The sequence below is a fragment of the Manihot esculenta genome, chromosome 10 (genome assembly GCF_001659605.2).
Source record: "Manihot esculenta cultivar AM560-2 chromosome 10, M.esculenta_v8, whole genome shotgun sequence".
NCBI classification, from domain to species: Eukaryota; Viridiplantae; Streptophyta; class Magnoliopsida; order Malpighiales; family Euphorbiaceae; genus Manihot; species Manihot esculenta.
This window is the reverse complement of record NC_035170.2, coordinates 31,795,655-31,917,550: the sequence shown is the minus strand read 5'-3', so window position 1 is coordinate 31,917,550 and position 121,896 is coordinate 31,795,655. Positions and strand designations below refer to the sequence as shown.

The 121,896-nt window shown below is 35.2% G+C and overlaps 16 protein-coding genes across 35 annotated transcripts in view; 11 read left to right on the top strand and 5 right to left on the bottom strand.

The window, feature by feature from the left end:
• Nucleotides 1-295: 295 nt before the first annotated feature.
• On the top strand, nt 296-6,542 carry LOC110625172 (citrate synthase, mitochondrial). Its single transcript, XM_021770723.2, has 20 exons — nt 296-450; nt 622-688; nt 790-852; nt 1,268-1,309; nt 1,619-1,684; nt 1,834-1,899; nt 2,044-2,157; nt 2,276-2,339; nt 2,651-2,733; nt 3,461-3,510; nt 3,590-3,667; nt 3,972-4,100; nt 4,251-4,293; nt 4,470-4,556; nt 4,968-5,069; nt 5,380-5,487; nt 5,587-5,637; nt 5,816-5,889; nt 6,002-6,053; nt 6,140-6,542. Exons 2-20 carry the CDS (start codon nt 638-640, stop codon nt 6,236-6,238), a joined length of 1,422 nt encoding a protein of 473 aa, XP_021626415.1. The 5' UTR covers nt 296-450; nt 622-637; the 3' UTR covers nt 6,239-6,542.
• A 1,449-nt stretch (nt 6,543-7,991) lies between these two features.
• LOC110625201 lies at nt 7,992-9,484 on the top strand. Its single transcript, XM_021770778.2, has 2 exons — nt 7,992-8,219; nt 9,191-9,484. Exons 1-2 carry the CDS (start codon nt 8,089-8,091, stop codon nt 9,435-9,437), a joined length of 378 nt encoding a protein of 125 aa, XP_021626470.1. The 5' UTR covers nt 7,992-8,088; the 3' UTR covers nt 9,438-9,484.
• A 631-nt stretch (nt 9,485-10,115) lies between these two features.
• Nucleotides 10,116-11,604, bottom strand: LOC110625202. 2 transcript variants are annotated; one of them, XM_021770780.2, is made up of 3 exons: nt 11,425-11,604; nt 10,605-10,712; nt 10,116-10,467 (listed from the first exon to the last, which is right to left on the bottom strand). In XM_021770780.2, the coding sequence occupies exons 1-3, from the start codon at nt 11,488-11,490 to the stop codon at nt 10,246-10,248; spliced, it is 396 nt and encodes a 131-aa protein (XP_021626472.1). In that variant the 5' UTR covers nt 11,491-11,604; the 3' UTR covers nt 10,116-10,245. The 2 variants fall into 2 exon arrangements, with proteins under 2 accessions (XP_021626472.1, XP_021626471.1); XM_021770779.2 differs by lacking the exon at nt 11,425-11,604 and adding an exon at nt 10,836-11,410.
• Nucleotides 11,605-21,883: 10,279 nt separating this feature from the next.
• On the top strand, nt 21,884-54,869 carry LOC110624885 (callose synthase 1). Of its 3 annotated transcripts, XM_021770307.2 has the most exons (43): nt 21,884-22,136; nt 22,807-23,035; nt 23,515-23,615; nt 23,949-24,070; nt 24,160-24,247; nt 24,380-24,490; nt 24,580-24,696; nt 24,777-24,869; nt 24,964-25,055; nt 25,298-25,424; nt 26,508-26,645; nt 27,298-27,374; nt 27,455-27,548; nt 28,977-29,099; nt 29,223-29,340; nt 30,239-30,573; nt 30,653-30,705; nt 30,804-30,864; nt 41,779-41,860; nt 41,929-41,978; nt 42,072-42,158; nt 42,782-42,919; nt 43,052-43,146; nt 43,220-43,304; nt 43,380-43,540; nt 43,645-43,768; nt 43,855-43,952; nt 44,040-44,166; nt 44,449-44,600; nt 45,289-45,398; nt 45,496-45,621; nt 45,748-45,816; nt 45,895-46,084; nt 46,185-46,350; nt 51,315-51,434; nt 51,507-51,625; nt 51,737-51,820; nt 52,313-52,425; nt 52,519-52,748; nt 52,862-53,659; nt 53,769-53,819; nt 54,030-54,215; nt 54,296-54,869. In XM_021770307.2, the coding sequence occupies exons 2-43, from the start codon at nt 22,849-22,851 to the stop codon at nt 54,542-54,544; spliced, it is 5,847 nt and encodes a 1,948-aa protein (XP_021625999.1). In that variant the 5' UTR covers nt 21,884-22,136; nt 22,807-22,848; the 3' UTR covers nt 54,545-54,869. The 3 variants fall into 3 exon arrangements, with proteins under 3 accessions (XP_021625999.1, XP_043817163.1, XP_043817164.1); XM_043961228.1 differs by lacking the exons at nt 21,884-22,136; nt 22,807-23,035; nt 23,515-23,615 and having other exon boundaries at nt 23,954-24,070; nt 24,155-24,247; XM_043961229.1 differs by lacking the exons at nt 21,884-22,136; nt 22,807-23,035; nt 23,515-23,615; ... (4 more) ...; nt 24,777-24,869; nt 24,964-25,055 and adding an exon at nt 25,600-25,640 and having other exon boundaries at nt 25,408-25,424.
• Nucleotides 54,870-55,168: 299 nt separating this feature from the next.
• Nucleotides 55,169-55,790, bottom strand: LOC110625336. The gene has a single exon (XM_021770952.2). The coding sequence runs from the start codon at nt 55,754-55,756 to the stop codon at nt 55,193-55,195; it is 564 nt and encodes a 187-aa protein (XP_021626644.1). The 5' UTR covers nt 55,757-55,790; the 3' UTR covers nt 55,169-55,192.
• A 494-nt stretch (nt 55,791-56,284) lies between these two features.
• Nucleotides 56,285-60,792, top strand: LOC110625258 (60S ribosomal protein L3-2). Its single transcript, XM_021770861.2, has 6 exons — nt 56,285-56,422; nt 57,550-57,661; nt 58,904-59,014; nt 59,280-59,584; nt 59,778-60,187; nt 60,334-60,792. Exons 2-6 carry the CDS (start codon nt 57,577-57,579, stop codon nt 60,590-60,592), a joined length of 1,170 nt encoding a protein of 389 aa, XP_021626553.1. The 5' UTR covers nt 56,285-56,422; nt 57,550-57,576; the 3' UTR covers nt 60,593-60,792.
• A 10,097-nt stretch (nt 60,793-70,889) lies between these two features.
• On the top strand, nt 70,890-74,722 carry LOC110624592 (protein SUPPRESSOR OF QUENCHING 1, chloroplastic-like). 7 transcript variants are annotated; one of them, XR_006352259.1, is made up of 11 exons: nt 70,890-71,175; nt 71,540-71,618; nt 72,028-72,121; nt 72,339-72,496; nt 72,675-72,724; nt 72,840-72,959; nt 73,134-73,206; nt 73,468-73,702; nt 73,902-74,030; nt 74,268-74,398; nt 74,469-74,722. XR_006352259.1 is itself a non-coding variant. In XM_043960791.1 (7 exons), the coding sequence occupies exons 3-6, from the start codon at nt 72,050-72,052 to the stop codon at nt 72,944-72,946; spliced, it is 387 nt and encodes a 128-aa protein (XP_043816726.1). In that variant the 5' UTR covers nt 70,890-71,175; nt 71,540-71,618; nt 72,028-72,049; the 3' UTR covers nt 72,947-72,959; nt 73,134-73,461. The 7 variants fall into 7 exon arrangements, 1 of the variants encoding a protein (XP_043816726.1); XR_006352258.1 differs by having other exon boundaries at nt 74,248-74,398; XR_006352257.1 differs by having other exon boundaries at nt 74,218-74,398.
• A 6,609-nt stretch (nt 74,723-81,331) lies between these two features.
• Nucleotides 81,332-83,002, top strand: LOC110624505 (homeobox-leucine zipper protein HOX11). The gene is made up of 4 exons (XM_021769702.2): nt 81,332-81,732; nt 81,814-82,124; nt 82,220-82,299; nt 82,392-83,002. Exons 1-4 carry the CDS (start codon nt 81,414-81,416, stop codon nt 82,753-82,755), a joined length of 1,074 nt encoding a protein of 357 aa, XP_021625394.1. The 5' UTR covers nt 81,332-81,413; the 3' UTR covers nt 82,756-83,002.
• Nucleotides 83,003-86,039: 3,037 nt separating this feature from the next.
• On the bottom strand, nt 86,040-91,053 carry LOC110623917. 2 transcript variants are annotated; one of them, XM_021768941.2, is made up of 7 exons: nt 90,341-91,052; nt 89,238-89,290; nt 89,084-89,129; nt 87,879-87,956; nt 87,172-87,282; nt 86,799-86,878; nt 86,040-86,544 (listed from the first exon to the last, which is right to left on the bottom strand). In XM_021768941.2, exons 1-7 carry the CDS (start codon nt 90,983-90,985, stop codon nt 86,436-86,438), a joined length of 1,122 nt encoding a protein of 373 aa, XP_021624633.1. In that variant the 5' UTR covers nt 90,986-91,052; the 3' UTR covers nt 86,040-86,435. The 2 variants fall into 2 exon arrangements, with proteins under 2 accessions (XP_021624633.1, XP_043816724.1); XM_043960789.1 differs by lacking the exon at nt 87,879-87,956 and having other exon boundaries at nt 90,341-91,053.
• Nucleotides 91,054-91,427: 374 nt separating this feature from the next.
• On the top strand, nt 91,428-96,565 carry LOC110625114 (protein N-terminal asparagine amidohydrolase). 4 transcript variants are annotated; one of them, XR_002489521.2, is made up of 10 exons: nt 91,430-91,629; nt 92,046-92,231; nt 92,949-93,013; nt 93,089-93,188; nt 93,286-93,324; nt 93,430-93,621; nt 94,320-94,498; nt 94,715-94,834; nt 95,185-95,403; nt 95,607-96,565. XR_002489521.2 is itself a non-coding variant. In XM_021770655.2 (9 exons), exons 1-9 carry the CDS (start codon nt 91,585-91,587, stop codon nt 95,348-95,350), a joined length of 1,092 nt encoding a protein of 363 aa, XP_021626347.1. In that variant the 5' UTR covers nt 91,430-91,584; the 3' UTR covers nt 95,351-96,565. The 4 variants fall into 4 exon arrangements, 2 of the variants coding, with proteins under 2 accessions (XP_043816725.1, XP_021626347.1); XR_002489520.2 differs by having other exon boundaries at nt 95,602-96,565; XM_021770655.2 differs by having other exon boundaries at nt 95,185-96,565.
• Nucleotides 96,566-97,707: 1,142 nt separating this feature from the next.
• On the top strand, nt 97,708-101,808 carry LOC110625191. Its single transcript, XM_021770762.2, has 3 exons — nt 97,708-98,386; nt 98,467-99,013; nt 100,562-101,808. Exons 1-3 carry the CDS (start codon nt 97,998-98,000, stop codon nt 101,537-101,539), a joined length of 1,914 nt encoding a protein of 637 aa, XP_021626454.1. The 5' UTR covers nt 97,708-97,997; the 3' UTR covers nt 101,540-101,808.
• A 233-nt stretch (nt 101,809-102,041) lies between these two features.
• Nucleotides 102,042-104,982, bottom strand: LOC110625192 (zeaxanthin epoxidase, chloroplastic). Of its 6 annotated transcripts, none has more exons than XR_006352264.1 (10): nt 104,346-104,982; nt 104,076-104,238; nt 103,915-103,989; nt 103,737-103,837; nt 103,510-103,625; nt 103,234-103,445; nt 102,856-102,947; nt 102,539-102,754; nt 102,322-102,450; nt 102,042-102,198 (listed from the first exon to the last, which is right to left on the bottom strand). XR_006352264.1 is itself a non-coding variant. In XM_021770766.2 (10 exons), the coding sequence occupies exons 1-10, from the start codon at nt 104,774-104,776 to the stop codon at nt 102,194-102,196; spliced, it is 1,413 nt and encodes a 470-aa protein (XP_021626458.1). In that variant the 5' UTR covers nt 104,777-104,980; the 3' UTR covers nt 102,042-102,193. The 6 variants fall into 6 exon arrangements, 3 of the variants coding, with proteins under 3 accessions (XP_021626458.1, XP_021626456.1, XP_021626457.1); XR_002489533.2 differs by having other exon boundaries at nt 102,354-102,450; XM_021770766.2 differs by having other exon boundaries at nt 102,354-102,450; nt 102,634-102,754; nt 104,346-104,980.
• Nucleotides 104,983-105,845: 863 nt separating this feature from the next.
• Nucleotides 105,846-107,276, top strand: LOC110625193 (protein SRG1). The gene is made up of 4 exons (XM_021770768.2): nt 105,846-106,155; nt 106,252-106,499; nt 106,592-106,919; nt 107,031-107,276. The coding sequence occupies exons 1-4, from the start codon at nt 105,904-105,906 to the stop codon at nt 107,274-107,276; spliced, it is 1,074 nt and encodes a 357-aa protein (XP_021626460.1). The 5' UTR covers nt 105,846-105,903.
• A 99-nt stretch (nt 107,277-107,375) lies between these two features.
• On the bottom strand, nt 107,376-110,026 carry LOC110625190 (G-type lectin S-receptor-like serine/threonine-protein kinase LECRK2). The gene has a single exon (XM_021770761.2). It carries the CDS (start codon nt 109,856-109,858, stop codon nt 107,441-107,443), a length of 2,418 nt encoding a protein of 805 aa, XP_021626453.1. The 5' UTR covers nt 109,859-110,026; the 3' UTR covers nt 107,376-107,440.
• A 2,480-nt stretch (nt 110,027-112,506) lies between these two features.
• On the top strand, nt 112,507-115,846 carry LOC110624850 (box C/D snoRNA protein 1). The gene is made up of 5 exons (XM_021770250.2): nt 112,507-112,816; nt 113,498-113,699; nt 114,113-114,181; nt 114,293-114,425; nt 114,692-115,846. Exons 1-5 carry the CDS (start codon nt 112,573-112,575, stop codon nt 115,313-115,315), a joined length of 1,272 nt encoding a protein of 423 aa, XP_021625942.1. The 5' UTR covers nt 112,507-112,572; the 3' UTR covers nt 115,316-115,846.
• Nucleotides 115,847-118,117: 2,271 nt separating this feature from the next.
• Nucleotides 118,118-121,896, top strand: part of LOC110624849 (beta-glucosidase 12) — a 4,114-nt gene continuing 335 nt past the window's right edge. Inside the window, exons 1-12 of one of the 2 annotated variants that reach the window (XM_021770247.2) lie at nt 118,118-118,290; nt 119,338-119,407; nt 119,607-119,665; nt 119,772-119,847; nt 119,957-120,034; nt 120,126-120,213; nt 120,294-120,549; nt 120,636-120,966; nt 121,057-121,088; nt 121,174-121,276; nt 121,364-121,460; nt 121,557-121,896. The exon at nt 121,557-121,896 is cut by the window's right edge and continues 14 nt beyond it. In XM_021770247.2, the coding sequence (XP_021625939.1) occupies nt 118,129-118,290; nt 119,338-119,407; nt 119,607-119,665; nt 119,772-119,847; nt 119,957-120,034; nt 120,126-120,213; nt 120,294-120,549; nt 120,636-120,966; nt 121,057-121,088; nt 121,174-121,276; nt 121,364-121,460; nt 121,557-121,764 (1,560 nt within the window). In that variant the 5' untranslated portion in view covers nt 118,118-118,128 and the 3' untranslated portion in view covers nt 121,765-121,896. Of the gene's footprint in view, nt 118,291-119,337; nt 119,408-119,606; nt 119,666-119,771; nt 119,848-119,956; nt 120,035-120,125; nt 120,214-120,293; nt 120,550-120,635; nt 120,967-121,056; nt 121,089-121,173; nt 121,277-121,363; nt 121,461-121,556 lie in introns of those variants that run through there. The other variant, XM_021770249.2, reaches the window with a different exon arrangement.

The window sequence follows — 121,896 nt, the reverse complement described above, 5'->3', positions numbered from 1 at the left end:
ATTTTATAAAAAAATAAATTATTTTATATAAAAAAATATTTTTTAAAAAAAATTTTAAATATAAATTATTTTTTACAAATAAACACCGCTTTAAAATATTAAATTGTGAAAGCTAATAAGAAAAAGGGCTAACGTCAACCACTTTTATCTGAAATTATTAATTGACTATGTCAAAATTCCAGGGGTCAGCATTAGCTTGTAGTTTTTCCATTCTACCCAAGGCCCAAAGAGAAAACTCGAAAATTAGATATAGAAACCAAGGGTATTAATGGGAATTCATCCAGCGCCGATCTTCTCTAACTCTAACTAGGCGCCTAAGGCCATGGAAAAGGGAAGGGAACCACAGCATTTCATCTTCCTATATACACATTTCCTTCTCCCCTTAATTCTCTTGTTTTTCTCCTTCTTTCCATTGGTCTGCATTCCAAATCGCGTCGTTCGTCTCACTCGGTACCTTCTACGTTTCTCTGCAATTTTAATTCCACCTCCATATCAGCTCTCACTCGCAGTTTATTCAGATTCAATTTAACATATGCTCAAACTGCTGAATTTGGTTATGTAATATGTGTATCCGTTTGTTTGATTCATCTTTTGTTTTTTCCTGTTTTTTTGGTGATGCAGTTTGAATAAGTAAGCGATGGTGTTCTTTAGGAGCGTTTCTCTGCTTTCGCGACTTCGTTCTCGTGCTGTAAGCTCTCTCAGTTGGTCGGGAAATTTTTTTTCTTGTTGTTTGTGCTTGATTGGTTGTGGACTGATTTGTTTTTAATTGGAAAAATGTGATATTTACAGGCTCAACAGTCTAATCTCAGCAATTCTGTGAGATGGCTCCAGATGCAGAGCTCTTCCGATCTCGTAATTCTCTCTCTTTTGCCTTCTTTGTCTATCTACACATATGGGCGTGCGTTATTGTATATGAATCTCTATTTCTATATGTGTGTAGATTGCATTCTGGTCTGGGTTAGGTAGTTGCGTAAAACTGCTGTTTCGAGGACTGGGGGATCATTAATTTTAATACTTATTTAGCATTTACCACCTCCTTAAAATATTATCCCTGACATATTTGAATTGGGTAAGATTTAGAAAGTCCTTGCTGTGTGCTAGATGGTACACATGCTGCATATAGTCACGTTAGGGAGAAGTACACATTAATAATTTTTGTCAGATGTTCTGAGTTTTTATTGTTTGAGATTTTCTGATGTATGGATTTGTTTTCTTGATCTTCTGTTAACGGTGGTTTTATGCCTTTTGTTTCTTCTTGGACGTATAGGACCTTCATTCTCAGCTAAAGGAATTGATCCCAGAGCAACAGGTGAGTTGCTCGCATTTTGATATGTTTTTTTTCCCCTTATAATATATCTGGCTGCAGGACTGCTTTTGTTTGGTTGAGAAAAACACTTTCTTAAAAATACTATTTAGAAAATGTTAAAAATAATTTAAAATTATTTTTGATATAATTTAGTCATAAGAACACAAAATAACAAAATAGCTTTTCCCAAACTTCTTTTTTCATCCGCATCTAAAATGGTGTTTTTTCTAAAAAGCACTTTTTTGGCCATCAAACTCAATACCAAACATGCTATTCTCAGAAATTTACTTTCTCAATTTTATTCTGTTCCAGGAGCGACTCAAGAAAATCAAGACGGAACATGGAAATGTTAAATTGGGAAATATTACTGTGGACATGGTAAATTTATTTCCCAAGTCTTTCTTTTTTTTCTTTTTGAGATCATGAAGTTATATTTCAATTTTCTTTTACTGATCTCAAACTACCCTTGGAACCTTTCATCGTATTGTAACATATAACTGAAGTATTTGCTCATTAAATTTCTGAAGGTACTTGGTGGGATGAGAGGCATGACTGGATTGTTATGGGAAACCTCTTTACTTGATCCAGATGAGGTATAATATAATGCTCATCTATTCACTACTCGGAGTTGGAACACCCTGAACTACTTAATTTTTTCTTTTTATATTTAATCATCAGTTTGTAATTGTCAAAGTTTTTATTACTTGTTGATCTAAAAGTTGTTTGATGTTTCTCAGGGAATTCGCTTTAGAGGGCTGTCAATTCCTGAATGCCAAAAATTGCTACCAGGTGCAAAGCCTGGTGGAGAACCTTTGCCTGAGGGTCTTCTTTGGCTTCTTTTAACTGGAAAGGTGAATTATTTTGTCTTTGAGACAAGAAGCCCTACCAGCTTTCTTCTTAAATATCATCTGCAAACTTTTTAGTTTGTAACAGTATTCTGTACTTGTTTTTTTCTCTTTTGTATTTCAGGTGCCAAGCAAAGAGCAGGTCAATGCCTTGTCAAAGGAATTATGTGATCGTGCTGCTGTTCCAGGTATTTAAGCTTATGTTTCTGTGTTATCTTGCTCATGATTTTCAAACGGTTGGGTAGTTAGTTTAATGTACTGCTTGCTGTGGCTGGCCTTATTGAATGTACATGATTCTTTTCTTGTTACTAATCATGTTCTTTATCTTATACTGTGAATTATTACATAAGAATTTCAATTTTGAGTTTCTCTATTTATTTATTTCCTGGACTTCAAATTTAGATCACACAAGTGGTTTGATAGGTTTGTCATCTCTTATGTGGGATGCCTTTCATCCTTTTCCTGTGCTTATAATTGGCAATATCTCATGTTCTCGCAGATTATGTGTATAAGGCCATTGATGCTTTGCCCGTTTCAGCTCATCCAATGACTCAGTTTGCATCTGGTGTTATGGCTCTTCAGGTCTGGTCTTCTCTATTGTTATAAGTGGTTCATTTTCTCTCTTCCCCGTTTATCTTTCTTCAATTTGCATTTTCTTAATGCTTGTCCCCAGCACAATTAGTGCAATGTGATTATTGATGCTTTGCTCTTATGAGTATAACTATTTAGAGCTTAAGTGAGTTTCTTTTCCCTTGAACAATAAGAGCTAATCTGAGTTGCATGGCATAAGTTGTACACTGCATGACTGCAGGGTTAAAAACTTGAGATGATCAAATAGTGGACATATTATGTTGAGTTCCCTGGAAAGAGTGTAACCCTTGTATTATTGGTTATATGAGATTAGAATTAGAACTTGTTTTAGTTTTGGTTTATGTGAAGGATTTGGTGCAGGCATAACAACAGAAAGTGTAAGCATGTATGTCTTCTTTTTCTTCCCTTCGTGCAATCTTACAAAGTTATCTGATTATCTAATCATTTTTCATCTTTCAATTATTGTGATACTAATTTTGGTATACTATATTTAGATTTAGTGACCAACTTGGTGTGAGACAGACAAACTATAGCTAAGTGGATTTTCTGCTTTTATGTGGGGATGACTGAGCTCCTCCCTCTATAAATTTTATTTGCATGTGTGAAAACCCAACTTACTCTTTTGATGACGTGTTAAAAGATAGTGGTTGACATATTTATTTATTTTTGGTTACCGACCTGAAATCAAGAATTTCAATTTCTTGTTATTGTCTTTCAGGTTCAAAGTGAATTCCAGAAAGCATATGACAAAGGGATTCCCAAAGCAAAGTAAGGTTTTAAAGGATGGTTTGGTTTGCATAACCTTATGTTGGTAATGCCAACATTAAAACGTGATAATCTTTTTTAGGTATTGGGAGCCAACGTATGAGGACTCTCTCAATCTGATGGCCCGCCTGCCAATAGTAGCTTCATATGTTTATCGGAGGTTAGTGAACATTTCATACTATATCCGACCTTTCAAACTTAGCCTGATTGCAGCATGATGCAGAATAGAGTTATGAAAATTTTTAACCTGAAGGCTAGTATAGATTTTTTAGTTTAGTTGTTTTAATTTAATCTACTTCATATTTCCATATTTGTCAATGAGCAGCTAATTTGATTGTCATGAATATGTGTGGACATATCTCTCTCTCTCTTGCATATATCTGATTGTTTTCAAACTCTTGCAGAAGTTCATATCTGACTATTACTTAGACTGCCTTGTCTTGTCACATGAAATTTTATGGCAGGATATACAAAGATGGGAAAATTATTCCCCTGGATGACTCTCTGGATTATGGTGGAAACTTTTCACATATGTTGGGGTTTGATAGCCCCCAGATGCAAGAGCTTATGCGGCTTTATGTTACAATCCATAGGTTTGTCCATACTATTCCCTTCTTAGAGACAGAGATGGCATGATGATATTGAACTATAGGATGTTACTTGTTTTTCAGCCAATATATACTACAGACAGAAAACTTCCCCATTTATTCTTCCCTTTTTTAATTTTTGATGATCTGTTGCAGTGATCATGAAGGTGGCAATGTCAGTGCTCATACCGGCCACTTGGTAAAATGATAGACCTCTTAAATATATAATTATTGATCACCCTTGGAACTTCTGATATTTTATTTAATCTATAGAATGAAATTTCACCATTTCTCCAATGAGAAATGTTAGCTATAGTGAACATTCGATATAGTCGAATTTACTTGCTCTGCTGAAATCATTGTTGTATTGGTCAGGTTGCTAGTGCACTTTCAGATCCGTATCTTTCATTTGCAGCTGCATTGAATGGTTTGGCTGGACCACTCCACGGCTTGGCTAATCAGGTAATATTGCTTGTGCTAAATGATCGAGTTAACATCCTTTGTATCTTCTGCTTTCTCTCTCTATACTTATTTTCTTATTTCAATTTTGAACATATTTATCATTTGCTAATATATATGATATTGGTAAAATTGGCACCGTATTGTTTTGTTCCTTCCACAGCAGAAACTAATACTGAACGAGTAAAAGAAATTATCCCATTGCTTGGCTTTTAGCTTTAGTTAATAACTTTCTGTTACCTGCTAAATGATCTGCTGCGGATTCCTTTTCCACCCATTTAGTTTTGGCTTTAGCTTGTCTGTTTTATTATTTTTCTGCCTCAAACTGTTTTTGAATGGTAGCATTATTTTGCTTCTATCTATAGATTATTCCTATTAGTTACCGTCTTTATTTCCACAATATTTTAATTGCAGGAAGTTCTGCTTTGGATTAAATCTGTGGTGGAGGAATGTGGGGAGAATATAACCACAGAACAACTGAAAGACTACGTCTGGAAAACATTAAATAGTGGAAAGGTGACTTGCTTGAATTAAAGGATTTAGTTTGTTAAATTGTTTTCTATAGAGGAAAGGTTCAATTTGGATTAGTTTTAGCCTGTTGACTTCTTGCAAATTCAGTTGCCCTTGGAATTTTCTCTCTTTTTTCTCTGTTCTTCTTTAATATTTATACAAGCAATTTAATTCCTGAATATTTTTTCTTAATGTTCTTTCATATTCATTCTTCACTACATCCTAACTTTCAATTCTTTGAAGCTTAGTTTGGGAAACTGTTGTTTTCATTTTATTTAATTCGATTCTCACTGCTTATCTACCTCCTACTTTACAGGTGGTTCCTGGGTTTGGTCATGGAGTTTTACGTAAAACTGATCCAAGATACACATGCCAAAGGGAGTTTGCATTGAAGCACTTGCCTAATGACCCACTGTTCCAGCTGGTTGTTTCAGTGCTCTGAATGCTGAAAATTAATAATGGCTTCTATCTGCTATTCTATAGACGATTCCTTAATAAGCTAATGTGCTTTTGAATTTGACAGGTTTCTAAGCTGTATGAAGTTGTGCCTCCAATCCTTACTGAGCTTGGCAAGGTAAGTGGATTTATTTGTTGCTTTAAACAAAAAACCATTATGAAGAAATTTTGCCTTTGTCACCAACTCCAAGAATGGAAGTTACTAATAATAAATCCAAGTGCGACTTGAGGTCTTTCCTTATGAAGTTTAAATGGGATCTTGCTTAATTTTGTTGCGGATTTTGGGAATGTTGCAGGTTAAAAACCCCTGGCCCAATGTTGATGCTCACAGTGGCGTATTGCTGAACTACTATGGTTTAACTGAAGCCAGGTATCGTGTCTCCATACCATCTCACAATAGATTGAAATAATAATAATATGATATAACCCCTTTCACTACCAAGGTGAAAGATATAACATTCTTCAAAATTGATTGCGGACAGGTATTTCACTGTTCTTTTTGGTGTATCAAGAAGTATTGGCATTTGCTCTCAGGTTCGTTACCTTATCGTTTGGCTTTTTGTATTGTATGGTAAATTGCTACCATGAATGTGTCCTGAATTATGGTTTTACTGGTTCAGCTAATATGGGACCGAGCTCTTGGGTTGCCACTCGAGAGGCCGAAAAGTGTTACAATGGAATGGCTTGAGAATTACTGCAAGAAAGCAGCTTCGTCGTGAATGCTGAATCATTAATACATTACTCGGTAATAAAAAACATGATTTTTGGAATGAAAGGGGTTGGTGTAAAGTTGTGAGCTTCACTTGTGCAGTCCAATTGCCGGGACATTTTTCCAACGCTGTTAAGTTTCTTTCACAATTTTTTTTTTTTTTTCCTTTTTTCCCGATTGTAGTAAACAAGGGTTCAGTCCCTAATCTGGTGTTGATAGTTAATAAATGCAGAGTAAAGTGAACCGACAACAGGAACTCATGGTCTAGCGGAACCATTTGAATAAAATGTTATGGTGCTCCTTTCTACCCAGCATATCTCAAATTCCCTATCTTTTTGAGGCTTGCCGTTCTTCTGTATCTCCTTTTGGCTACGTTTTGACAGATTCATTTACATGGCAAGTAGTCTAGGTTCCGGTTTGATTCTGAGTCAAAATTGTCTGGGAAACCGAGGGTTTGGAATTGGATCGTCTTTCATTTTAATCTGATTTTACACCATTGTTGGTGAAGAATATTCAGGAGGAAAATACTTATACTTTCCACTGAATGAGAGGAAAATAGGAAGGTGAAAAATTATTGGAAGTAATTTATCTCTACTTAAGGGAAAGTGGGAGGAAAATTTTTAAAATTATAAATTATATTCTCGTACTCCGGTTTATAATTTTTATCCTTTTTTTTAATTTTAAAATTATTGTTCACCTTATTTTTAGGCCATATTAATATATAAATTAATTATTGTAATTTTATTTTATTTTTAAATTTTTTTTAATATTTAATAATATTTAATATAAATATAATTAATAAATTAATAAAAAAATTTTAAAATATATAAAAAATAATATAAATAAATTATAAGACGAAATGAGTATTTATTATGATTTTTTAAAAAGTAAAATTAAAATTTTATTATTTGAAAAACAACTTTCCTTTTAATATAGTTTTTTTCTTTTCTGATCATTATTTCTTTTAAAAAAAAAAAATTCTCTTTAATTTTCCTCCATCTAAGTATACGCTACAGTTTAGTAAATTTAACCATCGATTTTAACCTTTCAAATATTTCCTTGAGAAGAAAATTATTGATTTGACTGGACTGCCTCGGGTCTGCGTCGGTTCAGAAAGGTGGAGAATCAGTTCTCTTTCAGGTTTAAAAAGCAGGGATATATTTTCTTTTTTTCCTATATATATATACATATATATAATCCTATGCAGTTGGTTGTTTTTATAAGGACAATTAATTTTATACGATTTATTATTACTTATTTATCATTTTATTAAAAATTTATCATTTAATTTAAATAAAATCACAATGAAAGTATACATTCTCGTTTTCCTAGTGTATTATAGAGCTTGTTTTATTAGATTATTGTGATAAATGAGTTTTCAACATGTTTATTTATAAACAGGCAAAATTATTTGTGATTTGGATAAAAAAAAAATGTTGGAGCTTCAAATTTTATGCAAGGAAATATATTATATAATTTTAATTTACTTAATTTTTCACGTATACATTTATATTTTTGCCTACATTTTATTAACTTGAATATTTCAGTCAACACCTGAAACATGACAAAAAGAAGAAAACTAAGCAGCAGCTGCAGCAGCACTTATTTTTTCTTATTTTTTATTTATTTTTTTTATAAAAAAAATATTTTATTAATGAAAGAAAAAATAAAAATATTATAATAAATGTTTAAAAATATAAAAATTGATTTATTAATAATGATTATATGCTTTTATTAATTATACGCTCAATTATTTTTCTTATGATTTATGTTAAAAGTAAAAAAGCGATCCAATATTTGAGGCTCAGCTTTGGCGATCTCGCCCGTAGAAAACGAGAAACAATCCAAAGGAGACTCAAAATGGCTTCTTTCTGTTCTGCTCCTGCTCGTTCTTCCCAATTGATTCAACGGTGTCATCGTCCAACTACTAGAGTTGAAATCCCATCCATCACCACCGCTCTCAAACTCTCCCAAACCATTTCCGATTCCAGGTGCTTGTTCTCCGCTTCAATTAGGTTGTCATGCGTACTATTGATGCTACCCATGTCCACCCAGTTTCCAATATTTGTTTATTGCTGTGGGTCTCACTTGGTTAAGTAGAAAGTCACTTTCTTTAGTCATCAATGGTGGTGAACATGAATCTGGGTGTGTGCTGCTGTGTTTCAATTTTCATGGAATAGGTGCTTTTTTAACAGTCGTAGGTTTATATTCAACAGAGTAAAGGGAAAATCATTGCCTGCCATTCATTTACGGGCAATCTTACACTGATATTGTTTGTTGATTAATCTGTGAGAGCACCCTGATTGGTCCTTGTTTCCTCAGCTATGAACGCATTTCTGTATCAACACATTGTCATACTAGATAATTTAAGTTAGCAACAAGTTATGATTTGTTAATAAGATCGTGTGGTTCTCAGAAACTGACTGTTAACAGAAGATGTTGATGCCTAATGGTGTATTTTCATGAATTGTGTTTGTTGGACTGCATTTGACAATTGAATTGGTACATGTTTCTAGATTGAGGCATAGATGGATTGGCATGTCTGTAGCTATTTAGGATTTGAACATCAAAGGCCAAGATGACTACTTATCCATGATGTGCATCACTGCATTGTGATGGTTTTGATTTCTAGAATCTTATACCTTTGCTTTGGTGGAATATAAATCAGATTTTTTTTTTTTTATAATTCCAAGTAATTTAAAGACCTTACTTCTTATCATTATAAGTTTATATTAAGGTATGTGAAATAAACATCAGTGGACCTGACCAAGCCTAAAGTTGCAATTTCAGATACAAATTCTTCTTTTGTTGAGCTAGTTGGACGCCATTTTGTGGTAGACAGTTAGAACTTGAGAGTATTTCTACCAGTTTGGCCTAACAAATTCTGATAATTCAATGGTGTTAAATAATGATAATTGAGTTTCTCTTTGTCAATGGTTTTAAATCATATTTCTTCATTCAGGTTCAAGAATGCTATAACATTGCAAATAAGGAGAAGATTATTGGTTGCATTTGCATCAAACTCTAATCCTTCCAGTGGAGATTCCATTCAAGATAAATCAGATGGGAACACAAGTGATGCTGCCCGAGGTCCTCCATTCCTTACCATTCTGGCTGGATTCCTTGTTTTGTTCACCGTATTCTGGGTTTTTGGATCTGTTATAATGTGGTTGTTTGGACTAATTGTTAAGTCGCCTCCTGCCAATTAGGCTTTATGTATTTTGCTCAAGATTGAAATGTTAAATTATGTGCTCAAGTGGACGCTGCAATTTTCACCACCTTCACTCCTTTAGTTGAAACCTGATGATAAGCCAACTAAATAAGAAAAATTACAGCAGAAGCTGACGGCAAACTTGGCATTTACTGTGCTAAAAATGGGGTTTGGTAAATTTTAGGGACTGGCCTATTCTTGAACTAAAATGTAAGTCATGGTTCTACTTACTAGAGAGAATGGAGCCACCACTTCTGGACAATGGTTATTCCATTGCTCATTTCAGCCTTAATTCAAACAAACAACTCATTTCATCCTTCATTCCAGCCATTTTGCAAGTCCAACAAGAGCCTTTTATAATAGAATTATTTCACTCATACAATAGGTGAATTTGTGAAAGGTTATTAATCCCTTGCACTATTCTCATACACACAAGCTCTCTCAACAAGATTGCAAATGACGCACTTAAATTCCACATCTTCTGAATCAAATAGTTCATCTTAATTAAAAAAAATAATATTTATTGGTCTAATTATAAGATAAAAATATCAACTCCAACATATCAACTTCGGAAGGTTATTCAGATTTAAAAGTTTGTTCAAAACACACATTTTGTTTGAGAAATAAGTTTGTACCAATGATTCTATTATACCTATCACTAATGAGAATGATAAGGTGAAGGACAAGAAAAATGAAATATATATTAAAAAAATATTGGGGAAGGAATCTTAACAATATTTAGGAAGATGGGGCAAACACATTAAGTTATAACAAAGGTTATATTCTGTGAGAGCAGACAGCAACAATTAATTGGAGGTTTGCACTTTTTCTTCAGTAGTGTCATCTCCAAGTGATGCTGTAAAATTACGTCTCTCCTCAGCAGTAGCTGTAATAACTGGCATCCATACATCAGCAGTGCCACTCAAGAGAGACTGCACCTGTGGATCTGCAGCCATTGCTGAGGATATCATTTCATCTACATCATCCAATTTTGCTGATAATTTATCCAACTCTCTTGCTATTTCCAGCTGTCAGTTAAAATGAACAAACACAATAAGCTTACTCTACATAGGAGATGATGTTTATCACAACCATGGATAAAAAGGAGAAAATGAAAGAAGCTTGTAACATCTGAAACAAGTTTTAAGAAGGGATTTAAATCTACCTCATCGAGATTCTTTGTTGACTTTGATGGAACTTTAGTAACCTCTAATCCCAGTGCTTCAATTTTAGATCGCAATTCAACTTCTTCTTGATTGGTTAGGGCCTCCACCTAATTGAATGAATAAAGAACACAAAATTAAGCATATAAAGAAGATCAAAGATTCACTATATCTACGCATACATGCAAGCAGCAAATTATTAATACACTATCTCAAATCTTGCAACTCATTACCACTCTAGATAGTGAGCAGGCTTTAACTTCGCGTTGCACAAGTTTAGTTTTGCTGTAGGTGGCTAGGTGCTCCCTCAGTTGGATAAAATCCCAAGTTTCAGTCCCTCTCCCCTCATTCATAAACCCAAAAAAGAAGAAGAAGAGATAACGTTTAGCACCATTTGGTTATTGTCCTTAATGATTAAACAAGTGCACGTCCTTCATGTCTTCCCCAAGAGAAAAAGATCCCCAGACCATGCTCCAGGTGCACTCAAATTAGTTTCCATGACAAATCCAGCAACTTATTAAACAATTTAAATGCTGTCAGCTCAGCCCCATAAATATCCAAGGGCCAAAGGCACACAATTAACAAGAACATCTAACAAACAAAAGGCAGGCTATTTGAGTTTCAATCACATCCCAATCACAAAAACAACTTGACGATACCCAGATCATGAACATCATCAAATAAACAAAAAGAGGACATTTTTATGTGCACGTATGATTAAATTAAGCCCCCAAATCAATCATCCATAATGAGAAAAATAACAATAATTAAAGAAATTGAATCAAGAAGAACAATCCGAAACTGAAATTAAAAAAAACCCACTTGCTGGAGGAGATTGGAAAGGAGCTGAAAAAGCTGCGCATCCGCTTTGCTGCCTTCTTCTGCCATTTTGGATCAACCGAGGTTTTTTTTGCTCTTTCGCTTCTTTCCGTCTTCCTGTTAACGCTTTTGCTGGGGAGAGGGAGCGCGTGTTGGGACGCCCTTTCGGATCATTGACCTCATGGCACGTGTGACGTGTCCCGATGGCCCATCTTTAGGAGTGATCGGTAGATTCGAAGTGAAACGGGCAACCCAACCCGAATCCATAAACAATATATTAAAGGATATTTCCGTCATTTTGATTAAAATTAATGGTAATATAAACAGTACAATTGGTTGGTAGGATTAATTTATATGTGAAAATATAAAGACTAAGGAAGATATGCATCCTCCTATTAAAGATAGGGAGAAAAAGGGGAAAATCATTCTAAAAAGTTGGTGATTTTCCATTTGATTTTGGCTATAAAATATGTTCCCATTAGCAAATAATGCCTTTTTTTTTCCATAACTTTGAATTTAATATAATATGTGAGCAAAAAAGACAAATACCTTCATAAAAAAAAGTATGGTATTATTTATAGGATAAGATGCATTGTTACCTTATTCCCTTGTTGCATTATCTTTGCATGCTAATAGCTGATGAAAGAATTAAAGTGAGGCCATCTTTGTGGACCTTTTCAAGTGTTAATGTGTTAGGTGTTTACATTAGTTGAGATATCAAGTCTCAATCATATGAGAATTACACTTGAGCTTATCTTCCCATCTCAACTATTCATCCATTTCACTAAAGGTTTAAGTTTTAACCCTCCCTTAATTCATCATTCTAATTATTTCATCTAACTCATGATGTAACTCTTGCCTAACTTTTGAAAAATTGTTTATTTCTTTTGCTATGCTTTTCTAAAGCTTCTACCCCAAATCCATGTCTTTAATTTCTTTATTATTATTATTATTATTATTATTATTATTATTATTATTATTATTATTATTATTATTATTATTATTATTATTATTATTATTATTATTATTAATGTAACCGAAAAATAGAATTACATTGTGATTGATTAAACCTACAAAAAAGAGAAATATGAGGTGGTTGCACTTACAGCAGTTACTCTGACACTCAAATTAGTAAATTAGAGAATAAGGCAAGTATAAGGAACCGTTTAGAATTCAAGAGTAGTTGTGTAAAAATTGCATACCCTTATCTCTGTGATCAATAATTTTTATACTGCAGGTGAAGTTAATTATAGTATTTTCTGGAGATCCCGCTATTGTTGGTTAATTGATAGGAGATCTCGTCAGCTAATTGATCGGTGATCTCGTGATTATATGTAATAGGATCTACTCGATTATATCTGCTAATGGTAACTTTACATGAAGACTGGACCTCTTTAGGAGAGGGCAAGTCTCAATGGAAAATCGGGTGTTATGGTGTCTAATTTTCTTTTCCATGAGTGGGACCATGTATCTGCTTATCAAATCTTTGCCATGTGACTTTATCTTACGGTGATAACTCATAGCTTATTTTGGAGATTGTTGTGTTACATCAAAGGCTCCCTTGTGGGTCTTCGATTCTTCATATTTGAAGGTAATAATTGTCTTTACGATCTAGAGCACGTGGCTAACTTATATTGGCATTTCCTTGTTCACGTCATTTCACCTGTTACTGTCCATCAATGATGGCTACTCCGTTTCTTGAGCCACATTTAAAGCCTGTCGTTAACTACCATATAAAAGCCCTTCTTTTTCTTTGAGCCTCACTTTTACTTTCAATTGTCATCTTTGTTTTAGAAAAGACTCGGACGCTCCTCTTTTTTATCCATATTTCCTTACTTTTAAGGTAATTCTTGTTTGCTTTTTTATTTTTCACAATGAATATGAATACTTCATCTTCTTCTCTTGCTCTCAGTGAGAGTTCCGCCTCAAACTTCTCCTTCGATGGCCTTATCTGCGCTTCAACTCCTATGGTTCCACTGAGGGCGGCTCAAAAAAGCAAAGGTAGTTTGATCAGTGATATCCCTTCCATTCTAACAAATCAAGATGTAGATTGCCTTCATGATAAATATTGTATTTCTAGAGAAACCTTCTGTGTTGTTACTTTTTCCTTGAGCCTTTGCACAGTTGACTAGATCCCTGCGGAGGATACCATCATAATCTACGAGGAGCAGTTAAAGGTGGGTCTTTGATTCCCTATGGACCCATTTTTCGCCAAGGTCCTTTGATTCTATAAACTTTCAGTCGCCCAGTTGCATCCCAACAGCTAGAGAATCTTGGTGGCCTTCTGTTTTGTTTGTCTTAATAACAACATTGAGCTGAGTGTGACCCTCTTCTCTCAGCTGTATCAGCTGGGCACTCAAAGAAACGAGGAGTTCTATTTTTCAGGGGGAGGAAATACCAAACAATATTTGACTGGATACCTTCTTCACTAAAGCAATGGAAGAACAAGTTTCTTATCCTTCATCACCAGACGTCCGAGGGTTTTAGATGCCTTCGAACGAGTTGGAACATGTGGGTGGAGCTGAAGAAGGATGGGGTCCAACTACGGAGGTATGTGGAAGAGGCTTTAAACTTTCTCTTGACGATGGCCACATCCTAGAAAATGGACATCACCAAGGCAGTGAGGAACACTGTCTTATCTTGGCAGAGCCTTCATTAGGCGAGCCAAGCTCGGGGTCCTCACCCGCCCAGCCTTTCCTGTCTTAGGGAAAGCATCTCTCTAGCCAGCGAGCAGGGTATTTTTCTTTTCGCCTTTTTTGAACTTCAAACTTCCTTACTCACTTTTTTGCTCTATGCAGATATGGCTGAAAAAAAAAAGAATAAGTTTGCTGAGGTGACTCGTGCTGCCTGCAAAGGCAAGGCTATTCCTCCTCATCCACCCTTTCCTGCAATAGAAGAGTTAGCCCCTTCTCTGCCTGAGTCTTCTTTAAAGGGTGCCTTTGCAACAATCTCTATTTGTGAGCCTTCTGCATCAGTCCATGTCCTTTTTGAGCCCATTCCCACAAATGTGGGGGTCGATTCCTCTTAGTCTTGTAACATCCAATACTTGGCGCTGGCATTAACCTGTATGACATCTCTTCTTAAAGAATTCTACCTGTCTGTCCTGATAACCAATAATGCTTTGAGGCCTGAGGACCGTCATCGCCTGAATGAAATTGAGATGAATGAGCTTTTTGACAAAGTCATGCATTCTGCAATGGAGAGTACCCTCTGTGTGTATATGGTCGAAGAGTATAACAAGGCCCTGAGGCGAGAGTTCGGGACTCAAGAGATGGACAGAAGACTTCTAGCAGAGGAATACTCAAGGCTGAAGACTCAGGTTAATGAAGTGGAAGGCACCATGAAAGAGACTTTAGAGTTGGTGGACAAGCTCCAGTATGAGCTAGGTGGGGCCAACGCTTCCAAGCTAACCCTTGAGAACCGGGAAAAGAGTGTCGTGGATCAAGTGGCCCTGCTTCACCGCTAAGTCCTGGAGCTGCAGTCTTAGGTTGAGGAGGCCTACCAGAATGGCTGAGCTTGAAGCAGAACTTTAAGAGACTATGGCCCAGGGTGGGAGATGCTCGTACAAGGTCAAGAATTTGTCAAGGAGGAGCTTCTTAGGCGATATCCTAAAGAGGACTTCTGCTGGATCGACAACATCTTCCCAGACGAGGAGGATGAGGATGGTCAGGACAAGGAAGGGATAATTCGAGACAACTCTCCTGACCCGACTTCTACTGCAATAGCCAATGATGAACCTATAATAGAAGTTCGAGAGGAGGTGATCGATGATGTCCCTCCTATCCTATAATACTCATTTTTTATTTGAATGAGAAAAATCTTTTCATTTTATTTTGGCAAAGTTTGTATGATCGGTATTAGGCCATAAATCTCGTCTAATCATCGTCAACAAGACTTAGATTATTTCTTTAAAAGATTTCTAAGGGGTTAACACTCGACCACAATGGTGGCGATAAAATAAGTAAATTGAAAATTTTTGAACAGTGAGGTTATCACCCAAACATATGACCTGGCGGATACCTACCTTGAGCTTGAGATACCTTACAAGATTTATTATAAACGCAAGGCTAACACTCAATCATAGGGCATGGCAAACACCCGCCTTGTGGCCTGGGCATCAAATGCTTTATAAATTTTTTATGGGACTAGCACCCGGATTATATCCTAGCGGAACCTACCTCGTGGCCTGAGATACCTTATCAGATTTATTATAAATGTGAGGCTAGCACCCGATCATAGGGCGTGGAAAACACCCACCTTGTGGCCTGGGCATCAATTGCCTTAGAAATTTTATATGGGATTAGCACCCGGATTATTGCCTGGCATAAGGTGCCTTGATTGGTGGGCTAACATCCGGATTTTGGCTTGGTAAAATCCGCCTTGTGGCCTGACATAAGATGCCTTGATTAGCGAGACTAACACTTGGATTGTTGCCTGACATAAGATGCCTCGGTTAGCAGGTCTAACACCTGGATTATGTCCTGGCAAAATCTGACTTGTGGCCTAGCATAAAATGCCTTGGTTAGCGGGTCTAACATTTAGATTATGGTCTGACAGAATCCGCCTTGTAGCCTAGCATAAGATGCCTCGGTTAGCGGAACTAACACCCGGATTATGGCTTGATGGATTTCTACCTTGTAGCTTGGCATAAGATGCCTTATTTAGTGGAATTGACACTCAGAATATAGCTTGATGGATTCCCATCTTATGACCTAGTATATGATGCCTTTTTAGCACGATTGACACCCAGATTATGGCTTGATGGATTTTCACCTTGTGGCCTGACATAAGATGCCTTGTTTAGTGGGACTAGCACCCGGATTATGGTATAATGGATTCCCACCTTATGGCTTGGTATAAGATGCCTTGTTTAGCGGAATTAACACCCGGATTATGCCCTGATGGATTTTCACCTTGTGACCTTTATGAGTGCTCTTTAATCTTTTTGAAGAAGGCAACTCCAATATTCTTTGTCACTAAAGAACACAACATATAAAAATACATCGTTAACTGTTATTATTAAAATTTTCTCAAATTACAAATATTTCAGGAGTGGGTAATGACTCACTAATTAACTCGGCCAACTTATAAGACCCTATACGAGTAACCTTCGAGACTCTGAATGGTTCTTTCTAATTTTTGTCCAACTTGTCAGACCTGCTTATTACATCCGTCCTTCTAAGGACTAAGTTTTCTACATTAGAGACACATGACTTGACTCTTCTGTTGAACACTCAGGACACTTCCTATGATTCATTTATTTTCTCTCCTTTGTTGGGTCCCTTTGCAATTACATGAATAGCCCCTACAAGTCCTCGATTAGGGGTAGTTTCATGAGTTGTTACATTGAGTTCGGGCCTTTTCTATTCTCTATCCTTTCTGGCAAATTTTTGAAAGATTGTAACGACCCGAAAATCGGACCGCTACCGGCGCTAGGATCCGGGTCGACTTAAGGCCGCCGGGACCCGTAGCAAGCCTAACATAAAACCTGTAAACCTGAATAATCCCATACATGATCAACGACGTGCATAAAAATTAAAACTTTTCTTTCCATTGAACATCAACCAAACTCAACCTGTGCATAACATAAACATAACTTTGATCCCTCTGTGGGATCTCATCTGTGCCCTCAATGGGTAACATACATCTGTTGAGTTGGTTTACATAAACATTAACAAAAACTCTAAGATCATGGATAAAAGGGATACAACAATCTATGGTCAAGCACATGCTAACATCCATACAACTCATTACATAGCTATACTGTACTTTTCTGGCAGAAACCAGGTTCGGCCGCCGAAGGGAGTTTCGGCCGCCGAACCCTCTTGTGGAGGCAGCATTCGGCTGCCGAAGCTTGCCCCCGAAAGAGGACTTTCGGATCTGTCTGGAAGGTTCGGCCGCCGAAGGTGCCGCCGAACCTAGCTGAGTTTCGTCTCTGTCCAGGACTTTCGGCCGCCGAAGGTGCCGCCGAAAGTGCCCTGTTCAGCCATTTCATGCATATTTTCTGTGATGTTTTCACGATGTTTTAGGGGGTTTTTGGGGAGTAGTTTATAGTTATGTTCAGGTATGTTTGGTCCCTCATTTGAGTCCACCTGTGTAGGTTCGGACCCGAGGAACCGAGGACCCCAGCAGTGAATTCAGCTGCTTCGGTGTTGTCAGAGTCAGCCAGAGGTGAGTGGAACTAAAACTTAATCTTTTAAATTAAATGCTTTATCATGTTTCATGCATCATGATTATGCAATAGGATGATTGCATTAGTTTCACAAATATGCCGCATTGCATAAATTGTTGTTGTTGTGGGTGAATGTTGGATGACCCAATTAGTCCAAGACAGGAAGACCAGGCCCCATGCTACAGGCCTGGCACAGAGTAAGCAAGTCCAGGCCCCAGTCTACAGGCCTGGCACAGAGTAAGGAAAGACCAGGATTTCATCCTATGGTCTAGCACAGTTATGGGACTTGAAGACCAGGAGCCAGAGGAGGCCCTGGAAAAATGGTAAGTAATGTATGTTCTGACAGGAAAGTCCAGGACCCCATTCTACAGGCCTGGCACAGAGTTAACTTGAACTAATTGGTGACGAGTTCACCCAACCCTTATGTGAATTGTTTGTATTATGATGCATTCCATTTGAGCATAGTGTTAATGTGTTTTATTAGCTCTACTCACTGGGCTTTTAGCTCACCCCTCTCCCTTTTCCCCCCCAGGCTTACAGGTACGGGATATAGTACGGGAGTTCGGATAGAGTGAAGAAGTCATGCTTATGTAATAGATAGAAATGGACATGATCAAATTGTAATGTAAAAGTACAGTATAGCTATGTAATGAGTTGTATGGATGTTAGCATGTGCTTGACCATAGATTGTTGTATCCCTTTTATCCATGATCTTAGAGTTTTTGTTAATGTTTATGTAAACCAACTCAACAGATGTATGTTACCCATTGAGGGCACAGATGAGATCCCACAGAGGGATCAAAGTTATGTTTATGTTATGCACAGGTTGAGTTTGGTTGATGTTCAATGGAAAGAAAAGTTTTAATTTTTATGCACGTCGTTGATCATGTATGGGATTATTCAGGTTTACAGGTTTTATGTTAGGCTTGCTACGGGTCCCGGCGGCCTTAAGTCGACCTGGATCCTAGCGCCGGTAGCGGTCCGATTTTCGGATCGTTACAAAGATGTTGTCCCTTATTAACCTCTCAAAATCATCTTTCAATTGTCGACATTCCTCTGTTGTATGCCTGTGAACTTCATGAAAACGATAGTATTTGGTCCTATCTTGTCTTTCAACTCTCTCAGGGTTGAGCTTGGGAGGCCACCTGATCTCCTTGTCATTTTTTCTGATCCACATTAGAATATATATTCGTGAGTCATTCAATGGAGTATAATTCTTATACTTACTTTGGTCATCCCTTCTTCGAGAGACTGGTAACTTCTGTAGTCTTTTTCATATTCTCGGCTCTCTGCCTTTTAGTTCTGCTTTTGACTTGTCCTTTTGTCCTCTCTCAACCCTTGAACTTCATCATCCAACCTGATGTATTTCTATGATTTATCTTTTAGCTATTGGTACGTAGCGGCTGGATTCTTGATTAGGGAATCCATGAATTTGACATTACATGTTCCTTTCTTTAATGCTTCACATACTATCTCATGCTTTAATTCCTCCACCTGTATCACTTCTGCATTAAACCGTGAGATAAATATCCTTAAAGACTTGCTCTCTTCTTGGCGGATCTTTTACAAGTCAGAGGAGAGCTTTTTAGGAGGTATACAAGTAATAAATCTGAACTTCAATAACATAGCTAATTACGTAAAATTCTAAATTAAACCTGGACTCAGATGTTAGTACTATTTTTAAGCTAAACTTGTGAGTGTTGATGAAAACACTCGGTATAACACAAAATTATTGACATTCTGAAGCTACATGGTCGTCCTAAAGATCGCCAAGTGACTTCTGGGATATTTTGTCCTGTCATATTTGCCCAAGCTTGGCAGCTTGAACTTGATTGAAAAAGTTTATGCTAAGATCTCTCCTGATAGGGGTGAGGCATCGTCCATGCTGTAGTCTTCCTCTTGCTCCTTCTGATATCTCTGAACAGCCCTCACTAGCTTCTAGTCGATGTCTTTTGGAGCATCTTCTGGTGACTCTTGTTCTTCGAACTTGGCCTTTCCTTTGGACTGCCTCTATTTGAATCCTTGGAGTGTCCACAGATGCTTCCTCCCTTCCCCTGAGAGCCATGAATGATGCCTCTTCCCGAGCTTTATATTGCTTGAGAGTAACCTACAACCTTTTGATTGAAGCATTTGCTCATTGTTTAGATTGTTGAGATCTGCTTCGTTTACCATAAGGGGTGTATTTGTTCAATACCGGGAGTGAAAAAAATGATAGCACCCTCATTAGTAGCAATTTTATCAGCAGCTCGTGAATTGTCGGACATTTCAAGAAAAGGAGAGATATCTCTTCTTAAGAGAAAAGAGAATCAAAGACTAGTTTTAATCCAAATGAACAGAGAGAATTCAATGGATCTTCTGGCAATAAAATCAAATGTTGTAACCGAAAAATAGAGTTGCGTTGTGATTGGTTAAGCCTGCAAAAAAGAGAATGTGAGGTGGTTGGCACCTACGGTAGCCACTTTGATGCTTAAGTTAATAAATTGGAGAATAAGACGAGTGTAAGAAATTACTTAGAATTTAAGAGTAGTTATGTAAGAATTACGTATATTTGTCTCTATGATCACTAGCTTTTATATTATAAGAATGTGAAATTAATTATAGTATTTTCTGCAGATCCAGTTTGTGTCGGCTAATTGATAGGAGATTTCGCTGGCTAATTGATCAGTGATCCCGTGATTATAGGCGTAACGGAAATTTGCTGGATTATACTTGCTAATAGTAATTTTGTGTGAAAACTCGTCCGATTTGGCTTCTCTAGGAGAGGGCGAGTCTCGGTGAATAATCGGGTGTTACGTTATCCAGGTCTTCTTTTCTACAAGTGAGACCGTGTATTGACTTATCAAGTTTTTGCTATATAACACTATTTTACAATGACAATTTATAACTTATTTTGAGCGATTGTTGTGTTATATCAATTATTATGTCTATTCACCTTTTTATTTTTGTGATGGTAACTTTTTTTTAAAAAAAAAAATTTAATAGTAATAATCTCGGACCATTTGAAGCGGTATTTCTTATTTAGCTTTGAAAGCGTTTAACATGAGGTTGATAGAAGAGATGCATTATAGATCATGAAGTTGATAGAAGGTATGTCTATATTCCGAGGTAAAAATGAGTAAAAATATAAATTATTTTTTATATTTTTTAATAGGTATTCAAATGAGGGAATGAAATAAAAAAATATTTATAATTTTCCTAATTTTTACTTTAAAATTTATAATTCAATTTATTATAAAATAATATATGTGATATTGCGTCATTAACAAATATCAATAATTATTTAATGCGGTTAAAAAATATGATTTAATGAGTAAAATATAATTATTAATTAAAATAAAAAATATAAATTTTTTTATAATTTTATTTATTTTCATTTTAGAATATCTTGTTAAATTTATATTAAATTAATATATTGTGATATTATTTTTATATTAATATTTTTTACAATATTTAAAAATTATGACTATTTATTAATAGCTGGCTATTAATATATTATTTTAAAATTATAAATTTTAAAATAAATAATCAATAAAATCACCAAATATTTTTTTAAATATTTTTTGAATAATAATAATAATAATAATGATAATAATAATGAAAGATAGCACCAAAAGCTGAGAAGTTACTCTCTCTATGGATGTGGACCACTGAAAATGAATATGAGGAATGAATAGTAATGAATAATTTTAATTTTTTTAATTAACGTTCAACATTTATGAAAGATTTCCTTGACCACTGGGTATTGGTTTATACGCACACTAAATGGGCATCTTGATGTCTCAAGTAAAGCAGGGAATACTCAATAAAACAATTAGTTTTAACCTTCCTTCATTTTCTTGAGGGTAAATTTTTACCAATGCTATTAAAAGAAACACTACTCTTGCACAGAATTCAAGGAAACAGATGGCGGAACGGAGTCCAACGACTTCCAAATGTCCAAGCTTGGCCAGAACCCAGAAGAGCACAAGAATAGCCTCCCATTGGAGCACTAATCTTGTGTACTCGAGCACACCAAGAAACCTCAAAAAGTCCAAGCTTTATTGCCATTGGCATACCAAAACTTGCAAGAAATGGATGAATAATTCACTGATTTATGTATATTATTTTTGTTACAAGTCTTTGTCTTTCTTTATTATTTATCTAAATCAGGCTGAAGCCGTAGCCAGAGAGGACATCAAAGTAGAGAGGTGGCAGCTTCTCATTGCATACACCAAAGAGTGCATGTACTGTAGACTATAGTGACAGCCTTGCCGCCGTTGCTTTCTTCTCCACTTTCTAATTGTATTGCCATTTTCCACCCTCTTTTCTCCATCCCAGTTGCCACCTATGACATAACCGCTCTCTCTAACCAATGCCCTGTGCATGTTTCTATCTACTTCTTTTATGTGCATATACACTGTAGAGAATTCTGAAACTTCCTCTCTATCTCTCTTTCGTTCTGTTCCATAAAGCAGTCAGCTTTTGAACATGAAGTTTCTGGGTTGATCATGCCGGGGATAGCTTGAGATTGTTCTTGAAAGTGGAAATTTTTTATTTTTCCCTGGTAATCTGTACTTGCTTTGGATTCCTCTGTTTTTCTTTCTCCTCTTTAATCAGTTCCTATGGAATTTCTGGCTTTCTCTGCTGGATTGTTTAGAAAAGCTTGGAAGGTTAAAAAAAAAAGTTTGCAAATTTGATAACCCAGAATCCCAAAAAATAATTCCCAACTGAGCTTATAATATGCTTACTTATCTAGACTTGGAAAGTTACTTCTAGTGTCTTGATTTCTTCTTTCTGGATTGGTTTAGATTTTATCAGCGATTAAACAGTGTCAGCGTTCTGCCAAGGATGAGTTTGATGAATTTTTGTGTTTCCTTCTAGAAAAGGATGAGTTTTGAGATCATGGGAATTGTTTTCTCTTGTTGTTTCATTATTGTTCTCGTTTACTCTTCTATATTACTTCTCCTGGAATAATTTGGATTCTTTGTCTCTGTTCTCTTGCTGACCAAAGGTATGAAAAGAAAAAAGAAAGCAAGCAAACTGCTTGTGGTGGTTTCAATGTTGTCTTAAAACTTTGATTTTAATTCTTTCATGTGATATAATATCTCTGCAATGAAACAGAGTGCCGAAGTCAACTTGGTGGTTTTGTGGGTTTGGGGAAGGGGAAAGGGTTATTCTCTTTATTTATTTATGTATTGCTTTTTACCTTGTTTTTGTTTCATGGTTCATTGCAGGCAAACAAGTAGGACTTAAATTGATCACTGGTAGAATTAAACATGTCAAGTAGAAGGGGTTCCGATCAACCACCGCCATTAAGGCGGATTCAGCGGACCCAGACAGCTGGTAATCTGGGTGAGTCCATGTTGGACAGTGAGGTGGTGCCTTCTTCACTGGTGGAGATTGCTCCAATTCTCCGTGTGGCTAACCAAGTGGAGGCTAGCAACCCTAGAGTTGCTTATCTCTGTAAGCTGCTCTTTTATTTGTATTTTTATTAGTATTTATTTTGCTTTATAACTTGTATTTATTTTGCTTTATAACTTGCTCTGGATATCAGTAGACTTATTTTAACGTTGATTGAAGAGTAAAAAGCTTCTCTATGTCTATTTATGAAAAGAAATTTCTATAAGGGGGGAAAGTTGTAAGTGGAGGTAACAAGTTCCTTCAGAGTTTCCGTCTCCAACACCCTCCTCTGGAGACAAAGATAAGAAGAATCCACTATCTTATATGCTGTCTAGTATTGATTGAAGAATAGTCAAGATGATCTTTTGAATTTTCATCTATTCTCAATGTGTACTTTGGGATTTGTCACTGTAAAATGAGATGGCTTGTTTATAGCAATTTTACTTACAAATAATAATGTCTCTGTAAATGCAGCGTCATTCTATTTGCACTCTAATTCATATCTGGACTCCAGTTATTTACAATTTGAATGTTGGACGTAGGTCGGTTCTATGCCTTTGAGAAAGCTCACAGATTGGATCCCACATCTAGTGGGCGTGGTGTTCGCCAATTCAAAACTGCACTTTTACAACGTCTGGAAAGGGTAAGCCCTCATTTCATGCACTCAAAATATCATTTTTTATTGACTATATGCAGTCTTATCTTTTGAGAGAGTGACTTGGTACAATGATATCCTCTAAGGATGAGAAATCTCTGGTGGAGCTATGGAGAATACTCCGTCAATAGTTTTCCTATCCTGAAATGGATGTCTTTATTCCCATACGTGAATGCCATGAATTGCTTCTGATTCATTTTAAGCTCTCTTTGTTTGCCTTCCGAAAATAGATCATATATGTTCAACTAACATTTCCCTCTTTTCCCTGAAGGATTTATTTTGAGTTACATGAGACACTGTTAATCATTTTGATATTTCCAGGAAAATGAAATTACAATGCAAGGAAGGAAAATGAGTGATGCTCGAGAAATGCAAAAATTTTACCGGGATTACTATCAAAAGTACATTCAAGCTTTACAGAATGCAGCTGATAAAGCTGATCGGTAAGCTTACTTTGACTTTATAAATTTTTATTGGTTTGCTGTTTGTTCAATCTGATTATCTCATCTCAAGTTTCACGTTCCTAGTTCAGTGCTCAACTTACAAAAGCATATCAAACTGCTGCTGTCCTTTTTGAGGTTTTGAAGGCTGTCAACCAGACAGAGGCTGTGCCTGATGAGGTTAGATTAACCATTTTGCCTTATGAATAATTGATTTCTATGTCCACATCATATCAAGAATCTGGTACTGATGTTAGGCATCTAGAAATGCATCTGTTGGATACAAGTGATGTTTCTTTCTTTTTTGTATAGATTCTAGAAGCTCACACAAAGGTTGAAGAAAAGACAAAGATATATGTACCTTACAATATTCTTCCTCTTGATCCTGATAGTCAAAATCAAGCTATCATGAGATATCCTGAGGTACAAGTCCTATTTCCAGTAAAATATGATTTTTTTTTTTGCCTTTTAGCATACTAATGAAATACCTTAGTTGCTTTTGTAACTTGCAGATTCGAGCAACTGTTTCTGCACTTCGAAACACCAGGGGTCTGCCCTGGCCAAAGGGCCACAATAAGAGTGTAAATGAAGACATTCTGGACTGGCTTCAAGCTATGTTTGGTTTTCAGGTGACTAAATCATTGACATGCAATCCGTTTCTTGTTAAATCTTTTGTATGTATCTGGTTATTTAAAATTTGTGTGTGCAGAAGGATAATGTAGCAAATCAGAGGGAACATTTGATTCTGTTGCTTGCAAATGTGCACATACGACAATTTCCAAAAACTGATCAGCAACCGAAGGTTTTTTTACTTTTTCTTTCTCATGTTACTTGTGCTTATATATTTACTTTGTTTGGGGTTAGTGCTCATGTGTGATACAATGTTCCCTGTCTAGTTGGATGACCGTGCTTTAACCGATGTGATGAAGAAACTGTTTAAAAACTACAAAAGATGGTGCAAGTATCTGGGGCGCAAAAGTAGCCTTTGGTGAGACTTCTGACCTTCACATATAGTATTTTATTGTGACATCTTTATTTTGTCGTGGTGCTGAATGGGTAACTCGATCTTCTTATACCCATCTATAATGTGTAGCTTTCGTCTTTTTTTTTCAATTAAGAACTCGGCGTATCTTACTCACATTATTTGTGCTTTGTTCCTCTCTCTCTCTCTCTCTCTCTCCTGTTCCTAGTGTTGTCATAATCAGTGACTGTCTATTGAACTGGTGACAGGTTGCCAACCATTCAACAGGAAGTGCAGCAAAGAAAATTACTATATATGGGTCTATATCTTCTTATATGGGGAGAAGCAGCAAACTTGAGATTCATGCCGGAATGCCTTTGCTATATCTATCATCACGTATGCATTAAGCTTCAACTGTCTATGACATAGTTAAATTTAGTTAAATTTCATAATCTCTTCACATGAAAACTGTTTCTTCTTTCCTTATTTCAAATCTTGCAGAAACATTTCATCTCAGGTTTAATTCACTTTTTTAAATTTAATAATGTCCTTTTCAATATTTCCTATGTAGGATTTTATTCAAAAACATAGTTGATACAGCATTATCACGAGGTAAAATTTGTGAAAGCAGTTTCAAGTATTACGGTGTAACCAAATTTTAATTAAAGAAAGGAAGGAAATTTCTCTGTGTGGGTATCCTAAAATAAAACTCAAGTACCTAAACAACTACAATAAAAAGACTGCATTGTTTTAAATATTATATTATAACATTTTTAAAATCCTAATCACATTAATACAAAAGGAAAAAAATTGATTCAAGGATAGACATTTCACTTGATTGTGAAGGTGTAAAGCTTATCCATGGATGACTTTATCAAGATAGATAGTCAATACATCTTGAATGATGCTTTTGACTAAAATACCAATTTTATCCCAGATTTATGTGGGTTTCCTTTAGAGATAGCAGAAGGATTGTTACAAAAAAAAAAAGGAGAAAGAAAAAGAAAATTCAATCATTTCTTGTACTTGTGAGATTATCAGATGCCAACTGTCAAGTCATATGAATTTGCAAGGGTTGCATAGACAACAGAGAAGATGATCTAAGAGGGAGATCTAAAATATTTAAAAACCATGCCTTCTTCAGCTTTTTCTTGAGAGCACAAGTCATAAGGAAGGTGCTAGGATAAAATGTTTAATGTGTGTTCACATGTTGCGATGAGAGAGTTCATGGACATAGTTATGTTCATAATACAAGTTAATAAGCAATGTATGCAACAAGTGGATTGAACCACGATATACATATCTACTTTTCACGAATTAATATGGAGAAGCGACACTATCTCTTGAGTAGCATTGTTAATTGCTACTACGTTTGCATTTTCAATATTTGGCATCTCATTGCTTTGATGCTTTATTTGAGTTTGAGCTGTTTATTGTACTTATTTTTATTTTTTACTTTTTGGTCTTGAACTGTTATAGATGGCATTTGAGCTATATGGAATGTTGGCTGGGAGTGTCAGTCCAATGACGGGTGAACACATAAAACCAGCCTACGGAGGTGAAGATGAGGCTTTTTTAAGGAAAGTGGTGAAACCAATATATGACACAATAGCAGAGGTTCGCTCCTAAATGTTTTCTTGACATTGAATATCAATTTTTTTTTTTTAGTTTTTGTGGTCTACTTTGTTTAAGACATAGTAAAATTACATTCTTAAAAGATGTTTATATTTCATGTTATAAATTTACATTAAGTGATATTTATTTTTTGTGAAGTATTCAATTTACAAAAATATATTAGATTAACAAAAAATAACAATGTTTTGAAAATATAAATATAATGTTTTTGTAAGTTAATATGGTAAAACACACGCGCACACACACACACACACTATGATGTTTTATTTTTAAAAGAAAATATAAAATTCCTATTTTATAGAAATTTGATATAGAACATATAATTTCTGCGAAGTTTGAATTATTTTTAGTACTATGAAGTTAAAATTTTTAAATAAAATTACAAAAAAACTATATATATAAATTAAAATAGTTCTATTTTTTTATTAATCTAATATGTTTTTTCTATAAAACGATTACTTTACAAAAAATAAATATTTGTTTTATGAAAAAATTGAGATAAAATATAAAAAGTTCCTGAAGTTTATTACTTTTTAAAACAATGTAATCCCATTTTATTTCAAACAAAGTAACCATAGAAGCTGTTGTTATATTACTTCTTGATATAGCTTTTATTCAACTTTTTGTTTTATAGGAAGCTAAAAAGAGTAGAGGAGGAAGATCAAAGCATTCTCAATGGAGAAACTATGATGATTTAAATGAGTACTTCTGGTATAATACTTTCCTTTTTTGGCTAAGCATTTCCTATGTTAATCTTGTAGATTGTTAATTGTTGTATTGGTGTCAAATAGGTCGGTTGATTGTTTTCGATTAGGTTGGCCCATGCGTGCGGATGCCAGTTTCTTTTGCCCTCCACCAAGAGAGCTTCCATTTGATAAAGATGAGGTTGTTTTACAATTGTTGGGCTTGTATTTCATTTGTTTGCCTCTCGCCTTAGTAAAATAATTTTCCCATTTATAACTTCATAATAAGCTAGATTTGATTCACTTAAGCAAAATGTCTGTGTAAACAATCTTGTTCGACGTCCTCTTTCACCCAGTAAATTAGCTATATAATGATGTCTTGATTGTTCACATCAATCTTTTACACAAAATTTAGTGTAATAATCTAATTCTCTCTTGCAAATAAAAACAAGAAAATGGATTAACACTTCTTGGGCTATTCATAGCCATTTGCTTTGCTTTGTATTTGAGAACAACAATCATATATTTGGGATGAATATAATGAGCTCAAGTTCAAACTTGGAATTGGTCCTGAAATAAGGTTAACAATTATAGGGCATGTACTTCATTTGTTTAGCTTTCTCATCAGTCACTAATCTCTTTTTTTATTTTTTAATTTCAATTTATAACTTTACTATAAGTTAGACTTGATTCACTTACATAAAATTTTCTTAAGTCGACAATCATGTTTGGAATCATCTTTCCCCTAGTAAATTAACCATATAATGATGTCTTGATTGTTTGCATCAATCTTTTACTTGAAAGTTGGTAGCATAAAACCTCATTATCTCTTGTGAATAAAAATGGTACTTGGGTATTTGTAACCATTTGCTAGGAGTCTTGGTTTGCATTTGAGAACCGCAATCATATATTTGTAATGAATTTGAATGATCTCGAGTCCAAACTTGAAGTGTAGTTTGAATAAACTTGAACTAGCTTTGCTTCAATCTTGAATGGCATTTTAGTTTTATGAACTTAGGGTAAAATAGTATAAAACTATATTCAAAATTTGATAAGAACTTAAAAACTTTGTAAGGGTTTGGGCTATTTGAGTTGATAAACGAAGGTGCGAACTTGGCTTTGTCAAATATGTTCTTTCTTTAGGAGAGCTAGGGCATAGGTGGGAGGTTACATCAGTAAGGAATGACAAGGCATTAATAAGATTAGATTTCCAATCTTTTATCATTCCTTGCATCAGAAGTCGTGGTACCTTGTACTAGTTGAAAGCGTAGCTTTTAAGAAGAGCAAAATAAGTATGTGGAAGAAAATGATGAAAGTAGTAGTGTTTAAATGTCTGCAGGCACACATTTACAAATGTATTTGTGGATACAGATGAAAATATAGTTTAGTGTAGATATATTCAATGCCTTTCTTAGATATATTTGACCCTTTTTTTTTTCATATCCTTGTCGCTGTCCTGACACATTGAAGTGGAGTTCATTCTGATGAACTTTGCAAGGCAGCGAACTTGTAACTTAGCTGTTGAAACTTGAAAATTGGAATATAATGATTATTATTGTGTTGCAGCCACATTTTGGTTTTTGAATTTTCATTTCTTTTGATGGATATCTGCCATTCATAATACATTCAGGACAAGAAATGGGTTATTGGTGATAGATGGACTGGCAAAGTTAATTTCGTAGAAATACGATCATTTTGGCATGTTTTCCGAAGTTTTGATAGAATGTGGAGCTTTTTCATTTTGTGTTTACAGGTAAAGCTAACTTTCTGTATATGTGTTTTTCTTTTTTCTTTTTTTTTTTCCCCTTCTGCTTGTTCACTGAGATATTGTGTTTTCAACATCATGACTTATGTTGGCATGTGCTGTCCAATTAAGGCGATGATCATCATTGCTTGGAATGGATCAGGCAAATTGAGCTCCATATTTGAGGGTGACGTTTTCAAGAAAGTTCTAAGCATATTCATAACTTCTGCTATATTAAATTTTGTACAAGGTAGATAACGATTGATCCTCGAGGTTCTGTGTTGGTGTAGTTCTTTTGCATATCCATAGTCTCATGCATTTAGCATACGAATGCTGGCACTCAAGGAATGTAATAGAATGCACTTTTTGTTCATTCTTATAATGAATTTTTCTTTCATTATGGCTACTACATTCCATTATGCTCTACAAGACATTCCCTTGGTTCTTTCAGTTATAGTCTTAGTCTCAGCATGGCTGCCATTAATGAAATTTCAATTCTTTTAGTTGTCCAAACTGCTCTGATTTGAAATTTTTTATTGATATTCTGCTAACAGGAATTGCACCTTGAGAACATGAAAAGCCAGAATTGTTGCTATCTATGATAATTAATTTACTAATAGCAAGATTAGAAAGACCATTTTATATGACATTACTGGAAAATGGTTCAGCAACTTTGGGAGATGAGCATTTACTTTGAGTAATAGGTCCATTCTCTGGCATCATTCTCAGGAAATTTGTTAACGTGAGGCTAGGAGTGTGGCTGGTTTGGAGTGAGATAATGAATCCATCTGTGATAAATCTAGCGAAGTCATAAACATGTAATTCTCTGCTGCCCATGTATTGATAATGAGGTTAGAAAGGGGAAGAAAAAGTGAGAAATAAAGCTAGTACAGTTGGTCCTATGCTTTTAAAATCTTCTGGCTGTTTTTATAAGCCACAGGGACCGCATTAATAGTATTTCTCCAGGTTCATTGAATTCATAAAATATCTTGAAACTGTAGATTTTTTTGTCCACTTTTACATCTTTTAGACACTCTCCAATCAGTCAAAGTGCTATATACCATACTGCACATGATTATGGTTCATGTGGCAATCTTCTCCTTTATAGAAGTTGTGATTTGATTAATATGCTCTTGTAATTTTTGCAGCTGTGATTGATGTAATACTGAGCTGGAAGGCTAGGCAGACCATGCCATTTTATGTCAAACTGAGATATATTCTGAAGGTCCTTTCAGCTGCAGCATGGGTCATATTTCTACCAGTAACTTATGCTTATAGTTGGAAAAATCCTCCTGGACTTGGACAGACCATTAAGAAATGGTTTGGCAATAGTCCAAGTTCGCCTTCTTTGTTCATTTTGGCTATCCTTATTTACTTATCTCCAAACATGCTTTCTTCATTGTTATTTCTGTTCCCATTGGTTCGCCGGCTTCTTGAGCGGTCAAACTATAAAATTGTAATGCTCATCATGTGGTGGTCTCAGGTATACCAAAGCTTGTTTTTATCATAACCCTGTTCTGTGTGACTTCTGTTGCAGTCTTACTAACTCTGGTGTCTTACAGCCTCGTCTCTATGTTGGAAGGGGAATGCATGAGAGCTCACTTGCACTTTTTAAGTAAGACTTAGGATTTGCGTTTGTGGGTGTTTGTGGCCTTAAGTAAAGTATTTCCTCATCTTGCTCATTAACTTTTATCTCCTACTTCAATTCTCTAGGTACACTTTGTTTTGGGTTCTCCTGATTTTGTCAAAATTAGCATTCAGTTATTATGTAGAGGTATGTTTATGTTCAACTTCATTCATCAGAAATAATAAATTTTGTCATTATGTATATTAAGCAGTGTCTGGATTTCAGTGATCAATTGTCATACTTTAGTTATGAAATGCTCACAGCGTTTATCGTCTGAAACATAAAAACTTGGTTACAATTTAAGAATGAGCATTTCATCTTATTTGGAAGTAAACATGGCTGTATGTTGATTATGCTCTGAAGAATTTTGGAGAAAATTTTTATTTTATCCAATTAAATTGATTTTTATAAGGTTTGAGTATTTATACACAATGAGAATATTTACGATAAAAATAAAATCCCTATAATTAAGTCTAAGTAGGTTTCCAAAGATAATTAAGCCTATTTAGGATTCAAAGATTTGAATCCTTCTGATTAAGAACCTTCTATATGTTATGAGTAAGGAATAAAGAAGTATTAGATTAGTCTCTATATTCAGTTGTAATTGTAGAAAGTAGTTGTGGCACCCAAAGTAGTTGTGGCACCCAAAGTAGTATAAATAGGAACTTACTTGTAAAGATAAGGATATCCAAGATCATTAGCAATTAAAGATAAAACTCCTTCTCCCTATTTCTGCTCTCTCCTCTTCTCTAATTCTCTCTATTACTTCTCCCCTTTCTATTTCTTTTCTCAACCCAATCTACTTCTATTTCTTTCTCTCCCTATTTCTCTGTTTCAAAGGGAATTACAAGTCTGCTACGTAACAAGTGGTATCAGAGCCAACGATTTAGAGGCCTAAATTCCAGGTTCTTTCCTATACTATTTCTCTATTCTTCTTCTTCTCCTCCTCTCAGATTTTCTTCCTCCTTCCTCCTCCTTTTCTGAGATTTCTTCCTTCTTTCCCTCCCTTCTTCTTCTATTCTGCTTCTTCCCTCTAATTCTTCTTTCTTCTTCCTAAAATTTCTTTCTTTACTGTTCTTTCTTCTTTCTGTTCTTTCTTCTCTCTTCTTTCTTCTTGACAGAATTTTTCTTCTTCTGTCCTCTATTCTTTCCTTCTTTCTTTTCCAGAATTTCTATCCTCTCATTTGCAGAAATTTCTTCCACTTCCTTCCTTCTGTTATTGCTTTGTTTCTTCTTCTTCTTGGCAAAACCTTGTTTCTGCGCTTCTTTCTTTCCTTTGGAACCCCTTTCTTTCTTAAATTCTTGAACCAAATTCATTCTTGTTCTATTGTTTTCTGGTTTCTTATCTTTTCCTTTCTTTAATTCCTCACTTCCAGCATTTCAAGAACTTGTTTCTTGGAATTCTTGAAATTTTCGTTCTTTCCTTTATTCACATTCTTTTCGTGTTCTCCCTTTCTTAAAATTCTTGGATCATGGAAGTGCAATATTTGGCACAAATATTTCCTAAAGAAGTTCAAGAAGTTCTAGATAGAAGATGGCCGGAACAAAGATTCGAAAAAGTGATTCAGAAAGTAGAAAATTTATATCAAAAATTAGAAAATTTAGATCAGAAAATGGAAAGGTTTGAGCAATCAATTCAAGTGACGAGAAAAGATTGCAGTCTTGATCAATGGAAATCAAATTTTTGAAAAGCCTAGTGAAGAACAAGATGTCTCTTGTGAAATTTTGAATAAGAAAGACAGGGCCATTGAGGTGGAGCAGGAGCTTTCTGTTGATATGCCTAATGTAAGTGAGATTAACAACGATAAAGATGCTGATGACGGGCAACTGGAGTTTGAAACGAGGACACTATTAGTTGAATCTGAAGTGTTTGCACAAATCATTTCCAAAAATGAATTTTTTATTTTTGGACATGTTCTTGAAAAAAAGAAAGATAAATGTGTTACAAAAAGTGTGGGTATTGGAAACACGTGGCAGTATTTTGGGAGCCTAAATGGTGAGTTCAGCTGTTGTCATCCTGGAATTCTTATGGAAGATAAATGGGAAATAGCAAGAAGAGAAAGGAAGAAGGGTATGACATCAAATTCTATTGTGATCTTGAAGGAACAAGCATGGGAAATTTGGAAAAAAAAAAAAAAAAAAAAAAATTAGCATTTCAGCCAAGCCTTATGGGTCATTTCAGCTGAAGCACGTGCAGAAAGTGAACATACATTTGGGTTCTAAATTCAGGGGATTACTGACCAGCAAAAGCTGCTACGTGGGATTTTCACATCCTTTTGACCAAGTCTGAGGAAAGAAGCCACAGAAATTCATTTCAATTTTCAGTATTTTTTTCACTCTTGAGGACAAGAATGATTTCAAGGGGTGGGGAATGTTATGAGTAAGGAATAAAGAAGTATTAGATTAGTCTCTATATTCAGTTGTAATTGTAGAAAGTAGTTGTGGCACCCAAAGTAGTATAAATAGGAACTTACTTGTAAAGATAAGGATATCCAAGATCATTAGCAATTAAAGATAAAACTCCTTCTCCCTATTTCTGCTCTCTCCTCTTCTCTAATTCTCTCTATTACTTCTCCCCTTTCTATTTCTTTTCTCAACCCAATCTACTTCTATTTCTTTCTCTCCCTATTTCTCTGTTTCAAAGGGAATTACAAGTCTGCTACGTAACACTATATTGATCTAACACTCTCCCTCAAGTTGGTGCATAGATATCACAGATGCCCAACCTGCAAATCAAATAAGTTTTGTTGCTAAGCCTTTTGGTAAACACATCAGATTTGAATTCTCCTAATTAAGAACCTTCTATATTGGTCAACACTCCCTCTCAAATTGGTGCATAGATATCACAGATGCGCAACTTGCAAATCAAGGTGTGATGGGTTTTGTTGCTAAGCCCTTTGGTAAACACATCTGCTAGCTACACCATTTATTAACTTCTCTTTATTCTCTTTAATGAAGAGGGACAAACTCCTCTTGTACTGTGTTAACAAAGCTGCCATCAGTATACCTCATAATCCAACAAAGCAGCCATCAGTATAGCTTACAATCTCTGCAACTATAAAAGTTCACAAACACCTTGTGCCATCGCTCTATATTCCGCCTCAGCACTTGATCGAGCAACAATACTTTGCTTTTTGTTTCTCCAAGTGATAAGGTTTTCTCCCATAAGTGACAAGGTTTTCTTCCACAAGTGACAAGATTTCCTCTCACAAGTGATAAGATTTCTTCCCACAAGTGTACAGTAACCACTAGTCAACCTCTATCATCAAGGAATTCAGCCCAATCTGTATCTGTGAATGCATATATGTGAAGATGTTCGTGTTTAGAGAATAATATACCTTTTCTAGGGGCAGACTTCAAGTAAAAATGTGAACAACAGTTTGTATATGAGATTCACGAAGATCATGCATAAACTGACTGACTAAGCTGACTGCATATGTTATGTCTGGTCGAGTATGCGAAAGATAAATCAGTCTGTCTACCATCTTCTGATATCTGCCAATATCTATTGATTCATCAATCTCTGCTTGTAGCTTGTGATTACTTTCTATGTGAGTTTCTGCTGGTTTGTACCCTAGCATACCAATTTCTTCTAAAACATTCAGAATGTATTTTCTCTGAGAAATAAAAATCCCCTTCTTTGACCTTGCAACCTCAATTTCTAAAAAATATTGCAGTTTTTTTAGATTTTTAATTTCAAAATCCTGAGCCAAAAGTTTTTTTAGCCGAGTCATTTTTTTAGTGTCATTCTCTGTCATTATTATGTCATCAACATAGACTATGAAAATAGTAAATTTACCCTTTGTAATGTCTGATAAATAGGGTATGGTCGGCATTGTTCTGTTGATAGCTAAAAGAAATTATAGCTTTGCTGAACCGATCAAACCAAGTTCTAGGTGACTGTTTCAATCCATAAAAAGTCTTCTTTAGTCTGCATACTTTTCCTTGTGTGTTTTATCAGCAAATTCAGGAGGGATTTTTATATATACTTCTTTCTCTAAGTTTCCGTGAAGAAATGCATTTTTTACATCAAATTGCTGTAGCTCCTAGTCAAGCTTGACAGCGCAAGATAGCAATACTCTGATTGAATTCATTTTAGTAACAAGAGCAAATGTCTCCTGGTAATCCACTCCATAGGTTTGAGTGTATCCCTTGGCAACTAGTCTAGCCTTAAATTTTTCAATTGATTTATCTGTTTTGTGTTTCACAGTGAACATCCATTTGCAGCCAACTGATTTTTTTTTTTCAGGTAGAAGAGACATCAACTTCCAGGTCTCATTTTTAGCCAAAACTTTTATTTCTTCAATCATTCCTCCCTTCCAATTAGAATCTTTTGAGAGTTTCATTCCAATCCCGTGGGATAAACATAGAGAAAATAAGATAAGGTAAAGGTAAAGGCTCTATAGAATGAAGGCAAAGAATCATAAAAGAGAAAGTTAGAAATAGATTGCTTTGTATAAGACCTAACTCCTCTTCTTTGAGCAATTGGTTTATTTAGATCATTAATAGGCTCAAGGTTTAGGGGTGACTCATCGGATGGAGAAGAGGAAGATTCATGGCAGTGAGTGGGCTACACAACAACTTTTTATGTTTCTGTTTTGTCTCTTCTTGAGTATCTCCTTAAATCTGGTTTATCCAAATGCTCAATTTGATCACCAATAGTCTCCCTTGTATAGTTGTCTCCTGATCACTAAAAGTCTCCACTTGTATAGTAGTCTTTCTCTAGAGTAAAAGTTCTAGAGTTATAGAACTAGGAATCATCTCTTCTTTCTCATTGTCCTCTCCCTGAAGAGGTGATGGGGTAGTACTGAAGTAAGGTTTAGTCTCTCTAAATGTAATATCTATACTAACAAAATATTTTCTAGATAGAGGGTGGTAACGTTTCTAACCTTCTATGTGGGAGAGTACTCAACAAACACATATTTAAGAGCATGAACAAAATACGTGCATTCAAATACCTTCGGTTGAACAGTATTAGTATTTTTTCTTTGCAACACCTCTAAAGGGCTTTTAAAGGCAAGAGCTTTGAGAGGCATTCTATTAGTGAAATAACTTGTGGCTAAGATTGCATCTCTCTAATAGGTTTTTGGATGATTCATAGGGAAAAGGAGAGATCTGACTACTTCTAATAGGTGCTTAATTTTCCTTTCAACAACACTATTTTGGTCACTAGTGTAAGGATAAATAGTTTAATGTAGTATTCCATTAGATTCTAGATAAGCGTAACAACGTCCATCTATGTATTCTGTACTATTATCAGTTCTCAAAACTTTTATCTCAGCATCAAATTGAGTACAAACATCACAAACTAAAGAAACACACTAAGCTTTGGAAAATAAATCAGGATAAAAGCTTATCTAAAACAAAGAAGAACAAAGAAGGATGGGTGTCTTAATCGTCGATATCACTGTATGATTTCTGGCTGACATCCTGATTTCTTCCAAAAAGAGCCCGAGGTGAATTCAAACTCAGATTCTCTTTCAACATATATAAGCCATCATGCAGTCTACTGTTGCCAATCCTCTTTCCAGTTTGAAGGTCCTGAATAACATAATAGTCAAGAAAAAATTCAATTTTACAGTTAAGTTTTTTGATGAGAGCACTAATTGACAGATAAAATATTAACAGGGGAAATAAGGAACATGAATGAAGAGCAGAGGATAGCTTGATATTTGGAGTACAAACAATAGAACCAGTTTCAGAGATAGGAGCGGAAGGACCATCTGCGATTCTAACAGTGTTGTAGACATAGAAGATGTAGAAAGATAATATTTGTTATTTTCCACAATAGAGATTACAACCTATTTATACATGAGAGACGGTATCTAAATAGGAAGGAAAATCAAGCCTATGATTATACAATCCCTAAGATTAAGCAACTGACCCATCTATCAATATTTACTTCCTATATTAACATATTTACTTTCTATAACTTATAACACTCCCCCTCAAGTTGGATCATAAATATTAATCATGCCTAACTTGTTACATATATAATCAACTCGAGTCCCATTTAGAGCTTTAGTGAAAATATCTCCTAATTGTTCTCCAGTTCGGATATGTCCTGTTGATATTATCTTTTGTTGGACCTTTTCACGAACAAAATGACAATCAATCTCGATATGTTTAGTCCTCTCGTGAAATACTGGATTGGAGGCAATGTGGATAGCTGCTTGATTATCACACCACAACTTAGCAGGCACCGAATTTGTGAACCCAACTTCTTCCAATAGTTGACGTACCCACAAGATTTCACAAACGGCTTGTGCCATGGCTCGATATTCAGATTCTGCACTAGAACGGGAGACCACATTTTGCTTCTTACTTTTCCATGAGACCAAGTTACCTCCCACAAAAACACAATACTCAGTAGTTGACCTCCTATCAACTTTCGAGCCTGCCCAATCAGCATCAGCAAAGCATTCAATATTTGAGTGCCCATGGTTACCATAGAATAGACCTCGCCCTGGGGCCCTTTTAAGGTAACAAAGAATCTGTCCCAGAGCATCCCATTGGGCAACAGTAGGAGAGGACATAAACTGACTTACCACACTCACTGAATATGCAATATCAGGACGAGTCACCGTCAAATAATTCAGCTTGCCAACTAATTTTCTATACCTTTCAGGATCTGCAAATGGCTCACTGTCTTCTGTGGTAAGTTGAAGGTTAGGAGTCATTGGGGCACTACAAGGCTTAACACCCAATTTTCCTGTTTCTGCCAACAAATCAAGAACATATTTTCTTTGAGATAAGAAGATGCCTTTCTTACACCACATAACTTCGATTCCCAAGAAATATTTCAAGGAACCCAAATCCTTTGTATGAAACTGTGTTTTAAGAAATTCTTTTAGGGATGTGATGCCAGCATTGTCACTTCCTGTAATGATGATATCATCCACATATACTACAAGCAGAATTACTCCACTATCAGAATTTCTATAAAACACTGAGTGATCACACTTACTCATCTTCATTCCAAACTGTTGGACCACCTCACTAAACTTGCCAAACCAAGCCCGAGGACTCTGTTTCAAGCCATAAAGGGATTTTCAAAGTCTACAAACCTTACCTGACTCCCCCCCTGAGCAACAAAACCAGGTGGTTGCTCAATATAGACCTCCTCCTGAAGATCACCATGAAGAAAAGCATTTTTAATATCCAGTTGATGTAAAGGCCAATCATGAGTAGCCGCTAAGGAAATAAACAATCGGACAGATGCGAGCTTGGCAACTGGAGAGAATGTATCAGAATAGTCAACTCCATAAGTTTGTGCATAACCTTTGGCCACTAAACGGGCCTTAAGGCGAGCAATAGATCCATCAGGGTTTACTTTCACTGTAAACACCCATTTGCACCCAATAGCTCGCTTTCCTGGGGGCAAGGACATCAACTCCCAAGTACCATTAGTGTCAAGGGCCATCATTTCCTCTTCCATTGCAGCACGCCAACCAGGATGGAACAAAGCCTCAATAACAGTTTTGGGAATTGAAATAGAATCTAAAGCAGTGACAAAACAACGAGAAGAGGAGGATAATTGATCATAAGAGACACAAGATGAAATAGGATAAGTGCAAGTACGTTTACCTTTGCGAAGAGCAATGGGCAAATCCAAATCAGACAGTGAAGGATCAGTGGGAGCAGGATCAGTCGACGAAGAAGCGGGTAGTGGAACGGAGTCAGAGTCCTCTAAGCGTCTGGAATATACATTAAAGATGGGAGGGCGACCTGGCACATGAGCAAAAGGTGTAGGAGTAGTCTGAGGAGACAGAGAACGAACAGTGTATAGCAAGAGATCATCTTCCTCCTCCTTGGTATTATAAACAGATGATGACGGAAAAAACGGAGTGGACTCAAAGAATGTTACATCCGCAGACACAAGATAACAATTCAGATCAGGAGAAAAACAACGATACCCTTTCTGACGTCGAGAGTAGCCAAAGAAGACACATTTGAGTGATTTGGGATCCAATTTAGTAACCTGTGGACGAACATCACGAACAAAACAAGTACAACCAAAGATACGTGGCTCAATAGGAAACAAAGATTTAGTGGGAAATAAAATGTTATAAGGGATATCACCATGAAGGATGGAGGAAGGCATGCGATTGATCAAAAAACAAGCAGTGGATACAACATCAGCCCAAAAACATTTAGGTACCTTCATTTGGAATAAGAGGGCTCTGGCTACTTCAAGAAGATGTCGATTTTTTCTTTCAGCAGCTCCATTTTGTGAAGGAGTGGCAACACAAGAGGACTGATGAAGAATCCCTTTTTGTAACAAATAAGATTGAAATTCCCCAAAGAGATACTCTTTAGCATTATCACTTTGCAATATACGGATGGAAGTATTGAATTGGGTTTGGATTTCAGCATAAAATGCACAAAAAATAGAAAATAATTCTGAACGACTGTTCATTAAAAATAACCAAGTAGTACGAGAGAAATCATCAACAAAAGTAACAAAATACTTAAAGCCAGGTTTAGACACAACAGGACAAGGACCCCAAATATCTGAATGGACTAATTCAAAGGGGGACGAAGCCCGTTTATTGACTCGAGACAGTGTAGGTAAACGATGATGTTTGGCAAATTGACAAGACTCACAATCTAGAATAGACAAAGAATGAAACTGTGAATATAACTTCTTCAAAGCCGAGAGAGAAGGATGCCCCAAACGACAATGAATATCAAAAGGTGTTAAACGCGTGGAGCATACCAGAGATCGAGGAGATCGAGGTAGTTGCTGATCCAAGAAGTAAAGACTCTCTGACTCACTCCCTCTACCAATAATCTGCTTCGTCGAAAGATCCTGAAAAATACAATGATCAGGAAAGAATGAGACACAACAATTCAATGCACGAGTGAGTTTACTAACGGAAAGCAAATTAAATGCGAACTTAGGGAGACATAACACAGAGGATACAGAAAGAGAAGGGGTTAAGTTGACATGACCAGAACCAATGACAGAAGATTTAGTGCCATCAGCAAGAGTAACATAAGAAGGCGATGTATGAGACTCAAGATTGGATAAAAGGCTAGAATTACCTGACATATGATCAGTAGCACCGGAATCAATAACCCATTTGGAGGATGAAGACACAAGACATGCAGTAGAGTTACCTGACTCGGCGATTGCAGTGATAGAGGAGGAAGTAGAGGATTTTAGAGATGCCCGGTATTGGATGAATTGTGCATACTCATCTGCAGATATCAAAACTCTCTGATCGGAAAATCCATTCAATTTGTGTTCCGTGATTTTAGTCATCATAGGAATCACATCAGTTACGATGGTGGTTTTAACTTCAGCCATAAGGACAACCAATCCAAAACGATAGCAACGAAAGAAACACAGAATCAGAAAACAGTACCCGGCGTGCACAGTACCAATGAACAGTATCCGTGAACAGTGTCGGTGAACAGTACCATGAACAGTACCCGTGAACAGTGTCGATGAACAGTACACCTCCACCCAACACCCGAACGGCAACTAAATCTCAGATCTGAGAAGGGGTCGATGTGGCGACTCCAGCGATGGTGATATCCAAATGTTACCCTTTATGGACAACCCAAATGAACAAAGACCTAAGTCTCCAAAGAAAAAAAATTTAAAACTTGACGAGAGAGGGAAAAAATTAGATCTCTACGAGAAAGGCTTTGATACCATGTAGAAAGATAATATTTGTTATTTTCCACAATAGAGATTACAACCTATTTATACATGAGAGACGGTATCTAAATAGGAAGGAAAATCAAGCCTATGATTATACAATCCCTAAGATTAAGCAACTGACCCATCTATCAATATTTACTTCCTATATTAACATATTTACTTTCTATAACTTATAACAGTACAAACAATAGAACCAGTTTCAGAGATAGGAGCGGAAGGACCATCTGCGATTCTAACAGTGTTGTAGACATAGAAGATAAGTAAGGAAGCCTTCAGATAAGCCCATCATATGTCTATTTGCACAAGAATCAATAATCTATAGGGCAGAACTAACAGATGAAATAGAAGCATTATCGGATGAAATAGAAGTATTATCATAAGTCTTTACATTACCCATACAAGTCACTACTATTTCAACAAAAAGCCACTCTTTTTCTGTCAAAAATAGTGGGAGAATAATGTTACTAAAGAAGAATTATTGTTCACTAGTGAAAAGGCATGGGTCCAAGCAAATAAGAGGCGCGACTTGAAGACGAGTTTGCCGGAAAGAATCACAGCAAAAAAAAAACCATCGGAAAATGTGAGAATGTCTCTCACGTCGAAAATGACCAGGTAGTGGCACGGGATGGACGGAAAAGGGATCGGAAATAGCATTGGAGTGGACTGGACAGCGTAGGACAGTGTCTCATGTGCTGGGAAGGAAGGGCATGTGAGCTTTACGCGCGTGGCTTTTCGGCATCAGAGCTAGACGGCGGCGGTCCGACAATCCTCCTAGTGGCGGCAGTGAGAGATGAAAAAAATTCCTAGATAGGGTAGTATCAAAAAGGTAGATTTAGGGTTTTAGAAACTCTAAAGAGAGGAAAAATTGAATTTAAATCCAGGAAAATTAAATTGATTTTTACAAGGTTTCAATGTTTATACACAATGAATTAATCTAAATTAGGAATATTTATAATAAAAATAAAATTTCTATAATCAAGCCTAATTAAGATCTCAAAAATAATTAAACTTAATTAGGATCCTAAATATTTGAATCCTCCTAATTAGAAACCCTTTTATATCATTAGCTTATTTTTTAGTGCAAACATGTTCTTTATTGTGATAAATTATTTACTTTTTGTTTAGTCTGAAATTCCTTCAACCAATTTGAATGCATATTTGTGTAATTGCTTATCTGGAGGTATGCTAAAAGTTCTAAAAATTCATTGCATTCTGAAAAAAAAGATTCCTACCTGATTTGGAAATAGCAGATATGACTAAACAATTCATGCCACTGTGGCCTAGTTGGAGAAAATTCTAAAACCAAGAAAAATAATTTTAGTGGGAACTTGTTTGTCCCTGCATCCCTCCGAACACTGGAAAATTCAACTGAACTTCCTCTGTTTCAGATTAAGCCTCTTGTTGGTCCAACAAAAGCAATAATGAAAGTTCACATCCAAACGTACCAGTGGCACGAGTTTTTTCCTCGAGGTAATTATGCAAGTTAAATGCCCTTTTCCAGTGGAAATGCTTTCTAATGGAATCGTCTTTGTGCGCAGCCAAGAACAACATTGGTGTTGTGATTGCACTATGGGCTCCCGTTGTCCTTGTATGTTCATGTTTATTCTATTTCACCTGCTTCTCTCCATTGATTTTTTAACCTCTGGTTATTAGCTCTTTAACACAAGTGATTCTTTTGTAGGTCTATTTTATGGATACTCAGATTTGGTATGCTATTTACTCTACCATATTTGGAGGTGTATATGGTGCCTTTCGCCGTCTTGGGGAGGTTGGTAAAGCTTAATTTTCTCTTATCATATTTTCTTGACAGCATTTCCAAGCAAGTGGTATGCCTATATCAAAATTTTTACCTAGGTTAGGAAGGAAAGTATTTTAGGATTTGCTTAATATCCATGCTCTTAAGATCTGATTTATAATTGTTAATCTTTTTCATGTGTAGTAACTTGGTGTTGCTAAAAGCATGTCACTAGAATTGATGAATAGCGTCATTTGTTTATTTTATTACTAAATACGTCTAAATTTGTTTGAGCTTGGTGACTCAAACATTAAGGGGTTTAATAAGTTGAACTAACTTATATGAGTGATTTTGTGGCGAACGCATCCCCGACTCACAACATTTGCAAAAATTATCATTATATGTCATTTTGTATATTGTTAATTTGATTCTTTAGTATCTTTAATGTGGTAATGCACATAATTTTATAGATTATACAATGTAAATCATACATTAAAAAATATGGTAGAACCGTAGAAGCACAAAAAATGGGAATTATTTATGAAGAACATCTGAAAGCATTAGTGTAAGTTGTAGAATATATGAGACTTCCTTAGGTGGGCTGATAAGTTGTTAGAACTAAAAATACTTGACTAAATGTTTCTGTTGTTTTTCAGATTCGAACGTTGGGAATGTTGAGGTCTCGATTCCAATCATTACCAGGGGCATTCAATTGGAACTTGATTCCTGTGGAAAAGAGTGAGAAGATCAAGAGAAAAGGACTGAAAGCCACTTTTTCCCGTAAATTCACTGAGGTTTTCCCCTGTCCTTCCATTAGTAGCATTGCAGTTAATAACAAACTATGGGTTCTTATTTCACATCCCATTCTGTTATTTATTTACTAAAAGCCTTCTTTAGGGTCTTAATGATTTGGCTGTTTATTTTAGATCCCGTCCAATAAAGAGGAGGAGGAAGCAAGGTTTGCTCAGATGTGGAACAAAATAATAACTAGCTTCCGGGATGAAGATTTGATAAATAATAGGTACGACAGCAAACTAAAGTGATTGAACATAGAACCTCTTGACTTTATATGTTAATATTTGTCAAATATGCAGGGAAATGGACTTGATGCTTGTCCCATACTGGGCTGATAAGGGTCTAGACCTCATTCAATGGCCTCCATTTTTGCTTGCTAGCAAGGTCTATTTGTTCCTTCCTTCTGTTGTTCTGTGAGCCTCACCTAACAATATACTCACCTGCATATGGATTGTGTAGATACCAATAGCATTGGATATGGCAAAAGATAGCAATGGAAAAGACCGTGAACTGAAGAAAAGGTTGAGTACAGACAACTATATGCACTGTGCAGTTCGTGAGTGCTATGCCTCATTTAGAAGTATCATCAAATATTTAGTTCTGGGGGAGAGGGAAAGGAAGTAAGTTTGTACTTCTATGGAATATTCTGTCAGAAATTGAAGGGAGCTTAAATTTATTTTACATGATGTATTTTACTATTACCTTGATGATGTTTTGCTCCCAGGGTTATAGATGATATTTTCTCCAGAGTTGATGAGTATATACAAAATGACACACTGATAAGGGAATTGAATATGAGTGCTCTCCCAATACTCTATGAACAGTTTGTGAATCTTATTGAATATTTGGTATTTCTTTTCCTACATAACTTAATCATTTATCTATTGAGTTTACGTTATTTCCCCTCCTAATTGAGTCTGCCTTGTTATTACAGATGTCAAATAAGAAAGATGACAAGGATAAAGTTGTCATTCTTTTGCTTGACATGCTAGAAGTGGTGACTAGAGACATAATGGAGGACGAGGTTCCTAGGTAAATTATTATACGTAATGCTATCATCGTCTCAAATTTATCAAAATGGCGTATCGTATTGATAAAGTTGTATTTTTGCTTGTCTAGTTTGCTTGACTCAAGCCATGGTGGATCTTTTGGAAAACATGAGGGAATGACCTCACTTGATCAACAGTATCAGTTTTTTGGTTCATTAAGATTTCCAGTGCAAGAGACAGACGCTTTGAAAGAAAAAGTAACATTAACTGCTGGCTAATACAATTTCCTTTTAGAGTCTTACTAGTGTGCATAGCTTGTAAACAACCCTCTGATTATCTTTTGTATTTGATCTAAGTGCCCTCTTTTACATTGATATTTTCCTTTGGTGGTGCACAAATTTTGTCTGAAGTCTCTCTCTCTCTCTCTCTCTATATATATATATATATATAGATATAGGTTTCATCCTCTCTTTATGAGTAGAAGAATAAGTTGGAGATTACATATACTAATCCCCTCCTATATACATTTGATATTCCAGATCAGAAGGCTTCATCTACTGCTTACTGTGAAAGAGTCTGCTATGGATGTGCCATCTAACTTGGAAGCTAGAAGGCGAATTTCTTTCTTCTCCAATTCATTATTCATGGACATGCCTACTGCACCCAAAGTTCGAAACATGCTTTCATTTTCGTAAGTTCCCTTCACATTCAACATTATTGCACTGGAGGCATCATTACATTTGGTTTTTTGTTTCATTTATTCCATCTCATAGAATACCCTGTGCTTTATCGCTTTTTTCATCTCGGATGAGGTGTTCCTTTTAATATCAATTTCATGAAGGCACTTTTAATTTTTTATCACTTCTAATGCTATTTATCAGTTATCATTAATACAATCTTTTATGTAGCTCTTATAATTATATGAGGCCAAATGTTTATCAATAGCTTTTCCGTGTCTAGAAGGCCAGGGAAAAAAAAGGAAAGAATTGTGCAATATCTCTAGAACAGACTTTTAACAAGTTGAATGAATTGTCAATATAACATAGATGTTATGCCATATGGATATTTGCATAGGAGTGAGTCGTGTGACGCATATCAGACTCCAACTTATTCCTTATTTCATGTCATATAGAAGCCATATGAATTTCACTTTGGCAAAATTGGTAAAATATAGCACCAAAGTGCTAACAGATAAAACCATATGCATTGAAATGATTAAAAAGAGAGAAAAAAAATTATATATTTGTGGATTTTTCATCTAGTTTGTTGGAGGTCATGCCTGTTTTTGTTTAACATCTTGTTGAAATGCCATATAATCGATGTAAATTATATGATCATGACCCCTAATCCTGGTTTTATGTTTTTCTTACTTTTGACAGTGTCCTAACTCCTTACTTTGATGAGGATGTCCTTTACTCCATAAATCAACTGGAGAATCCAAATGAGGATGGGGTTTCTATTCTTTTTTACTTGCAAAAGATCTTTCCAGGTTCCTTGGTTTTCTCCTCCTTATTTTTTTGATGGCCCTCTTAGGTAAATATTTATTAAGAATGATACATTCTCATGTATTTATGGAATTTAAATAGATGAGTGGACAAACTTTCTTGAACAAGTTGACTGTGCTAGTGAGGAACAACTCAGAGAAACTGAAGAACTGAAAGAGAAACTTCGGTTATGGGCATCATACAGAGGCCAAACGTTGACAAAAACTGGTACTGTTTTCTCTCTCTCTCACACATGATAATTGATAGATTTGAAATTTTGTGTTATTTTGATCTTCTATTGATATTTGATAATGATCACTTTATGCTTCTTTCCTCCTGATCTCAACAAATAAGTACGAGGAATGATGTATTACCGTAAAGCTTTGGAACTTCAGGCCTTCCTTGATATGGCAACCAATGAAGGTACTTAGCCAGACCTCAGTGCTATCTGCAATTACCTTATTCCTTCTACTTACGGAAAATCTCTCTTGCTTTTATTAGAATTAATGAAAGGCTATAAGGCTGCTGAATCAAGTAGTGAAGAACAGTCAAAGAGTGAAAAGTCACTATGGGCACAATGTCAAGCAGTAGCTGATATGAAATTCACATATGTTGTATCATGCCAGCAATATGGCATTCACAAACGATCAGCTGATGCTCGTGCTACAGATATACTGAAGCTCATGACAAAGTAGGTTTGCCCTTTATCTCAGAATATTCAATCATTTTTTGGATTATTTAGGGCGCTTGTGAGCTAGTGGTGTTTCTATTTCTTGCTTTGTTTGTGGCAGTTATCCATCTCTTCGTGTAGCTTATATTGATGAAGTTGAAGAAACTAGTAAAGGTAAATCCAATTCCAACAAGATGGTTGAGAAGGTTTATTATTCAACTCTTGTCAAGGCTGGTCCTCCAACCGAGCCTATTGATTCTTCTGAGCCAGTTCAAAATCTAGACCAGGTACAAGTCCAATAATATTTACTAAAGTCTCAAGATAGTGCACTTTGATTTTTAAACATTTAATATAATAATCCGTCTCAAACTAATACAAATAACATTTGGACCCATTTTTTATTTAGGTCAAAATGGTTAACCCAAGATATTTAGTAGTTTTTGTTAGCCATTTATAAAACATCAAATTCCTGTAAACAATTGATGTGGGACACTATAATCTCCTCCACTCAATTTTGCCACGTCCTCGTCGCAAACTGAATCGGCACACTCAATTGCTAAACTAGGATCGAGCTTTTGAGTATTATGGTTCAAGGCACGTTCCTTGGGCGGCTCCATTTTGTTTTGCACGCGTAGCTCTTTTCTCACATCAATGGGATGTTCTTCATCTCAGCATGATTAATGTCTATGAAGAATTTTGAAAAAATTTGGAGTATTCTTGTATTTCACTTTTATTCTTTACAATTAGTCTACATGACTATTTATACACAAAGAATTATATCTAAACAGGAAGTAAATAATCAAATAATAATTACAGAGATAATTAAGGATCATAATCAAATCAAATCATATCTCTAGAATCGGTTAGGATCAGTAAATAAGTCAACACTTTCCCTCAAGTTGGTGCAAAGATGTCGCACATGCCCAACTTGCAAATCAGATTATGGTAGATTTTGTTGTTGAGCCCTTTAGTAAACACATCCGCAAGTTGCCCAGTAGAAGTCACATGAACTAGGCTCAAGACACCGTCTGTTAATTTTTCTTTAATGAAGTGCCGATCAATTTCAATGTGCTTCGTCCGGTCATGTTGGATTGGATTTTGTGCTATACTTATAGCAGTTTTATTGTCACAATATAAAGTTATCTTGTCTCTTTCGGGCAACCTCAACTCCCTCAATAACTTCTGCAACCATAAGAGTTCACATACACCTTGGGCCATTGCTCTGTATTCTGCTTCAGCACTGGACCGAGCAACAACACTTTGTTTTTTGCTCCTCCAAGTAACAAGGTTCCCTCCCACAATTGTGCAGTAGCCAGAGGTGGATCTCCTGTCATTAAGAGATCCTGCCCAATCTGCATCTGTGAAAACTTCAACTCGAAGATGACCATGTTTGGAGTAAAGAAGCCCTTTCCTTGGCGCAGACTTTAGGTATCTCAAGATGCAAAGTATAGCCTGCATATGAGTCTCGCGAGGGTCATGCATGAATTGGCTGGCTAAGCTAACAGTATAGGCTATATCTGGTCGAGTATGTGAGAGATAAATCAACCTTCCTACTAATCTTTGGTATCTTCCAATATCCACAGACTCACCAGTTCCTGCTTCCAGCTTGTGATTACTTTCAATGGGAGATTCTGCTGGTTTACATCCCATCATACCAGTTTCTTCCAAAAGATCCAGAATGTACTTTCTTTGGGAGATGAAAATTCATTTTTCTGATCTAGCCACTTCAATACCTAGAAAATATTGCAGTTTTCATAGATCTTTGATTTCAAATTCCTGAGTCAACAACCTCTTTAATTGAGCCATTTCCTCTTTGTCATCATCTGTCACCACTATATCATCAACATACACAATAAGAAGCGTGATCTTACCCTTGTGATGTTTGATAAACAGAGTGTGATCAACATTGCTTTGTTGGTAACCAAAGGACATCATGGCTCTGCTAAACCTGTCAAACCAAGCTCTGGGAGATTGTTTTAGCCTATACAAAGCCTTTTTTAACTTGCACACCTTTCCTTGTGTCTTCTCATCTGAGAACCCAGGAGGAATTTCCATGAACACTTCTTCCTCTAAATCCCCATGAAGGAAAGCATTCTTCACATCAAACTGTTGCAAGTCCCCGTCCAAGTTGGCTGCACAAGATAACAGAACTCTGATTGAGTTCATTTTTACAACTGGGGCAAATGTCTCTTGGTAATCCATTCCATAAGTTTGGGTGAATCCTTTAGCAACCAATCTAGCCTTAAACCGTTCAATTGTGCCATCAGTTTTGTGTTTCACTGTGAACACCCATTTACAACCAACGAGTTTCCTTCCAGATGGGAAAGTAACAAGCTCTCAGGTCTCATTTTTAGCCAATGCTTTCATCTCTTCAATCATTGCTCCCTTCCATTTAGGATCTGCAAGAGTTTTCTTCCAATCCTGTGGAATAGACACAGAGGAAATAAACAAGGCAAAGGCTCTATAGGAAGGAGACAAGGATTCATAAGAAATAAAATTAGAAATAGGGTGTTTAGTACAAGATCTGACTCCTTTTCTTTGTGCAATAGGTTTATCTAAGTCATTAGAGCATTCAAGAGTTGTGGGTAATTCACCAGAAGAAGATTCTTGATTGGGTAACTCACCAGAAGAAGATTCTTGACTCTGAGTAGGCTGCATAATGGCTTCTTCTGCCTTGTCCAAAGACCAATTCTCTCTTCCTGATTGGACATCTCCCCCTGTCTACTAGAATTCAAACTCTTTAGTTAAACCATATCATTTAGAATCACAGAATTCGGGATCACCTCTTCTTGCTCATTATTCTCCTCCTGAAGAGGTGAATGGGTGGTACTGAAGTAGGGTTCAGTTTCTCGGAAGGTAATATCCATACTGACTAAATATTTTCTAGAGGGAGGGTGATAATACTTGTATCCTTTCTGTGTCGGAGAATACCCAACAAACACACATTTAAGGGCCTTGGGATTTAATTTCCCTGCCGTCCTAGTATGGACAAAGCAAACACACCCAAATACTTTTGGTGGAACAACGTATGAATTCTTACCTTGTAGAACCGCCAAAGGACTCATAAAGTCAAGGGTCTTGAAAAGCATTCTATTGATAAGATAAGCAGATGCAAGGATTGCATCTCCCCAATATGCTTTGAGTAGATTCATGGTGAACATAAGAGATCGAGTTACCTCCAATAGATGCCTATTTTTCCTTTCAGCAATGTCATTTTGAGCACTAGTATAAGGACAACTAGTCTGGTGTACTATTCCATTATTCTCCAAATAAGCAGAAAAACCACTATTCATGTATTCTCTTCCATTGTCAGTTCTTAAAATTTTCACCTTAGTATCAAATTGAGTACAAATTATCTTATGAAACGATTGAAAACAAGAAAATACATCACTTTTAGCTTTAATAAAATAGACCCAAGTAATTCGAGTGTAACAATCAATAAAGGTGACAAACCATCGATTACCAGACAAGGAGACGGTTTGAGTAGGCCCCCAAACATCAGAATGAATAGTCGCGAAAAGAATTTGACTTTTATTATGACTTAAAGGATAGGATGTTCTAGTGTGTTTAGCATACTCACAAGCATCACAAAATAGAGAATCAAATTGAGTTCTAGCAAACAAATTAGGATAAAGTTTTTCTAAGGCAAAAAAAGATGGATGCCTTAACCGTCTGTGCCACTGTATTATCTCCTTATTGACATTCTTATTTTCTCCAAAACAGGCTTGAGATATCGAAGAACCTGGATCACCCTCCAACATGTATAAGCCATCATGCAGCCTACCATTGCCAATCCTCTTCCCTGTGCGAAGATCCTGAATAACACAATGATCAAGAAAGAATTCAATTTTACAGTTAAGGGCATTGGTGATAGCACTGACAGATAAAAGGTTGACAGGAAAGTGGGGAACATGGAGGACAGATGATAATTTAATGTTGGATATGCAAATAACAGAACCTGTTCCGGATATGAGAGTAAAAGAGCCATCAGCAATTCTGACACTATCTTTGGTTAGAGAAGGAAAATAATTAAGAAAGTATTTAGTAGAGCCTGTCATGTGTCTATTCGCACCAGAATCGATAATCCATGGAATATTATTAAGAGAGGAAGCATTACCTTCTGCCATCGACACCCTTTTACCTTCTGCCATGACAAATGTTTATGAACTGTGACAGAATAGGAGGTATCCAAGGTTGTACACACAAAAGAGTCTAATTGATTCACCAAAAGACCGGGTAGCAGCACGGGAAGGCTAGAAAGATCGTCAGAATCATCGCTAGAGTGATCGGAGTGGCAAAGCAGCGTTAGGCGATGGGTCACGCGTCGGGAAGTGATGGGTCACGCACCGGGAAAGGGAGGCGCGTGAGCCTCACGCGCAGGTTTTTTCGGCGTCAGAGCTGGGCGATCAGCCAGCGACAGTCCGACGATTCTCCTGGTGCCGGCGGTGAGAGGAGAAAAGGCTCCTAGATGGGTTAGTACCAAAAAGGTAGATCTAGGGTTTTGAAACCCTAAAGAGGAAAAATTGAATTCAAGTCCTAAAATAAGGAAAATGTTTTGATACCATTAAGAATTTTGGAAAAATTTAGAGTATTCTTGTATTTCACTCTTAATATTTACAATTGGTCTACATGAATATTTATACACAAAGAATTATATCTAAACAGGAAGTAAATAATCAAATAATAATTACAGAGATAATTAAGGATTATAATCAAATCAAATCATATTCCTAGAATCGGTTAGGATCAGTAAATAAGTCAACAGATTTGATTGTTGTAATTTTATTTTGCATTAACTAGAGTTTAAGTATGGGGTGTAACTATTTCTTCTTTAATACAAAAGAAAGTAGCTTGTTTTGTTGTTAAAGGGGAAAGTTCTGATGTGCAAATCCTTATGCTTACCTATTAAATTATGCATTGTATGCGAGTCAGATATAGCAAAACCAAGGGAAATCATCTCCATTGTCTGAGAATTGAAGGTCATGGTTAGAATCCTTAAAATAATCCTTAAAATAGGAGAAAAGTTATCATGGGCTTTGATAAGTGGAAGTTAATTTGGCTATTTAGCTATCTAGGTTTTGGTAGGCGCAACAATGACTCTATGATGTTGGATTTTTGTTTCTTGCCATTGATGGGCATGTACATGCTTGCACAAGCATACATGAGAGCATGAGCATACATTACTTGAATCTAATTAAAGGCTTCACATTCCTAGCAATCCCTTGTAATTATTGCTTGAATTATGGCCCAGGTAATATATCGGATAAAGCTTCCAGGACCTGCAATATTAGGTGAGGGGAAGCCAGAAAATCAGAACCATGCCATTATATTCACACGGGGAGAAGGATTGCAAACAATAGATATGAATCAGGTACCATTTTTAATAGACGACACTGAACCAGAAATGCAACTTCTTAAAATTGAATTGATTAAAATGCAATAGGATAACTATATGGAAGAAGCCTTCAAAATGAGGAACTTGCTTCAAGAATTTCTTCATAAGCATGATGGTGTAAGATGCCCAACAATACTTGGACTGAGGGAGCATATATTCACTGGCAGGTAAGTGTTGCTTTGAAACTGGATTGTGATTTGCACAGCAGTTAAAAAGTGGTGTACAATAATATTTGACATATGCTCTAATTTTGGTTTTTTTGTCCCTGATCTGTACAGTGTTTCATCTCTTGCGTGGTTTATGTCAAATCAGGAGACTAGTTTTGTTACAATTGGGCAGAGACTGTTGGCTAATCCTTTGAAGTAAGATTCCAGTTTTCAATTACATTGAGAAGTTTTCGTTTGATCACATTGTTACAGGAATGTAAATATCATATTTTCTATATCTATTACGTCATTAGAAAGAAAATGAGAGAGAGAGAGAGAGAGAAGAGTGTAATACAGTATTATTGCAGACTTTTAGCCAAATGTTACTAACAATTAACGAAATATATGGAGCACCGCACCCAAAATAATCACCCTATGCGATATGAATGAAGTAATTCCTTGGAAGGTTGGCTTGGAATTTGGAGGTGGAGCACTCATGTAATTTACATAATTACATATAATGCTTTAAGAATGCATGAATAATATACTTCATTTTAATTTCCATGAACTTTAGCAATGACAGTCTGGTATTACCTCTTTCAATCTTGTCCTTCTTGTTGTATTGATGAATTTTCATGTTCTACTGCTTTCAGTTTTATTTACTTTGTTATCTTATGTGCTAAATTGATGATTTTATTTTTCTTGCAGAGTGCGATTCCACTATGGTCATCCAGATGTGTTCGACAGATTGTTTCACTTGACTAGAGGGGGTGTCAGCAAAGCTTCTAAAGTCATCAATTTAAGCGAGGACATATTTGCAGGCATTTTCATTTTTATCATGTTAATGTTTATGAAGCTGCTAGTTTGCTTCACACGAGTATTTCTCACATTTGTTGTGAATTTTCTTTTATCAGGTTTCAGTTCAACATTACGTGAGGGGAACGTTACTCATCATGAATACATTCAAGTTGGTAAAGGAAGGGATGTGGGCCTTAATCAGATTTCTATGTTTGAGGCAAAGATAGCTAATGGAAATGGGGAACAGACATTGAGTCGTGACATTTACAGGCTAGGGCATCGGTTTGACTTCTTCCGAATGTTGTCCTGCTATTTCACTACTATTGGTTTCTATTTTAGTACCTTGGTATGTGTGAAATTTCCTCCTTTACTGCATATGGAATCCTAAGAATGCTCTGATACCTTTTGGTATGTATGAAATATCCTTGTACTAATTCGCATCAGGTTTATTTTTTCCAGCTAACCGTGCTCACGGTGTATGTATTTCTTTATGGGCGCCTTTATCTCGCTCTTAGTGGAATTGAAGAAGTCTTGATTACTAAACCAGGTATTAGAGACAACCAGCCTCTTCAAGTAGCTCTTGCTTCTCAGTCACTTGTGCAGATTGGTTTCTTGATGGCCTTGCCTATGATGATGGAAATGGGTTTGGAGAGGGGATTCCGTAATGCCTTGAGCGATTTCATATTGATGCAATTACAATTGGCCCCTGTATTTTTCACATTTTCTCTTGGAACAAAGACTCATTATTATGGGAGGACATTACTTCATGGGGGTGCACAGTACCGAGGTACTGGTCGAGGTTTTGTAGTGTTCCATGCCAAGTTTGCTGATAACTATAGGATGTATTCACGCAGCCATTTTGTCAAAGGGATTGAACTGATGATTCTGCTTATCGTGTATCATATTTTTGGACATTCATATAGAGGTGTAGTTGCATACATCTTAATCACTGTATCCATGTGGTTCATGGTGGGGACGTGGCTTTTTGCTCCTTTCCTTTTCAATCCATCAGGGTTTGAGTGGCAAAAGATCGTTGATGACTGGACAGATTGGAACAAGTGGATAAATAACCGTGGAGGTATTGGTGTGCCTCCAGAAAAAAGTTGGGAATCTTGGTGGGAAAAGGAACAGGAACATCTTCGATATTCTGGGAAGCGCGGTATCATTGTGGAGATATTGTTGGCATTGCGCTTCTTCATCTTTCAGTATGGCCTAGTGTATCACCTCAGTATCATTAACAATACCAAAAGTTTTCTGGTATATGCTTTATATTTATACGCGTTACAATTTGCTTTTTGTGTTTGGGAAGTTAAGATGTTCAAAAGCAAGCAGAACCATTGATATTTAACTTTTCGTTGAATTACAGGTTTATGGCGTTTCATGGCTTGTTATCATTGTAATATTGTTGTTAATGAAGGTAAGTTGCGAAACTCTTCATACTTCTTCGACATATTCAGAGTTGCAACTTTGTTCACCCCCACTTACTGTGCATTACAATTTATCTGTCAAAATCCTAGCTAGATATCACTGTCAAATTTTTCATGTGCTTTGGTTTGACAGACTGTAATTGTGAGTTAATTAAGTAGATTTGCATTCGATACTGATACTTGCATTGAATTTTTGACAGGCCATGTCTGTTGGAAGGAGAAAACTGAGTGCAAACTTCCAACTAGTGTTTCGGCTGATAAAGGGCCTCATATTCTTGACTTTCGTTTCAATATTCATTACTTTGATAGCACTACCACATATGACACTTCGAGATGTCTTAGTCTGCATTCTTGCATTCATGCCTACAGGATGGGGACTGCTACTGGTCAGTGTGATACATTAATAATAGCTGCTTCTCTTTAGAATTGCATGCGTATCATTTCAATAATTATTTTCTTTTTTTAGATTGCACAAGCTTGTAAACCTTTGATACGACATGCTGGATTCTGGGGATCAGTGCGGACACTAGCTCGTGGTTATGAAATAATAATGGGCTTGCTTCTATTCACTCCTGTTGCATTCTTGGCTTGGTTCCCATTTGTTTCGGAGTTCCAAACACGTATGCTGTTCAACCAAGCATTTAGCAGAGGTCTACAGATTTCCCGTATTCTTGGTGGACACCGCAAAGATCGTTCATCCAAAAGTGAAGAGTAAATGGATCACAAACACAGCTGCTTATCATCAACGGGGAATTTGCATGCATTTCCATGGTTATTACCTTGCACATCAAGATAATCAACAAGTTGTATATATCTTTGTATAGTGCTTGGGGAAATTATTATGTTGTAAAGTAAAAAATGTTCGAGCTTTTAGTAGGTGTTGATCGATAGGGCGTCAGGACCAACATGGATTGCAAGAATGCTAAATGTTATGTTCGAGTAGGATGGATGTACACAATGTGTGCACTCTTTTTGTTTTCTAATTTAGTTGATGGAGGACAAAAGAAGAAAGCTTTAAAGCCCATTCTTTCTCTTTGCAATCCTTGAAAGTGCCTGCAAAGTGCGTGCCCATTTATTTAAGGTGAAAAAATAACAAAAATCCTTGGTATGTGATATGACTCTTGCTCGTCTTGAAAAACATTTTGATCAAGCTCAATTAGCCTTCATTGATGAGTCGTTTACTAATATTGATCATTATAAAATATGGAAAATGAATAATGAAAATACAAAAACTAATTGAAACATGAAAATTTTGTAAATTCTTTATGACATTGTTCATCATAGTGAGTCAATATGATAAACAACATCAGAAAACTGACACAACATCAGAAAACGGACATAGCAAGTGATTTATCGGGCATGTTCAGCATTGAGGAATCGTGCAAGCTAGATTGGTGCCATAATCGCAATCTGGGCAGTAGTAGATCCAATGGCTTTGAGAAACATCTTTCTTACAAGCATCACAAGTGAAGGTTGTGCAGCCTTTTCCCATGGAGGAGGAATAGAAGAGTGTAAGTGGGTGATCATGATCCACATGTTTGATGGTGTTGGGCAAGAAAGCACATCCAACGTGGAGATTGAATTGGCAAGTGAGGCAATGGTAAGTAAAAGCAGTGCCATAATCTCCACAGGCATCACAAGTGAACTTGGAATCATGCTTAGGTGGGGAGGGGAGAAGGGTGAGCAAGTGCTGAGAGTGAGAATTGTGTTCAAGCTCACCAGGAAGCTCAAAGCAGGATTTGTGAAGGGAGAATTCACAGTTGGACTTGCTACACTTGTAAGCTGAACCTGAAAGGTCTAGCTCACATCCTGAGCAAACGAGTTCCTCTTCTTCTTTCACATCGACTGGACGCAAGGGGTGGGAATGGCTGAAATGCTTTATACATGGACGGCGAAGCAAAAGAGAGTGCCTGAGAAGTGTTGCCATTACTGCCTTCTATCAAGCTAAGGTTGTGTATCAAAGCCATCTTTTTGAATGATTATATATAGTGAGGTGTAAAATTTTCAATGGTGGAAACCAGTTGAAGCTATTACTAATTGGCTTGCTGTATTTGCAGATCTCGAGGACCAAGCTAGCATACACATGACTGATTGTATGGGTGCTTTTAATATTTTATTAGAAAAATTGAGTAGACTTTTTTTTCTTTGATTCTACTCCCCTAAATTTGTGGTTTTGCATTATGGAAACCCCCAATGAAGCTCCTTTCTTCATGTAAATGAATGTGAACATGTGTATTCTGATTCTTTTGCTTGCGAATCTAATGATGAACAACTTATTAAAAGAATCTAGAGATTATACATAAAAAAAAAATCCAAGTGGTTCCATTAATTTACAAAATGTCAGCCCAATTTTGAGTATTGGACTGGACTAAAGAGGGATCTAGTGGGCTTGCTTTATTCTAAGCCCATATATTCCTTTCCATGGCTACTGGAGCCCTAACCCTAATCCCAATTAACCATCCAACGGACGATAATACCCAATGGACGCTAATCGCAGCCGTTGAACCTAATTGGAGAACAATATAAAACGCCTCGCTACACCTGCTTTTCTCTTAGCTGCGCACAGCACATCAAGTAATCTTCGCATCTGGAGGTAATGCCATACTGTTGATGTGATTCTAGCTCATTGAATCTATGTGGGTTGATTTGGTTTACGTTTTTTGATCCAGTAATTCTTACAACTTGTCTTCTACAAAGTTTGGGTTATGCTTGTTCTACACTTATAGAAGTTTCGGAGATTTTTAAGAGTGTTTTTTTGTAATGTTTTTTATGCTCTTGTCATGATAAACATTTTGATATTGCGCCTTGCCTGGTGGTGATTTTGAAATGACTTCCCTTTATAAGAGAATTGGTGAAATAATCAAGGCTGGAGTCTCGGAAGGGCTCCTTTTGCCATTACCATGAAATGAGTATTTGGAAAGGAATACAACTGAGCTTCGAGATTTGGCATAATTTTTATGCCATAGGCCTTTGGTTGGGAAGCATTTCCTTTCTGGTACTAAGGTTTGGTTTTGATATCAAATGATTACAGGTCAAGTGTTGATGTAAATTCATTTTTTAAAAAAACAAGTTCGTGATTATTTAGTAATTAACTGGTTCGTTTTTTAGTATTTTGGTGTCGTCTTATTTTTTAAATTGATTTTAGAAGTTGAAACGTATGTTCCGTTTTGAGGATTCCATTCAGGTAATTTGATGGTTTCTCGTGATTATTTACATTTATATTTTTATTAAGCAAGTGCAGGAAACTTTTGTCTGACAACATAGTATTCCAATGAAATAGATTATCTTTTTTTAAAAAAAAAGTTAATATTCTAATATTAAAAACTTGCGCTTCTTTTTGAGAATGTTAGATACGTTTAATTGAATTGAATGTTCTCTGGACTTTTATCTGTGGTTTGAGTCATGATTTTATCCAGAAAGGCGGAAACTTTGTTTCAATTTTCATCTCCTTTATGTGATTATTCCTGTTTCTCTCCTTTTGATTGAGAGAGAATATTGAGTCATTATGATTTTATCCAGAAACCTTATTTCAGCTCCTTTATGTGGTAATACCTGTGTTGGTCCTTTTCATTGAGAGAGAATATTGTTTCTCTGGTTTTGGTGCACAGGCAGATTGATATGTAGTAGCATTGGAAACTAACCGAATATAATTTGAAAAAAAAAAAAATCTTTTTGTTATGCATTTCTGTCTTTCAAGGAAAATAAGTTCAAAATTCATAGTGTTGCAGTGGTATCCTGGGTTGAAGCATGTCTCATCGCAAGTTTGAACACCCCCGACATGGCTCTTTGGGATTTCTTCCAAGAAAGAGAGCCTCGCGCCACAGAGGAAAAGGTTTCTAATGCTTGTTTGAATCTCATTATTGCTGAAGTTGTTCATAATGTTGCATGATATGCATTTTGATTTATGCATTGATCATTTTCATTATCAAAATTTGATGTTTCCTAAAGAGATTATTGTTTAGTTTTGATCATATTATGGTGTTTTTCTAGTATTAGCTAGGTGCTCAACATTTCATGTTCTCTTTGGGCTTTTTTGGACATGAAAGTAGGGTCTTTTAAAGGAAATTTAATGTATAGTTTATCCTTTTGTATCTCATTTCTTCCTTGGCATGACGAAGATCAGCACCTTTTGGACCTGCTTACTTGTAGAAAATTGGAGCAGCTTTGGGGAAAATTGTTCTAAGTAAATTGGAAAATGGAGTTGAGTGCATATGGTCCAATTTTCCAAATTGGAAATTGATAACTTAGTTTTTCAAGATTCCAAAACTTAACTAAGATTTTGAAAACAGCTTTGTGTTGCTTTCCACTTTTTTCCTTTAAAATAAAACTTCTGTTTTCGACTGGTTTTCTTTATAATAAAAGTTTCTGTTTCCAACTGTTTTTCTTTATAAATAAAATTATTCTAAAACTTTGTTGTAACTAAATTGGAAAAAAATATCTATTTGCAGTAATGAAAATTAATTATATTATTATAAAATAAATGAATAACACATTTTAAAATTAAATGTAAAATATATTTGTGCTGATTCATTTTTTTAATTATGAATGGATAAAGTATTTTTTTTTTAAAAAATAAAATAGAAAACTATTTTCTAGAATTGACAATTTTACTCATTTGCCATGATTTCCATGTTTCCTTTGTTTTCTTTATATAATGAAGTCTACAGTTTTCTTAGAAAATGAACAAAAAAAAAAGAAAACTGTTTTCTGGAAGTAAATGGGCCCTTGATATTTCACTACTAACCTCCTTTCTGTGCTGCATGACTTTTGGGTTGATGGCCTAGCCTTGCTAGTTGGTTTGTTATTGGAAATGAATTTTCATGCTGCCTAACAGTTGTGGATTTTAATTCAAGATTTGTTTTTTTCACCTATGGTATTTTTGCAGAGTATTAGTATTTGCATTGATCTGTTCTAGTGCCCTGAAATTAAATTATGTCAATATTTGTTAATGCCATTTGAGATTTTGATTTCTTACTCTCTTGTGCATTGTTTATTATGACTTGTGTTTTGCAATTCTTATATTGGTTAGTATTTGCAATTGTTGACATTTTACTCTCTTCCGTGATGTTCACAGTGAAGGCATTTCCAAAAGATGATCCAACAAAACCTTGCAGATTGACTGCTTTTCTGGGTTACAAAGCAGGGATGACCCACATTGTCAGAGAAGTTGAAAAGCCAGGGTCAAGTAGGTCTCCTTTGTCTATACGCTTGGTATTTTATTAATCAATGAGAGTATGCTATTATTCTACATGGTTTGCTATCAATAGTGGGATATCTTTTAGCAATTTGTCACAACTCTACTTATCTGGATGATATTGTGATATATCTATGGAAGCACATTCAGTTTTCTTTTCTCGATTTGTTTAAGTGTATTATATGCAGAGTGCTATACTGTCCTCGTTGTCTCATTTGCATTTTAATTATGTAATTTCTGCACCCTTGACTTTCAGAGCTCCACAAGAAAGAAACATGTGAAGCAGTTACTATCGTAGAGACACCACCTATGGTGGTGGTTGGGGTTGTGGGTTATATGAAAACACCCCGTGGTCTCCGGTCACTTAACACTGTCTGGGCCCAGCATTTGAGTGAGGATGTGAAAAGGAGATTCTACAAGAACTGGTGCAAGTCCAAGAAGAAGGCATTCACCAAGTACTCTAAAAAGTTTGAATCTGAAGATGGGAAGAAAGATATTCAAGCTCAATTGGAGAAACTAAAGAAGCATTGTTCTGTCATTCGAGTCTTGGCACACACCCAGGTAATTTCCCTAGTGCATTCAGTTCTGTATTTGTTAATGAGGTATCTTTAGCCAACAATTTATTGGAACCTTATGATTCACTGCTGGATTTCTGATTCTTGGAGAGATTCATGGTTTTGGTCTTTCGAAAATGACATGTAGTGATCTTCTTTATTCCTTATTCTTCACCTTTGTTGCATGATTGACCCTGCAGATCAGAAAGATGAAAGGGTTGAAGCAGAAGAAGGCCCATCTGATGGAGATTCAGGTAAATGGTGGGGATGTTGCCAAGAAGGTCGACTTTGCCTACAGTTTCTTTGAGAAGCAGATACCCATTGATGCTGTTTTCCAAAAGGATGAGATGATTGATATTATTGGTGTGACCAAGGGGAAGGGCTATGAAGGTGTGGTTACTCGTTGGGGTGTCACCCGTCTGCCCCGCAAGACCCATCGTGGTCTAAGGAAGGTTGCATGTATTGGTGCTTGGCATCCAGCTAGGGTGTCATTTACTGTTGCTAGGGCTGGGCAGAATGGTTACCATCACCGTACTGAGATGAACAAGAAAATCTATAAGCTTGGGAAGTCTGGCCAAGAGTCGCATACTGCAATTACTGAATATGACAGGTTAACATTCCTAATGGTTCCCTTTACAGTCCTATATTTATACTATGCATCTTGATAGTACTCTAGCAATTCATAGAGATTTTGGTAGTTTTTTTGTTTGTAAATTTGCCCTTTCAATATTGGCTCATCTCTTTCACAAATAATAGGACTGAAAAGGATATCACACCAATGGGAGGATTCCCCCACTATGGTGTGGTGAAGGAAGATTATCTGATGATAAAAGGATGCTGCGTGGGACCAAAGAAGCGAGTTGTGACCTTGAGACAATCACTGTTGAACCAGACATCTAGGGTTGCTTTGGAGGAGATTAAGCTCAAGTTTATTGATACATCCTCCAAGTTTGGCCATGGTAGATTCCAGACAACACAGGAGAAAGCAAAGTTCTATGGGAGGGTCAAGGCTTGAGCTTTAGTTAAGCAAGGGAAAGGATAGATGAACATCTGAACTAGTTTTCCTTTGTGTTTGAATTTTTTGTTTTCTCCTTGTGTTTGAATTTACGCTGGTGGTTTTGCTTGGTGACTACAGTTTTGCTGCTTGAATTGTTATGAACTTGTTTCGATTTAAACCAAATATTGTTTTAACGACTAAAATTTACTTTCAAAGTATATTCCCCCTTAACCCTCTAAACAATTAGTTGAGTGGCAGTTCTTATTTGTATTCAAAGTGAATTTAAGATTTTGTTATATGTTAGGCAATAAAAATTTCACGAAAAGCTCATTACTTCAACATGCTAGTTAACCGCGAGTGCGGAATTTTTCATAGCATGTGAAAAGTTTTTAGATAAAAATTTAGTGTTGCAAAGAATTTTAGCATCGTGGGTTCTTGTATATATATATATATATATATATTTATGAAAATGTGAATGATAATGAGTAAATATAGCATTGCGTCAAAATATTTTACAATGTCCTGTCCTTAGACGATTTTTACAGTTTTCTCAAGAGCTTCAATGTCGTGGGTTCTAGACATGTCATTACTTTTAGCATGCACAACATAATTGCTATATTTCTTACCTTTTGTTGTTATCTCTTCTCGTACATTAATTGCATCAAACTGCAAGTCTCTGTAATCAACGCCAATTTTATTCCTACCACCAGTGAAAAATCAGTGTTACAATTTAGATTTTCAAATTTCATCAACCTTTTTTTTTTTTGGTTTGAACCAGAGAAATTTCTTATTTGTAATATTAAGAAACCAATTTAGCTTATGCTTTGTTGCATATGCATGTCTTTTGGCTTGTTGATTTATTGAGCTTGGTCAGCATTTCAACTTCATGGTGAAGGTGTAGACAGTTCCCGAGTAGAAATTACTGGCTTCAAAGATATACTATATAAAAACAAAAAAATAAAAAAAATAAACCTCATTACCATATATTTATCCTTGAATCTTCAAATCCTCTTTTGACTTGAATTGCTACAGAGAGCTAGTAATTATATATGAAATGGCATAAAGTTCCACTGAAGACTGTTTCTGAAAGCACCACTCTGAAATTCATTGTTATTTCTGATGAGGGTAAGAAAAGCATCAAAACTTTAATGTCAATCTTATGTTAAGGTATCACAGTGTCCTACACTCTCAGTCGTGAAAAGCTGACCTTAGAGTTTCCAAGACTCATCTTCCAATAAAGCTCTTGCATTTGCATACAACATTATCATAGGAATAGAACATTTTCACAGAATGTGAATATGCATAAACTCCATCATTTTGCTTTGAGTAAAGAGAAGCAACTTCCCACAAGCTATTTATTCTTTATTCTGCTGAGACTGAAAGTGGGTTCATCTGCTGTGCTTCTCAATAACAGTGGAGCCTAGCCACATGGTATCCTTCATCTGAAGCAGAGAAAATTCTCTGGAAACATTAAATGTCAAGGTAATAAAATGCATTAGCCATCAGTTCTTCTATCAGCTTTAGCTTTGGACTTTATTGGATGCTAGATAAAAATCATTACTTTACCATTATCTATCAACTTGATATTGATTACACAGAAAGCTCTATCAGTTGTAAATAATCATGTTCATCATTTCATAAAACCCACAAAAAGTTTATGCTTCAGCTTTTACATTTCTTCTTTCTGTATGATTGTTTTGTTTAACATGTTATATAGAACATCATTAGATTTTATGTTAAGTTGATCTTCCTGATTATGGCTGATGATTAATCAAGTGTTCATGATTCAGGCTGACAGTAAAGGATTTTGCCTCATGATCATGTTGCATATTTGGGTGTGTAATAATACACAACAGGGTGAGGTTTTCTTTCCATGGAAAAAAATATTAATTATATAAATGGTATTATAAAATTCTTGCAATTTGAGTGGTCATGTATTGTCTCTTTCTGTTATTTCTAAATTTTCTTTTTGTAAAGATGAACCCTACAATTGTGCCAATAGAGAGAACACTATATAATTATATGATAGGAATTGAATCAGCAAAATGGTCCAAACCCATGTAATTGTAGCTGGCAACTTGTTAAGATGGGTCCCGTCCCAGTAGGATGCATCTGATAATGATGAAAGTGATATGGGTGACAATGATAAAAAGGAAACAAGAGTGTCTGAATAATGATTGCACCAGACAATGGCCATGATTTTGAAGGCAGAAGAGTATTTATCATGTCTGTATCCAACAGTTGACATATGATTAAAATACTGAATGGTGATGATATATCCAAGCAAATCAATCAATATGTTTGCACTGTTTTGGGAAGCACAGCATGCACACACCAACTAGATATGATTTTATTATTTCTTTCACTTGGCTCAATAGTTATTGCTGTTGAATGTTTGATTAATATATACGAAGTAGTAGGCAGGAAATTATGTTGATGTTGAGAAATCAATGATTTGTGTGGTGGAGAAGTGTTGCTTGCTCTCCATTGTCATGAGCAGCCAAAACAAATATATGAAAATAAGAATATTGTAGATGACAATGAAGTGTAACAAAAGTGAAGATAATGTTAATATAATGAAATGATGAGGATTGACCGACTGTTATATGCACGCCTAGCAAAACATTCAAAGTAGGTCAGCTTCTTCTTCCATCATTAATTTCTTGTCAGCTGAATCACATTACTCCTTTCCCCAACACCAGCCATGGCTCCACACCATATTTTGCAGTTTCATTCTCATTATCTACAGCTCTGAAATTTGATCATGGGTGTTAAAAGGGTTGCAAGATCGGATAGTTTGAATTCTGGTGTAATTATTACCAAATTAAATTTTGTATATATAAAGAAAACGTGTGTTTTTTAGCTATTTATTATTTTCATACATAATTAATAATTAAAAATTTAATATTCATATTATGAGCACATATTTTTATTATTATTTTTTTAAATTTTATTATAATCCACTAGTATTTAGTGCGATGAAAAAATGTACTTAAAAAGGGATAGTTATGAAATAAATAATTTTAAAATGTTTTATAACGAAATAGAATTCAAATTAAAATATTTATTCATCTTGATGATTAAATTTTTTTTTTAAATGTGAGAGAATGCGAAATGATGAAATTCTTAATGTGTAAAACATGTAAAATAGGAAAAAGCAAAGAATGCGAAGATAATGGACGGAGAGAAGAGAAATGAGGCAATGATGAGGAATGGAAAGGGACACAAATGTGTTAAAAAAAAGGGAGATTACTATTATTAATAAATCAGTTATTGAATTTTTAAAAATTTATTAAAACATTCTTATCTTTTCTCTCTGCTAATAAAATAGTCATTCTGTCTATTTCTGTCGTTAAAAATATAACAAAAGACCAAATTACTCTCCATCTTCTTCTCCTCCTCCTTTTCATCCTCCTCCTCTTCGTCCTCCTCCTCCTTCTTCTTCTTTAAAGAGGAGGAAGAGAAAGATGAGGGACTATTTTATTGACCGAAAAAAATGATTAGAACGTTTTAATAGATCTAAAAATGATAAGAACGTTTTAATAGATCTGAAAAAATAAGGACGTTTTAATATATTTCTAAAAGTGTTGACGGAGAAAAACGATAAGAACGTTTTAATAGATCTGAAAAAAATAAAGATATTTTAATAAATCTGAAAAAAGATAAATACGTTTTAAAAAATTTCTGAAAATGTATGAACTTGACTGGTTAATAATACCAATACCCAGAGACTAAATAGTAAATCTCTCTTAAAAAATTAACAAATTAATTTTTTTTATTTTTTAAAAAATTAAATTTTTTTAATAAAAAAATTAAATCAATTTTAAAGGAAAGACATTTTTAAATTTTATAAATTTTATTAATATTATTAAATTTTCGATCTATGGAGTTTATTATTCTACTTTTTAATATTATACCAAGATAATAAAAATTTATTCTTTTAAAAGATAATTATAATTTTATAGTTGTTTATATGTAAATGTTAAAATCCTCTTTTTATATTATTTTTTATTTTTTAATCATATAAATAAATCAAGCTAATTAAGTTAAAATTTAAACAGTTTGAAGTTTAGTTCATCAAATTATCAATTAGTTTTGATGTCTGAGATCCCGTAAATGGTAGAATTAAGGTATATTTTGATAAGTTTGGTCTGATTTGTCTCTCCTCTGCTTTTTTTATTTCTTTTCTCCTTTGTTCTCTAGTAACGCGTAACTATCATCCTGTGCCTATACCTCCCCACATAGTTACGTTTGATTGTATGTACAGATGTACTGTGCTCTTTTTCATTGTCAAGCAGCCATTTAATTTCATCCGATATTATGTGGACACAATTCCGGATGTTACGGAGTCTGTTACTCCACAAGTTTAGCAGGTTAATTGAGTTGGGCCTCCCATATGTAGATCAAGCCCGGTCCGGTCCATCAAAGCAAGTCCTGAATTTATATGTGAAGCAGACCTATGTATTGGGTCTTAATAGAGTTAAGACCTGACTTTTCCAACACGGCCTCAGCCATGGCTAGAGTGTTTAGGGTCCAATTATCATCAAGTGTCCCTTTACCCACTCATTAATTATTTCATGATTAATGAAGAGGTAAATGTCGAAACTCCAATTATTACAGCTCAACTCTAGGAGAGTTCTTGTCAACACGCCTCCTCTTCACTTTTACCCATTTCAAACTCACGCTTTTGATTTCACTTGCTGCTCTGCCTCTTGCACTGCTTTTGCTATCTTACCTTTTCTCTTCTTTGTAATTCCTACATTTCTTATCCGAGGTACGTCCTACTCTTGTCATGGCTTCTGCTAGGATTTCCGATGTAGTAGGTCTAGTGTCCTCTATCACCCCTTCCTTTTTTTCTCATTACTTTTCCACCAACTATTCTGATGTTGTCCTAATTCTATCTTGTTCATGTGCTGCTTCATGTTTGTTTGCCTGTGTTGGGGTTTTGCCTCTTCTATTTAATTTTTTTACACTTTTTTCGTCTCATTGGGTTTACCCATGGGTTCTATTACTTTGGTCCTCGGACTGGGTTGTCCATATTTGCTGGGTATAAGGACTCAATAAAAGGTTAGTCTGAGACTTTCGTCGTCGTCGAGTTGAAAGAGAGCTCGGAGATCAATTAGAATGTCGATTTCTTCTAGGGGGAGGTCTTCCAAGGCTGTAACGACTTTACTAGGTTAAGTCTAGTGGACCAAATCTACCTTCTCCAACTGACCTCTATAAAGAATAAGTATAACGTCGAGAAGTGCATGTTTATATCCAACTTGCAAAACTACCGAAAAGCTGGTATTCTTTGGTTTTCTTTTCTTTTTATGTTTTTTTTGTTGTTTTGGGCTCTAACTGAATCGATATTTTCTTTTCAACTTCTGCTGTATCAATGGACACCATCAAGCTTTCCAATAATTTCACCCTGTCTCGAGAGAGCATGAAGGTGACTCTGGCCACTTTTAAGGCCAACAAAACTATAACTGATGTGACCTGGAAGGTCTTCCAGGCTGCAGACCCTGCATCTGCAACTCGTCGCTCTGCCCCTTCCCTTGTGCCTTCTTTAGCTTTGATGCCTATGACAGGGGCCTCTCGCTCCATAGCGCCGAGGACGTTGGTCCCCACTAAAGCACAGGCATGTGCCAAGACTCCTCCTGCTCCTAAGGAAACTCCTAAGGAGTCCATCATGCTCAGCGAGTCGGCTAAGAGCAGCTCGGAAGAGGGCACCGAGACTGCTCCTCTGGACGTCCCACCTATCCAAGACGTGGGAGCTATTGTGATCAAGGGCAAGGCTACCAAGCGGGCCCGGACTTTGGAGCCTTCGACTAAGGGCAAGGCTACTAAGCATGCTTGTACCTCAGAACCTGTAACGGTAGCCCCTTCCCCTCCCATTGATAAAGGAAAGAAGGTAATAGAGCACTTATCATCTACCCTGGATAGCAAGCTGCTGAACACCGCCGAAGTGACTGTTGAGTCTACCCCGGCTTCTATGGTCGAGATGTTATGCAAGGGGATATTTGGAGGGGTCTCAGATGCTTTTAATCCCCGCTTTCTTGCCCTCATCAGCCATCTAGTCTGTTCTACAAAGTAGCAGGTAGCCTTTGGTTCGCAGTCCCGAGAGGATCTTGGGGATAGTCTGAGAGAGATGCTCTTCATTGTAAGTTGTCTGTCTTCTTTGAGGGTATTTCTAATCTTTTGACTTCCTTTACTTTTTTGCTCCTTCTGGCTTTTTAACTTTATTCTTTGCTTTTCCATGGTACGCTTTGGGTGTATTCATGGAGATCAATGCCCGAGACTAGTCCCTACAGAGCTCAATGGATCAGCGCATTGATGAGGTGTGCTAGGAGGAGAATCTGGTTGCCACTAGTGAGGCCCGCAGGCACATCATCGAGTTTCAAAGGGTAAATCGAGGACCTCACCAAGCAGTTGGGGGAGATAAGGGAGGAGGTCACCAAGGCTTCCCAATGGGCTTTTGCAGTGGAGTCTCAGCAGGATGAAGCCCTTGCACAGCTGTCCACTTTGGGGGAGACCCACCGCTAGCATGATGAGGTTAGGGCCCAATGTGATGAGGCTTTAACTCATGCTGTTGTCCTTCAGTAGGACCTCAACAAGTACGTCGAGGACCTAAAGGGCATGACCTCGACGGAGGAGGAGTCCCGACTTTGGCGAAGGAGGAGGAGTCTCGACTTCGGCAGCAGAGGAGTCCCATCTTTAGCAGCAATAACTCCTCCAAGAGGTTTCTACCTTGGAAGAGAGGTGTAGTTCGTTGATAAGGGATGCCAGGGCTGCTGAGGACAAGGTCCAGCAGGCTTGCGAGGAGCAGTTGCAGGAGTACAAGGACTCTACGGAGTTAAAAGAGAAAATCTAGCAGGCTTGTGAAGAGCGACTGGAGGAGTATAAGGCCTCTGTGGATTTAAAACAAAGAATATACAAAGAGGACTTCCGCATGTTCGCTTCAATCTTTAACTAGGGCCTTAAAGCAGCTAGGGATGCCCCCTTTGCTCCATTGGCTGACCTACAAGCCCTTGAACCGGACTTTGACGGTAAGGAGGTCTGCTACGGAGAGGATGCCAACTCTTTGCCCAAGAACCCTTCTCCTTTGCCCTCTGGACTGCAGGGAAAAAATATATAAATAATAATCCTGTAAATGACTTAGTTAGCTCTGCTCCCCTTTCCCCCGCTGCCTCTGTAATCCATTCTAATGGTTAATAAAATTTTAAATTTTTTGTTGTTTTCTATATATCTGCTTTCATTTTTCTTGTCTATTTAAATTTTATTTGTGTTCTCATACTTAGACTATTTTTATATATGTTGCTCGCGAGCTGTGCTGGATTGGCTACTCGTTTGCTTATTTTGCTTGTAAAGCGTCTAACTTATTGTGTTTTGTACTTTGTTTATTGAATGCCTTAATGTTTCATGCCTTTAGTTGGCTGGGTTTTTATTTGTTATTGTCTCTGGTTTTCATACAACTCTTTGCCTTAGTTCAAATTACCTCCCAAATTATATTTTTACTTGCTCGTATTTTAATATTCGCGGATTCATTTCTGAAGTTAGTGACAGACCTTAATTTTATTTTGATTTTTCCTTGGCTTTACTTCTCTTTGAGCCTTAGCGGCATTGAGCTCTTTTTTAAGGACGATGTTGTGCCTTAGCTTTTTTTCCCTTTAAGTGTTAGGGGTGCTGAGCTCTTTTTTTTTTTTTTTGAGGTCGGCATTCTGCTTTAGTATGGTTGCTCCCTCATGGACTCCACAGACCTCCTAGTGTATTTCTTGGATTATCCTGGCTACCTCTTCCAGGCCTACACATCTCAATCATGGGCTGGACTTCCCCTTATGATATAGAGTTCCTCTTACCGCTTGATAATTGGCAGCTTTAGCTGCAATTTTCTGAGTATCTGCTTTGTCTTCGAGCAATTTCCCAGTCTTGAGGTATTTTAGGCATGGGATCATCCAGTTTCGTTCTTCATCAACTTGCATGACAAAGGTTGCCTTCTCGAAGGTAAGGATGTCGATTTGTTTCACATACACTTCATCCGGGAGATGTAATAACTCTTCCACAGATAATTTACTAAGCAAGTCTACCTTTTCATTCTCTTCCCAAGGTATTCTTTGGTATTTGATGATAATTCCTTGCTCCTGAGCTTGGCTTCTAGAGCTTGTACTTTAGCTAAGTACCTTTGCATGACGGGGTCATTGTCCTGGTACACTCATGTTATTTAGTTCATTATTAGCTACGAATCGCTATTTATTTTGAGGTTGGTTGCCCCCCACTCTTAAGGCTATCTATATTCCATTTAGAAGTGCTTCGTATTCTACCATATTATTAGACGCTGGAAATCCAAAGCGCATGGCATAACATATTTTGAACTCATCAGGCCCTTTCAGAAGAATTCATGCCCCACTACTTGTGGAGCTCGATATCCCATCTACAAATAGATTCGACATGAATTCATGTTGGTATTAACTCTCCTCCCCTTCTTCTATTGAACTCGGCAATGCATTATTCTGCTTTTTCTTATCCGAGCTGAAGGAGCATTCAGCTATAAAGTCAGCTAAGATTTAAGCTTTTATTGCTGTCTGAGGTTGGTAAATGAGGCAGTACGGTCTGATTTCTACCGACCATGCTAGCATCCGTCTTGAAGTTTCAGGCCTGTGTAAGATCTTTTTCAAGGGGTGATCAGTCATCACTACTCCCTGATGGCCTTCCAGATACATTCTAAATTTTCTCACTGTCAATAACAGAGCAAATGCCAATTTCTCAATATTCATATACATGATCTCGGCATCTTTAAGTACCTTACTGATGTAGAAGACGGGTTTCTGAATCCCTACCTCTTCTCTTACCAGTACGACGCTTACTGCCTGTTCAGATGCGGCCAAGTACATCAACAACTCTTCTCCTGTCAGGGGACTGCTAAGCACGTGTGGAGAATTGAGATATTCCTTAAGGCTTTTGAAGGCCTTTCGACAATCCTCCAACCATTCAAAGTTTGAGACTTTTTGTAGTTTCTTGAAGAAGGGGAGACATCCCTTTGCTGACTGGGACATGAATCTGTTAAGTGCTACTACTCTTCCTATGAGTCTCTGTACATCCCTTACACAAGTCGGCTCGGGCATACTCAGAATGACTTCTACTTTCTCTGGATTTGGCTTTATGTCTTTTCCGCTGACCATGTAGCCTACAAATTTTCCTCCTCTGATGAAAAAAATGCATTTCGCTGGGTTCAACCTCATTCTGTATCGCTGCAGTACCCGGAAGATCTCTTCTAAGTCAGTCAGGTGTTACTAGAAATTTCGGATTTTAACTACCATGTTATCGACATATACCTACACATTTCTCTCTATATGATCTTTGAAGATTTTATTCATCAGCCACTGGTATGTTGCCCTGGAGTTTTTCAATCCAAAAGGCATAGCCTTGTAGCAATGCATCCTGTCTTTAGTTATGACGGAGGTCTTCTCTTCATCTGACCTGTCTATAGGGGAGAAGACCTATCCATAGGGATTTGATGATACCCTAACATAGCATCTAAAGACGATAAGTAGTCAAAATTGGCCATAGAGTCGATCATTTTATTTATATCTGCAAGGGGATAAGAATCTTTTAGACAGGCCTGGTTTAAATCGGTGAAGTCTATACACATCACTACAAAAAAACTGTGAAATTGCGACCAAAATTAGCGACCATATTTTTTGGTCGCTATATAGCTACCAATCAGCGACCATTCTGCGACTAAATGAATGAAATAATATATTTATTTAGCAAAAAGCTTAGCGACCAATTTTTGGTCGTTAATTGGTCGCTATTTAGCGACCAAATATAAAATGGTCGCTAAATTTAGCGGGAATTAATGGCGCGAGTTATTTGCGACCATATTTAGCGACTAAAATAATTAGTCGCTAAATAGCGACCAATCAGCGACCAATCAGCGACCATTTTATTTTTAAAATTTTAATTTAATTTTTAATTAAATTTTATTTTATTTAAAATTTAAAATTAAAATTAATATACTGTTAAAATATTTTTTTATAATTTTACATATATTCTTATTTTTAGTATAATTTATTTTAAAAAATAATTTAAAATAGTGTTATTATAAATTAATACAGTATAATATTTTAATATAATAAAACTATATTATTTATTTTTAAAAAAATTATATCATGAAAGATAAAATTAATAAATATATAGTATAAAATATTTTAAATAATATAAACTATAAAAATAAAATTTTAATTGAAAAATAAAAAATAAATCTAAATAAATTATAAAAAATAAACTATATAAAAATAATTAAATAATATAAACTATAAAAAATAAACCTAAATAAACAAAGAACCCCTAAATCCCAACCCTAAATCTCTCTCAACTCTAAGTCTTCTGCCGCCCTCCCCTCCCCCATTCGGCCTCTCCGTCACTCGTCTGGTACAGCCTTGCGCCTCCCGCCGATCGTTCCTTGCTCCACGCTGTCAACGTCGTTCTGCGTCCGGTTCCTGCGTCCGCTGGTCTGCTTGCTTCTTTGCTCTTCTCCGCCGCTTTCTCTGCTCCAGTCTTGCCGTCGGTGCTTCTCCTCGCCGCGTCCTCAGTCACTGCACGATAATCTTTTGAAGGAAGAGGTATTTTATTTTATCATATAATTAAGCTAGTATTTACTTAGTGAATCTCCACCATCTTCGGCTTGTCCTAAGCTTAAAGGATGGCAGAAGAAGAGGGATGATTCGACTTCTGTTTCTCCCATGGGGACATTTCGTGCTAGTAATTTTCCAATTCCAATTTGATTATTTCCTGATGCTGTAACAGCAGTTGTTAAATGATGTAGAACTGTACATATAAGTTTGTTCTCTGCAAGATACCTATGTGAATACCCACAAAGCTAACCTTATTGGGCCATGGGTAGATTGTTCTTGCTGATGAGACATGAAAGTGAAGAAACTATAAGATTACTTTCTGGATATGTCTAACTGACTTATCTTCTTACAGCTGTCTGCCGCTGCTCAAGCTGTAGGGGAAGTAAATCTGGAGAAAAAATTTGCAGCAGCGAGTGAAAGCCTGCGCCGAGGTATTATGTTTGCCAATTCACTATATCTATGATATGATTAAGATCCAATCACAATCACATATGGGTAAAATGGTTAAACACAAGGTTAAATCTTATGGCGAGTTTGCAATTATTGCTGCTTGAGATGTGGTTGAAGAACATGCAATTAATAGTTTTTATATTATATATTATTCAATTTATAATATATATGATAATTTTAATTTTAATATTAATATATTAAATTTATATTAATAGTTTTTTAAATTAAGATTAAAATACTAAGATTAAATTAAAATACTAATACTTTTCTTCACTGGTTCAATAGGGGACTTGATATTTATTTTTATAAACTTGATTGAAGTTAAATATGAATTACATTGGTAAACATGACCTCATAGCAAATCATTTTATGATTATTTTTCTGTTGTAGGGAGATTGATTTTGTGAATGAGATGGTGCGGACTCTTGCTGGGAATGGAACCAAAGGTTCTGACTATAAAGGTGGAGGAAAAGGAACGACTCAGGTAAGATAAGGGAAATGTTACTTTCGAATGTACTTTAAAGATGCTTCCTTAGTTTCGTGTTAAAATTTTGGGTCTTCTGTTAATATGCTTCATAAAATTGGGATTAATGGCATCATTAATCTTTTTCTTTCATAAAAAATAATTGGACATCTCCCAGCATATATTCAATAAAATTTACAATGTTTCCTTATTTATAAATACATACTTCTTCCTTCAGCTTCTCAACTCTCCATGGGATGTCTGCTATGAGCCAGTCAATGAAAAAGTCTATATTGCAATGGCTGGACAGCATCAGATATGGGAGCACAATACTCTAGATGGAGTTACTATAGCTTTCAGTGGTGATGGTTATGAAAGAAACTTAAATGGATCAAGGTATAATGCTGTATAGTTTTACCTTAACTGCTTCTGTGCACTCCATATTAGCATTATTTTGGATTTCCTGAGCAGTTGCACTTTGCTTGTTCTACTTTTCTAAAGTGTATTAACAGCATTCTATTTTCTTCAGACATTTTTCATACTCTGACACTGGTCTTGTTTTATTTTGAAATAGCTCCACTAGCACGTCATTTGCACAACCTTCTGGAATTTCACTATCTCCTGGTAACATTTTGGATTATTTTGACAAACAGTGTAACTTTCTTTGAAATTTGCAAATCATTGTGGAATGTTGTACTGCTATATATAATGATAATTTTACTTCATTGCTTATTCATAGATTTGAAGGAGATTTATGTTGCTGATAGTGAAAGTAGCTCCATTCGAGCCCTTGATCTGAAAACAGGAGGATCAAGGCTGCTAGCTGGTGGTGATCCAATTTTCTGACAACTTGTTTAAGGTAATTCGTTTTGAAACTAATAAACCATTTGCATCATGTATAACGTTTTAATTTCAAAATAAGTATATTCTATATAAAGCTATTAGTGGAGATTCTTAAAGTTTATTGCTTAGCAAGATTTAATCTTTTTCAACCAACAATCATTGACTCATCCCTCAATACTTAATTTTGCAGTTTGGTGACCATGATGGAATAGGGTCTGAAGTGCTTCTTCAACATCCACTAGGTGTATTATGTGCAAAGGAGGGTTGGTTTGAAAACCTTGCTTTATACTCCTCTGTCCCCTCTTTTCAAAATCAAACTGTTTGGTCTTTGAATTATCTAAAACTTCTACAGCCATTTGATAAACCGTAAATGTTTTTGTTTTTAGCCAATAGGGGACTTGATATTTATTTTTATAAACTTCAAGGAACAAAGTGTTTGATTTCAGGAACAGGAGAGTGGGGTATATATTAGGCAAACTTCTGGAACCTTTTTTCACTTATGGAACCTTTTTTCCCTTCTTTAGGTTACTGTACAATTGTAGGACGTTGCCATTATTATTTCGTTTATCATCTTGTAATGGCAAGTTACAGTTCTCTTCTTCCTTTTTCCAGTTGACAAGGGCATACTTTGCATTCTTGGAGGTTCTGTTCAGCAGCCATTTTATTTTTTTATTGAATTTGGACACAAACACCTTCATGCATATAGTTGGTTCTCTAGAATCTGGTCTTAAAGGCCTGGATACAAATATCTCATCACAGGTATTTTTCTAATGCTACGGCTGGTTCTTATTCTTCTTAACTAGATACATCTATATTTTTTGCATTAGGGATATTATAAACATCTTGTTTGAGCATAATATCCTGCAGCCTGGTTTTAATCTTGAATGTGTTGTATTTGTTTTGTGCTTCTGGTCTCAATTCTCATTTCTTGAAGCTAAAATATCTGAAAATGTATCAGTGTGCATCTGCTGTTGATAATTTGGCTGCTTTCTATTTCAATAATATCACCATGAGGGAGGCACCAACTTCACCTGCTGCAATTAATCTTGCTCGACATATTGTGGACTGCCCCAGTTTATTTCCAGAAGTAAGCTGTTACATTCTTTATTATAAAGGTCATGTTCACTTATGCCTTTTGAAAAGGAAAGAGAGGGGGGCGGTGGATGTTCGTTCTAGGGAAGGACAATATTAGAATCAATTTGCTTTCTTTTCTCATGTTACCAACTTCATCATTTAGTTGATACATGCTATCCTTTGGAATCCGTGTGAAATAGCTCGAATGTTGCATATTGCTACCTGTTTAGGGATTGCATTTTACCTCCAGATACTGTGTTCGAAGAAGCCCAAGTACCTTACATTAATTTGACCAGTAAGCTTGGACCATGTTTGTTGTTGGAGAGGAGCTTCTTTTGATGCAGTATCTATATTTGTTGCCAAATCATTAAGAAGAAGAAGGTAAAAGGTTTGCAATGAAGTTGTGTACGACTTTTTCTTTTTGTACAGTTTTTCATTTTTCTTTTCTCAGGTTCCTTTTTGAAAGGATACTGGAAGTGTAATACACAATGATGAGGGGATTACCAAAGACTTGCAGAAGCTAGTGGTGGGTTTGATAGTAGTCTATGTTTAGGGTATTTATTCTTTCTGAAACAAAGATGTAAATCATTCATGGGATTATGTTTTAAAGGTGGTGACAAGTAGATTTATTTGTACATTAACCTCAAATAATTCTTTTGTATTTGTTGATAATAGAAAGAAAAGGAATGATATTTTAGTGTGCAATTCTTGTTTTTCCTGCTTATATTGTTCCTGGTTAGCCGTAGATATATTTTGTAAGGGTTGATTCAGTTTTATAACACGAGTAGCACAAAGCTATCAGGGGCATTAGTGACTGGGACTATTTCGCGACTAAAATGTAATGATCAATTTACTTTCACATAGCGACTACTCGTTCCTGAGGCGATCAAATAATAAAGAAATAGCCATCAAATTAGCAATAGCCATCAAATTAGCGATCAAAACAGCGATTATTTCGCGATCAAAATTTAACGACCAATTTATTTCCACACAGCGACTAAATGCTCTTCCTGAGGCGATCAAATAACAACGAAATAGCGATCAAATTAGCGACCAAAATAGCGACTATTTAGCGACCATAATTTAGCGACCATTTAACGACCAAACAGCGACTAATATTTCTAATACCTAATTTGCCATGACACCAAATTAGCGACCAAAAAATGGTCGCTGATTGGTCGCTATTTTAGCGACCAATTTCCAGATTGTCGCCAAAAATTTAGCGACTGGGCAAACACCGACCATTCCATTTTGGTCGCTAAATGGTCGCTATTTCATAATAGCGACCAAATTCTGCCTTTTAGCGACCAAAATTTTGGTCGCTAAATCACTGTTTTTTTGTAGTGCATTCTATACTTTTCATTGGCTTTTTTCACTAATACAGGGTTAGCTAACTACTGTGGATTCATTACTTTCCTAATAAACTCGGCCTCCTCTAATTTCTCCACCTTTTCCCTTTTAGCCCGCTATTTCTCCTTCCTGAAGACTCCCTTTTTCTGCTACACTGGCTTGGCTTCGAGGAGGATGTTCAGCTTGTGGGTCATCACTTTAGGATCAATCCCTAGCATATCTGTGGGCTTCCAGGCAAAGCTTGAGGCATGCTCCCAGATTAACCCATTGCAGCTTCCTTTTGGCTTTCTTCCAGACTCGAATTGATGCTGAAGACCTTATCGCTTTCTTCTTTAAATAATGGAAGGTCTCCAGCTTGTCCACAGGCTCAGTCCTGGCCTCCCTTTTTTCATCTCGAACCTTCAAAACTTTAGAGTTTATTTCTTCTGGCTGGGTGTATTATTTCTCTACTATGGCTAGATATACATCTCTGACATCCTCCTATCTTCCTCGGACGATTCTGACCCCTGCCTCTATTGGAAGCTCCATGGTCAGATACTGAATGCTAGTCACTATTTCAAAGTCATAGAGTATCGGTCTTCCCAGAATGGCGTTGTAGCTTAAGGATAACTTCACTACTAAAAATATTGTGTAGTGAGTCTGTGACAGGGGCAGCTCCCCTAGGGTGGGGGCTACCTTTACTTTTCCTTCCACTGCCACGGGGGTTCCCCCTATCCCTTTGATCGGGACTTGATCCATGACCAGCTGTTCTTCAGATATCTTCATCTGCTGAAAGACCATGTAAGGTAGTAGATTCACTTTGTTGTCGTCGTCTGTTAACACCTTTTGGACCTTGAAGTTATGGATGATGGCCTCGATGACCAAGGCATCATCATGAGGCATCTACACTCTTAGCACATCCTCCAGGGAAAAAAAGATGGTTATTGGAGAATGTTTAGTGACCTAAATCACTTTTGCACTGCTTCCATCTTCATTTTTGCCTCTCTTCTTCCCTCTCCGACTTATATGGCCTCCAGTCCCTCCTACAATCATATTGATTGTTCTGTTGGAGCCGTCATTCACTGGGGCTCCAATCTGTCTCCTAGGCCTTTCCCCCGTGACACTTTGCTGTTACCTCTGGCCCTCTGGCTTCTTTATGAAATTTTGGAGGTGGCCTCTTTTGATGAGCCTTTCTATCTCATTTATCAACTGGTAACAGTCGTTTGTGTTATGGCCGTGAGTCTTGTGGTATTGGCAATATTTGTCCGAGTCTCTTCTGTTTGCTTCTGCCTTCATGGGCTGGGGCTACTGTGTGAAATCTTTGTCTTGGACTGCCACGAGTACTTCGGCTCTGCACACATTCAATAGAGTGATCTCGGCGGGTAGCGGGGGTTGATAAGGTCTCTGCTCCTTTCTCTCACATCGATGTTTGCTCAATGCCTCTGGTCCCCGATCTTGCCTCCTCTTCTGCCTGTCTTGTCTCTTGTCCTCCTCGGCTCTTCCTCTGTCTCTATCATCCTTAGCAAACCTGCTTGTGATTAAGGCGTCATCCTGCCTTATATACTTCTCTGCTCTTTTCATCAGCTCCACTAGGGTAGTAGGGGGCTTTCTGCATAATGATCCAAAGAACTCTGGGGAGGTAGTGCCCTTCTGCATAGCTTCTAAATCTCTTCCTTCATCAAGCTCAGGTATCTGTAAAGCCTTAGAGTTGGACCGGGCCATGTACTCTCTTAATGGTTCATTCCTCCTCTGCCGAACGGTCTCTAAGTAGCTTGTCTTTCTCTCTGCAGGGACCTTGACGATGAATCTGCTAATGAACACGCTAGCCAGGTCGATGAAGCTCCTAATACTTCCTGCCTCTAAGCTGTTAAACCATGCCCAGGCTGGTCTTGTTAAGGTGGTAGGAAAAGCCTTGCACATCAAAGCATCCGAGTGGATCTGCAGTTCCATGAATGTCTTATAGTTCAAGACATATTCCCTGAGGTTTCTCGTCCCATCGTAAGCTGCCATTGCTGGCATCATGAACTTCTTGGGAATAGTTTCTTGCTGAACCCGTCTCACAAATAGTGATGAGGTTGGTAACAGAGGGCTGCTATTGTCTCGTGCTCCCAATTCTGTCAGTAGTTGCTCTTTCAATCTTCCTAACTTTTGATCTACATCTACGTCTTCCCTTCTAGACCTCTTTTCCAAATAGTAGTTTCTTTCTAACTCTTCACTCTTTGTCTTTCCTGTTGGCTCGGAGGAGTAGCTCTTAGTCCCATCATTCTCGATGAGCTCTCTTACTACCCTACCTCTTGTTTTGGCTATTAGCTCGTTTCTCCAACTAGCCTCTCCATCCCCTTCATCTGTTCTTCTACTGTTCTGCTGAGGAGCTTGATAGTTTAATGTGAGTTGGGGTTCATTAACTTTGAACCCCTCAGCGATAGGTGGTACACTCAACGGGGTGCTGAGTCCTCTCTGTTGCAACATTTGGCCTAGCCATTGGGCAGTGTTCTATAACTGGAGAGTCATACTTTGCAGCTCTTGGACAAATAAGGTAGTTTGCAACACGGTTCCAGCTGAGCTTGATGAAGGGCTAAACAATATAGGGGGTTGGTTTAATGGGGCAGTTGGGCTAGAGAATGAGAACTGTGGTCCTTCATGAGTTGAACTCAGGATGTTCGGGGTGTTTCCAGTATGGTTTTTGCCATGGTTGGACATGTGGATCTCAGAGAGTTAAATGAGGATGAGAACTCCGGTGATGAAAAGATTTTCTTCGTTCCTACAGATGGTACCAATTGATGTCTGAGATCTAGTAAAAGATAAACTCAAGGTGTATTTTGGTAAGTTTGGTTTGATTTGTCTCCCCTCTGCTTCCTTTATTTTTTTTCTCCTTTGTCCTCTATTGATGTGTAACCACCGTCCTGTACCTATACCTCCCGCCATAGTCACGCTTGGCCGTACGTACGGATGTACTGCGCTCTTTTTCATTGTCAGGCGGCCATTTAATTTCATCCAGCACCATGTAGACACGATCTCGAATGTTACGGGGTCTGTTGCCCCACAGGTTCAGTAAATTAATCGAGTTGGGCCTCCCATATATAGGCTTGAGTGCAGTTCTGTCCGTCAAAGCAAATCTTAGGCTTATATTTGAAGCAGACTTATGTATTAGGTCTTAATAGAGGTAAAGACGGACCTTTTCAGTACAGATTCAGTCATGGCCGAGTGTCTAGAGCCCGGTTATCTTAAGTTTAAACTTAATTTATTTAATAAAAGAAGTAAAAATAAGCTAAATTTTTATGAGAGTTAAATTTAATGTAATCATTATATTCACTAGCTAGCGCATGAACCAATAAATAAATGAACTTTTATGTTTATAAATTTAAATTTATCTTGTTATTGAACGAATTTAAAAATTACAATTAAATTTAACTTGTTTAAAAAAAAATAGAGCCAAAGAATGAGCATAATAGTTTGGTTGATTTGGAAACGATGCTCTTGTCCAAACACAGCATATTGTAAAGATGAGGAGGGCAGGAATGATTGGAAATGGTGGGACTTGTCCCCTTCCCCTGCCTCTATACCTAACTTTCCAATCATCAATCTTTATTCATCATATACTGCCCTATCTCTCCCAATTATTTGCCTGTGACTGTGAGGTCCATCTATGGGCCTGGGCTTCATATCAAACTCTTCTTAATTACATTTGGCATTTGGTTCACAATTCTCCAATTATAATAATAATAATAATAATAATCTTCCTTTTTAATTAAAAAATGGTTTAAATGATGGTCTTATATATAATATATGCTCATGATGAAGCTTGTTTGGGCTGAGGTAACAATGAGCATGGCAAGGGAACCACATCATAACACTAAAGTATTTATTTTTATTTAATTAATAATTATTTGGCATATACCCATTTTAATTAATTATTAATTATTATCATTTTTCACATATCTCTGGTCCCAGTCAAAGACATTGAAGTCTCATCATCATGAAGTTTGCCAATTAATCATGCATGTTTCATAATAATACTGTCTTGCAATTAAGCTATAGGGTTCATGTCATTATGATCATTTTTTATTTAGTGTGTATTAATAATAAAGAATCATATACTATTAAAATAATTTAAAAAAATAATTTAAAGCCATAAAATAAAGCAACCCTTTTTCTTAATTAGAGAAAATTTTATTATAATTAACTTAATTAAATTGGATATGATGACAAGGAGTGATAACAATAGCATATAAGCAAATATGGGTTTAGGGTTGTCATTATGCTAATCTAAGGCATATTACAACAACAATTAACTTCTTTTAGGGCACAAAAATTTTCTTTGATTGATTTCATTTCTATATTTTCAAGCCTCTACTTGCTTTATATTTATAAAAATCCAATTAATTTGACTCTTGAACTAGTCACATTTAAAAACTCATCTACAATTTCATCATAATTAACCTATTAAATTTCATCATAAAAAATTTTTAACCTTAAAATTATATATATGATTAATTTTCAAGTAATTTTTTGACACCATCATGATCCCATTCAACGTCAATATTTTGTTGCTTTTGCCGATTAAAATCAGAATTTAATTAATGAAACAACAACACAAAATAATTAATTATTTATTTATATTATCAAACTTAATTAAATCATCTATTTAATTATATATTTAAATATTTCTAAACTAAATTTAATTTTAATTATTCTACATTTTTGTTAAACTCTAACTGATATTTCTGTTAAATGAGTTCGTCGTCATACTATTCTAATGTATTTTGACTAGAGTTGGATAATATCTATCTTTATTTAATAAAATTTTATTAATACAATCAATAATTTTACTTTTAAAAAAAATATACATAATTATGTTATAAGATGGATAAATTATATATCAGACTTTATTTTATATATTAAATATATTATTTAATACCTAAGTTTTATATTAAAAATCACTTAGTTTACACTATGATATTTTATTTTTAACATTTAAAACTTAATTTTTAATAAATTGATATCCATTTAATCAATTTTTTTTTTTTACACTTTTATAAAAATTATATATTAAAAATTGGTGGGAATGGAACTATTAATTAAAGCTAAATAACCGGCCAATTGTAAGTAATAATTGAGCAAAGGACATAGACATGCAAAACATGAATGACCAAAAATTTCAAAGAGAGGATATGCATCACGCCTGCTCTCAAATCTTCTCGACAATCTCAATCATTTAATGTTGGGTTTCACATTTTCAAACAGTACCGAATTGAATAAATTAAAAATTAAAATTTTAAAATTTATAAAAATTAAATCAAATTAATTTAATAAAAATTAAATTGAATTAATTTAATTTAATCGATTTTAATTTTTAATAAATTTTTTACGTTTTATACTTTATTTTTATCATTTTAAAATTTAATTAAAATATTTTAATATTAATATAATTTAATTTATCTATATTAATATATTATTATTATTATTAATCATTCGGTTTATTTAATTTTTTTTTGATAAAATTAAATAAAAATAAAATAATTGAAATTTTTAAAATTAAAAATCAAATCGAATTAAAATAAATAAAAAATTAAATTAAAATTTTAAATTAATTTGATTCGAGTAGTTTTTTTAATTTAAATCACATATTAATCGGCTGATTTTTTTGATATTTTACATTAATTTGGATAATTATTTATATAGATATATGTTATTAAAATTTTTTATTAAATTTAATTTAAATTCAGTAATTATTGTTATATGATAAAAAAAATAAATAATTTGATGTTCACGCGCTGCTTCACTGAGACTGGGTTTTGTAAACTATCCATCACATATCAACAGAAATAGGGTTTCACGTGTATTTGTCAACCTGCGATTGTTGGTCAAACTCCTTTCTCACAACCCCAATATCAAGCAAAAGCAAAATTGAACTTTATTTATTTATTAATAATTTTACACCTATTTAACACATAAGACTTACAAATAATATATAATTGGACGGAGAGCATAGGATCTCTATAAAGAGACTTTCTACTGCTCTTTCACTCCGACAACACCTCTCTCTCTAATTCATGCAAAGAAGATCATGGAGCTTGGTTTAAGCTTAGGAGATGCTTCAAAGCCATTTGGGTACATGGATAAATCCAGAGATATCACCAGAACCACCAGCAGCAGCTTAGGATTTTGCATGGCCTTATCCATTGGTCCAAATCCTACAAATCAGCAAGAATTAGAACAACAACACAGCAACGATACTTCTACAGATTCAGAACCAACTACCAAAATCAACACGCCAACTACTTTCTCCCCCGTAGATCCACCTTTGATCCAGCTTGATCTTTTACCCAACACTCCTGTCCCTCGCAGCAACCACCATGCCCTTCCTTGGCCCTCCTCCGATTACGGTAATATTATTTTTCAATACGTACCCTTTTCTTTCTTTTCAACTTTTTGCAGCTTTTCACCTTCCCTTTTGTTTTCTACAGGGAGTTGTGAAGCGGCTTCATCAGGGAACATGACCAGATCAGGGTTTGATGTGAATAGGCTCCCAGCTGTTGAGGAGGCTGAGGATGGGGCTGCACTTTCATCTTCACCTCCCAACAGTGCCGCTTCATCGTTTCAGATGGATTTTTGCATATACAGTAAAACTGGAAATCAAGAAGCTGAGGTTGATAGAGCTTCTTCTAGAGCTAGTGATGAAGATGACAACGGCAGTACCAGGAAAAAACTCAGGCTCTCCAAGGAACAGTCTGCTTTCCTTGAAGAAAGCTTCAAAGAACACAATACTCTCAATCCTGTAAGGAATTAAACAACTTTTATCTGTGATTTACAACTAATCTTATTGATTTCTTAATTTTTAATAGATATATGTCTTGGCTAATAATGGTGCAGAAACAAAAGCTTGCACTTGCAAAGCAGCTTAATCTCCGTCCTCGACAAGTAGAAGTCTGGTTTCAGAACAGAAGAGCAAGGTATATAGTTGCTTTTCGATCTTGATTATCTGAGAAAAATCTAGGAAATTGTTTTGCTGGGATTTTGAATATTGATATGCGTTTATATATAGGACCAAATTGAAGCAAACCGAGGTGGATTGTGAGTATTTGAAGAGATGTTGCGAGACATTAACAGAAGAGAACAGAAGACTTCATAAGGAGCTTCAAGAATTGAGAGCTTTAAAAACTTCAAATCCATTCCACATGACACTACCTGCCACCACTCTAACCATGTGCCCTTCTTGTGAGAGAGTTGCCACCACCACCTCCACAACTACAGCAACACCCACCACCACCGTTACTCCAACCACCCCGATGAATAATAATAACAGTAGCAGTATTGAGGCCACATCGAAAGCCACAGCCACAGGTTTGACACTGGCAAGACCTGGCCGGTACTATCCATTTTCTCATAATAAGCCCACATCTTGTTGAAATTAGACACAGATGAAAAGGGTCCTGTTCTGAAGATCTGTACATATATATTTGCAAAGTTTTGGAGAGAATCTTGATAGGTAAATTAATTCTGATGATTGATTTTGATGGGTTAATTACTCAGTAGTTGGGATCAAGTTCTTGGAGGAGAAACCTTGAATTAATATGGAGATTTGTATTCTGGTTTAATTTTGTCATATATGAAAAAATTCATATACAGTTATTAAGAAAAAGAAATTATAAGATATTCCTGTGTTATTCATGGGGGTAATTCTTAATAGGAAAATGGATTAAGGGTTGCTTTAAGGGAGGGTAGATTTGATGATTGCATTGAAAGGCAAGATTGAATATAGTAAGATTTTCATGAATTAATGTCCCTTAAAGTAGGGTACCCTTTACACATTTTGGGACACTCCCAATTATGTGTACACGAGGCAAGTACATTTCCTCATTATTCATTCTCTGCAACTGCTTATATGGCACATGACTTCCCCCCATAACCTTTTCTTTTTGGGAATTTCAGATTAAATTAAGTCTAAATAAAAAAAATCAATCTTATGAAAAAGAAAAAAACAAAAAGATTATGATGATGATGATTTATATAATAATAATAATAATAACCGACCATGGACTCACTTAAAATCCTTATTGGGAATAAAATAATTAAAATAAAAATTAAAAAGTCGTATATGTAATCCAACGATTTGTGTCTATCTGAGTTTATTCATGATAATTTTTTTCATTTAAAAATTTAAAATTAACAAAACATGTTTTTTTTTATTTCAATGGAAACATCAATGATGTATGCACAAAGATAAGAGAGCTTTTAGAAGATTTCAAAGATTGCGATATAGAAAAAAATTATAAATGGGGCAGATGGGTTTATCTTCTTTTATTTTAATTCATTATTTTTTAAGTGGTTTATACATTAAACACACGTGGAAAAAGTATGGGAGGGATTTTAAACCCATTCAAAGATGATGGACTTGGTATTTATTGTTAAGAAATTACAAATCAAAAGATTAAGTTAAGAAAAGTTTATAATAATTAAAAGAAACCAACAAAAATTAAGAAATAGTATAAAATATTAAAAAAAAAGTATTTATTGTTTCCTTGTGACATTAATGAATATCTCTGCATGTTAAAAAAATAAAAAATAAAAGGGCAGGTGTGCAATCAATAATCATTTATGAAATGTTGAACATTTTAATTTTTATTATTTTTTTCTTCTTCAATTCCATGCACGCAGGAGTGAAATCATAATAATATGAAAAAGAAGAGTGAATGACCTTGATGATCGTCGGACTCCTGAAATTTAAATTGAAATCGGACTCTAAGAAAAAAAATAAATTTAAATTCAATCGATCTCACCAAACAAATTAATTCAATGTCGTGTCTTTCAGCCTGTTTCTAAAACACACCGAATTGATCTTAGGCTCAGATCCGTCAGAGAAGAGCTTAATTCGGTGACGTGATACGAGATAGAATAGCAGATCTATCTCACGGCCCTATCAATATGCGCATCGGAGAAAAATTAAATAATTATCTAACAGAAATGGATACGCTAATACGTTCATCTGTACGGATCTGAATGATAGAATTAAATGGTATGGTAACAAAGTGATCCGTCAGTAAAAAGGCAAAAAAAAAAATAAATAAAGAAGAATAGGTAATTTCCAGACTAAGTTTACACGTCGTAAATTTTATTCCCTCTGCATTTTAGAACTATCATAGAGAGATGAGGACGGTGGCAAAATTGCAAATCATATGAAAATATAAATACCCTACATAATGGGTTTAAATTTCTCATCCCCTCAACTTTCAACATATATAAATATTGTATATCTTTATTTTTTTTATTAATCGAAAAAAAAAATTAATGTACAGTAATATATTATACGTTTTTCAATTTATTTTCTATAATAATAAAAATTTAATGATGACATAATTATTCAGCCAATAGTTGGTAATGATGAAAATATTGAATAGGAATTAGGTGTGGTGCATGAGGTTGGCAAAAATATGACACTAATGACTTTCTACCAACTTCAATTCCCATTTTCAATTTTTCTTTTTTAAAATAATTTAATCTGCCTTGGTCCTAATCCCAATACTACAATTTAAAAACTAAAAGACTTGATTAATCTGGCTCCATTGACTAATTCTCTATGTTGAGAGGCCAAAGTTCATGAAATTTCAATATGGATTGCCTTTTTCATAGTGGATTTTTTTAAAAAAATAATATAAATTAGTTTTGAAAAAATGGGTAATGAATTTTTATATTTGTTTTTGTTTTGGCCTTTTTCTTTGTTGATGCAACTACAGTACATAACTTGTTTGACACTGGAAATTGACTTGAATTTGTATATTCATATTTATTTTTCAAAACTAATTATCATTTGGAATGAGTCTAATTCATAAACTATTTCCAAAATTTATCTTATTTTATTGATTTTGCATGTAAAATTTCAAGGTCTAACTAATCCCACTTAATGGCTATAATGTGTTCATAGAATTGATAAGCTTTGATTTAATTGAAAAAAAAAATAATCTCACATTTCAATTTACATTTATATTTAAATGATTTGCTTGAAATCATTTATAAAATTAAGATTTAATTAAGTGTAAACTTAAAAAAATAAAAATTTGAATTTGAGTCTATAAAATAAATTATATATATTTAATCACTAAATAATTTATATAACTCGACTAGAAAATAATGAGTTAATCTAATAAGTTATAATATATATATAAATTTAAAAATGATAAGAACATATAAATTAACCAAAATCCAAAATGGAATCTGCCCTATTCAATCCGATTACTGCCTTTTAATAAGATTTGAATGGATTTTAAGCAGCAGCCTGCGGCGACCAGATATTGAAGGTCCATGGATGATCAAGTATAAGTTGAATGTACAGTACAAGCCTTCACATGGTGACTAGAAAATGGTTAATTTTCATATTGATGGTATTAAAAAAAAATTACTATTTGATTTTCATGATACAGTGAAATTAAATTGATACCATTAGCCTATATGGTAAAAGATAAAAAGTTAAAACAATAATTACTATTTAATGTATTTTTTAAAAAATATTAACCAGTTAGTTTTGACATAACCCAATAACTAAATAATAATTTCCCCTTAAAAAAACCCCAAGAAATAAAAACTCTAATCAATCTATTAAATTAATCCTACAACAGCTTGATCTAATGATCATCACAGTTCACTAACGAATCAATCAACCACAAGTCATAGAGCTTTGAAAAGTTAAAAAGGGTAATGACATTAAGGGAGCAATCTAATATTGAAATATGAACTCACTTAAAAAATGTTGGTGGTTGATCAAATTCAACCGTCAAATACATTTTACAGCAACAAGATGGAGATCAGGCGATGTTGAAATATCCCCCAGGAGGCATTTCTGATTCACATTTTCCCATTCCAGCCCCATCAAGCAAGAAAAAGACGATAAGCGGTTCTGTTTTCGGGCTGGACAATCATAGATCATCACACAGTTACTTCTTAAACAAACCAATTGAACAATTTTATCCTATTGCCTCCAACCGTGGGTTGGATCATTCAACTCTACCACCATTGTTGAACACTTTCACTTTTCCTTCATTCATTCTATGTGAGGGAGTGTTAATATCACAATGTCTTGCCTCATCTGTATGGGTCAGTTTCCAGCAGCTGTGTCATTTCTGAACTGTTCTACCTGCGGAGGAAGGAGAAGGGCCAGCCTGGTTTTGTATCTTGCAATTCGCTTCAACCGTCCTTCCCTTAGACTACAAGGCAAACACAAATATCGTTTAACTTGCAGTATAAGCACTCATAGCCAAAACCTCGAATAATACTTAGAACTTTGAGAAATCCTAAACATATTGAAAATAAGTTTGTGAAGAATGCATGAAATACAGCTAATCAAACAATGATGATAAGATGAGATGCGATTTATTTAAACTAAACACTTTGAGTTTCAGTAGTTTTGATATAAATTACAATTTACAAATGCACCAATAGGAGAAGAAAAGAAGCTTACCGTGCCCGAACCTTTTTAGCACGCTGAATATGCCTCTTTAAGAGATCTTGTGTAGATAAATGATCAAAAGACTGCTCATCCTAAAAGCAGAAATAGGCAAAAAAAAGGACATTAAATAAAAACTTCACTTGTAGAGGTTAAAAGAGACATCAAAATATTCTTCTTCAGTGGAAAATCATCATACAAAGCCACACTTGTTGTAGACCATCAATATAATAGAGTAATAGAAATGAAATCCCTCAAAGTACCTAATAATAAAATACAAGTAGAAGTTAAATACAGGGGGCAAGACAATTTGATATGAGAGACCTATATGTATGACAATAGATTCATGACTAAACAACAGAGAGGATAAATAATCTTAAGTACCAACCTTGTCATTGTCTTCTACTTCTTCTTCGTCTTCCTTATTTGGTGAATGAGTGCCTAAAACAGGCATAGGTAAAGGTCTTGGAAGAGACTTTACAACATCCCCATAGTGTGGCTGCGCCAGTGTATGAAAAATTGGGAAAGGAGAAAGGTAGAGTGAGCAATGTCTCATTGGATCTTTCACATTCTTATGTATTATACATACTTCAATAGCATCGCTCTAACTATATTCCTACGCGCCAAAAGCTTATCCAACAATGCAAGCAAAATATCCGGCTTGAACAGTTAGCTTCACTAACAAGAAGGCAGTAAAAGGTAAAGTCCCAGAAAGTTTATTTTATGACGCTAGCACACCAGTAAAATCATGATAGTTAAGTTTATGATGGCCATCAACTTAACAAACTTTCCAATAATCAAAACCAGGTAAAAGTAAAAGCGGAGCCTACTAGCTCAGTAAATCAAAGGTGTTTTCTCTTGTCACTGTCAAACATCATCCTATCCAGAGACTTAAAAGCTACAGCTGCGAAAGGAGAACAGACCATTGGACTCCAAATACATTCAACACAGCCATTCTCATAAACAACTCAATATGCAACCATTTTTGTGGCATCTCTATTACAATAGGTGCATGAAATGTTGATAATATATCATCAAAAGCAGCAGACTTGAAAATACATGCCAAAGGCAGTATCAATTAAAGTTAACTCAAACCTGACTTTCTTCTGGTAATCCATTTCTCAACCATGATCGACAAAGTGCATAAAGAGAAGCCTCATTTGATATTTTTACCTACCCACATAAAACACAGGTAACTAACCTTGAAAATATGTCAAAACCTGTCATAGTTTTGTCCTAAGCATATTCCAAATATCTATGGTATATAAAATGATGTTATAGAAGCACTTAGAGCAAATAACTCTGATAAAGACACTAAAACTTGGCTAATACCACTTGTTTTAGTTGTAGGATAAAAAGGAAGACTATTGTCGACTTGGAAAAAAGAGGATCTTCTTAGATCTTACACAGGAATAATAGAGAAGAAGAAAAGGAAAGAACAAAAAGAAAATTCACACAGATATGACATTTTTTCTGCAAAACAAGAATGAGTAAGACTAGTAAACTACAAAAGAACATTCATGCCCACATACTCTCTCTCTCCATCCCCCCCCCCCCCCCTTCCTCTTTTTCCTCAAATATAAATAGGTTCATTTGCGCAGTCTTCAATGAAGAAGACCCCTGGAACACCTCAAAGTGGGGTAACAGACACACTACCACATCTTTGATAGTTATAGCACCAGAAAATAAAATAAAGTCGAAATCAAAGGGTCAAATTCACACAGTAAACTCAAATTTAAATTTCTTTTCTTTAAAAAAAAAAAAAACAATATGGAATTCTAGAACCCCCAACAACTACTAAAGAAGGATCCTCATCAAGGGGAAAAAGCAATGGGGGGAGGGGAACTAAGAGGAAGAGAAACAAAACAAAGATGTCTTGAACGCTATCTTCTCCCAACAGTAATTGCATAGGCAAAAGATAATCCTTCGAAAATTTTTGCATAATTTGTATGTGTAATGTTTGAGATTATATGGTTAAGAACGTAGGAACCAGCCATTCATGCCTTAAAAAGAAAGAAAGAAAAAATTAAGAAGGAGGAGCCTATGCACATTGATAAACCTAAATAACAACCTGAAGTGTGTGCCACTGTTAACTGTATAATGCTGCCAAAGTGGAAAAAAAAATATGGACAATCCCGAAGGTAAACATCAATACGATTCTTTTAAAATTAAGACAGAAAACCTATCAAACCAAGTGTAAATACTTTTCAATAAGTTTATCTGTTTATTCCTACTAATAGAGTAATGATTTCATGATAATTTTGTAGACAAGTTCCCAAAAGCAGGGAAGCAGTTCTTACTTTTCGATCCCTAACAATAGTAAGAGTATCATCTCTGCTCCTGTCCCTGTGTGAGCAAAGCAAAGGAACCAGACCATTATTGACGCCCATATGTAACTCTAGAATGGGACCAAAAGCAACAAGAATAAGAGGACAATATAAATGCAAAAGTTACCTCAAAGTTTTATAGACATTGGAATCTGAATCTGGTAATGGAGATGAAGCAGCCTACACAGAGATAAGCAAACATTTAATAGATGAAACAAAATAAACAAGGACAAAACCAGTAGAAGCCATGATTTATATATATAAAACAACAACAACAACACACGTGCACACACACAAAATGAAGTTATAACTTGCAAGCAAAAAATAAAATGCAACAATCTGAGGCTGTTAGGCATCCATCATACAAACCAAGATGTTTCGATTGGGATCATTGATTGAAATGTGACATGCTCCACATGATTCAATTAGTCACAATATACATTCAACTCCAAAATTATTCAACCAGTGAAGTCAGAAACTATCATAGGATGTAATGAAATGATGCTGGCAACAGAAAAGTAAAGAAGATCTTAAACTAATTTGGTGCTCACTGAATAGTTTATCTTTCTCCTCTAATGACATTATCTTCTTCAAACAGTGGGTAAATTCATAGTAATCTAACAAGTAATGGAGCCTCCTCTTATGGAAACACTAGTTTTATGATTCTTGATTGCGTTTGATTAGAAGAGAGATTAGCTACAAATAGCACTTCTAATTCCTTTTGAACTTGATACTGAGTATAGAGTACAGGTATGTGTTAAGAGGTCAAACTCCTTTTATGAAATTTTTAAGGACTTTCTTACTAACATGAATTTTCAACGTATCACAAGAATCCCTTAAACTTTTCATCATTCTTTATCATTGTATCATAATCCTCAAAAACCATTTAGTTCCATTAAATGAATGAGCTTGAATACAATATCTTGCAAAGACAAATCTTGATTCTAGATAGATAGCACTGCTATAGCATTATATACTGGCTAACTGCTATCAAGGAGAACGTTCTCAATCTAAAAGATAAAGCTCAATCTTTTATAGTTTCTTAAGAATAAAATAAAATATTATATTGGAAAAAACAATATTTCAAATCAAAAAAAGATTATTTAATCAAACTCCATTCTGAGCACCAAACATGCTCGATTAAGAATATCATAGCACCTTTAAGAAGCAGAAATTATCCATTGCAAAACAAATTTCTTAAAAGAAAAGGAAAAGAAAACAAAAGCAAACCTTGAGCTGCCCAGTAACCGGAATTCCCTTAATTGGAGCCAGTCCTGCACCAGCGGAACCACCTATATAATGCTGCTGCTGCTGATGTTGCAGGTGGGGTGGGTGCTGCCTGATCATGTGCACGGGATGATGAAAAGAAGGATGAGGAATATGCGCCAAACCAGAGTCCATGTGGGGATGAGACCGTGGACACCCGGGGCTAGTTCCGGAAGCAGGCCCAGACCCAGACCCAATTGGAGGTCTATATGCCACTCCAACAGCACGTGGATGGTACGCGCCGGAGGTAAGGTTTTGGTTATTAGCCACGGTAACGGTCTGATCTGCAGGGCGAACAGGCCTGGGAATGAAACCGCGGCCAGAGGAAGCAACTGGGTAGAGAATCCCCTGTTGTTGCTGAGACGATGAAATTGGATTTGAAATTTGGGTTTTTGTTTGGGTTTGGGGTCTAATTTGAATGTTTTGAGATGCGTAGTAGTGGTAAAGTGGAAATGGAGAAGCATGGTGTGTTTGGGGTCTTGAGGGGGATTTAGCGGCGGCAGCAGCAGCAGCAGTGGTGGCGGTGGCGGAGAAAGGGCGAGTTGTGGTCGTAGTGGCGGTGGCGGCGGAGGCAGCAGAGGCTGCAAGATTATTAGAAGTGGTGGCCATGGGGTTAGCGGTGGCGGGGAATTTGGAGGGTTTTTGAGAGTTTGTTTGAAATTGAAACCAACTCTGTGATTTGCTACTTTTGTCTTTTATCCTAGAGTTTGAATTTTCCCTTGTTCCTCACGGCACGAGTCAAGCGTGTGCCTTTTTTATTATATAATAATTAAATATTATTCATATTTTTTTGTATAATTATGTTTCTAACTTTTTAGATAATTTAAATATTACTATAAAAATATTAAATTTAAAATATAAATGATTGGTGAAATTTTTTGTTATATAAATTGTTAATTTAAATCAAATGGATTTTTTTTTTATAAATAAGTTTAGCCATAAAAAATTTACAGGTATAATTTTATGGGGTAAGATTAAAGAAAGCATTTTTCATATGAAACTTGTTTTTTGGGCCCTTGATTTTATTATTACGAATTAAACACATTAATTAAATTATTCGATATATCAGTCAACACATCATAGATCAGCTAGGAGAAGTATCAGGTTCCCTGCTTCCGGCAGACTCATCCAGAAGAGAGGAAGGGACTGATATCTTTCGCTTCTATTTTGGTGCGATCTCTCACTCTCCTTCTGGGTATCACGGAATCATGATCTATGTTGATGGGGTTCCATTTTCTACCATTTCTTCTGAGGTACTCACTCACTCCTACTTCGTAGATTCTTCGTTTTCAGTTATTAATTAAGTGTTTTTTTTCACATACCCATCTCCTTTTTAACTTGCTATATTGATCCTCCCATCGTAGATTTTGGTCTAAAGCACTCGGCTTTGTTGCCTAGAAAATGTGTCTCGATATTCGTAGTACATCTCTTTGAGCTCGAGAAGTTAATCAGTTATCTAATTGTTTTGGTTGCCGAGAACATGTGGGAAATTAACCTCTAATACCCATTACGTTCCAGGGCTTTTTATATGTCTAGAATTTTGTTTTAAGAATCTCTGATCAACAATCAAATCATCTTGTTTCCGCAACTCTCACTTTCCTTTTTGGTTTTCTTTTGCTCCTTAATCAAGTCAGTGACCAATAGACCTGGAAATTGTCTTTGTGATCAGGAAAGTGATACATTGGCAGCTTTGATGGAACACCCTTTGTTGGTGTCTGCCTCCCGTGCATTGAAGGCAAAGCAGGAGATGAAGTTCTCTGTCTCTGAGGAGTCAGGTTCACAAAGATCAATGCAGAGTCGGTGGGTGTACATTTTCCAAAGAGAATACGCAACTGTTGACCCTGCACTTGTAGATGTATGCTCTCTTTTTTTTTTGGTGTATTATTCATTTCTTTATGAAAATGCTTATGAAGGTGGGGACATTTGAGATTTGTCTAGATCAGTAATGTATCTAGTTCTCCTTTTGCAATTTTTCATGTTTTATCTTGGGGTATCACTTAAGCTTAATTTGTTGTTTATCTTCCATCGTCTCATTTTGTTTTCATTAATAGAAGTTAATCCCTTTTCTAAGTGTTTGTATGCTATTATGTGGTATTACAACACTCAGGCCTATGGAAGTGATTTTCATGCTTAATGAACACTTCTCTTAGTTAATGTGTAGTCAGGAAAGTGACCGAGCTGAACTCTTTTATTCTTTTTTTGGGAGGGCAGGGATGGGGTAGGCATATGTAGCTGTTGATGGAAATTTTTGGTTGTTGATGAAGTATATGTAGTTGCCTTTGGAAAAGGTAACCCTCGGTGAATTTGCTTGTGTGAAAGCAGTTCATCACAGTATCTTTGTATTCTAATTTTTAGGAGCTCAGTTTTAGTTATTAGCTAGCGTTGGTTCTTTTATATATCATGTTGCAAGATCCTTTATAAAATCAAAAGCAAAATATCATATTACCAAATCCTTTTAACACCTGAGTTTTGGACCTCTCTGTTTTCTTTAGTCTCTTGTAATTAAGTTTAATTGGTATTCTTTGATACACAGAATATGTTTTCACTTCCATTTCTCACTCTTGTTTTATAGTTTGTTGGCACCGATGAAGCAACCACTTGTGTGGGCCTTGTTATTCGCAGCCAGAAAAATGGAATGTAAGCAATTTGTTTAATTACAGATGGGCAACTATATGCAAATAGGAAATTCATCATTCCTTAATTTACTTGCAGGGTGTCTGTTGCCCATATGGATTCTCCAAAAATTGTTGATACTGGCCTTAACCAGATGTTGTCACTTCTGGTTGATCAAAATTTTGACCTCAACTTGGATGTATTCTTCTATGCTTATTTTCCTCCAATAACATTGTTTGCATTGCTGGCGATTTCTCTTAATTAAAGTGAGCCCTTTTGCAAAATTGTAAATGCAGGTTCACATGATTGGTGGTTTTGAAGATGTTACCCTCAAAGTCTGGTCAAATAACCCCCACTTTGGTGTTTGATATTCCAGATACATAGTTTCATCTTCATAAGTGGAGTGACTAAAGCAAATTTTAACTTTATTTGTATTGCAGCGAGCTAATGGCACCACCTGGTCTGAAAGCCATGAAAAATTAGATGGTTATTCTTTTCCACTATGCACAAAAATAATTGATTCTCTGGTGAAGAGACGAGAAAAGTTTCACATTAGAACTCTTTTTGTCCTTAGCCATAACACCAAGAGAGATTCTCAAGGGAATGCATACCCAATCTTCAATGGTTTCTTGGTTAGTTTTAAGTATTTTTTCCTTATTTCTATTGTTTGCATTGAAATGAATAAATATGATAGAATCGTTTACATTTGATTAAACTTTAGGAAAGTTCACTTGCGTGTCCTGAAGGTATATCATTCATGGAGCAGAGTAGCTATGTGAACTGTGAAGTGAACTGAGGAGCCTTAGAAATTTCTTTTTTACTAACATTTCTTAGATTAGATCTACCTGTTCTGTCTACACATCTAGCCTTATTTTATATAGCAGTCCTGGTGAAGAAATTGTAAGTTCATGACTAGAGCATGGAAATGAAAAGGCCAAGTCATATAAAGACAAATGTATTATCTAAACCTGTAGAAGTCTAGGCAGACAATACCAAACTGACAAAAATAGTGGCTAAGAGTAAAATTCTATGAAATCAGAAATACAATTATGAAAAGTCGTTAAAATGTAAACTGTATTAAATTTGTCAAAAATAATTCAACCATTTGTTAGCATCGAAGTGTTAATTTTCGTTGCCATTGAACTTCCCAAAGAGCTCTGACTTACCCTTTGTTTCCATAGGTGGAAATTGTCCTTTATGGACCACTAAGTACTCAGTTTTGCTTGCTAATGCGATTTTAAAACAAGATGTTGAGTAGCATTCCATTGAGTTAAAAGTTCCACAAAGATTCCAATGATGTAGATTCTGATTTCCTTTTCCGCGTTGTCAGGTTGAAACGTCCACTGGATCTCTGAATCCAGCCAGTTTTGAGAGAAGTACAAGGTGTCCAGATGAAATTGTCAGACGACTTCGAGTAAGTGCATCCAATGAAGACCCCACTTGGAATGGCAAGTTGCTGGAGACATATGATACTCGAGCTGATCGATTTGTGATTGCTCCATGTTGTTGGTATGCTTACTTTAATTTGCATAAATGCATGGATTACTCTGAAAATTTCTCAAAAACTGTCACCTTGATAGTGAATTATATATTAGCTCTATACATACCTGTCACTATTGTAGTATACATTCCACGAATTATATCCTCTTACCTTTGTCTAAAGTAACTACCAAACCTCTCTTCATTATAAAAATGTTTGTCTTTGTTATTGTGTTACTGATGCAGGACCTCATATCAATTATACATTGCTTTGCAACTGCAACAACTTTCTGATGCGGATATCCTTCTTACATGTTCTACTTCACCAGCTGCAGAAGGTCCAGATTTTGTGGATAATGAAAGAAGGTGAATACTGTTCAAAAGAAGGCCATTTCGCTGTCTGGTTTTGGCTGTGGGACATAAGCATTAAGCAATTCTTTAGGTTCCATTCATTTCATAGTCACTGGATTTGAGGATTTGTGGGCTTAGAAATGGGAATGTGGTTTCTGCATTTTGAGCCAAGAATGTGGTTTTTCAAGCTTGCTTTGTTGATTCAATCAATTTCGATGTTGTGTTGTGCTTGTCTTGTTTTTAATCAGAAAGGGAATTAGTGATTTGAGCTCTAACAGATAATAATTGTCAGCCTGGTTTTTAGGACTGTACTAATTCACTAAAAATGATAATGCAGAGATGTTAATAATTACCCTTTTGTTCAGGCTGTGGGAATACATTATCAAACATCCAGATTGGCAATATACTTTTCCTCTGAGGCAGCCACGCATCTTTAAGAGGACTGCTGATGGAGGCTGGAAGAGGTGCTTGCTAACAACAGGGGATTCTTCTCAAGAACCTGAAGCTAAAACTTCATTGCAAATGGCCTAAATCTGATGGAAGAAGTACATGCTTCTACTCTCCACTGAGTGCTTTATGATCAGGTAAATGTGAAATCCTCAATTATTTGAAGACATGCTTTTATTAGGCCATGGCAACTCAGTTTGCAGTGCTTGTGATTATTGCCTGCAAAACTAGTGTGTAATTGGTAGATTTTTTTATATCCCATGTGATGGGCATGGTGCATGTAAGAATTTCTTGTACTTGTGTTTATGTAAACATGTTTGTCCTTCATTTGAAAGGGAAGCTGGATGTGAAGGATCCCACGTCGGCAAGTTTCTCCCACAAATCAATAATAGAGCTTTTCCTTAACTTCAACCAAATGTGGTAGCTGGCAAATTTAACAGTGAAAAGCTCAGTACCAATGAAAACCAACTATCCGTGTAGTTCAAGTTTAGCCACCCAACTCTCTGGTGTAGGGTTTCCATCCTAGCAAGTGTAATTTCTCATGTTTTTTCCTACCATTTCCATCAAGTTCTGTAATGACAGAGGTCACTCTTCAAAGCAAAAAACTTCCTTTTCAATTGTAGGCCTCCCTCTCCTATCCTGATTCATAACTGGAGAAAAGAAATACCTCAATTTAACCTTGAATATCATCTTTAAAATGGTTCCTTCCTTAAAGATCTCAATTCATCATGACAACTTGATTTGGCTCTTCTTTCACTACTCAGGTGTACTATGATTAGATGTTAACTATTGATCATGGTGGAATTACATGGGATCCACCATGATCAATGACTATAATACAACCCTTGTATATGCAAGGGTTGCATTGTAAAATTTCTCCCAGATGAGAGGATGAAGAAAGTTACTTGACCAGTTCTAAGGTGGTGGCGATGTTTTAAGGGTTGGAGTTGAATGCAGGAAGGCAGTAGTGGTAGTAAGATTTCGGTGTACTGTGAAGTTTCAAGACTAATGAGATGCCTTAAGTGGTTTTTGAACAAGATTGCACGGCGGGAAATGGCAAGAAGTGGAACCCAGTGAAGACTGATGATGTGGCTGAGACGTGTTTGGCGGTAAAGAGATAAGAGAGGAAAATTCTTAATATTTGAAATATATACTTCATTGCTATACCTCATGCATTTATTTATTTATTTATTTTTAAATTTTAAGGTAAGGGATGATTTCAATTATTTAATTAGTCATTATTAATGGTAAGTGATGAGTTATAGAATAAAGTTGATGATGAGCTGGTTTTGCTTGCGTATGGGTTGATTGAAAGTTGAAATTTTTAATTATCTGCTGGTTATTGACACTTCTTTTAAATCAATGGGTTACTGAAATTTCAATTATTTTGTCAATCCCTTTCCGAATTTAGGTGATTTGATTAGCTATGAACTTTATAATTAGGGATTTAATTCTGTCTAATTTATGTTGTTGGATTTAGTTTTCGCAGTAATATTGAAATCATACTGGATTCAGTAGTACTATGTATATACTTAAAACCAAAAACTGTGTCGTTTAGTCTTAACAGCTCCAACCTTGCTTTCCTGTGTTGTAAGAAATCCATTAGCCAGGGGCCCACCATCACTCGCCTGGTGATGGCCAAAATTTGTCTTAAATCAAAGTGAAATTAAAATAAAATAAATAATAAAAAAGTTTAACCGTTAAATTAAATTTTATTAAATCCATTCCCATTTAGTCATAACACTTAACTCGAGGAAATCCCATATCGTATCGATTAACGTCAGCTTCTTTCCTTTTTCTTTTTCTTAATCGTCTTCCACGTAATCTTCTTTTATTTGCTGATATGGAAGTGGGAATTAAAAAGGATTTCATGTCAGAAAATTGGATTGTTAATTCTTAAAAATTGATTAATTTACCATGTAACTTTCCAGATTCACAATTTGATTTACAAATAATTTTAGATTTTAGAATTTTATTTATTGATAAAATAAAATTTTCATTAGAATTAAATGTTATATTATATTCCTTTTCTTTTGTTTTATTATTTTTATTTATTTTTAAAATTATTCTCTATTTTTTAAAAATTATAATAACATATAAATTAAATATTATAATTCTATTTAATTTTATCTTATTTTCAAAATATTTTTTAATATCTAATAAAATTTAATTCTTTATTAATTATTTTGTTTTTATTTTTATTTAATTTAATTAATTTTGATTTAATTAAATTTAATGTTTTGAACAACTCAATTTTTTATTTTAATTTTAACAATAAAAAAATTTTGATCCAACATGAAATCAATAAATTTAGATGCGATTCAATTAACTATTGTCTAGATTTCTATTAAATTAATATAGTTTTGCCGTGACCCGGCGCCTGGCGGGTCTAACCCAAGCCCAATCCAATAAAAATGCAAGGGCATTTTGGTAAACTGAACCCAATATAAGACCCTCGCGAAAACTCATAAAACAAGAAGTTGAGAATTCTTCCAAATTCCCATGCTTCATGCTCTTAAATCTATCTTCTCTTCATCTTCTTCTGCTCTGTATTACAACATAAATCGTAACCAATAAATATTTAACGCAAATCACCCATTTTTCAAAAAATAAAATAAAATAAAATAAAAAATAGCTTAAAAAAAAAAACCCTAGCTTTTATGTTTTTTGAAAACAAATGGAGGGAGGAGACGGAATACAATATAGTTAATACACCATTTTCCCCAATCATATGGAGAAGCACAGCCAAAACCAGAGCCACAGCCACCACCTAACCCACACCCACAACCCCAACCCGACATGGGGTACCTGGGACGAGCTTCTCTTAGCATGCGCCGTCAAACGCCACGGTTTCAAGAACTGGGATTCTGTTGCCATGGAAGTCCAAACCAAAAGCTCCCTCCCCCACCTTCTCACCACCGCTGAGAACTGTCAGCAGAAATACCACGACCTTCACCGTCGCTTCACCACCACCACCACATGTAACGAACAAGATAATATTAACAACAATAATAATAACACTGCTGATAAAGTCGTTAATATTCCATGGCTTGAAGAGCTGAGGAAGCTTCGTGTTGCTGAGCTCAAACAAGAGGTTCAGCGATACGATGTCTCAATCCTGTAAAGTCTAGGCCTTTTTTTTACAAGTTTTTTTGAAAATTTTTTTCTTCATGATTTAGATCTGAAAATCTCCTTCACAGTTCTCTGCAGCTAAAGGTCAAAAGATTGGAGGAGGAGCGAGATAAAAGCTTGCAAAGTAATCAAAACGATGGAGGAATACCAGATCTGGAACAAGAGGCTTCACAGAACGACAAAAAAGACGAACCGGAGAAGAAGGATTCGGTTTCCGGCGGCGAAGAATCTGACCGGGAAAATAGGTCGGTGAACGAGTCTAACTCCACCGGTTCAGAAGAGAAGACAGCCGAGAAGGATGGGGTTAAGTTAGAAGATGAGCCGGTTCGGGAAGGTCCGGGTGAGGCGGCGCCGGTTTTGAGCGTTTCTAATTCGAAACCAGTGGGTGAGGAATCTCACGAATTGGGTGACTCGGTGACTCAGCTGAGCAGCGAGGTACAGAGCTCGGCGAGTTTGGGGAGAAAAAGGAAAAGGAAAGAAAGGAAGAGAGGGGAAGAGATTGGAGGCGATGGGATCAAAGGGACGACTGAGAAATCTGAGCCGTTGGTTGGGTTGATCCAAATGATTCGGGCCCATCGACACGGTTCATTGTTTGAGAGCCGGCTCGAAATTCAGGTCGTCTTTTTTTTCTTTTCTGACTTGGAATATTAATAATTCCTTATCGCTTTTATTTTATTTTATATAAATTTAAGGATGCAAATCATGGAATGATTAATCATATGATTATCGCAAATACATTGAAATATGAATATTAATGTAGGTTCGAAATGCAATATTCTTTTTATATTTAAAATAAAATAATATACCCAATAGATCGACATGGATTAATTATCTCTCATGTTTATATATTTTCATTTTTTATTATGAAAAAAAAATACAGCAATCTTTGGAAGCCAAGTGAGAAGACGGGTTGTAGGAGGATACGTTGGGTTTTTGCTTTTATTGGTCAACAATAAGGTGTAGTGGGATTAATTATTTGGTTAGAGTCCAAAAATAGTTTAGGGACCACACGTTGTCGTTTTATTAATTTACTTTTAAGTTTATTTATGTTTTTGTGAATACATCTGGAAGCCAAAACTCTCCTTTTGTCTCCCATAATTCATGGCAACAGAGATGAGTGAGGTGGAATCGCACATGTTTTTAGATATGAAATGGATCTACTATAAAAAAAGGATTTCCAATATTTACTTCCTCCTTCATATTGGGAATTTGTCTAAAAATTTCCAAATACTAGTCTCTCTTCTCTGTATCAAATTAGGCAATAATGTGAAATTAAAAGGTTTGCTTTCTTTTTTTACTCTTCTTATAGTGCTGTTAATTGCCAAAGTTTGGTAAACGCTTCTCTTATTATTTTTTTTTTTTGGCTTTTTGCTCATGCTTAAAACCATATGGTCATCGTGGGAATTATTTATGCCTAACAACAAACATGTAGCAAACATGCCATCCTGTTTGTATTAGTTTTATCCAGTTACTTCAATGGAAACAATTCTGTTTGAATCGAAATTTCAAATTGAATTGCCTCACTTTAAAAATGTAACTTGGTTTATGTAGTAATTTAATTCAGTCAGTTTGAAAATTATGAAGAAAATGATGTTAAGGAAAATCAACTAAATTTGAATATTTCGTAGCGCCAGATGTTTTAGAGATTAGGATTATTTATATGCCTCCTTTCTATTTATAGGAAACAAAAATAAAAAGGAAAAGGAAAAGTTCAGCTTGGTTCAGTTTGTTTTGATGATATCCTCTTGTTTGATTTGGTTTGTTTTAGATTTCTATTAAATTCAAGTTAAATTTGGTTTTAGAGTGTTTTAGCCGTACCAAACCCATGATGCTACTTGCTAGTACATGAGTTTACCAACTCTAGGAATTTGGTAGGAAAGAAAAGGCTAGTGAGTTTGACGTTTTAGAGTAGTTTAGTCTTCCCCTTCTCCATTTAATACTTCATCTTTCTTCCCGTGTTTGTGTGTGTGTCTACATACATATATATATATATCTTTTTTGTCAGAACTGACACAACACTTAAATAAGAAGCACCCTTTTCTCATGTCTTGACGATCTTGTAAAAGTTGGTTCCAGCAATTAATCCTTTTGGGTGATGGATATGCATATTTTTGTGCATACTTGTTGAGGAAGAATATTTATATACTGCTTTTGTTATTTCAGGAAACGGATGCGTATAAAAACATAGTCAGGCAGCATCTCGATTTGGAAACAATACAAACAAAGCTGGAACAAGGATCCTATTCTTCTTCTAACCTTGCATTTTATCGAGATCTCTTGCTTCTCTTCAACAATGCTATTGTTTTCTTTCCCAAATCCTCAACTGAATCATTTGCAGCGTATGACCTTCGGTTGCTTGTCTCAAATGAAATGAAAAAAGAGACCCAGAAATCTGAGTTTACAGTAGCATCACAAAATATTGTACCTCAGCCTAAAAGTGAGCTTGAAAGATCAAACTCACTGCTCAAGGGTTCAGCTCCCATTGTAGTCTGTCGCAAACGGAGTTCATTGTCGATGAAGCCTTCCCCTTCTAGCTTTGGACAAAAGATTGAACTGCAGCAGCAGCAGCAGCAACAACAACATAGCAATGACAATGAACTGCCTAGTGATCCAAAGCCACCCATAGTTGAACAGAGTACTCTGAAGATAGAATCAAAGGAGAAGCCTGCAACTGGCACAAGAAGCTCCAGAAGAAGCAACAAGAATCTCAACAAAGGTACTCCAAGCAAGAAGCAAAATGCAAGTCCTACCATTAAAGCTGATGCTGAAAAGTCTGAAGCTCCTAAAACTGATAAGAAGAAGACTGAAGCATTGGCATTGGATAAGAAACGAAGTGCTGTGGATTTCTTGAAGAGGATAAAGAAAAATTCTCCAGTTGAAACATCAAAGAATACAAGGGGAGCTGTCAATGGTGGTGGAGATCACAAAACTGATGGTGCTATGAAGGTAGAAAAAGGGAAAGAAAGAATCTTGAGGAGAAACAACGATGAGAAACAAGTGGAGGAGAGTAGTCCATCAAAAAGAAATGTTGGTAGGCCATCAAAGAAGGGGGTGGAGACAAGCAGGGTTTCAGGAAAGCGCGGGAGGGAAGGTGGTGGGAAGGAGGCAGTCAAGCGGCCAACAAAGCGGTCCAGGAGGTAGATATTGGCTTATATGTAATATAGCTATTTCTTTTTGTTCCTTAGCTTCGACAAGGGCTCAAACTCAAAATATCAGTTCAAGAAAATGACTTTGGTACCACTAAAAGCTCATTCATCGTAGTGAATTCTGTATATTTTTTTAGTGTAGGCCTTCATATAACTGGATCAGCATGTAGTCTGTGGTTCTTTCACCCATGTACCATTGTGTCATTAACACTTAATTCTTTATTTTACACGTCTCAGATCAAATGAAAAGTGTGGTTAGCTCTATCCATCATTTCTTTCTTTTCTCCCCCTTCTTTATGCGTGGAATGTGACAACGGTTTCTGAAAAGCTTAAATTATGTGGCAGTATCAGCAAATTTGAACCCTGGGAGTAGGCAAAAAGTTGAGGGTTGAGATCTCATTTGACTGTTAAGAAAATTTACAGTTTTCATCAGGCAGCAGCAGCAGCAGCAGTGTAGCTTCTCCTGTTAACTGGAATTTATTTGGAACTTTGGGAAGTGACCAATCATTCTCTTCAAATTAATAAACCTAACTACAATCAGATTCTATCAAAACATGTGGCAATATCCAGATTTAACTAATTTACATAATCATAGGTGAAACTCTGGAGGTCGTAATATCTTGTCAAATGCTTCTCTTTCCCTCTCGCCTTAACCTGCAAGAAGAGCAACATGAAAATATTTGATTTTCTGTACCTTGAAAAAAAGAAAAGGATTAAAGCTAAAAACAAGTAGAAAGTTGTTATAACATAATGGAAGGATATTAGTAAGATCCTTTCCTTTTATATACAACTGCCATCTTCCCCATTACCAGCAATCATCCAAGTCATGAACTGTGGCAAGAAAATTTGCAGAAACATTCGCACCACGTGAACCGATGGTTTTGTTATCCTTATGGTTGATATACTCTGCAATCGAAAATGAATGATGCCATTTCTTTGTATGTTTCTAATGTGAAAAATTATAAATTTTTAACTTGATATCAAATTCAAATACCTTATCATTTGAAATTTACATCTATCCAATGAAGCCTGAGGATATGCATGCACTGATAAAATCAAATAAAGGAAACGAGGGAGGAAAAAAATTACAGATAGTGGAGAAGATCCAAATCCAAACTCTATGTAAGGTTGATAAGCAGTAAGCACTTTTGATGCCATTCTGCTGGCTGCATGCACTGTACTAACACGAAACATTCTTTTCTTCTCGTATCTGTTCATAATAAAACCATACCAGAATGTATTTCACATATTTATGCTCTACAATTTATCATCTAAGAGCAGGGAACTTGTGTTTTAGGTGCTACAGTTTACCTTCTAAGTGCAGAGGAGATCCCCCCGGACCGTTGAAAGTCTAACCTACTGTTGACAAACTTTTCAAGCTCAAGTGCAAGTTGGTAACAATCCTGCACATATAATGTAGTTTCCAGAATAATTGTTGGCCTTTCAGAACTCATAAAGAGCGCAATTTATGACACTGTTTGGCCATTAAATATCCGAAGTGGAAATATTGGTTACAGCACGTGAAATTACCAAAAAATGAATAAGTGCTTGAGTTCATGAAAAGGCTCATTTATCTTCCCAGAACTCTCAAGAACTGGCATTTGTGCACATGCTTGCAAAATTGCATGTGCTTACTTATGATATGGACTTCTCAAGGAAAGAAGTTAACTCATGAATGATCATATATACCTCGATTGCCATGCAACCACCTTGTCCGAGATTTGGCTGCATTGGGTGAGCAGCATCGCCTAGCAGAGTCACACGTCCTATCCCCCAGGTGTGGATCATGTCTCTATCAAAGATATCTCTCCGCAAAATCACATCTTCCGGTGTTTCTGATATTAGTTCAGTTACTTCACCACACCAGTCATGAAACAATTCTTGCAGCCGCTTCTTCTTGCCTGAAGCATTTGAGGACATTAAAATTCCAGTTGAAATCATAGGACATGCAGAAAACATAGTTACCTGCTGGAGGATCAGGACTACTAAGGGGCTGCTTGTAGAAAGCATACCATTGCATCCTCCCATGTCCAACATCTGAAGCAACAAAGTACTGGTTCAATCCTAAGAACACCCGATACCTTCATCCCACACATCAACCAAAAAAAATTCCAATATTCATAAACACTGTCTAACTTTATCTATTGATGGCCATTAGCCAGAAGCTAAGGCAAAATGAGAGATTCACATACCCAACACTGTCAATATATGGTGGAACAAAGCTTGTCAGCCCACTATAGCATGTATAATCTGAATATTTCGCGTCTTCTTTCCCAAATAACTTGGATCGTACCTAGGTAATTGAGGAACATAATCAGAGAAAGTAGAGATATAAAGAAGAAAAATGATTTTGAAGGGAAGAAATCCTACTTTTGACCATATTCCATCTGCTCCAACTAAAACATCACCATCATATTGCCTACCATCCTCAAGAAACACAGTAACCTGATAACCCGTGCGGCAAAAGTGTCTCTGATCACTAACTCAGCATGTTAATATCAGAAATTTTAGGTTTTAGGACATGCTCTTACCTTGGTAGATTCTTCCATGAAATCAACAACTTTAGATTTATTTATTACTATGTCTAAACCTACTGCTTCAAGTAATATGTCTTGTAGTGCCATTCTACATATTACTCTAGTGACAGGAAGCCCCTTTTTTAAAGCAGGAGTTGAAAGATCAAACTTAGTAAACCTGAAATAAGAACAAGATACAATCAATTGAAAAGACTAACCTCCAATTTCAAGTTCCATAAAAAAAAAATATCATGTTTCAAGTCATAAGGGAAGCACGCAACACACCAGTCACCTGAAAGCCCATCAGCGAGTCCATTGATCCTGTCACCGGTAACACAACCAGCTTCCATGATTTGCCTAGCAGCGTTCTCATCAATAGCTTGCAAAACAGCCAAAGCACTACTCAACAATTGAATCGGACCCCTGTGTCTACCTTCCCCTCTCACTGCACTCAAATCTTTCTCAAACACGCACACATCAAATCCTCTGTTTTTTGCTGCCAAAGCTAAAACCAAACCCCCTATACCCCCACCAGCAATCAAAATCCTAAGCCTCTTCTTTTCATCCCCCTCTTTACAAGAATCTTGATCGTGATGACTTCCTTCAGACCTCACAGCATATCTTCTGGTAAGAGACTTTTTGGATCTAAAATGAAGAAACCCATCAAAGTTCTTGTATTGGTAGTGGAAAGAAGTAAAGGAATGAAGTGTAGCCATTGGGAATTGATCAAGAACAGAGGAAAGTTGGTCACTAACAAGTAAAGTAATGGTTTTTGCTGCTTATAAGTGGTTACTCTATTATTAGGCGCATAAGGCAGGATAGACTTAGAACTTATTGGCCTCATTCCTTACCTAGTGCCAGAGTGATGTGAAATGACACAATAGCTTAACAGAAACGAACCAAGAAAACCCAGATGGAAACGACATGAAAAACTGGATTTGCATACCCATAATAATAATTAAAAAAACAAACTTTAATGACTTTTTTTTACAGTTACCTTTTGGTGGCTTATAAGAAAAGAGAGCTCTTCAAAAAGAAGGGACAAAGGTGAATATGACCACCGTCCGATCTTGATATAGAATCCATCTGGAATAAGATCATTCTAATTTGAAATTAGGAGCAAATTAAAAATTTCTATAAATTGATTTGATAAATTAGATTAAAAACATGAAGTAGAATGATTAAAGAAAAGGAAAAAAAATTGTATTGTTGTTAAATTACACACCTACAATTCCCAACTGCTTCTTTCTTCTTTCTATTAAAAGATATTATCCGATTTAACTGAAAAATCACCCTTTCTAACCCTTTGACATGGATTGAAAATTCTGAATTTTGAATCAAATAGATTGAAAAAAATCAATCAATTGAATTTCTCTGCAACTCTAGTTTCTCCTCTCACCAGCAAGAATACATCAAAGTCTTAGAAATGCAAGAGGTAGCTAGACTTTTGTATGGATTTGGTAGGAGAGACATGCGTGTCTCCTTGATATTCTCATAGCTTATTGAATTAAATTGCTTATTTAATGTATGTATAATAAATAAATACAATTAAATTAAATTTATTTATTTATTATAAAACTTTTTTTTTTGTTCCTTTCTTATTTTTACATTATCTTTTAAAATCCTATTAACTTATAAAAATTGTCCATTATTTCTTTTTAAGATATCTAAAACATATTTCCATGTTCAGAAAGTGAAGAAAAAAGTAATGGATTTAAAAAAATAAAAATAAAAAAAAAATCCAATCCATGATTTTATATATGAATCTGAGCGTCTGAATTAATAAACAGCTTCAATATTCACTAAAACAAATATATATTGTTGATTAGTGAAGAACTCTTGAATGGCTAAGGCGCCAAATAGCCGGAGATGGTCTCTCCCAGTGCCAAGTGTACAGGAGCTCGCAAGCCAACACCTCCACACAGTCCCACCTAGGTATGTCAGAGATGACTTCTCCGACATCATCACCGTTCCTTCTGGTGATCACCAGCTTCGTCTGCCGTTAATTGATATGACCAAGATGGTCAACCCAGAGACCCAAGCTGTGGAGCTTCACAAGCTTCACTCTGCATGCAAAGAATGGGGTATATTTCAGGTAAATCTTTGATCAGATTAAGTTAGTATGTACTAATAAAGAAATTAAAGAGGAAATTTGGATATGAACTTAAGGATTGGAATTAATTTTTTGCAGTTAATAAATCATGGAGTTTCAGATGAATCACTGAGGAACATGAGGAAGCAATTTGAAGAATTCTTTGAACTTCCCTTACAAGAGAAGAAGCACTTGGCACAGAGGCCTGGAAGTAATGAAGGCTATGGCCATTTGTTTGTAATGTCAGAAGAGCAAAAGCTTGAGTGGCAAGACATGCTCTTCATCAAAGTTCTTCCCTTTCAAAGCAAAATCTTGGAATCTTGGCCTGGAAATCCTTACAAATTTAGGTATAACATAATATAATATAATGAAATATTACAATTTTATACCCTAGTTTAAGACTTTGGTAGAAAATATATTTACTATATCATCTTCTCAGGGAAATATTGGTGAATTATGTTGAAGAGATGAGAAAGGTGACAGTATCAATAATGAAGTTCATAGCAATGGCGCTTCAGATAAAGGATGAAGATTTTTATGAGTCTTATAATAAAGAAGGGAAATGTGATATGAGGGTGAATTTTTATCCAGCTTGTCCTGAACCTGAGAAAGTTATAGGGATACACCCACACGTTGATGTCCATGGGATCACTCTCTTGCAAGAATGTAGTGATACTTCAGGGTTACAGGTTCTCAAGGATGGCCACTGGGTCTTTGTTGAACCCATTGATGGTGCTCTTACTGTGGACATTGGCCTTATTTTGGAGGTAACAAAGCTGCACATCTGTGCACTGTAATAAAATATTGAATTTAATATTTTAGTTTTGATATTATTAACATTCTTTTAATGGTGGGTAATTAAAAATGTGATGATGCAGATGATGAGCAATGGGATATACAAAGCACCATTTCACAGAGCAGTAGTAAATAAATCAAAGGAGAGGCTTGCAATAGTTACTATCTGCTGTCCAAGCTCATCTTGCAGAATTGGTCCAGCAAAACAACTGCTTCAGTCTGGAAGCCCACCACTGTACAAGAGTTTGACATTGGAGGAATATTTTGAATGCTTTTACAACTCACCTCCTGGATCTGATATTCCCTTCATTGACAAACTCAAAATCTGATATATAATATTAGCAAAGACCCCTGCTTTACAATAAATAATTAACTTGCTTATTGCTGTATCATATGCTGCTGTAATGATAAATAAAACTGCGTGGGAGATCTCCTCTTGTGTGTTCTCTAATGCTTCAAGGTTTAAATTCAGTGTTAAATGATGATAAGAGTGTCAGCAGATTGAACTAAATGGGGAAGGACAAGGGGGCACAGAAACTTGAACAACACCTTCAAGCATCTGTGTCACAGTCCTCATGGAGGGTCTCAGAGATGGATCCTCTTGGATGCACCATATTGCCACCATCACTAGCTTTTCCAGTCTTTTTATGTCATTTCTTGCCTCCTCATCATGCTCCACTAGTTTATCTACTCTTTTTTCTTTGTAGCAGTCGTAGGCCCAGTCAGCTAGTATGACTTCCTCTTCATTCTCGCTTTCCATTTCAAGGCCTCTTCTGCAACAAATGATCTCTAGTAGCATCACCCCATAACTGTAAACATCTACTTTTGCTGTAATTGGCATGTTCCTGAACCATTCTGGTGCAACATATCCTTTGGTTCCTCTAATGGCTGTATGTGTGCGAGTTTGATCACTCATCAGAAGCTTAGCCAATCCGAAGTCCGAGATCCTTGCAGTAAATGAATCATCCAGGAGAATGTTTTGGGGTTTAATATCACAATGGATTATCTGTGTGCTGCACTCCTCGTGCAAATATGTGAGTCCTCTTGCAATCCCAAATGCCATCTGCAATCGTTTGTTCCAGTCAGGTCTTGATATTCCAAAAAGGAAGCTAGCCAATGTGCCATTGCTCATGAACTCATACACCAAAAGCTTGTTTGAGCCTTCATCGCAAAATCCAAGCAATCTGACCAAATTCTTGTGATGGGTTTTGGCTATTGCGCTTACTTCGGTTTTGAACTCCTTTTCACCTTCTTGCACCATCCTGTCTAGCTTCTTGACTGCAACATAGGTTTTTGAACTAGATGATATTAACACTCCTTTATACACAGTGCCAAAAGCACCTCTTCCAAGCTCTTCCTTGAATCCATCTGTGGCTTCATCTAAGTCTCTATATGTAAAAATACGTTGATTTGTTTCTATAATGTTGGGTGTTTTAGTTCGTTTCAGTCTGTTTTTGTTCGAGTAAAGAACAATCAGAGCTACTGCTGTTACAAGTAGGAAATTAAGGAATACTGAGCTACCTAAGAACACTCCTCCCACCAGAATCAAAGTTTCTCTATCTTTCTTCCCTATGTTTGAATTCCTGACAGAAGGTTCATCAGAAGAAGCATCAGATTTACTTGCCTTGATCAGAGCTTTCCCGTAGGTGTTGTAATCCACTCTTCCTTTTGAAAGTGGCAATTTTTTCATAAAACAGGTCCCCTCCTTTATAACAGCAACCATGCAATTGCAATCAGAAAGGCAGAGCCTACTGCAGTCATCTTCATTCAGCCCCTGTAATTGTTCATAGTTTGCAGAAAGTGGCCAGTATGTATTTGGCAGCTCCTGCATTACATACAAATCCTCAGGCTTTGCATTGTCTTGCTGACAATTTGGAATCCTGTTCTGCTTACAGCCATTCAATTTATTGGTTGGATCTGATGGGGAAAATCCCGGAAGGCATTCACAAATTGGCCTTCGTTTTTCATCAAGTCTGCAGTAGCTGTTATATCCACAGGGACCACCACCCAAATCAGTGGGGATGCCATCCATATCAGAGCAAATATCATTTGGGACTGACCAAATGGCAGACCAGGTCTGCCCCCAGCTTCCATTTGTTTGAGTTCTTGGATGAGCATACAGTGCAAAAATTCCATCAGCATCAAGCGTTGCCCTGTAATAGTAATCTCCTGGGAATTTTGTTCTGTCCTTTGTGAGGTTGACAACACTTCCATTCCTGACGAAGACATTGAGATCGCCTGACTCATTGAAAACCATTCTGTATCCAGAATTCATTTCATCAGCACTATCTGTATTGCTCTTGTAATAAGCTCCATAAGGAAAATCTGTGGGCAAGCCAATAGGACGAAGCACCAGATTGCCATCTGTTTTCATGAACAACTGAAACCTTCCTTTCGAGTAATTGTCTTCTGTTTGCTTAGAAGATAGCTTTCCTCCAAATTCTAGTTCTTGAGTTGGCAAGATTGTGTCTGTGGGGTTCTTGAAACTCTCCCATAGATAATTAGAATCTCTGCCTGAAAGAACAAAATTCCCATCATCTAGCATAGCAGCATATGCAACTCCATCAGTTCTAGACATGGGATTCCAGATTTCTTCTCCTTGTGGACCTGTAAGTGTGAAGTTGCCATTGTTAGTAAGCTGAAGCTTGGATCCTTTTGGTGCTGGATTATCTCCATTTGCATACCATACTAATGTCCTCGCTGGTATTTTGTCATACCAGATGCCTACCAAGAAGAGATCTAAATTGTTGATACGCCTAAATCCAAAGGCAAAATCCCCAGAAGGTGATTTCCAAGAAGCATCCTCAGAAGCAATAAGAGATGATCCTAAACTAATGTTTGCATTTTGTGCTTGTAAAAGGAATGGTAAAGAGAGAAGAAGAAAGGGGGCAAGGCAGTGAAAAAAAGCCATGGCTAATTTAGATGAGCATGCACAGAAGAGGTTGCAGAGTTTAAAACAAATTGAATCAAATCAGATTAGATTAAATTAAAGTTAAAATCAAAATCAAGATTGAAATTGATGACCGCTGTTTCAAAGTCCAAGTCGTCAATGGCTGAAAAACAGCATCCATGATTGAATTTTGAAGAGGTGTATTTGAGATTGATCTCTGGCTTAAGCAAGCTTAGTCAATTAAGTTTTGGAGAAACTTGAAAATTACTTGTTTAGAAATGAATGGATGATAAACTTGTCAAAGATATCATGTTGAGGTCACTAGAGAAGCTTACAAAATTTTTCAAGGACACCTGGAGAGAAAATACAGTTCTTAGTTTAACCAAAATTTTCAATCTTATCATAAAAAAATGCATTTAGGCTTTTCAGAAGCAAAATGGTCAATGTTTAAAGTTGATTTTACTCTGAGTTGAGAGGGACCTTTTTACAATTTTCTACAGTTAGTCAAGGATTGTATTCTCTCTACAGTTTTTTACACCCACATAATCAAATTACACAAATAAAATTCAGTTCTTGCTAATATTGGAGAAAGTGGAAATGGGAAATTTACAGTATTACATGCAAATTCTATAGGCAGGGCTATGGCAACATTCTCTTCTGGTAAGAAGCGAAGTTGGGATCTCCCTTTCAAATGGTTACCCATCATTTGAAAGAGAGTAAAGATTAGGACTCTATTCAGTAATATTAGCTCAAGTAAAGGATAATTGACTACGTTGTACAAATATTAAAATATTTTATATTATTATTATATAGAATAGTATAAAGTTATTATATAAAATAATATAAAATTATTTTATAAAGTAATATATTTTTTGTACAATTCACCCTGTTTGTAGAGAGATTAAAATATTTTTCCTTTTATATATTTAGAATTTGAATATAAAATATTGATTAATGGAGAATGTATTATAATATTTTATTTTATCTATTGAGATTTAAAATAATATAAAAAAATATTAATTAAATATAGTCATACAAAAAATTTTAAAAAAATTAGAAAATATGAGATATGTTTATATTTGAGAAAAATACATCATTTAATAGAAAAATGTGAGATAGAAAATAAAATTGAAATAAAATTCATTTAACGGAATAATTTAATTATTATTTAATATTCTATTTGACTTTATTAAAAAATATAGAGATAAAAGATGCATACTATCTAAAAAGAATTGATATGAAATCCATTCAAGATAGATTTTAAGATAAAATCTATTAAAATATTATTAGTTTAATTATTATGTAAAATTTCATTTGAATTACTGAAATATTAAATATTCAAGCTCTATATTATCTGAAAATAGAAATTGTTATAAAATCCATTCAACACTAGATTTTTAAGATAAAATTTATTAAAATATTATTGATTTAATTATTATGTAAAATTTCATTTGAATTATTGAAATATTAAATATTTAATGTGTTGCTATATACTATTTAAAAATAAAAATTAATATGAAATTCATTCAATGATTAATTTTAAGATAAAAATTATTAGAATATTGCTGATTTAATTATTATATAAAATTCTATCTGAATTACTGAAATATTAAATATTTAATGTATTGTTGCTATATTTTCACTTAATATATGTCATTTAATTATAATATATAAATCATTCTATTTATTTTATATAATATATTATAAATAAATTAATTTATCATATTGAAATATATTATGCTTTTAAAAAAATAATTAAAATATATTAATATCAATTAAATTTTTATAATTATAAAAATATAAAATAAATTAAAAATATAATATATTATAAAAGTAAAAAAATAAGAATTAAATTAAAAATTTTTAAATATTTAAATAATAAAAATACTGAATTTTAATATTGTGTTGAAAGACCGTTTCCGACATTAAAATAAAATTTAATTTGATGCACCGTTGGACATAACCTTGTAAAAGTTAAATAGTAACTTTCTCAAATCATATAATTAGTTTGTTTTATATTGTTTATATTTATAAATAATTTTTATTATTTAGTTAATTTTTTTTGAAAAAATTATTTTTTAGTCCCTGAGGTTTAACGTAATTAACACTTCTGTCCCTCTATTTTGGCGACCCAACACTTAAGTCACTCATTTTCTTTTCTATCCAAATTCATAGTCCTTCCGTCCAAAATAGCCGTTTGGAACACATGAATTGACAAAATTAATTCTTCTTCTTCTTCATCCTTCTGAAATTTCACATTGAAAGAAGAGTATTTTTAAAAAAAATTATCACATCTCACTTTTGACTCTTTGACCAAACGGTTCAAATGGACGGAAGGAATTTCACATTGAAAGAAGGATATTTTTGAAAAAAATTATCACATCTCACTTTTGACACTTTGACCAAACGGTTTAAATGGACAGAAGAACTACGAATTTGGACTTTAGAGAAAATGAGGAACTTAAGTATTGGATCGCCAAAATAGAGAGACAGAAGTACGTTAAATTTTAGAAACTAAAAAATAATTTTTCCTTATTTTTCTCCTTTTTTATCTCCCCTAGAAAAGGAAAAGAAAAAAGAAAAAGAAAAAACAAACACAGTAAAACGGTGCGTTTTGCTTCGAAGACCTAAAGAGAGAGAAATAAAAATCAATCGCCTTCCTGATTCTCCTGGTTAAACCCTAGTGCACTTGAAGCTCTAAACCCCAATCTCTCCTCTCCTCTCCTCTCCTTACAATGGAGCAGGAGCAACAACGAAAGGATCAATCTTCACGAAACTCAATCCCTAAAGAGCAGCAAAAAATGCTATGCGAAGAGTGCAAACAGAACCCATCAAAGTACAAATGCCCGGGCTGCTCTATTCGCTCTTGCAGCCTTCCTTGTGTCAAAGCTCACAAACAACGCACTGGATGCTCGGGAAAGCGGGTTCAGACGCAGTTCGTTCCTCTATCTCAGTTCAATGATAATATCCTCTTATCTGGTACAAACTTCAAACTTGTTATTTTGAGCTTTTTTGTATTCGAAAATTTTGTTTTGCTGTATTGTGTCCGAATTTTTAATGGCTTGTTTTGATAATGGTCTGTTGTTAACTACTTATACTGGGTTTTTGCTGTCCTGGGTTCGATTTGAATGCCTTATAGGAATGTACTTCGTGCTCTTCTCTAGCTTTTAGGTGATGATTATTCTTCTCTCTCTCTCTCTCTCTCTCTCTCTCTCTCTCTCTCTTTTATAATATTATGTGTGAATATGGGCAATTGCCACCTGCTCGCACTTGGTCTTCGTATTTATTTAATTAATTTTTCTCATTCCGTGTTTAACGTTGTAAACTCTGTCTAATATTTGCAATCTTAAGTGTTTATGTGTTGGGTTTAAATTCCCTTCTCACTCACTTGTTTATAACTGAATGCCATTTTGATGATTTAGGAGATTTCAGGTTGATAATAATTAGCTTAAGAACCTCTTTTTTTTTTTTTTTGGGTCCTTTTTGTGGAAAGAGTATAGGTTGCTGGGTTTTAACAGAAATTTTCTGGGAAGATTATTTTTTGTTAAGATTGGAGTTTCTTAAAGCCCTTTGTGTGCGGTTTATGATTTATATTGTGCTTCACAAAGTTTTGCTTACGGCTCAATGCCATTTGCAATGTTTGGTAAACCTGGAAAACAGATTATAATTTGCTTGAGGAAATGAAGAGGGTTGCTGATTCTTCTCAGAGAATGAGAACAAAATTGTGTGCATATTCTCAATATAAGTTACCAGCTCATCTTCGAAGCCTCAAGGGTGCTGCTGCTGGCCGGAGGACAAAGCTTCTTTTTCTCCCAAGTGGAATGTCAAAGAGGGTGAAAAATCAATCTCATTACAACCAAAGGTTATTTCAATTATTATCTATAAGCATAGCTTGCGAAAAATTCATATTGTTTCAATCATATAACAATAACTTTTTTGGATGACTATATGCTTTTAGATTTCTGATATCATACTTTTTATTTATTTGTAAATTTTTCCTGGTTTCTTATGCAGATGCGTGCCTCTATTTAGAATTATTTTAAAGCCTTATTACTTGCATCACCTTGATATCTTTCGAGATCTTTCCTTTATATTACTATTATCTTAATGGGTTACATATTATTTCTCTTGGAGATAATTTGCTAGTAGTACTATTTAACTTTAGTTGCCACCTGTTTTTTATCATGTTTGATGCTAAGGGACCTATGTATGTCAAAGATCTTGATTTGAAAAGTTGTGAAGGTGGTTGGTTCACATATGTGCTTATATTTTCAGGAAGAAATTTATATCTTGGACAATTGAGTGGCGATTTCACACTACAGATGTTACTTTAGTAGACCATGGGTAAGTAGTTACACTGCCTCTTGATGGCGTTTTTCTCCTCATTGGACAAATCTCTTGGTTTTTATTTCATAAGGTGATATGCAAAAGAACTGAGGTTAATTATTTGTGCAGAATACGCGAGGACACACACCTATCCTCTGTAATTGAGAAACATCTAAAACCTGGACCATGGAACCATCAATTAAGGCAATTCTGTGAGGAGCATCTGGATTCTCTTAAGTTTTTTGTCCGTAAATATCCGAAGGTATTTTATAGTGAACTCTTTTATGATGCATTATTTTGATGCATTTATAGTGAACTCAACCAAACTGATGATCCATCCAAACTAATTGGGTCAGCTACATACGTTCTATTGAGTATCGATATTTTATGAGCTGTACATTATATATTGGGACTAGTATTTACATTCCATCATTTGACCAAATTAATCTGTGCTGCTGCTTCATTACTTCTGATCCAGTATCAAAGAAGCTAATTTATTAGTGTCTATTTTTTATTTGTGTTTTTCAGGGACCCAGGTCAGCTTTCTGTGAATTGGACATAAAGGCCCCTTTAAGGCAACAACTGGCCAATGTTGTCATTTTGGAGTATCCTGTTATTCATGTTTTTCTTCCTTCACAAAGTTATGATTTTGAAGTTATCAAAGATGTGAAACCTGTCAGTCATAGACCAGAATCTAAGAATCCTGTTCACAATGATCACCCAAGTCCAAAAGGCGTTGCCTTCAGGGAGGAGGAGGTAGAAGAAAATAACGACTCTTCAAATCCTCAGGTTTATGATTTCCTGAAAAATGTAATTTTGAGTCCGCTACCTGAAATCCCTCATCTGAATACGTCTGAGAAAACTTTGTATGAGCAATCTGATGCCTTGGCGAGAGAGGCACTGGACAATAATTCACATTACAATTCCCAGACCATGGAACCAGGAATTTTTGAGGATATGGACTTTGATTTTGATCAAGGCTTGATGGATGCATACTCGGATCTCATTGGACAAGTTAATCCTGATGACTTTCTTGATTTGGGAGGTGAATTTCCTAAGGAAGAAAAGTTGGAAGAAAGGAAAGACGTGTTGAATTCCAGGGGAGTTTCATTGATGCAAGAGGAATTAGAAGAAGGGGAAATTGTGGAGTAATTTGTATGCTGGATGTGAATTGAACGTTGATGGTTGGAATTTGAAGGAGTAGCTCATGAAAATTACTTCTGCCATTCCAGTTTTAGATTTTTGGTTCCCTTGTAGTGGGTATGAAGCAGAATGCATTGGATTTATGGTAAGGCAAACATTCTTTCCCTCGTATAAAGTTTGTGGATGCTATTTGATATGCATTAGTCTTTGTCACATGTGATCTCAGTCGGAACATATGACTTTGATACCAGCCGTCTCATCTCATGCTTCCATTTACTGGAACTGGCTACCATTATTCCTGATATGCACATCCAAGGTACATCCCTAATGAAACTCAGATGTTTATCATCTTTCATCCCTTTGGTGGGGATGGTCAGGTGGGTTTGGTTGCAGAACTTTCATGGTTTTTTCACTTTGCTGGCGTTTTTACAGCATATACCTTACACAGTTTGTTTATGGTGCCTGTGAATTGAGTACAGAATTTTATTTTAGAATTTGATTCGATTATCAAACTTTCAATCTATCCCTTTTTGTATTAAAGGAGGATAAGTCCATAAATTCTTCATAGTATTAGTTTTTAGTTGAAAATGCCAAAATTTTTCATTTTTGAATTGATATTCAAACTTGGGATCTCACAGTTCTAACAACATTCATGTACTTAAGTTTATGTGGTGGGAATTAATTTTGCAGAGATAATACCCTGGAGTGAAATCTGGATGACTCAACCTAACATTTTCTTTTCTTAATTGGACCATTCTACTCTGTTATGTTCAAATAGAAGAGGCATTCTAAAGCCGTAGTTACTTGTGGAACTAATAGGCGTATCGTGTGTGAATTAAACAACTACTTCAATTTTAATATGACTTAGATTGTTATTTTCATATCTATGTTTGTTCTTATTGACATTTCTATATCCAAAGCAACTATCTTTTCTATCCGTATTTATCATGTGTTTATGAAAGGATGAGGGGAAACAAAAAGAAACTAAAACAATATTATCAAACACAAATTTAGATTTTTGGGTTAATTCCTGATGGTTTCGGTTTTTGAATTTAGATTTTGATTTGTGGGGATTTTGGTGTAAACTTAAATGAAAAAAAAAAAACCATAAGAAGCATTTATTAAGAGAAAAGAAGAAAATTATTAGCAAAATTTTATATTGTTAAGTCCTAAGTTTCTATAATTACAATGCCTTTAGATTATCTGGATAAGCGAAGAAGACTGCTTACGTGTCCATTCATATAAATATTTTTTTTATATAAAATAATTATTTCACATTTCATATCAAATTTACAAAAAAACGATTTTCTAATATAAAATAAAACGCATACAATCATAATAGTTTTAGAAAAATAATATAAACTAATAGTAACAACTGAAATTATTTAATAATTTCTCGTGGAATCAACATATCACTTTTTTTTTTTTTTTTTTTTCTAAATAACTCTGAAGAAAAAATTAACCAAAGGCTGTTGTTGAAATTTCCTAATTTCCAGCTTCAAAACCCTTGACCTTATCCCAGCATTTTTGCTTGACCCGGTTAAGCCCTGTAGATTATCAGGATAAGCCCAGAAGAATGCTTACGTGTTCGTTGTGGATTTTATTTTATTTTTATATAAATTCAAGTAAGATTTGTTTTATTTATTTTATATAAAAAAAAATTCAACACCATAAAATTTTTCCATTTATCACTACCATTTATGTAAAATAATATTTATTTCTAAAATAATTATTCACAATTTTCATTTTTAAATTAACAAAAAAAATGATATTGTAATATAAAATAAGATATATGATTGTAATAATTTTTATAAAATAATACAATGAAATCGACCTAACCAAAAAGGTGGTAGGTTTCACCAAATAGTCATATATGAAATTAAGTTGACAATAGTAAATGTGTAATTTTTTAAAAATTAATATGCATTAGAAAGCGAATCTTACCCATTATTATTATTATTTTTATTTTTAATATTAAAAAGTAATAGGAAAAAAATTAAAATATTAATAATACTGCCAATAATATCATAAAGTAAACAATATTTTTTTGCTTGGTAGTTGCTTCAAGCCATCGCTCAGAGATATAAAAATATAAAACCTTTTTAAAATGTGAATAATAAATTTTATATTAATAATAGTGGTAATTTAAAACTGAATCGAATTATATAAATTAAAAATTAAATTTTAATATTTATAAAAATTAAATCGAATTTGTTGAATAAAAATTAAATAAATTAAATCGGTTCGATTTGATTAGATTTTTTAATAAATTTTTTATATTATTTTATATTTTATTTTTAATATTATAAAATTTAATTGAAATAAATAAAAATTAAATTTAATTTTAATTCTAATTCGGCTGATCATATAATATTTTAATTAATTAGAATTGATATAAAAATTAAGTATAACTGATGGGTTATATAATAAAAAATATTTTTTTATATATTTATTATAAAATAAATAGATAAAAAATTCGCTTGAAAATTTATTATTTTATATATTTAAAAATTAAGAAAGACGATATCATACTGTTATTAGCAAAAAATAGGAAAAAAGAAAGCTTAATTGACACGTGACAGCTACCGATCAATTGTTAGGCAAAAAAAAAAAAGAAATTTGAAAATAACCAACATTGTGGGGACCACAATATCTATTGAAACTTGAAAGATTGTCCGTGGGATTGAAAAATATTTATGTGCCGAAATTACCCTTGAAAGTGCAAAAGAATCATAAACTCATGATGGTAAAATTGGTATTTGTCAAGAAAATTGAAATCTATTTATTCTGATGCTGATGCCATCTTTTTAGCAACTTTAGCGATGAAAAAGAAACTAACCATGAAAGTTATGATCTTTCTTTCTTCTCTATTTCTCCTGGTTTCAGTCGCCTTCAGTGAAGATTCTGCAGAGCATTTGGCTCCCGTTCACCGGAGCAGTTTTCCGGCGGGTTTTGTCTTTGGGACTGCATCATCTGCATACCAGGTTTGTCCAAAGTTTCCTGTCTTGTTAACTTATTATTAGAACAACGGAAGATGGAAAATTGATTTGAAGGTCTAGAAAATGAGATATACAGAGCCTATGGTTAAGTTAGAAAATTGATTGAGACTTGGGTTGGTAGAAAAATATTTATCTCATTTTTCAGTGATTGAGTATTTAGAAAGAAATTGTCTGATCAAAGAAAAATAAATAATTTTATTAACATTATTAGAACTTTATATGCATTTTGTTAATATTTTATTAATATCTCAATCAAATTATTAAAGGAAATTTATTATTTAATTTTTAAATATTATTATTATTAATAAGTTAGTCATTTATATTTTTAAAATTTATTAAAATATTTTTATCTGTTTTTTTTCCGTCAACGAAATAATCTTTTCATTCTCTTTCCGTTTAAAATCTCTTTCCGTTTAAAAGTAAACGAAGAATAAATAAAAAAATTTTTAAAATTTAATTTTACTCTCAAATAAAATTTTTATTTAATTTTTGTATATTACTATTATTAACAAATCATTCCCTATATTTTAAAAATTCTATTAAATTTTTTTTATTTTTTTTAAATCTATTAAAATATTTTTATTTTTTTCTTTATCAACGGAATAGTTTCTCCTCCTCAAAGAAAAAGAGGAGAAAGCGTAATCTTTTACTATATTTTTAATGTAAAAATAAATGGGAATGACTATTTTATTAACAGAAAAAAAAAATAAAAACGTTTTAATAGATTTCTGAAAATATAGGGATTGATTTATTAATAATGACAATATTCAGGGACTAAATAATAAATTTCTCTAAAAATAAATGATTTTCATGAAAATAATTTACTTAATTAATATTTTCGAAGCATTTTCTGATAAATTTTTATTTGAAATTAAGGAATTTAATTTTTTTTAACTTAAAAAAAATTTATTTGAAAAAAATAAAGATTTTACATAATTTTATAAAAATCTATTTAAATTCTTTTATTACCAAAAGGACATGAATTTCTTTTTCTAAATAAAGGAAGCCTAAATATCTTATGTGATTGTACAGTATGAAGGGGCAGCACATGAAGATGGTAGAGGACCAAGTATTTGGGATATCTTCACTCAAAAATACCCTGGTTTTTCTCTTTCTCTCTCATCATCATTCACATCTAATTTACATGGATATATAGGTTAATGAGTATCACATTTTATTACTGATTTATAATTTGAGTTCATAATATTTCAAATCCAAAAAATAAAACTTCCCTTTCAAGAATTTGTACTGGTTTAAGATTTTTTTAAAAAAATTTTGATGATAATTACTGGTGGGTGCAGAAAAGATAAAAGACCACAGTAATGGAAATGTAGCTGATGATTCATACCATAGATATAAGGTATATATACGTAACAGTTTTTTTATTTGACTTTATTTCTAACATTTTTATATTAATTTTACTATTAATTGGTACATTTTCATAAAGTACTCGATTTAATGTTTAGGAAGATGTGGCAATAATGAAAGGTATAGGTTTCGATGCTTACAGATTTTCCATTTCATGGTCTAGAATATTACCCCGTAAGTATTTATCAATTTTCTTTTTTTTTTCTAAAGATTCACATCTCAATTATAAGGTTTTGATTATTTTTTTTCTCCCTAATCTCTTTAAATTCTATATTAATTATAGGTGGTCATCTCAAAGGAGGAGTAAATCCAAAGGGAATTAATTACTACAATAATCTCATCAATGAACTCCTAGCCAATGGTCAGTATATGTTTTATCGTTTTAATTTTAGTCTTTTTTACTATACACATATTATGACATTCAATACTTTTGTTACAACTATATGATGAAGGAATCCAACCTTTTGTGACCTTATTCCACTGGGATCTTCCTCAAACTCTTGAAGATGAATATGGTGGCCTTTTAAGCTCCAAAATTGCGTAAGTATAATTAATGGGAAAATCAACAGTATGCTTTAAATATAATCCTCAATTAATGACTTGTTTAATTTCATGAGCAGGGATGATTTTCGTGATTATGCAGAATTATGTTTTAAAAACTTTGGTGATAGAGTGAAGCATTGGATCACTTTGAATGAGCCGTTAACTGTTGCTGATAATGGGTATGCAACTGGTACAAAAGCACCTGGGAGATGTTCCAATTGGCTCCATTACAACTGCACTGGCGGTGATTCGAGTACTGAGCCATACATAGTGGCTCACAATCAACTTCTTGCTCATGCAGCTGCAGTTCAAGTTTACAGGGACAAGTATCAGGTTCATTTGTTATCATTCTCTTTGCTTTATACCCAATTTATTATACATATTTTTAATTATTTATCATTGTCCTTTTCGTTGTGTAGATATCTCAAAATGGTCAAATTGGAATTACTCTAAGCTCTGCCTGGATTTTACCCTTGACTAACTCAAGTAGAGACTTCAGTGCAGCAGCTCGAGCCATTTCCTTCCAGTATGACTGGTTCATGGAGCCACTGAAGTCTGGTTCATATCCAGCTGATATGGTTGCTTATGTGGGAAAACGATTGCCTCGATTTTCTAAGGAAGAATCACTGATGGTTAAAGGATCTTTTGATTTCATTGGAGTTAACTATTACACTTCAAAGTATGCTTTTGATGTTCCTTGCAAAACTGAACACTTAAGCTACACCACTGACTCTTGTGCTCAGTCTACAGGTAAGAAATTCAAGTGTTCATGTTTTTGTTTTTCTTTATGAAATTTTCTACTTTTGTTCATTTCTGATACAGAGTAATTTGATGCATCAGCCGAGCGAAACGGGATTCCCATTGGTCCTAAGGTATGATTTAACATTACAGTATGTAGATGTAAGTTATATGCTTCATGGGTTTGTGGTTTCTTATGCTAAATTGTTGAATTTGCAGACAGGATCAGATTGGCTTTATGTGTATCCAAGAGGAATTCTAGATCTTTTGCTCTACACCAAGAACAAGTTCAATGATCCAATCATTTATATAACTGAGAATGGTAGCTATAATAATAGGATTCTTACACTTGGTGATCCTCGAGACAATTCCAGTACCATTGACAAGCTATTTTTTAATTTTTTTGCAGGAGTTAGTGAGCTTGATACTGACAGGATAATTGTTGAGGATAACTATAGAATACGTTACTTCAATGATCATCTTTCATTTCTTAACAAAGCAATTATGTAAGTGAAAATTAAATAGTTTTTTTCTTTTTTTTGCCACTAGTGAATATAGGTAGTGGAAAATAATTATGGGTTTGATTTGATTAATTTGAACAGGAAAGGTGTGAAAGTAAAGGGATACTTTGGATGGTCACTTCTAGACAATTTTGAATGGGAAGATGGGTATAAAGTTCGTTTTGGAATGGTCTATGTAGACTACAAGAATGGATTGAAAAGGGATCTCAAAAACTCAGCAAAGTGGTTCAAGAAATTTCTTGTCTCAGAATCACATTCAATTGCAGAGAAGGGATTGGCAATAATTTAATTAGATTAAATTAGAAGAATGGGAATATAATTTTTCATTTAAAAAGAATAATCTACATAATATATATATATATATAGTTTGAATTCAAATATACTTAATAGAAACAAGAAGTAAAAAAATAAATTATGAAGT

Excerpts from the sequence above, each read along its gene's own strand:
- LOC110625172 (XM_021770723.2), top strand. The coding sequence starts at position 638 with ATGGTGTTCTTTAGGAGCGTTTCTCTGCTTTCGCGACTTCGTTCTCGT. Across the intron at positions 4,101-4,250 it reads CTTTATGTTACAATCCATAG|TGATCATGAAGGTGGCAATG; the intron begins GTTTGTCCATAC and ends GATCTGTTGCAG. Across the intron at positions 4,557-4,967 it reads TCCACGGCTTGGCTAATCAG|GAAGTTCTGCTTTGGATTAA; the intron begins GTAATATTGCTT and ends TTTTAATTGCAG.
- LOC110625201 (XM_021770778.2), top strand. The coding sequence starts at position 8,089 with ATGGCTTCTTTCTGTTCTGCTCCTGCTCGTTCTTCCCAATTGATTCAA. Across the intron at positions 8,220-9,190 it reads CAAACCATTTCCGATTCCAG|GTTCAAGAATGCTATAACAT; the intron begins GTGCTTGTTCTC and ends TTCTTCATTCAG.
- LOC110625202 (XM_021770779.2), bottom strand. The coding sequence starts at position 10,955 with ATGAATGAGGGGAGAGGGACTGAAACTTGGGATTTTATCCAACTGAGG. Across the intron at positions 10,713-10,835 it reads CCTGCTCACTATCTAGAGTG|GTGGAGGCCCTAACCAATCA; the intron begins GTAATGAGTTGC and ends TCATTCAATTAG. Across the intron at positions 10,468-10,604 it reads CAACAAAGAATCTCGATGAG|CTGGAAATAGCAAGAGAGTT; the intron begins GTAGATTTAAAT and ends TTTAACTGACAG.
- LOC110624885 (XM_021770307.2), top strand. The coding sequence starts at position 22,849 with ATGTCAAGTAGAAGGGGTTCCGATCAACCACCGCCATTAAGGCGGATT. Across the intron at positions 23,036-23,514 it reads CCCTAGAGTTGCTTATCTCT|GTCGGTTCTATGCCTTTGAG; the intron begins GTAAGCTGCTCT and ends TGTTGGACGTAG. Across the intron at positions 24,248-24,379 it reads CAGAGGCTGTGCCTGATGAG|ATTCTAGAAGCTCACACAAA; the intron begins GTTAGATTAACC and ends TTTTTTGTATAG.
- LOC110625336 (XM_021770952.2), bottom strand. The coding sequence starts at position 55,756 with ATGGCAACACTTCTCAGGCACTCTCTTTTGCTTCGCCGTCCATGTATA.
- LOC110625258 (XM_021770861.2), top strand. The coding sequence starts at position 57,577 with ATGTCTCATCGCAAGTTTGAACACCCCCGACATGGCTCTTTGGGATTT. Across the intron at positions 59,585-59,777 it reads GAGTCTTGGCACACACCCAG|ATCAGAAAGATGAAAGGGTT; the intron begins GTAATTTCCCTA and ends TTGACCCTGCAG. Across the intron at positions 60,188-60,333 it reads GCAATTACTGAATATGACAG|GACTGAAAAGGATATCACAC; the intron begins GTTAACATTCCT and ends CACAAATAATAG.
- LOC110624592 (XM_043960791.1), top strand. The coding sequence starts at position 72,050 with ATGGTGCGGACTCTTGCTGGGAATGGAACCAAAGGTTCTGACTATAAA. Across the intron at positions 72,122-72,338 it reads GAGGAAAAGGAACGACTCAG|CTTCTCAACTCTCCATGGGA; the intron begins GTAAGATAAGGG and ends TTCTTCCTTCAG. Across the intron at positions 72,497-72,674 it reads AGAAACTTAAATGGATCAAG|CTCCACTAGCACGTCATTTG; the intron begins GTATAATGCTGT and ends ATTTTGAAATAG.
- LOC110624505 (XM_021769702.2), top strand. The coding sequence starts at position 81,414 with ATGGAGCTTGGTTTAAGCTTAGGAGATGCTTCAAAGCCATTTGGGTAC. Across the intron at positions 81,733-81,813 it reads TTGGCCCTCCTCCGATTACG|GGAGTTGTGAAGCGGCTTCA; the intron begins GTAATATTATTT and ends TGTTTTCTACAG. Across the intron at positions 82,300-82,391 it reads TTTCAGAACAGAAGAGCAAG|GACCAAATTGAAGCAAACCG; the intron begins GTATATAGTTGC and ends GTTTATATATAG.
- LOC110623917 (XM_021768941.2), bottom strand. The coding sequence starts at position 90,985 with ATGGCCACCACTTCTAATAATCTTGCAGCCTCTGCTGCCTCCGCCGCC. Across the intron at positions 89,130-89,237 it reads AATGTCTATAAAACTTTGAG|GGACAGGAGCAGAGATGATA; the intron begins GTAACTTTTGCA and ends TTGCTCACACAG. Across the intron at positions 87,957-89,083 it reads CTATTGTTAGGGATCGAAAA|GTAAAAATATCAAATGAGGC; the intron begins GTAAGAACTGCT and ends TTATGTGGGTAG.
- LOC110625114 (XM_021770655.2), top strand. The coding sequence starts at position 91,585 with ATGATCTATGTTGATGGGGTTCCATTTTCTACCATTTCTTCTGAG. Across the intron at positions 92,232-92,948 it reads TTGACCCTGCACTTGTAGAT|TTTGTTGGCACCGATGAAGC; the intron begins GTATGCTCTCTT and ends CTTGTTTTATAG. Across the intron at positions 93,014-93,088 it reads CGCAGCCAGAAAAATGGAAT|GGTGTCTGTTGCCCATATGG; the intron begins GTAAGCAATTTG and ends ATTTACTTGCAG.
- LOC110625191 (XM_021770762.2), top strand. The coding sequence starts at position 97,998 with ATGGAGAAGCACAGCCAAAACCAGAGCCACAGCCACCACCTAACCCAC. Across the intron at positions 98,387-98,466 it reads CGATACGATGTCTCAATCCT|TTCTCTGCAGCTAAAGGTCA; the intron begins GTAAAGTCTAGG and ends TCTCCTTCACAG. Across the intron at positions 99,014-100,561 it reads AGAGCCGGCTCGAAATTCAG|GAAACGGATGCGTATAAAAA; the intron begins GTCGTCTTTTTT and ends TTGTTATTTCAG.
- LOC110625192 (XM_021770764.2), bottom strand. The coding sequence starts at position 104,776 with ATGGCTACACTTCATTCCTTTACTTCTTTCCACTACCAATACAAGAAC. Across the intron at positions 103,446-103,509 it reads TAGTCCTGATCCTCCAGCAG|GCAAGAAGAAGCGGCTGCAA; the intron begins GTAACTATGTTT and ends CAAATGCTTCAG. Across the intron at positions 102,948-103,233 it reads GTGGTTGCATGGCAATCGAG|GATTGTTACCAACTTGCACT; the intron begins GTATATATGATC and ends TTATATGTGCAG.
- LOC110625193 (XM_021770768.2), top strand. The coding sequence starts at position 105,904 with ATGGCTAAGGCGCCAAATAGCCGGAGATGGTCTCTCCCAGTGCCAAGT. Across the intron at positions 106,156-106,251 it reads AAGAATGGGGTATATTTCAG|TTAATAAATCATGGAGTTTC; the intron begins GTAAATCTTTGA and ends AATTTTTTGCAG. Across the intron at positions 106,500-106,591 it reads GGAAATCCTTACAAATTTAG|GGAAATATTGGTGAATTATG; the intron begins GTATAACATAAT and ends TCATCTTCTCAG.
- LOC110625190 (XM_021770761.2), bottom strand. The coding sequence starts at position 109,858 with ATGGCTTTTTTTCACTGCCTTGCCCCCTTTCTTCTTCTCTCTTTACCA.
- LOC110624850 (XM_021770250.2), top strand. The coding sequence starts at position 112,573 with ATGGAGCAGGAGCAACAACGAAAGGATCAATCTTCACGAAACTCAATC. Across the intron at positions 112,817-113,497 it reads TGATAATATCCTCTTATCTG|ATTATAATTTGCTTGAGGAA; the intron begins GTACAAACTTCA and ends CCTGGAAAACAG. Across the intron at positions 114,182-114,292 it reads GTTACTTTAGTAGACCATGG|AATACGCGAGGACACACACC; the intron begins GTAAGTAGTTAC and ends TTATTTGTGCAG.